Source organism: Heptranchias perlo, chromosome 8 (genome assembly GCF_035084215.1).
Source record: "Heptranchias perlo isolate sHepPer1 chromosome 8, sHepPer1.hap1, whole genome shotgun sequence".
In the NCBI taxonomy this organism is placed as follows: domain Eukaryota; kingdom Metazoa; phylum Chordata; class Chondrichthyes; order Hexanchiformes; family Hexanchidae; genus Heptranchias; species Heptranchias perlo.
Window position 1 is genome coordinate 70730427 of NC_090332.1, and position 144179 is coordinate 70874605.

At 44.7% G+C, this 144179-nt stretch overlaps 2 protein-coding genes across 5 annotated transcripts; one reads left to right on the top strand and one right to left on the bottom strand.

Annotated features, from left to right (window-relative positions):
* Positions 1–8720: 8720 nt before the first annotated feature.
* On the bottom strand, positions 8721–27066 carry mgme1 (mitochondrial genome maintenance exonuclease 1). Of its 2 annotated transcripts, none has more exons than XM_067989255.1 (5): positions 26999–27066; positions 18392–18982; positions 16603–16816; positions 12810–12942; positions 8721–11080 (listed from the first exon to the last, which is right to left on the bottom strand). In XM_067989255.1, exons 2-5 carry the CDS (start codon positions 18936–18938, stop codon positions 10934–10936), a joined length of 1041 nt encoding a protein of 346 aa, XP_067845356.1. In that variant the 5' UTR covers positions 18939–18982; positions 26999–27066; the 3' UTR covers positions 8721–10933. The 2 variants fall into 2 exon arrangements, with proteins under 2 accessions (XP_067845356.1, XP_067845355.1); XM_067989254.1 differs by lacking the exon at positions 26999–27066 and adding an exon at positions 25014–26978.
* A 249-nt stretch (positions 27067–27315) lies between these two features.
* Positions 27316–74024, top strand: snx5 (sorting nexin 5). 3 transcript variants are annotated; one of them, XM_067989251.1, is made up of 14 exons: positions 27316–27364; positions 27460–27507; positions 45301–45399; positions 52145–52255; positions 53385–53506; positions 54011–54134; positions 56827–56922; positions 59413–59518; positions 59661–59736; positions 60647–60686; positions 63909–63995; positions 67604–67763; positions 70471–70556; positions 72148–74024. In XM_067989251.1, the coding sequence occupies exons 2-14, from the start codon at positions 27469–27471 to the stop codon at positions 72193–72195; spliced, it is 1194 nt and encodes a 397-aa protein (XP_067845352.1). In that variant the 5' UTR covers positions 27316–27364; positions 27460–27468; the 3' UTR covers positions 72196–74024. The 3 variants fall into 3 exon arrangements, with proteins under 3 accessions (XP_067845352.1, XP_067845353.1, XP_067845354.1); XM_067989252.1 differs by lacking the exon at positions 27460–27507 and having other exon boundaries at positions 27341–27364; XM_067989253.1 differs by lacking the exons at positions 27316–27364; positions 27460–27507 and adding an exon at positions 50345–50576 and having other exon boundaries at positions 45324–45399.
* Positions 74025–144179: the final 70155 nt, after the last annotated feature.

Genomic DNA, 144179 nt, shown 5'->3' on the forward strand with positions numbered 1-144179 from the left:
TGTGGGAGAATTCAAAGAAATCCACGTTTCAAAACCAATTTTCATTTATTGAGCAAACTGAGGAAGCACCAATGAAAGGGGAGATACTGGGTGTTGACTCGAATCAAGACACAGCAGTTGCTCAATTTCTATATTATTTGTGCATCTTAAGGTTTTGTTTTTGCCTCTTATCTTTTTTTTGGTTTTCCCTTTAGGTCATGCAACCATTCTCTAATCCAGAATAGTTACTTTGCCTCAGTATTTACCAAGGACACTAATAAGGTGGGCATGACATTAGAAGAAGAAATCAAAAAAGATATGAAGACATTTAAGATAGAAAGGGGGGAGATAATTGATAAACTAATCAAACTTAGAGAGGATAAAACCCCTGTTCTGGATGGATTGCAGAAGCACATATTAAAAGAAGTTAGGGAAGAAATAGCAGAGGCACCTTCACATATATATAAAAATTCATTAGAAAAGGGAATAGGGCCAGAGGTCTGGTGGACAGCTAATGTTATTGCTATATTTAAAAAGGCAGATAGAACAAGTCTAGGGAACTATAGACCAGTTCGCTTAATGTTGGTGGTAGGAAAGATAATGGAATCCTTACTCAGAGATGTAATAGAAAAACATCTAGAAAATGAAAATATAATAAAGAATAGTCAGCATGGATTTCAGAAGGGAAAGTAATGCTTGACCAACCTTATTGGATTCTTTGAAGAACAGAAAGAGTAGACAAGGGTAATGCAGTAGATGTAATATATTTGGAATTTCAAGGGGCCTTCAATAAGGTACCACATTGTAGACTCATGACTAAGGTCAGAGTATGTGAAGTCAGGGGACCTGTAGTAGAATGGATAGCAAACTGGCTACAAAACAGAAAACAGAGAGATGGGGTTAAGGGTGGCTACTCAGACTGGCAAAAGGAGGGAAGTGGTGTTCCACAGGGATCAGTGCTGGGATCACTGTTCACAATTTACATTAATGATTTGGACTTGGGAATCGGAAGTACAATTTCAAAATTTGCAGACAACACCAAATTGGCGGGGTGTAGTTAATACAAAGGAAAAATGCTTCAAAATACAAGACGACATTAATAAACTTGCAGAATGGACACATAATTGGCAAATGAATTTCAATATGGATATGTGTGAGGTGGTGCATTTTGGTAGGAAGAATAAGGAGGCCACGTACTGCTTGGATAATAAGAGTCTGAATGGGGTAGGGAGCAAAGAGATCTCAGGGTTCAGATATGCAAATCACTAAAAGTAGCGATGCAGGTTAATAAGGCCATAAAAAGGCAAACGAAACACTGGGGTTCATTCCTAGAGGGATAAAATTGAAAAGCAGAGAAATTATGTTAAACTTGTTTGGAACCTTGGTTAGACCACACTGGAGAGTACTGTGCACAGTTCTGGTCTCCATATTATAAAAAAGGAAGTAGAGGCATTGGAGATGGTGCAAAAAAAGATTAACAAGGATGATAACAGAACTGAGAAGATATAATTATCAGGAAAGGAACAATCTGGGGCACTTTTCTCTAGAAAAAGAGAATGCTGAGGGGTGACCTGACAGAGGTCTTCAAGATAATGATGGGGTTTGGTAGGGTAGATGTAGAGAAAATGTTTCCACTTGTGGGGAATCCAAGACTAGAGGTCATAAATATAAAATAGTCGCTAAAAAATCTAATAGGGAATTCAGAAGAAATTTCTTTACCCATAAAGTGGTAAGAATGTGGAACACGCTACCACAAGGAGTAGTTGAGGCAAATAGCATAGATGCATTTAAAGGGAAGCTAGATAAGCACATGAGGGAGAAAGGAACACAAGGGCATGCTGATAGGGTTAGATGAAGTAGGGAGGGGAGAGGCTGGTGTGGATTTAGGGACACAGGAACAGCAGTAGGCCATTCAGCCCCTCAAGCCTGTTCCACCATTCAATAAAATCATGGCTGATCTGTGTCTTAAACTCTATCAATGCGCCTTGGCTCTATAATTCCTTATACACTTGGCTAGCAAAAATCTATCAATCTGAGATTTAAAATGATTAATTGAGCATCTTCTGCTTTTTGTGGGAGAGTTCCACACGTCATATGTTCTGCTTGGCCTCCTCCTTCCTGATAGCCCAGTGGAGATTGAAGACTTGCTAGGTGTGGGGGACTGTGGGCACAAATCTGCACCCACCATTCTTTGGTGCAGTTTGTTGATCCATCAACGTGCTATGTTACCTGTCTCAATTAATTCTTATTTTCTTCAGTTTTTTTTGAACTTCAGAAATTTGCTCTACAGCACCAGTTACTGGTCAGAGCCTGTAACTGCATCATTACAGACAACTGTTAAATGTTGACAAAAAGCATGACTAAAAATTGTGACAACGGGAATCTGGAGGAAATGCGCACATACAAGGATGTCCGAAGGGGTTCGCATACAGTAAGTCGGAGAATACGGTCTCTCTCTTACTTGTCTGTGCTGTCTTTCTGTCTCACCTCCTCTTCCCTCTCCCCAACTCTTTGTTTTTTCTTTTCTTTCCTTTCGGGTGGGAGTTGGCAGGAGCCACCAATGCCTTCAGGCTGCACTTGGGGTGGAGTTGCAGAGAAAACATGGCCCTTTGCTGCTCCCTTCCCATCTCCTCCATCACACATGCTTCTCCCCACTCACTCTCATTGCGTCCCCTACCCTTTCACCTTCCCCTATCTCCTCCACTTTCTACCACCCTGTCACTCCCAGCCATACCCCTGCATCTCCCACTTTGACTACCCACTCAACCCATTCCCCTTTCTCCACTGACACTCACCTCACCTGTAGCCTCCTTTCACTCCCTCCGACTTGCTTCCCTCGAGGGCAGAGGGTAAGATATCTGAGGGTTCCTCAACCTATTTACCTCCTCCCCCGCTATCTGTTTCCCCTCAAAGAAACTTTGTTTTCAAAATTCAACTTATATTTTCTTTGAACAAATCAAATTAGAATGAGGAAAGACACTGTGTCTGCCTCGGTTATAGGTTTTAGCAATTGGAACCTTTGTCTTACAGGTGTAAGCGACTAATAATTACCTTTTCTAACCGTCAACATAGGTGAGATAATTAGTTTGTACTGTAGCGTCATTAAAGTCCCAGATTTTTTGCAAAAATTTTAAATGAACTCCAAGCACAATTCTGAAGGATTTGCTCTATTTGTTCCTTCAGTGCCCATTTGGAATGGGAGCACGAGAAGCCCCATGGACAATGGGGCTCTTAAAGTGGATTAGGTGTAATTCTCTTTTTGCAATATGCACAGTAGATTTTTAGTACAGTGTGGTTTCTTCCATATTTCTCAATTTCTTTTTTGGTTCTTTTAACTCCTTAAGGCAAGTTTGTTTTTAAAAGCGTCTCAAAACATTATTTTGTGGTTGAGGTGGTACAAGATGAAAGAAGGCATGCCAGGGATATCAGCTAGTACCAGACCATTATTTGTGAACCTTGGCACACTTACCTGGCAATGACCAAGGACAACTACATCAGCTAGCCCAAGGTGAGCAGGGAGCCAGTTAGTGTTGCAACTGACTTGCAATAGTCCACATTGATATCACGTGGAGTGAATTGAATTGGCTGAAAGCTGGCTTCTGAGATGGTAGGGATCTCGGGAGGAGGCCACGATGGATCATCCACTCGGCACTTCTGGCTGAACCTGGGTACCACCTCCAACCAGGTGTGGTGCACTAGTGTCTTGTGGAGGTGCAGGGGTGCACAGCTCCGGGAATGCCAAAGAGGGCACACTTACGCAGCAGCAATACCACTTTGCTGGGCATCAAATATGAGTTCTGGTGCTGCACATCGGGAAGATTTTTTTGCTGACCTATGCAGCCATGTGGCTGCAGCCCTTTACATTTTCTCAGCAGCTCTCTGGGGCAGCCAAATATCCTGCTCCCCTTCATCAGCTCAAACTCAGCTGAGCTCCTTTCACTACATTACCAGTGTGTTTGTGCGTGAAGTGCAGTCAAACAGCTGCCATAATCAGCTCCTTGATATAAAAGCCTACCTTGTAGAAGATGTCGTAGTTTATTGCTTCATTATCTCTCTTTTGTGTACCAATCCCACCAAGTTACTGCATACAATCAGATCAGGCTGAAGCGTTTGCAACCATCTTCAGCCAGAAGTGCCGAGTGGATGATCCATCGAGGCCTCCTCCCGAGATCCCTACCATCTCAGAAGCCAGCTTTCAGCCAATGCAATTCACTCCACGTGATATCAAGAAATGGCTGAGTGCACTGGATACAGCAAAGGCTATGGGCCCCGACAACATCCCAGCTGTAGTGCTGAAGACTTGTGCTCCAGAACTAGCCGTGCCTCTAGCCAAGCTGTTCCAGTACAGCTGCAACACTGGAATCTACCCGACAATGTGGAAAATTGCCCAGGTATGTCCTGTCCACAAAAAGCAGGACAAATCCAATCCGGCCAATTACTGCCCCATCAATCTACTCTCAATCATCAGCAAAGAGATGGAAGGCGTTGTCAACAGTGCTATCAAGCGGCACTTACTCACCAATAACCTGCTCACCAATGCTCAGTTTGGGTTCCGCCAGGAACACTCGGCTCCAGACCTCATTACAGCCTTGGTCCAAACATGAACAAAAGAGCTGAATTCCAGAGGTGAAGTGAGAGTGACTGCCCTTGACATCAAGGCAGCATTTGACCGACTGTGGCACCATGGAGCCCCAGTAAAATTGAAGTTAATGGGAATCAGGGGAAAAACTACCCAGTGGCTGGAGTCATACCTAGCACAAAGGAAGATGGTGGTGGTTGTTGGAGGCCAATCATCTCAGCCCCAGGACATCATTGCAGGAGTTCCTCAGGGCAGTGTCCTAGGCCCAATCATCTTCAGCTCTTCATCAATGACCTTCCCTCCATCATAAGGTAATTAATGGGGATGTTCGCTGATGATTGCACAATTCCATTTGCAACCCCTCAGATAATGAAGCAGTCCATGCCTGCATGCAGCCAGACCTGAACAACATCAGCTTGGGCTGATAAGTGGCAAGTAACATTCGCACCAGGCAATGACCATCTCCAACAAGAGAGAGTCTAACCACCTCCCTTGACATTCAATGGTATTACCATCGCCGAATCCCCCACCATCAACATCCTGGGGGTCACCATTGACTAGAAACTTAACTGGACCAGCCACAAAAATGCTGTGGCTACAGGAGCAGGTCAGAGGCTGGGTATTCTGCGGCAAGTAACTCACCTCCTGACTCCCCAAAGCCTTTCCACCATCTACAAGGCACAAGTCAGGAGTGTGATGGAATACTCTCCACTTGCCCGGATGAATGTAGCTCCAACAACACTCAAGAAGCTCGACACTATCCAGGACAAAGCAGCCTACTTGATTGGCACCCCATCCACCACCTTAAACATTCACTCCCTCCACCACTGGCACACCATGGCTGCAGTGTGTACCATCTACAAGATGCACAGCAGCAACTCACCAAGGCTTCTTTAACAGCACCTCCCAAACCTGCGACCTCTACCACCTAGGACAAGGGCAGCAGGCACATGGGAACACCACCACCTGCACATTCCCCTCTGGGTCACATACTATACGACTTGGAAATATATCGCCGTTCCTTCACTGTCGCTGGTCAAAATCCTGGAACTCCCTTCCAAACAGCACCGTGGGGGAACCTTCACCACACGGACTGCGGTAGTTCAAGAAGGCGGCTCACCACCACCTTCTCAAGGGCAATTAGGGATGGGCAATAAATGCTGGTCGTCAGCAACACTCGCATCCCATGAACGAATAATAAAAAAAATGGATTCTCACCTAATGCACTGAAGAGGAAATTCACCCCAACTCAACAGGCAGACATTTTGGGCTCACTTTTATTCCTGGTGGGGGTATCATGGCAGAGACTGATGAATGGAAGCCACCTAGGGTGACTCGATTCCAATTTTGGTTCGGAGAACGGAATTTGTGGGAAATCAACTAACAAAAACAATAAGTAAAAGTGCGGGTGGGTGGGGGAAGGAACAACGGTAAGATTGAAAAGCATCAAGTTAAATTAAACAGCAGCAGAGTGGTACATCGCAGTGTAGTAATTCATATCATAGGGAGACACCATAAATCCCATGTGGTGTGTTCTTCTTGACTGGGTTGACTAGTGAAAGCAACCAGTGAGGCACCGCTCCAGTAACAGAAAACTAAACTGGTGAACAAGGGCTTCCTTCCCAGGGCACCATCAAATTCAGCAGAGGTAGGAGAAGCAGGAGGTGACCCCTTCCTGTACAGGGAATGTTACATAGAGCAGGGCTGCTAGAGAGAAAGGAGACCAGAAGTACAGTAACTTCACCCAGCCTGCAATACATTCCACAGCACACCCTTGTAAAGATGCCAGTCTGTAACATTCAGGGGGGAAGGGCACTGGGACAGAGGTGCCAACATTTACCACTGAGCAATAATTAGTCAAATACAGGAAATCCATTTTCAGTGCACCCACTTCCAAATTGCTATGTTTCCATCTCAGATTGCACAGAGAAAAATTATAAAAAATTTTAAAAGATTACCGGAAACATCTAAAACTAGGATCTCGTTTGTAAGAACGGCAACTTCCTAAAATGCAGACTTCCCTTCTTGTTTTGGCACTAAAAGTATGGGGCTCCATTTTAGCACCCGCTATCGGGTGCGTTCCTGGCAGGGGGGCTCCGAAAATCGGGGAATCCCGGAGCGGGTCGGGAACCCGGCTCCAACCCGCCCACTTCCGGGTTCCCCACAGGCGCGCCGACGTGCGTGCGCAGCCCCCACAGGTGGGAATCCCGCAGGCAATTAAAGCAGGGGGGGGGGGTGCCACTTAACAGTATTTATCTTGTCATTTCAGGTCATTAACAGACCTGATTAAGGGAATATGTCAGGAGGGGTGGGATTTTCAGATCAACTGGGACTGTTTCCCGTACTGGGGGAAACACTCCCAGTTGAAATGGACGTGTTGCAGCTATCAGCCTGTGGCAGCTGCAAAGGTCCATTTCACAGGTTGGGGGTGGGGGGGGGGACCCTCACTCATTGCAGGAGGCCACTCTGTCACTTGGGACAAAGTTTGGCCTCCACCACCCTCCTCCTGACAATCAAATTCACCAACTTGCACACTCACCCCGGCGTCCAGACACATGTACCTATCTTCCGGATGGGGGCCGCCGTAGCTGCAGTCATGACCTCCTCGGAGGGCGAACAACATCATCAGCCTTGCCGGCCAAGCCGTCCACCTCTGACACGTGGAGCTCCACAACACAGTGCTGTGACACATCCACCTGCACAGCAGGAGGGAGGGCAACCGCAGAGAGAGATGCGTCGCAGAGGGCACTACCCTCGCCACAGGGTCCGCAGACCGAGGCTCAGCTTCCTGGACCTCTCTGAGCAGCAGTACACACGGAGGCTCAGAGTCACTTGACATGTAGTCATGGACATCTGCAGCCTCCTTCATGCCAAGCTGCTCCTGGCTGGCCCGAGCACCATCTTCTTACCTGTCGCTGTCAAAGTCACCACTACCCTCAACTACTTCTCCTCCGGATCCTTCCAGGGTGCCACCGGGGACATCGCCGACGTCTCTCAGTCGTCTGCACAAAAAAGCCCTGCAAATACACCTACACCCACTTTGCAGTGACACAATGGGTGGCATCAGGTGTGGATCTTCATTGTGCACAAACCAGACAAGATTCGCAAAGACGTGGCAGTAGTGGTGCCAATATGTGATGTGAGTTGGTCAGCAATTAAATATAAGTAAAAACCATGACAAACCCTCAAACACCCTTGTGCATCCCCTTCATGCTCACAACACGTTTGCTTTACGCTTCCTACTGCACATATGTGATGCATGCCCTGTGGCTGCAGCACAGGTAGTGGCAGGTTGAGTGAGGCTGACCGTGAATGAGATGCATGAGAGAGTGAGTATGAGATAGAGCCACGAGATTGTATGAGGATTGGGTTGAGTAGTAGTGGCGGGATGAGTACTGGCGAGGTGAGTAAGTGCAGGTAAGATGAGGATGAGGTTTGAGTGGGTGTGAGGGGTGATGTGACAGAGTAGTGTTGGCAGTGCAGAAGGAGATGTGGGGTGGGGGCGGTGATGTGGCAGACGGAGTGTAGGGGAATGAGTCAGTGTACTCACTTTGGCTGACCTACTTAGGTCATTGCAGCGCCTCCTGCACTGTATGCAGGTGGGCGATATGTTGGTGCTGCAGGTGACCTCCTCTGCCACCTCGAGCCAGGCCTCCCTGGTGGCAGAGGCAGGCCGCTTCCTCCCGCCCACCGGAGGGAAGATCTCTGTCCTCCCCCTCCTCACCCCATCTAATGATATCTGGAGTGAGGCATCATTAAACCTAGGAGCAGCCTTCCCCCTGGGCTGCTCCATGCTGTAATTTTTCCTATTTGTTGCAGCATCTGTCAGTGGAGGACTGCCCCTTTAAATAGAGCTCCTCCAGCTGACAGAGCTTACTGTGCATGCGCAGTCCGCCCGACGCGCAGCTCAGCAGTGGGGAACCCGGAAGACCAGGTAAGTGGATCCAATTAGGCTGTGATTGCGCGTGGGGCAGACTGATTTCGCCGGGCGCATAGCCCCCCCCCGCCGCGAACCCGCAGCCCTGGCAATATCGAGCCCATGGTTTCTCTACTTACATTTATGAGCCAGTGAATGTAATATTACTGCTAGCCAGTTGGGGGCGCTCTGTCACAGGATACTAGATAAACCCTGTGGGTCTCAGCAAGCAAGTCTGAGCATCCATTGATTCATCAATCCTTAATATATTTATTAAATGCAAAATACTTGCATCCAGTATAAGATCTACTGGGTATATATATATATAAAAAAAACACACACACCAGGTAAATAGATACTTCAAATGTTTGGTAAATATCCAAAGAAAAGGAAAGATGCATTTGTTCTATTCAAAAACAAGGAGGTGACAGTTAAAACACTGTACACTCCAGACTGTGAAAACATGATGTGGGATGGTTGAAAGTGCCTCTTTACAACTACACAATTACAAAGGCTGATTCTTCACATTTTTTCATTTACACGGTGTAGATTTTCCACTTAATGGGAGCAGAGACATTAAATTACAGGTTTCCCTGCTTCAGTCGATCATATTCATTTCAATTCTTTGTTGTTTTGACAACAGCTTATTTGGTGGAGCTCCACTGGGTGCTGTAACTGCGACGTAGATGAGACTTGCACTCCTGTATACCTACACCAACAATATCATGAAGTCTTATACTTCACGGTAACTGGTATGCAAGGATACGGTGATACAAACAATACCATGGGGAAGATTTCCACTGTTTGCTATTTATAACAACATTGTAAACAGATAGTAGCCACTGTTGTAATGTAGAAAACGTTGCAGCCAATTCGTGCACAGCAAGGTCCCACAGGCATTTGGAGAGGCAGGGACTGATTAGGAACAGTCAGCATGGTTTTGTGAGGGGAAAAGCATGTCTCACGAATTTGATTGAGTTTTTTGAAGGGGTAACCAAGAAGATAGATGAGGGCTGTGCAGTAGACGTGGTCGACATGGACTTCAGCAAAGCCTTTGACAAGGTACCGCATGGCAGGTTGTTACATAAGGTTAAATCTCACGGGATCCAAGGTGAGGTAGCCAATTGGATACAAAATTGGATTGACGACAGAAGACAGAGGCTGGTTGTAGAGGGTTGTTTTTCAAACTGGAGGCCTGTGACCAGCGGTGTGCCTCAGGGAATCGGTGCTGGGTCCGCTGTTATTTGTTATTTATATTAATGATTTGGATGAGAATTTAGGAGGCATGGTTAGTAAGTTTGCAGATGACACCAAGATTGGTGGCATTGTGGACAGTGAAGAAGGTTATCTAGGATTGCAACGGGATCTTGATAAATTGGGCCAGTGGACCGATGAATGGCAGATGGAGTTTAATTTAGATAAATGTGAGGTGATGCATTTTGGTAGATCGAATCAGGCCAGGACCTACTCCGTTAATGGTAGGGCGTTGGGGAGAGTTATAGAACAAAGAGATCTGGGAGTACAGGTTCATAGCTCCTTGAAAGTGGAGTCACAGGTGGATAGGGTGGTGAAGAAGGCATTCAGCATGCTTGGTTTCATTGGTCAGAACATTGAATACAGGAGTTGGGATGTCTTGTTGAAGTTGTACAAGACATTAGTAAGGCCACACTTGGAATACTGTGTACAGTTCTGGTCACCCTATTATAGAAAGGATATTATTAAACTGGAAAGAGTGCAGAAAAGATTTACTAGGATGCTACCGGGACTTGATGGTTTGACTTATAGGGAGAGGTTGGATAGACTGAGACTTTTTTCCCTGGAGAGTAGGAGGTTTCGGGGGATCTTATAGAAGTCTATAAAATAATGAGGGGCATAGATAAGGTAGATAGTCAAAATCTTTTCCCAAAGGTAGGGGAGTCTATAACGAGGGGACATAGATTTAAGGTGAGAGGGGAGAGATACAAAAGGGTCCAGAGGGGCAATTTTTTCACTCAAAGGGTGGTGAGTGTCTGGAACGAGCTGCCAGAGGCAGTAGTAGAGGCGGGTACAATTTTGTCTTTTAAAAAGCATTTGGACAGTTACATGGGTAAGATGGGTATAGAGGGATATGGGCCAAGTGCAGGCAATTGGGACTAGCTTAGTGGTATAAACTGGGCGACATGGACATGTTGGACCGAAGGGCCTGTTTCCATGTTGTAAACTTCTATGATTCTAAACAGTAATATGATAATTGACCAGATAACATAAAGAGCTTGTTTACAATTTTACTATAAATAGCAGAAATCTTCCTCTTCTCCCCTTGCCTCTAGGAGAGTAACTTTTTCTTAACCAAAAACAGTGATTAAAATCTGCACTCAACACCAGAAGATCACATGGTGTCACGAGATGTTCTTGGGATCTAACCACAGTGTTATTTCGCTGCAGTACTTTTTCAGGCACCAGTCTCTCCTTTCAGCTGGTCATGTGGATGCACCGATCTTCTTCTTGTATTTCTCCAGCCGAAGCAGCCACTTCTGCCAGCAGGTGAGGAACAGCTCGGTGTCCATGAAATGAGCATGTGCAGGTGAGCCATCTCTGTAGGCCACCACGATTAGTCCCCTCTCAACCTGCCACATTCAAAAATACTCCGTCACTTCTGTTCTGAGAGGAGGTGCAAACTCGAGCAGTAACAGCACGAAAAGGTATTTTATTTTATTTAATAAATTTTAACATTTTCCTTTTAATTTTTTTAAAAGTCCGCCAAGAGTTACATGTCACTTCCCAGGTCACTGAATTACAGAACGCCACAGCACAGTGCACTGTTGGACGTGCCACCTATTGATGAGACATTAAACTGAGGCCCTATCTGCCCCCTCAGGTGGATGTTAAAGATCCCATGGCACTATTCAAAGAAGAGCAGGGGAGTTCTCCCTGGTGTCCTGGTCGGTATTTGTCACCCAACCAACATCACTAAAACAGATTATCCTGTCATTATCACATTGCTGTTTGTGCGACCTTGCTGTGCGCAAATTGACTGCAGGGTTTCCTACATTACAACAGTGCACTTTAAAAGTACTTCACTGGCTGTAAAGCAGTTTGGGATGTCATTAGGTTGTGAAAGGTACAATATAAATGCAAGACTTTTTTTCTTACACAAACGGGCCATTTGGCCCATCAAGTCTGTGCTGATGATTTTCTTCATGAACCACCTAATCTAATCCAGCTCCCCCAAATCCTTTAATATTCCTCTTTTTTTGGCAAGCAACTATCTAATTCCTTTTAAAAGAATTTCTGGACTCTGCTTCAACAACAGCTTGTGGCAGAATTCCACATTCTAACCATCTTCTATGTAAAGACATTTTGTTCTATCCTCTTCTTTAATGATTACCTTAAAATCCTTGCTCTCTTGTTACCGTTACGCTGACTCTGGAAACCATCTATCACTCTTTGCCCTATCATGAACCCTCAGAATCTTGATGACCTCCATCTGGTTACCCCTTAGCCTTCTTGGCTCGAATAGAAAAAAAAGCCTTAACTTCTCATGTCACTCTTCACAACTGTAACCCCTCTTCCCCAGTAACATCCTAATGAATCAACACTTTTCCATTCCTTCTATTATGGGCCTGGACAATACTCCAATGTGGCCTCAACTTCAACTAAGCTCTTGCGCAAGTTCAAAGCCACCCCCTTACTTTTGTATTCCATGCCTCCAAGTAGAAAGCCAAGGATTGCGTTTGTCTTTTTTACGTTCTTACCTACTTGTACTGCCACCTTTGATAACCTGCGTATCTTCACAAGGTCCCTCTGTTCCTCCACCCCACTTTAAAATCTTAGAGCGTACCCATTTTCTTCCTTCCTTTGTACAAGTGTATTAAGAAAAAGGAAGAAAGACTTACATTTATACAGTCCTTTCACAACCTCTGGACACCCCAAAGCGCTTTACAGCCAATTATGTACTTCTGAAGTGTGTAGTCAGTGTTGTAAAGTAGGAAATGCAGGAGTCAATTGCGCACAGCAAGGTCCCACAAACAGCCATGAGATAATGACCAGATAATCTCTTAGTGATGTTGGTTGATGTATAAATGTTGATCAGGACACTGAGGAGAACTCCCCTGCTCTTCTTCCAATAATGCCATAGGATCTTTTATGCCCACCTGAGAGGACAGATGAGGCCTCGGTTTAACATCTCATCCGAAAGTGCAGCGCTCCCTCAGTACTGCACTGGAGTGTCAGCCTAGATCTTGTGCTCAAGTCTCTGGAGTGGGACTTAAACCCATGACCTTCTGACTCACAGGTGAGGGTGCTATCACTGAACTACGGCTGACACTGAATGAAAGGGAGACGAGGCTTACTGACCTGAAAGTTATAGTTGTCGTCGTGGTTAAGGGCACCAGCATAGGCTGCCACCTGGAGTGGGTTATCAAAAGTGTTTCGAAAATAAGGCTTTGGTTTCTCAGAGGTTTTCCAATCAATAACACATAACTTGCCCCTGCACAAGAGATAAGTAAATAAAAGCATCAGTTGAGTTTATTGTAAACCAACCAATTTGTAGCCCAGAGCTCCTATAAAAAGTGGCTCTACTTTGGAGAGTTGCTCTTGCTGGGGAAAATCCCCTTATTTATAGTGGGGGTGGCTTTATAAGTGGAAGGGCAAAGGCAGGTTCACTGACCCACTTACCCACAGTGCATATATAAAGGAATTTACCAGCATCCACCAGTACAAATCTTTGAAAGTTCTAGTCGGGAAAACCATTAAAAAAGGGAGCTTCCTCGGTTGGTAAAGGCAGCATGTGACTGAGCGACACAGGTCGCAAGGTCCCAGGTTCAATTCTGTCTTTACCGAGTTAGGTGGCAATAGTTTGGGCATTAGCTGGGTCGCTACAATTTCCCTCAGCACCCCGAGATTAGAAAGGTGAAAATCGACCAGGATTCTGCTCCTGATAGCTACTCAATGATCCCATCTGGAAAGTGCACATTGAGCAGGGATAGGTCCAGAACTTGGTGCTTACCATGACTGGGAAGAAAAGAGACAAGCAGCAGTTGCTGAAGCTTTGCACCTCCAAATAGTGTGAGCAGTGATGGCTAGGTTGCACTGTAAACTGTGGATCATAATTCAGAGAATCATAGAATCGTACAGCACAGAAGGAGGCCATTTGGCCCATCGTGCCTTTGAAAGAGCTATCCAAGTAGTCCCACTCCCCTACTCTTTCCCCATAGCCCTGCAAATTTATTTATCCAATTCCCGTTTAAAGTGATTATTGAATCTGATTCCACCACCCTTTCAGGTAGTGCATTCCAGATCTTAACAACTCGCTGCATAAAAAAAAAATCTAATCTCCCCTCTGCTTCTTTTGCAAATTATGTTAAATCTGTGTCCTTGGTTACCAACCCTCCTGCCATTGGAAACAGTTTCTCCATATCTACTCTATATCAAAACCCTTCATAATTTTAATCACCTATTAAATCTCCCCGTAACCTTCTCTGCTCCAAGGAGAATAATCCCAGCTTCTCTAGTCTCTCCACATAACTGAAGTCCCTCATCTCTAGTACCATTCTAGTAAATCTCCTCTGAACCCTCTGCAAAGCCTTGACATCCTTCCAAATGTGCAGTGCCCAGAATTGAACACAATACTCCAGCCGAGGCCTAACCAGTGTTTTATAAAGGTTTGGCATGACTTCCTTGCTTTTGTACTGTATGCCTTTATTTATAAAGTCAAGGATCCCGTATGCTTTTTTAACAGCGTTATCAACTTGTCTGCCACCTTCAAAGATTTGTGTATGTAAACCTCTAGGTCTCTCTGTTCCTGCACCCCCTTTAAAAATGTACCATTTACATTTACCATTCATTCGTACATTTTATGGTGTGAGTTGTGCTGCTCAATAGGCTGTTCCTCAGGAGCTTCTGGTGCCTGCTGTCTGTGCAGTGATGGCTCAAAGCTGCACTTGTCAGTTATTTGGTGATCAACTAGTGACTGTTGTCCCAGGGGGTGGGGGTAGGTATGGGAAGTAAGCCGGGTCTTTGGGGTTAAGGTGGCCCCAAAATGACATGCCCGGCGATGAAAGTTTCGAACCATATCAACCCTCTGTGGCAGACTCTGCAATCTGATACTTGAGCCCCAGGCCAAATATGGAATCCCCGTCAGAGATACTTTTCCCCTGCATTTGGTCGGTATGCTGTACTCCCGTGTTTGACCGGCACAAGGCCCTGGTTGCCTTTGTTAAGCAGCAGGTCAGAGTGTCTGCATTTTTGGATGTAGAGAAATAGAGGGGTGGGGGGGGGGGGGGGGGATGGGTCTTTGGAGTCCGGGGCTAACCTCTCCTTCCAACTAAATACTCCAAATTGAGCATCAGACTCCCAACACACAAGACTCACTAATGGAGAGCGCAAGTTAGAAAATCATGACACCAATGTTCTAGCTCTCCCCCCACTGCTAATGAGGCTTTGCACCAGAGGTGATGCCTCGTAAAATGCCCCCACAACTGAATTACACATTGTTATGATAGTTATTTTTTTAATGCATTTATTATGTTAGAATGCCTTATGTTTTGTACTATGCCTACTGGTTTGTGGCTGTTGAAAGGATATTCAAACATATATTCAAGGAATTCTATCAGTCCCCCCTTCTCCTTCTTGACAGCTGTTTTATTGGCAGCTATTTGCCCTCTGTTGATTCTTGATTAGTAGTTTTTGAATCACCTTGGTACATAATAGTTAATTTAAATCAATTTTAATTTTAATCAAGAAAAATATGACAAATCTAAGGCTTATAATATAAAAGAAAATCAAGTGGAGTATAGGATACAAGAGCCCCGGGATGGCAGGACTGTCATATGAGGAGAGATTGGGTCGACTTGGCCTGTATTCACTCGAGTTTAGAAGAATGAGAGGGGATCTCATTGAAACATATAAAATTCTGACAGGGCTAGACAGACTAAATGCAGGGAGGATGTTTCCCCTAGCTGAGGGGTCCAGAACAAGGGGTCACAGTCTCAGGATACGGGGTAGGACATTTAGGACTGAGATGAGAAGAAATTTCTTCACTCAGAGGGTGGTGAACCTGTGGAATTCTCTACCACAGAAGGCTGTGGAGGCCAAGTCACTGAATATATTTAAGAAGGAGCGAGATAGATTTCTAGACACAAAAGGCATCAAGGGGTATGGGGAGAGAGCGGGAATATGGTACTGAGATAGAGGATCAGCCATGATCATAGTGAATGGCGGAGCAGGCTCAAAGGGCCGAATGGCCTACTCCTGCTCCTATTTTCTATGTTTCTATGTATAAGAAATATAGGAGAGCAAAAAAAATTCTAACGGTTAAGATGAGATATGAAGAAAGACCAGGAGGAACATAAAAGGAAATAGTAACGGATTTTATAAACATAAAAAGTAAAAAAAAAACTACTTACAGAAAGGGTAGGCCGATTCGAGAGGAAAAGGAAATCTTATGACGGAGATACTAACTGAGTACTTTGCCTCATTACAGTGCGATTGTGGGAATGAAAGGATACAAGAGGACTAGATGGAGTTATTAGAAAGGGTAACCATAGATAAGGAAGTAGAACTGAAAAAAGTTGACGGAACTCAAAGTGGGCACTGATGGGATGCAAAGGAAAGTTAAAAGGCAATCATAGAGGCTGTCATAATCTTGGAAATGTAGGTTGTGCCAGAGGACTGAAGGGTTTGCTAATGTAGCACCTCTGTTCAAAAGGGGAGAAAGAGATAAACCAGGTAACTATACACCAGTCAGTCTAACATTGGTACTGAGTGAGCTTCTAGAGGCCACAATATGGGATAAAGTTACTACTTAGTAGGCCATGGATTAATTAAGGAAAGGCAGCACAGCTTTGTAAAAAGGTAAATTATATCTAACAAATTTCCTAGAGTTCTTTAAGTTGTTTTGCTTTTTTCTATAACAAGTCAGATGCAATTATAGGAGCAATGTACAGTTAAGACTCGACAATATACCTTTAACTTCACCTGTAAGAATATCCTAGATAACACACATGTGGAATACAAGATTTTACAATATATTGGCACTTATTACAAACATCCTTTCCACTTTCAATGGGTCTCATAACTAGAAAAGCTAATGTTTGTAATTATAGAGGCAGCAATGTAAACATTAGATTAATGGAATGCCAGAACTTACCGATATTCTGCAACACAGTCAAGTAGCCCCATGTACTGTAATGGCAGATGACTCACAACACTCTCCAATACTCGGGTTCCTCTAACATCTGCCATTATGTCCTGCACACTGCGCAAGTACCCTGCAATTTCTTCATCATCAGTTTTTGGAATTTTAGTTGAGAGAAAAGCCTCCTCCAAAGCAGAATGGAAAAGCTTCCCTCGATTGAGAATATCTGAGGAAATATTGAAAGAAAGGATGTACCTTTACTGTCTAATGTCACTAGCAGAATGGTCACAAAAATGGACGATGCATATTAAAATTTGGTCTAGTCACCAGAATTACACACATTACGTGACCAACGAGTGACTTTGTAGAAACTTCCCATGTAGAGTGAGGAGAAATCCAGGTAGTTACTGTGGGCTGCTGTCAACCTTGAAATAGCTGGTATAAGGCAGCACAAACAGAAACCTGGGAGCAGAATGGGGGAAGGTAGGCATGTGGGTGTGTGTGCGTAAGTAAGTGAGTGAAAGAGAAAGAAAAAAGAAGAGAAAAAGCAATTTAAAGGCTGTCCAGAGATTTAATCATTTCTGTGAGGACGATGTAGTCAGTCGGTCTCCAAGAAGGAAGTCATTACATGTTTATTCCATCAGGAATTCTCTTCTGGCTTTGAAATGTTGGATGCACGTGAAGCTTGCACACACAAGTTGTTCTAAGAATCAAATCATTCAATATGCAAGTCAGGTGCCAAAAGATAAGAGGAAACCTAAAGGTGGATGGCCACTGCTCACACTCTTTGACCCAAAAAGGGAAATTGATTCACAGCAAACTGCCCTCCTCAGGGGGAAGAACTCTTATGAACTGGGATGACAAAGGCCTGCATAGAGAAGTGCAAGTGTGGCTGATTTTCCCTATTCTGCAGTACTCTTGTTTAAAACATTTAATTTATTTTTCTGTGCTTGTTAATGGGGTATGGGAGGTGTTGGCGAGGCCACATTTATTGTCCGTTCTTCCTTGCCCTGAACCAGCACAGTCCTTGTGCTGATGGTACTCCTACTGTGACATTAGGTGGGGAATTACAGGAGAGGCTGAGCATCGAGTCCAGTGGCAGGGCATGCATTCGTTTTGAAGGAAGATTGCCACTATTTTTCGATAGGAGGAGCTATACATCATACCGATCATAATGATGATGATGATTTTGACACCAATCATGGCACTGCTGGTCACATTTACAAAATGATGGGGAAAAGCTTTCAACGTTATATGAGCAGTGATGTCTATTTAAACACAATTATAGTTTAGATTGGCATTAGGACTGGCTTTAGGATGTAACAATTTTTAGTATTTTCACCTGGTCAACAGCCACCTGGTTTAAGTAACCATAGGGTAGAGGTAGAGAAGAAGATGTTTCCACTTGTGAAGGAGTCCAAAACTAGGGGTCACAAATATAAGATAGTCATCAATAAATCCAATGAAAAATTCAGGAGAAACTTCTTTACCCAAAGAGTGGCGAGAATGTGGAACTTTCTATCACATGGAATGGTTGAGTTGAATAGCATAGATGCATTTAAGGGGAAGCTAGATTAGTAGTACATGATGAAAAAAGGAACAGAAGAATATGCTGATAGGGTTAGATGAAGTAGGGTGGGAGGAGGCTCGTGTTGAGCATAAACACCAGCACAGACCAGTTGGGCTGAATGGCCTGTTTCTGTGCTGTAAATTCTATGTAATTCTATGTAACCAGGTCAGCCCCGAAGGCGGTCACTTATCCGCAGGTTTCCTTACATTCAGTACCACAGAACGCACTTACTTTTATTGTACTCTTTGAAGCCATCATGACCGAGCTCAGTTATCATTCTCCGTTTCCACCTCTCCAAGTAAAATGCTTGCTCCAAACTCATGGTCAGCTGCAGGATCCGCGTCACACTGGGCAGGCAGTTCCTTCGCAACGCGATCTGTAGCGGTGGCTTCAGAAAGGGCTCCGGCTCGTGTTTAGCATTCCTTCGTTCGGAATTCAGGAATGGAGCCGGATTCAGGAGGCTTTCGGGTCCTGGCTCTTCGCTAGCCGGCTTCGATCTGAAGATCGGTCCGTACAAGTGGCCGTCCTCCCTGAGCAGGGTCTCGGGGGTCTGGGGGCCGACCTTCGTTGAGACAACGGAGCGGACCAAGGAGGCGTATTTCTTACAGTCTACCTGCTCGTATTCGCTTAGGATCTTTTTCCGGCAATTAAGAGACGGGAAGGTAGAAAAATTGTGACGCTGAGAGACCAGCTCTTTCCGTACTGCGCCCCAGTGTTGTTTGAAAGAGTTCTTAAGCGCTCTGCAGGTCGCAGAATTCAGTACGCTGAAGTAACTCATTCCCAAATGTGACGTACAGAGGCATGGGTCAATTCCTCATCATTCTGTAACAGAGTACAGGGTTAGCCTTTTCCTCTGTCGACCTGAAAGCTTTTCCTGCCAATGCAATCCTACGGTTTGGGAGCTATTTGCTACATTTCTCTGGTAGTCACCTCGTCAAGCTGCAAACAGTTTCATAAAGGGGAAGGGAAAGATCCAACCAGTCAGTTATCTGTGCGTTGTCACCCAGTGTATAGTATAGAGGTAAAATGAAAGAAGAAAGGATTTGCATTTATATAGTGTCTTTCACAACCTCAGGGCATCCCAAATCTCTTTACAGGCAATTAAGTACTTTTTGAAGTGTAGTCATTGTTGCACTGTAGGAAATGCGGCAGCCAATTTGTGCACAGCAAGGTCCCACAAACAACAATGTGATAATGACCAGATAATCTGTTTTTTTTTAAAAAAGTAATGTTAGTTGAGGGATAAATATTGGCCAGGACACCGGCGGGAACTCCTCTGCTCTTCTTCGAAATAGTGCTGTGGGATCTTTTACGTCCATCTGAAAGGGCAGACGGGACCTCGGTTTAACATCTCATCCGAAAGATGGCACCTCCGATAGTGCAGCACTCTCTCAGTATTGCACTGGAGTGTCAGCCTAGATTTAGTACTCAAGTCTCTGGAGTGGGACTTGAACCCACAACCTTCTTTCGCAGAGGCGAGAGTGGTACCAACTGAGCCACAGCTGACATTAAAAACAAAGAGAAAGAACTTGCATTTATATGGCGCCTTTCACAACCTCAGGATGTCCCAAAGCACATCACACGACAGACCCAAAATTAAACACTCCCTCCAGCTGAGGTTAAACTAAAACCACATTAGATATCAGGGGTTCAGATGAGGTGTAAATCACTCAACATTGATCTCACGGTGAATAATATATGCAGCATACATAACGTTCTAGTTAAACCTTAGGGCATCACCTGAACCCACAATTAAATTTCTGTCCTTGAAATAAAATTTCTATTTAATACAACGGCAATTCTGCAATGATGAATCAAAAATTAAGTTCAACAATAATTGTAACATGCATTATTCATTTGTTGTTGAAATTTGGTGCATCTTTAATTCCAGTAGCTAGAACAGCACAACATCATGTGATAGGAAGGATCCAGTGCAGCAGATAAATCTGTTATAGTGTGCAACTAGTTCATTTTGCATGTTGCATATATTATCTTAATATATAGGCAGTCCCCAAATTGGTCAGGGTCCCTTCTTTACTCTTGCACATAGTATCATAATAGGTATAACACAGGAGGAGGCCATTCGGCCCATCGTACCTGTGCCAGCTCTTTGAAAGAGCTATCCAATTAGTCCCAGTACCCTGCTCTTTTCCCATAACCCTGTAATTCTTTTCCCTTCAAGTATTTATCTAATTCCCTTTTAAAAGTTACTATTGAATCTGCTTCTACCACCCTTTCAGGCAGTGCATTCCAATCATTACGGCACACTACGTAAAAAAACATTTCCTCATATCTCCTCTGGCTCTTTTGCCGATCACCTTAAATCTGTGTCCTCTGGTCACCGACCCTTCTGCCACTGGAAACAGTTTCTCCTTATTTAGTCTATCAAAGCCGTTCATGACCTTGAACACTTCTATCAAATCTCCCCTTAACCTTCCGTTCTAAGGAGAACAAGCCCAACTTCTCTGGTCTCTCCACATAACAGAAGTCCTTCATCCCTAGTACCATTCTAGTAAATCTCTTCTGCACCCTCTCCAAGGTCATGACATCCTTCCTAAAGTGTGGTGCCCAGAATTGAATACAATACCCCAGCTGAGGCCTAACCAGTGTTTTATAAAGGTTTAGCATAACTTCCTTGCTTTTGTACTCTATGCCTCTATTAATAAAGCCCAAGATCCCATATGCTTTTTTAAAAAAAAACAGCCTTCTCAACTTGTCCTGCCACCTTCAAAGATTTCCGTATGTGTACCCCCAGGTCTCTCTGTTCCTGCACCCCCTTTAAAATTGTACCATTTAGTTTATATTGACTCTCCTCATTCTTCCTACTAAAATGCATCACATGCAAGCCTAAACTCAGTGAGGAATCCCAGAACTTCAGTAGTTTATCCCCAGGTCATCTGCTGCTTTCTGTTAATGTTGTGTTAGGGGTTGAGTCACCTACACAGGTGAGCAGGTGGTTTATAATGTTATCAATCTCATTACCATCAGCCAATCACTGCACATCTTTTCAGAACACAAGGCACCTTATAGTTCTCCAGAGGGTAGCTAATCTTGGATGATTCTCACTGCTCAACCCACTAGAGGTACTCAGCTCTGCAAGTGCTCGGCACACATTAGAAACCAAGGAATTTCTGTTTAACAGTTCACCAGAAAATAGCCATTATTAACCACTTATTTAAGCCAACAGCTCCATCGCTCCAACTGAGTTACGGTACCGTACATATACTATTAGATATGTATGGTATTTCTTAACATTATTTGTGGTAAACTATGATCCAGCAAGAGAAAAGGTGCATTAGAGTTATAAACACAAGTAGCTAAGGCATAGGGCTCAAGATCTGTACACAATATATAAAATAACACATAGAATGCTTTCCCACAGCTACTGGCCTTTGAACTTTCAAGCCCTAGCACGCACTACACTGGCCAGAAGAACAAAGCAGCTCGAAAAAGACCAACATAATGAATTGACATCATGACTGTAGTGTTTAAATAGATTGTGATTAACTTAATTTCACACATGAAAGACCAAATTAAAAAAGAAAAAAAAAGATAGTTTCAGAGAAGTGAGATAATGAAAGTTAGAAAAATACTGCAGCGCTTCAAGGATTAACCGAAAGACAAGATCTCCTGGGACTTTGCCCTCGGTGCTCTTGATGCCTCACATGTAAAGTTTCCGTCTCTGAGCTATACAGACCTATGCAGGTCTCGGGTTCAATCCCCGCTCTGTGTTAAGTTGGTTGATCCCAACCAAGGAAGGGAAAAGAATCAGCCAATAGTCACGGTCCAGATCCTTACACAGCAACTCCTGCTGGAAGTGCATGTGTGGACAACAAGTGAGGACAGGATGGGGCTGGGCTGGGCCAGGCTGTGATTTCTCCCACAATTTGAATAGCCTGCCAAATAATGTCCCTTTGAGCAAAATACCAGGGGGCAACTGGTGCCCATGGAACAGTGGCCTCCATAAGGAAATGAAAACTTTCAGGAGAGGTAGGGAAGGAAAAATTTGGAGGAAACACTGCCGTCCACTCCTGGGTTTGAATCCAGGTACTCCCATAAATAGTCACCAATGTCCTTGATAAATATAAAACTCCACTCAAAAATTAAAAAGTCAGAGTTCTTGATATATTGTCATGGGAAGTAAAGGCAGAACAATTTACATCCCAGTTTAGGTGTTTAAAAAGAAAGTACTTGCATATATACAGCCCCTTACATGACCTAAGGATGTCCCAAAGCACTTTACAACTAATTAAATAATTTTTTTGAAGTGTAGTCACTGTTGTAATGTAGGGAAATGCGGCAGCCAATTTGCGCACAGCAAGATCCCACAAACAGCAATGAGATAATGACCACATAATTTGTTTTAGTGATGTTGATTGAGGGATAAATATTGGCCAGGACACCAGGAGAACTCCTCTGCTCTTCGAATAATGCCATGGAATCTTTTACTGAGAGGGCAGATGGTTTAAAGTCTCATCCAAAAGATGGCACCTCAGACAGTGCAGCACTCCCTCAGTACTGCACTGGAGTGTCATATTGGATTATGTGCTCAAGTCTCTGGACTGGGACTTGAACTCACAACCTTCTGACCCAGAGCAACAGTGCTACCAACTGAGCCATGGTTGACACCTGCATGGTGGTGATAGCACTTTCCCATTTGGCTAGGTCCAATTTCAGCTGTCCCTTAGAGGGAGATGGTGAATGAAGGACACAGTGGGAAGGAGAGAAAATCAGAAACCACATCAGGTTTCCTCCATTGGCTAGTTACACAGCAACAATGATAGAGTCTCTGAAGCAAGGTCTAGTACAGGAAATGGTGGCTGGTACGAGAAAGGGCAAAAGTATGAAAGAGAAAAGTGTACTGCAGGTGTCCTTGAACATTACAATTAGGCCAAAGATTTGTAAACATGTTTAAATGAAAACTATATTTAGACTTTGTTGCAATGAAACTCCTTTTATCGTGACAACTTTCACAATCCCCAGCAAGACTGGACAGCCCCTGATATACATGTTACACGCTTCTTTTTAAAAATATTTTCCCAATCTTCTCCCCTTTCCCTTACTGGGGTACAAGTTCCACCAGCGTCAGCAACCCTGCGGTGTCGCATAAGCCTCAACGGTATCAGGTTCACCAGAATGATACCTGGGCTAAAGGGGTTAAATTATGAGGACAGCTTACATAGACTAGGCTTATATTTAATTGAATATAGAAGAAGATTAAGGGCTGATCTAATTGAGTGTTTAAGATGATTAAAGGGTTTGATAGGGTAGATAGAGAGAAACTATTTGCTCTGGTGGGGAGTCCAGAACAAGGAGGCAGAACCTCAAAATTAGAGCCATGCTGTTCGGGGGTGTTGTCAGGAAACATTGCTTTACACAAAGGGTAGTGGAAATCTGGAACTCTCTCCCCCGAAAAGCTGTTTAGATTAGGTCTATTGAAAATATCAAAACTGAGATTGATAGATCTTTGATAGGCAAGGGTATTAAGAGTTACGGCACCAAGCCAGGTAGGTGGAGGTAAGATACAGATCAGACATGCTCTAATTGAATGGCGGAAAAGGCTCGAGGGGCTGAATGGCCTACACCTGTTCCTGTTCCTACCGTCCTATGTTATGCAACCTTGGTGGGGCATGCACGAGTCAGACGAGAGGTTCTCCGGCTGGCGAGCGCCACACACCCACCACCACACCACCACCCCCCCAACCCGAGACAAGTGGGGGTGGTCTTGGAAAGGAAATGGTGAGGGCTGCAGATTGCATCAAAGTGGCAGGAAGCTGCATGGAGGGGAGAAGCAATGTGTTGAGAAAAAGGAGCAAAAGAAAGAAAAACAGAAATTTCAAGTGCAAAAAAAATGAAAGGAGACTCTACTTCTCTACAGTTTAAATGTATTATAGACCGTCAAGATTTTTCTCTTTAATAAATAACTTTTAAAAAAAGCGCACCCAAAATATTAACTTGTCTTTTCTCTTTACAGATGCTGACTGCGTATTTCCAGCATATTCTGTTTATTGTTTAAAGGTGATGTGTTCGGCCCATCTATTTCATAAGAATACAAATACTTCACCTGGGGAGAGGGTTAATGTCCAGTTACACATTTGGCAACCTGTTTAACAAATAAGTGGTCTTTTTAAAAAAAAATGTGGATGGCCCCTTACAGAAAGGCTATTAAAAGAAAATCCACATTTATGAACTAGTAGTCAACATGTGTGGTAGAATATTTGATTCTGATTGTGGACTCATCAACATGAAAACAACCGATGTAACTTTTCCTCAATCTAGAGATATCTTTTGGAATTGGTTGGTCAGTCCTCCGAGTTTTAAAATGGAAACATTACCAGTACCCACATTCAACAGCCACTGCATTGCAGACCAGCATATTCTAGTATTTGTTTACTACACCGGCTCGCTAGAGTAGCTTGCGTGCTACATCAGTGAGAAGAGAACAACAGGTGCACAAATAAAAGTAAACTGGGATGAGATCAGGGGCTGTTGTAGTGGATACAATGACATACAGTAGGTCACCAAATGCTCCAAAACCCCAGACCAGCTGTTGTTGGACAAGAAATAATGGGGGTTGGCTCACTTGTCAAACATAAACAAACATACGAACAATGATGGACAGGAAAAGACCCTCTGGTCCATCCTGCCTGTCCCGCACAATTGTGTATCACATTACATACACTCTCCACACCACCCAAAACCATGTGATCTCCTGGGAGAGGCAAAAAAAAGATTAAAAACCTACTGCAATTTGGGGGGGAAAGAATCTGGGAAATTCCTCTCCGATCCCCCTAAACGATTAAAACTAGTCCAGGAGATCACTCTGGCCCTGATAATTCTATGCATTACCTACCTTTCGTATGAGGTGATCTTCGCCCCAGCAAGAAACAGATTCAGCTCTCGCTTGAAGGAATTCAATGAATCGGCATCCACCACACAAGCTGGCAGCCTGTTCCAGGGGTCCACTATTCTCTTGGAGAAGAACCACCTCCTGCCATCTAACCTAGATCTGTCCTTATAAAACTTAAAATTGTGACCCCGGATGCTCCCTAACTATTTAGTTGGAACAAACTATCAACACGAACACAATCTATTCCCTTCATCGTCTTATAAACCTTGATCAGATCACCCATAAGTCTATGCTTCTCTAAAGTGTAGAGTTCCAGCTCATTTAGCCTACCTTGATAACTGAGATGCCTTAAACTGGGAATTAGTCGAGTGGCCCTCCTCTGCACCCTTTCCAAAGCCTCAATATCACCCACCATGTGAGGAGACCAAAACTGAACACAGTATTCCAACTGAGGCCTGACCAAGGTCTTGTACAAGAACAAAATAGTATGCTTTGTCTTAGTCAATGGTCCTATAAGTACACCCCAACACCCTATTAACTCTAGCTATCGCTACATGGCATTGTTCATGAACCTTTAGCGATCTATACACTAGAACACCCAGATCTCTTTCTTTCTCCACCTGCTTTAATGCTTTTCCCTGAATCGTGTATTATGTTCAGCATTCACCTTGCCCACATGCATAACACTGCACTTTTCCAAATTAAACATCATTTGCCAGTCACAAGCCCAATTCCCCCCACATCAAGATTCGCTGAAGCAGTTGAGCATTGTCTACAATCCTGACACTCGCACAAATCTTAGTATCATCTGCAAATTTGCAGATCGTGCCCCCAATGCCTACATCTAGATCTTTAATAAAAATAGTAAAGAACTGAGCATTGCCCTCATGGTACAAAGATCAATTTTAAACGAACACAAGTACAGCTCGTCAGAATATTACAATATTACCATCACAAAAAAGGACATCCACAATGTTCTAAAATTCTGTATTACGATACAAGCTATTCACAGACAGGGAATTATATGGGAACTGCAACCATCTGAATTGCAACAGAATCACAAGTGTTATAAAAGGAGAATATCTACACTGACTAGCATCTATCGGTGTATCTTTGTTCCTACATTTTATAACTTAAAACTGTTAGACAGTCGAGGGACAGACATTTTGTGGGGTCATAGGAACAGGCAGAGCCCCTTGAGCCTGTTCCGTTCCTCAACTCCATTCACCCACCTTTTCTCCAATATCTCTTGATACCCTTACCCAACAAAAATCTATCAATCTCAGTCTTGAAAATTTCAACTGACCCAGCATCCAGTCTTTTTTTTTGGGGGGGGGAAAGAGAGTTCCAGATTTCAATTACATTTTGTGTGGAAAAAGTTCTTCCTGATGTCACTCTTGAACGGCCTAGGTCTAATTTTAAGATTGTGCCCCCTTTGTTCTCGAGGAAATAGTTTCTCGGTATCTACCCTTTAATTAGATCACTCCTCCACCTTCTAAACTCAAGGGAATACAACATAAATTATGCAACCTGCCCCTCATCATTTAACCCTTTAGACCCTGGATGAACTGCAGGACTGGCTCTCAAAGTGCGATGGAGCCGTGTCCGGACAACTTTGTCCAAGGGGCAACAGGCCTCACTGCCCTCTATCTTGCCATCAGCCCGCTGACCGACCACCCATTAACTACCCGTCCAGCCCTGGGTTATTATAAAGCCGCCCTTCGCCTTTCATCAACAGCGGGGCAGCTTGGCCCCGAGTGTCTGGTCTTCGGATTGTAACCGATCGGCAGCCACATCATTCAGCGTCCGGGCCAGAGGTGGGCAGGGGGCGCACTCAAAGCGGCTGCAGCCTGAATCGAGGCCGCTGCTCCTCTACAGACAGAGGCCTACCACCAGGGGGCGTCATCAGCTCCGATTTGGCCGTGGTGGGTGCCGCAGGCTCCGCTCTTTAACTACCTGCAGGCCGAACTCACTACGAACACACTTACTTTCCAACCAGTAACGGTAACCCGGCAGCAAGAATATGCTGAGACGCTGAATGGCCAGGAGCAGAGTGCGAGAGCGGGGAACGCTGGGAATTGTAGTTCACGCCTGCTCCGCGCGTCACGGAATGGCCGGCCAGAGAAACTACACCTCCCACAATGCACCGCGCCGTCCGCGTGATCCTCGGAACGTCAAGCGCGCGCCATTATGTGCTTTTGCCTCCACCCCCGTTGATTGATTGACACGGGCTAAGGGCCAATAGCAGCGCAGTAACACGGTGAGGCGCGCAGCCGCTGCACCAATGGAAAAGTGGTAAAGGCGGGACCGTTGAGCAGACAGAGCACCTCGCAAGGAGAACGTTGGGAGTTGAGGTCAGTGGGATTGAGTTAACTTCGTTCCACGCAGACGAGTGCAGGCAGGGGAAAAGAGAGTCGTCTCTTTTAACGTTAATATTTTTCTTTTGTAGGAGGGAGCAATGTCTGACAGTCCTACTGACCTGAGTGAGTGTAATAAGGTATGAGGAGTGGTTTGAAGAGCAGTCACTTGGCTGTTTCCTGTTTGTTCAAAGCTTTTGCTGCAAGCTATGGGTTTTGGTGTAAATTGCTCCCAGTCCCAAGTGGCAACAACCTAAATATGGTGTATCTGCATGTTTCTGGGTGTGTGTGTGTTGGGTATTTTTAATGGAGAGAATCATGTGTTATTGCACTTCTGCTTTTGTTTGCAGTTCTGTTAAATAAAAAACTGGCTCTTTGTAGCAGATATGAGGAGTTGCGTTGCACAACTCCGGGTTTGAGAACTCGTTGCGGTGTTTTTAGCACTGGCGATCTGGCTGAGTTTTTGATTTATTGTTGCATTGCTTTGCAGTTCGACTCTGGATTTGTTTTCTGTCTCCATCATCTCCTCCCACCCTCTCCCCTCCCTCCACTTCCAGTTCAAAAGAAGTAACAGTAGTATTTTTTTTGAGAAAGACTTGCATTTATACAATGCCTTCCAAGACCTCAAGACACCCCAAAGCGCTTTACAGCCGATGAACTACTTTGAAATGTGGTCACTTGCAAACAATAATTTTCAATGCTCACATATTTTGAAACGACTGGGCTGTACTCATTTGAATGGAGTGCAGCTAAGCTCAATTTTCTTGACTTTTCCCTTTGCTATGGCTTGTAACTAAAATACAGTAAAGAAGCATTGTTCACTTCTGATTTGTAAACCCAGAAATAAGTCCCTTTTGTGTCAATGAGCATTTAGGTATATTTGTGACCTTAATACTACTTCAGTATGTGATTTTTGTAGTCTAAAATGCTTTATATAATGTAGTTATATTACTTTCAAATGTACTAGTATTAACACTTCACTCTGCATTTACTGTAGTGTCAGTATGATGTAGTTTTGCTGCAGCAATAGTGTAAAAATGCAGCCTGAATCCAGAGTCTCAGTTGCTATGACTTCAGAGACAGTTTGGGGCCTTAACATGGGGCTTACATGACACTACACCAGTTTAGTGTTTGTGCAGAGCAAAAAATGCTTTGCACCAATCCTAAACTTGGAGTGTATATGAACTATTAGTTTAATTTCTTAAATATATCTCAAATTTCCCAGTTTTAAAAGTATGTGCAGTTAATTTTAAGATTATTTCTCTACTTTAAGATAATTGGCTAAAGAACTGAAGGCAGTTGAGAATTTCTTTTTACACATTGAGTAGTTACAATCTAAAATGCACTACCTGAAAGGGTGGTGGAAGCAGATTCAATAGGGAATTGGATAGACACTTGAAACAGGAAAATTTTGCAGGGCTATGGGGAAAGAATGCAGGAGTGAAATTAATTGGATAGCCCTTTCAAAGAGCCAATATGGACATGATGGGCTGAATGGCTGTCTTCTGTGCTGTAAGATTCTATGATTCTTGAGGGAGTGTTTTTCCTCCATTCTTTTTCTCTTTTGCCTTATTCTCCCCCAGCCCCCAAAATTACCCTTGCTCATGAATGAACATACGGATTAAGAGCAGGAGTAGGCCATTCGGCCCCTCGAGCCTGCTCTGCCATTTGATAAGATCGTGGCTGATCGGATTATGACCTCAACCCTACTTTCCCGTCTACCTACTATAACCTTTGACTCCCTTGTTAATCAGGAATCTATCTAACTCGGTCTTAAAAATATTCAATGACCCTGCCTCCACCGCTTTCTGGGGAAGGGAGTTCCACAGACTCATGACCCTCGGAGAAAAAAATTCTTCTCATCTCCGTCTTAAATGGGAGGCACCTTATTTTTAAACTGTGTCCGCTAGTTCTAGTGTCTCCCACAAGGGGAAACATCCTCTCAGCATCTACCCCTTCAAGTCCCCTCAGGATCTTATATGTTTCAATAAGATCACCTCTCATTCTTCTAAACTCCAATGTATACAGGCCCAACTTGTCCAACCTTTCCTCATAAGATAACCCCCTCATCCCAGGAATCAGTCGAGTGAATGTTCTCTGAACCACCTCTAAAGCAATTATGTCCTTTCTTAAATGAGACCAAAACTGCAAACAGTATTCTAGATGTGGTCTCACCAATGCCTGTACAACTGTAGCAAAACATCTCTACTTTTCTAGTCCATTCCCCTTGCAATAAATGACAACATTCAATTTGCCTTTCTAATCACTTGCTGTACCTGCATACTAAGTTTTTGTGATTCATGTACTAGGATACCCAAATCCCCCTCTAATCTCTACAGATAATATACTGCTTTTCTATTCCTCCTGCCAAAGTGGACAAATTCACATTTTCCCATATTATATTCCATCTGCCAAATGTTTGCCCACTCACAAACTATTTATATCCCTTTGCAGACTTCTTATGTCCTCTTCACAACTTACTTTCCTACCTACCTTTTGTGTCATCAGCAAATTTAGCAACCACACATTCGGTCCCTTCATCCAAGTCATTGATATAGATTGTAAATAGTTGTGGCCCCAGCACTGATCCCTGTGGCGCTCCACTCGTTACATCTTGCCAACCTGAAAATGACCCATTTATGCCTACCCTCTGTTTCCTGTTAGCTAACCAATCCTTTATCCATGCTAATATGTTACCCTCTACACCATGAGCTCTTATTTTGTGTAGTAGCCTTTGATGTGGCACCTTGTCAAAAGCCTTCTGGAAATCCAAGTACACCACATCCACAGGATCCCCTTTATCCATGTTGCTTGTTACTTCCTCAAAGAACTCTAATAAATTAGTCAAACACGATTTCCCTTTCACAAAGCCGTGTTGACTCTGCCTGATTGCATTGAGATTTTCTAAGTGCCCTGCTATAACCTCCTTAATAGATTCTAGCATTTTCCGTATGACCGATGTTAAGCTAACTGGCCTGTAGTTTCCTGCTTTCAGTCTCCCTCCTTTCTTGAATAGAAGAGTTACATTTGCTATTTTCCAATCTGATGGGACCTTTCCAGAATCTGGGGAATTTTGGAAAATTAACATCAATACATCTACTATCTCTGCAGTCACTTCTTTTAAGACCCTAGGATGAAGTCTGTCAGGACCTGGAGATTTGTTAGCTTTTAGTTCTAATAACTTTTTCGGAACCCTTTCCCTGGTGATTTGTAAATGTTTTAAGTTTCTCCTCCCTTTCACCCATTGATTCATAACTATTTCTGGCATGTTATTTGTATCCTCTACAGTGAAGACGGACGCAAAATATTTGTTCAATTCATCTGCCATTTTTTTTATTCGTTCATGGGATGTGGGCATTGCTGGCAAGGCCAGCATTTATTGCCCATCCCTAATTGCCCTTGAGAAGCTGGTGGTGAGCCGCCTTCTAGAACCACTGCAGTCCATGTGGTGAAGGTTCTCCCACAATGCTGTTGGGTAGGGAGTTCCAGGAATTTTTCCCAGTGACGATGAAGGAACGGCGATATATTTCCAAGTCGGGATGGTGTGTGACTTGGAGGGGAATGTGCAGGTGGTGATGTTCCCATGTGTCTGCTGCCCTTGTCCTTCTAGGTGGTAGAGGTCACTGGTTTGGGAGGTGCTGTCGAAGAAGCCTTAGCGAGTTGCTGCAGTGCATCCTGCAGATGGTACACACTGCAGCCACGGTGCGCTGGTGGTGAAGGGAGTGAACGTTTAGGGTGGTGGATAGGGTGCCAGTCATGTGGGCTGCCTTGTCCTAGATGGTGTCGCGCTTCTTGAATATTGTTGGAGCTGCACTCATCCAGGCAAGAGGAGAGTATTCCATCACACCCCAGACTTGTTCTTGCAGATGGTGGAAAGGCTTTCGGGAGTCAGGAGGTGAGTCACTCGCCGCAGAATACCCAGCCTCTGACCTGCTCTTGTAGCCACAGTATTTATGTGGCTGGTCCAGTTAAGTTTCTGGTCAATGGTGATGCCCAGGATATTGATGGTGGGAGGTTCGGCAATGGTAATATCATCGAATGTCAGAGGGCGGTGGTTAGACACTCTCTTGTTGGGGATGGTCATTGCCTGGCACTTTTCTGGCGCGAATGTTACTTGCCACTTATCAGCCCGAGCCTGGATGTTGTCCAGGTCTTGCTGTGTGCAGGCACGGACTGCTTCATTATATGAGGGGTTGCGAATGGAACTGAACACTGTGCAATCATCAGCGAACATCCCCATTTCTGACCTTATGATGGAGGGAAGGTCATTGATGAAGCAGCTGAAGATGGTTGGGCCTAGGACACTGCCCTGAGGCTGGATGCAGTATATTTGGATTTCCAAAAGGCATTCGATAAGGTGCCACGTAAAAAAAATTACTGCACAAGAAAAGAGCTCATGGTGTTGGGGGTAATATATTGGCATGGATAGAGGATTGGCTAACTAACAGAAAACAAAGAGTAGGGATAAAAGGGTCATTTTCAAAATGGCAATCTGTAACTAGTGGGGTGCTGCAGGGCTCCGTGCTGGGGCCTCAACTATTTACAATATATATCAGTGACTTGGATGAAGGAACAGAGTGTCTTGTGGCCAAATTTGCTGCTGGTACAAAGATAGGTTGAAAAGCAAGTTGCGATGAGGACACAAAGTGTCTGCAAAGGGATATTGACGGGTTAAGTGAATGGGCAAAAATTTGGCAGTTGGAATATACTGTAGGAAAATGTGAAGTCATCCACTTTGGGAGGAAAAATAAAAAAGCAAAATATTATTTGAATGGAGAAATACTACAAACTGCTGTGGTACAGAGGGATCTGGGTGTCCTCGTACATGAAACACAAAAAGACAACATACAGGTGCAGCAGGTAATCCGGAAGGCAAACGGAATATTGGCCTTTATTTCTAGGGGGATGGAGTATAAAAGCAGGGAAGTCATGCTACAGGGTGCTGGTGGGAGCACACCTGGAGTACTGCGTACAGTTCTGGTGCCCTTATTTGAGGAAGGAGATACTTGCATTGGAGGCAGTTCAGAGAAGGTTCACTAGGTTGATTCCGGGTATGGAAGGGTTGTCTTATGAGGAAAGATTGAACAGGTTGGATATATACTTAGTGGAGTTTAGAAGAATGAGAGGAGATCTTATTAAAACGTACAAAGATTCTGAGGGGACTCGATAGGGTAGATGCTGAGAGGATGTTGCCCCTCATGGGCGAATCTAAAGCTGGGGTCATAGTTTCAGAATAAGGGGTTGCCCGTTTAAGACAGAAATGAGGAGGAATTTCTTCTCCCAGAGCGTCGTGAATCTTTGGAATTCTCTACCCCAAAAAGCTGTGGAGGCTGAGTCATTGAATACATTCAAGGCTGAGTTAGACAAATTTTTGATCAGCAAGGGAGTCAAAGGATATGGAGAAAAGGCGGGAAAGTGGAGTTGAGGTAAAAATCAGATCAGCCATGATCTCATTGAATGGCGGAGCAGGCTCGAGGGGCTGATTGGCGTACTCCTGCTCCTATCTCTTATGGTCTTATTATTCCTGCAGCAATGTCCTGGGGCTGAGATGATTGGCCTCCAACAATCACTACCATCTTCCTTTGTGCTAGGTATGGCTCTAGCCACTGGAGAGTTTTCCCCCGATTCCCATTGACTTCAATTTTACTAGGTCTCTTTGGTGCCACACTCGGTCAAATGCTGCCTTGATGTCAAGGGCAGTCACTCTCTCCTTACCTCCTGGAATTCAGCTCTTTTGTCCATGTTTGGACCAAGGCTGTAATGAGGTCTGGAGCCGAGTGGTCCTGGCAGAACCCAAACTGAGCATCAGTGAGCAGCTTATTGGTGAGTAAGTGACGTCTGATGGCATTGTCGACGACATCTTCCATCACTTTGCTGATGATTGAGAGTAGACTGCTGGGGCGGTAATTGGCCGGATTGGATTTGTCCTGCGTTTTGTGGACAGGACATACCTGGGCAATTTTCCACATTGTTGGGTAGAAGCCAATGTTGTATCTGTACTGGAACAGTTTGGCTAGAGGCGCGGCTACTTCTGAAGCACAAGCCTTCAGCACTACAGCCGGGATGTTGTCGGGGCCCATAGCCTTTGCTGTATCCAGTGCACTCAGCCGTTTCTTGATATCACGTGGAGTGAATCGAATTGGCTGAAGACTAGCTTCTGTGATGATGGGGATATCGGGAGGAGGCCGAGATGGATCATCCACTCGGCACTTCTGGCTGAAGATGGTTGCAAATGCTTCAGCCTTGTCTTTTGCACTCACGTATTGGACACTGCCATCATTGAGAATGGGGATGTTTACAGAGCCTCCTCCTCCCGTTAGTTGTTTAATCGTCCACCACCATTCACGACTGGGTGTGGCGGGACTGCAGAACTTTGATCTGATCCGTTGGTTGTGGAATCGCTTAGCTCTGTCTATAGCATGTTGCTTCTGCTGTTTAGCATTCATGTAGTCCTGTGTTGTAGCTTCACCAGGTTGGCATCTCATTATTAGATATGCCTGGTGCTGTTCCAGGCATGCTCTTCTACACTCCTCATTGAACCAGGGTTAATCCCCTGGCTTGTTGGTAATGGTAGAGTGAGGAATATGCCGGGCCATGAGGTTATAGATTGTGCTGGAATACAATTCTGCTGCTGCTGATGGCCCACAGCGCCTCATGGATGTCCAGTTTTGAGCTGCTAGATCTGTTCTGAATCTATCCCGGTTCCTTATTCTCCATTATTAATTCCCCAGACTCTCTAGAGGACCAACACTCACTTTACTTACTCTTTTCCTTTATAAATACCTGTAGAAACTCTTACTATCTGTTTATATTTCTAGTTAGCTTTCTCTCGTACTCTAATTTCTCCCTCATTATTCTTTCAGTCATTCTTTGCTGTTTTTAATATTCTGTCCAATCTTCTGACCTGCCACTAATCTTCATGGAATTGTATGCTTTTTCTTTCAATTTGATACTATCTTTAACTTCCTTAGTTAGCCACGGATGGTCCGTCCTTCCCTTAGAGTCTTTCTTTCTCACTGGAATGTATCTTTGCTAAGTGTTCTGAAATATCTCATTAGAGATGCAGTGGCAGACATTTATTGACCTATCCCTTAACCTAAGTTCCCAGTTCACTTTATCCAGCTCTGTCTTCATGCCCTCGTAATTGCCCTTATTTAAGTTTAAAACACTAGTTTTGGACCTACTCTTCTCTCCCTCAAACTGAATGCAAAATTCAATCAAATTGTGATCACTGCTACCTAGAGGCTTCTCTACAATGAGGTCAGTCAATAATCCTGTCTCATTACACATTACCAGATCTAGAATCCCCTGTTGTCTGACTCTAGAACGGGCTGCTCTAAGAAACTGTCCCGAAAGCACTCTTTGAACTCATCTTCCAGGCTACCTTTGCCAATCAGATTCTTCCAATTTATATGTAGATTTAAAATCACCCATGATTATCGCTGTTCCTTTCTCACAAGCCCCCATTATTTCTTCCTAAATACCCTGTCCTACAGTGTGGTTACTCTTAAGGGGCTTATAAACTACTCCCACAAGTGACTTCTTGCCATTACTATTTCTTGTCTCTACCCAAACTGATTCTACATCTTTGTCTTTAGATCTTAGGTAATTTCTCTCCCTATTATACTCATGTCATCCTTAATTAACAGCGCTACCCTTCCACCTTTTCCTAGCTTCCTGTCCTTCTGAAATGTCAAGTACCCTTGAATATTCAGGTTCCAGCCATGTCCCTGTAATGGCTATCAGATCGTAGATATTTATTTCTATTTGAGCTGTCAATTCATTCATTTTGTTACAAATGCTACGTTACTGTTAATGAATTATACTAGTTCTGAGAAGTATCCAAGCTAAATGTCAGCTTGGCTCAGTTGGTGACATACTCTCTGAATCAGAAGGCTGTAGGTTCAAATCTGCATGATCTAGGTTGACAGTTCAGCACAGTAGTGAGGGAGTGCTGCATTGTGAGATGCCATCTTTTGGATAAGATGTTAAACCAAGACCCTGTCTGCCTGTTCAGGTGGATATTTTTTTAAAAAAAACCTCTGGCCCTGTTTGAAGAGGTGCCAGGAGTTCACTCCGTGTCCTGGTCGATCCTTATTCATCACCACCAAAAACAGATTAACTGGTCATTAATTGATTCATTTGCTGTTTGTGGGGCCTTGCTGTGTATAAATTGGTTGCTGTGTTTGCCTGAAGGCCAATCGTGACTAGACTTCAAAAGTAATTCACTGGTTGTAACATGCTTTGGGACATCCTGAGGATGTGATGAGTTGCTATAAAAATACAAATTCATTCTGTTTACAAAGTGAACTTGTGGATCCTAAAACAGCCTCAAGTGGAACTAGCTTGGTGTAGTTGATTATTCTGAATCCTTCTGCAACATGTTTTTTTTAAAAAAGCTTTTAAACCAAAGTTTTTTAAGTTTAGATTTTAGTTTCTAGTCTCCTGCATTAAAAAAAACTCTGTGGATTTGTTAATGCAACTTTCAGCCATCATCAGTTCAGTGCATACCTGGGAGCTTGACCATGTGATAAAACTCTGAAATATGAAAGCATATTAGTGTTATTGCTGTGGACTAATAAAGGGACGAATAATGTTATAATTAAAACTAAATCCATCTTTTATGCGGTCCCCACCACTTTTAAAACTGACAGCCGTTTATATAGGCTAAAGCGTGATAACCATTAGAGCCATTTGCTTTAGCATCTAAAGTCCTCTTTATTTCGGGCAGAAACAGCTGCTTACTCACCTGTGATACTGTATGAGTGAAGTACTCATGAAAAACTGATGTGCGTTTTAAAAAAAAATCTATATATTTCACACAAATAGTGCTTCATGCGCTGTAATCTCAGCAGCTGAAATGTTTCTGTCCTGATTAGGTATTTGGGTTGTTTAAATGGTTGTTCAGTGAAGGAGTTATCTAATGCTTAGACTGAGGCACGTCAACAGATGAAATCACCAAGTGCCGGCCTCGGTCTGTGGGACTCCTAATAATTCCCACCTGCACTTGACAGTGTGGAGATGAGTTCTGCCTTTGAGAGGAGTCCAACTTGAGGTTGCATTTACATTGCAACTGTGGCATTAGTGTGAGACCATTTCACTTTGTATCAAAGCTGTAGAACAAACCCAGTCAGGGTACCATCTGACCCAAGAGCAAATCCCTTGGAAGAAGTGAGATCCCTTGGTGGTAGGATCATTGGGAATTGTACAAGAAACCTGTTCAAATGAGTAATGTATTATTGCTAGTGTGTTTTATGTGGTTGCTCTGCTACTGAGGGTGTCGTTAACGACATGTAATGTGCAGAGTGGAGCATTAAAAGCAACTGGTGCTTTGCAGCAAGTGACATGGTCTTGCGAGTGTGTTTTATGCAGCTTCTCTTGTTAGTGAGGGAACCATAAATAATACGCATTGACTAAACCTCCTAACAAGCTCAAAACGAGAGAACTTTCATTTATGTAGCGCCTTTCATGATCTTTGGGCATCCCAAAGCGCGCTACAGGCAATTAAGTACTTTTGAAGTATAGGAAACGCGGCAGCCAATTTGCACGCCAAGTGATCATAAACAGCAATGAGATAATGACCAGATGATCTGTTTCAGTGATGTTGGTTGAGGGACAAATATTGGCCAGGATACCAGGGAGAGCTCCTCTGCTCTTCTCCGAAATAGTGCCATGGGATATTTTGCATCCACCTGAGGGGCCTCGGTTTAACGTCTCATCCGAAAGGCGGTGTCTCTGACAGAGCAGCACTCCCTCAGTACTGCAGGGTGTCAGCCTAGATTTTGTGCTCGTATTATAAGCCAACTTTAGAATGCCGCTCTCTCATCCATCTCAACTGAAAAGAATCTTGAAATTTTTTTTTATTATCAAGAAACATCTAAATTCTTTCCATTTTTCTACAGTACACTGTGATTTTACTCTTAATTTAAGGTTTACATTGAATCCAACATTCTTGTAGCACTACCCTGTTACACCGGCCATTGCATATAACAGGCAAACCGCGTTAGCACAAACACGCCTGCTGTATGTGGTTGGGGTGGCGGGGGGTATAATGGGGTAGTGCTCACTGAATCCAACATTCTTAGAAAACATTATATTAAGAGTAAAATCATTAAAAGTGCACTGCAAAAACTTAAAATGTAAACCAAAGATAATTGCCATATAAAAACCCAAAAATGCTGGAAACACTCAGCAGGCTTGGCAGCATCTGTGGAGAGAGAAACTGAGTTAATATTTCAGGTTGATGACCTTTCATCAGAACTGGAAATTCTTAGCGATGAACAGCTTTTAAACAAGTACAGAGCCAGGGGGAAAAGTGTGTGTGTGCATGTGAGGAAAGAACAAAAGGTCTGTGATAGGGTGGAGAACATAAGTGATGTCAGATTATACAGCAATTATTTCATGTTCTAATTATAAAGCCTCATAGAAAATAGGAGCAGAGTAGGCCATTCGGCCCTTCGAGCCTGCTCCGCCATTCAGTATGATCATGGCTGATTCTCTATTGCAATACCATATTCCCGCTCTCTCCCCATACCCAGCCAGAAGTGCCGAGTGGATGATCCATCTCGGCCTCCTCCCGATATCCCCACCATCACAGAAGCCAGTCTTCAGCCAATTCGATTCACTCCACGTGATATCAAGAAACGGCTGAGTGCACTGGATACAGCAAAGGCTATGGGGCCCCGACAACATCCTAGCTGTAGTGCTGAAGACTTGTGCTCCAGAACTAGCTGCGCCTCTAGCCAAGCTGTTCCAGTACAGCTACAACACTGGCATCTACCCGACAATGTGGAAAATTGCCAGGTATGTCCTGTCCACAAAAAGCAAGACAAATCCAATCCGGCCAATTACCACTCCATCAGTCTACTCTCAATCATCAGCAAAGTGATGGAAGGTGCCGTCGACAGTGCTATCAAGGGGCACTTACCAATAACCTGCTCACCGATGCTCAGTTTGGGTTCTGCCAGGACCACTCTGCTCCAGACCTCATTACACCCTTGGTCCAAACATGGACAAAAGAGCTGAATTCCAGAGGTGAGATGAGAGAGACTGCCCTTGACATCAAGGCAGCATTTGACTGAGTGTGGCACCAAGGAGCCCTGGTAAAATTGAAGTCAGTGGGAATCGGGGGGGGGGGGAGAAACTCTCCCGTGGCTGGAGTCATACCTAGCACAAAAGAAGATGGTCGTGGTTGTTGGAGGCCAATCATCTCAGCCCCAGGACATTGCAGGAGTTCCTCAGGGCAGCCCAACCATCTTCAGCTGCTTCATCAATGATCTTCCCTCCATCATAAGGTCAGAAAAGGGGATGTTTGCTGATGATTGCACAGTGTTCAGTTCCATTTACAACCCCTCAGATAATGAAGCAGTCCGTGCCCGCATTCAACAAGACCTGGACAACATCCAGACTTGGACTGATAAGTGGCAAGTAACATTCGTGCCAGGCAATGACCATCTCCAACGAGAGAGTCTAACCACCTCCCCTTGACATTCAACGGCATTATCATTGCCGAATCCCCCACCATCAACATCCTGGAGGTTACCATTGACCAGAAACTTAACTGGACCAGCCATATAAATACTGTGGCTACAAGAGCAGGTCAGAGGCTTGGTATTTTGCGGCGAGTGACTCACCTCCTGACTCCCCAAAGCCGTTCCACCATCTACAAGGCACAAGTCAGGAGTGTGATGGAATACTCTCCACTTGCCTGGATGAGTGCAGCTCCAACAATACTCAAGAAGCTCGACACCATCCAAGATAAAGCAGCCTGCTTGATTGGTACCCCATCCACCACCCTCAACATTCACTCCCTTCACCACCGATGCACTGTGGCTGCAGTGTGTGCCATCCACAGGATGCACTGGAGCAATTCGCTAAGGCTTCTTCGACAGCACCTACCAAACCCGTGACCTCTACCACCTAGAAGGACAAGGGCAGCAGGCACATGGGAACACCACCACCTGCACATTCCCCTCCAAGTCACACACCATCCTGACTTGGAAATATATCGCCGTTCCTTCATCATCGCAGGGTCAAAATCCTGGAACTCCCTTCCTAACAGCACTGTGGGAGAACCTTTACCACACGGACTGCAGCAGTTCAAGAAGGCTGCTCACCACCACCTTCTCTAGGGCAATTAGGGATGGGCAATAAATGCTAGCCTCGCCAGCGACGCCCACATCCCGTGAATGAATAAAAAAAAACCCTTGATGCCTTTTGTGTCTAGAAATCTATCGAGCTCCTTCTTAAATATATTCAGTGACTTGGCCTGCACAGCCTTCTGTGGTAGAGAATTCCACAGGTTCACCGCTGCCTGAATGAAGAAATTTCTCCTCATCTCAGTCCTAAATGTCCTGCCCCGTACCCTGAGACTGTGACCCCTCGTTCTGGACCCCCCCCCCCCCCCCCCCAGCCAGGGGAAACATCCTCCCTGCATCCAGTCTGTCAGAATTTTATGTTTCAATGAGATCCCCTCATTCTTCTAAACTCGAGTGAATACAGGCCGAGTCTCTCCTCATACGACAGTCCTGCCATCCCAGGAATCTGTCTGGTGAACCTTCGCTGACCTTCCTCTATGGCAAGTATATGCTTCCTTAGGTAAGGAGACCAAAACTACACACAATACTCCAGGTGTGGTCTCACCAAGGCCATGTATAACTGCAGTAAGACATCCTTGCTCCTGTACTCAAATCCTCTTGCAATGAAGGCCAACATACCATTTGCCTTCCTAACTGCTTGCTGTACCTGCATGTTTGCTTTCAGTGACTGGTGTACGAGGACACCCAGGTCCCTTTCGTACATCAACATTCCCCAATCTATCACCATTTAAATAATACTCTGCCTTTGTTTTTCCTGCTGAAGTAGATAACTTCACATTTATCCACATTATACTGCATCTGCCATGTATTTGCCCACTCACTCAACTTATCTAAATCACCTTGAAGCCTCTTTGCATCCTCCTTACAACTCACAATCCCACCTTGTTTTGTGTCGTCAGCAAACTTGGAAATATTACATTTGGTTCCCTCATCCAAATCATTGATATGTATTGTGACCAGCTGCTGCCCAAGCACTGATCCCTGCAGTACCCCACAAGTTACTGACCGCCACCCCGAAAAAGATCCATTTATTCCTACTCTCTGTTTCCTGTCAGTCAATTTTCAATCCATGCCACTATATTACCACTAATCCCATGTTCTTTAATTTTGCACACTAACCTCTTATGTGGGACTTTATCAAAGGCCTTCTGAAAATCCAAATAAACCACATCCACTGGTTCTCCCTTATCTATTCTACCAGTTACATCCTCACAAAAACTCCAGTAGGTATGTCAAACATGATTTCCCTTTCATAAATCCATGTTGACTTTGTCTAATCCCGTTGATATTTTCCAAGTGTCCTGTTATCACATCCTTTATAATAGACTCTAGCATTTTCCCTACTACTGAAATTAGGCTAACCGGTCTGTAGTTCCCTGTTTTCTCTTTTTTTTAAATAGTGGGGTTGCATTTGCCACCCTCCGATCTGCAGGAACTATTCCATAATCTATAGAAGTTTGGAAGATGACAACTAATGCATCCACTATTTCCATGGCTACCTCTTTTTGTACTCTGGGATGCAGATTATCAGGTCCTGGGGATTTATTGGCTTTCAGTCCCATTAATTTCTCCAGCACTCTTTACTAATACTAATTTCCTTTAATTCCTCCTTCTCACTAGTCCCTTAGTTCCCTAGCATTTCTGGGAAGTTATTTGGTTCTGTCTTCACAGAAGAGGACACAAAGTATTTGTTCAATTGCTCTGCCATTTCCCTGTTCCCCATTATAAATTCTTCCGTTTGACTGTAAGGGACCTACATTTGTCTTCACTAATCTTTTTCTTTTTACATACTTGTAGAAGCTTTTACAGTCCGCTTTTATGTTCCTTGCAAGTTTACTCTCATACTCTATTTTTCCCCTCGTAATCAATCTCTTGGTCCTTTTTTGCTGAATTCTAAACTGCTCCCAATCCTCAGGCTTGCTACTTTTTCTGGCAACTTTATATGACTCCTCTTTGGATCTAATACTATCCTTAATTTCTTTTGTTAACCATGGTTGGGCTGCATTTCCTTTTGTGTTTTTGCACCAGAAAGGAACTTATAATTGTTGCAATTCATGCATTTGTTCCTTAAATGTTAGCCATTGCCTATCCACCCTCATGCCTTTTAATGAAGCTTCCCAATCTATCATAACCAACTCACTCCTCATACCTTCATAGTTTCCTTTGTTTAGATTTAGGACCCTAGTTTCGGATTGGACTACATCACTTTCCATCTTAATGAAGAATTCTACCCTGTTATGGTCACTCTTCCCTAAAGGACCCCACACAACAAGATTATTAATTAACCCCTTCTCCTTGCATAATACCCAATCTAGGATAGCCTGTTCTCTGGTTGGCTCCTTAATGTACTGGTCTAAAAAACCATCCCTTACACACTCCAGGAATTCATCCTCCACAGTATTATTGCTAATTTGGTTTGACCAGTCTATATACAGATTAAAGTCACCTATGATTACTGTAGTACCCTTGTTACACGCATCTCTAATTTCCTGTTTGATCCTATCCCCTATATCACCACTGCTGTTTGGAGGCCTATAGACAACTCCCGCCAATGTTTTCTGCCCCATGGTGCTTCTTAACTCCACCCAGACTGATTCTGAGCCAATATCTTTTCTCACTATTGCTCTGGCTTCATCCTTTACTAACAACACCACCCCACCTCCTTTTTCCTTTTTGCCTGTCCTTCCTAAATATCGAATACCCTTGGATATTCAGCTCCCAGCCTTGATCACCATGCAGCCATGTCTCCGTAATCACAATTATATCATTTCCGTTTACATCTATTTGCGCTGTTAATTTATCTACCTTATTACGAATGCTTTGTGCATTCAGATACAGTGCCTTTAGATTTGTCTTTTTAACATTTTTAGACATCTTAACCTTTTTTTGTACTGTGGCCCTATTTGTCTTATTTTGTCTCCTGGTTGTGGAGCAAAGACTTGGGTCTTGGGGATAAAGAGAAGTGGGGGGGATAGTAGGTGGTGTAACTAGCTGAGGATCTTTTTGGACGGGTGAGACGGGAAAAGCAATCCGCAAAGACGTATTGGGGGCAAAAAAAACTACTACTTGAATTCCATCAGGTATTTTTTTTCTTAAAATCTAAAGCTGGATTTTTTTTTTAATGTTGCTTAAAGGTGTACCTTATTTGTATGTCAGTTAAGAGGAAGTATGTTGGCAATGGAGGGTGTGGTACATTTTCCAATTCAGACACTGTGTTTTCAAGATGTGCTCGCAGGTCCAGTACTGTAAGACAAGAAGCAGAGTGAACCTCCCTGCCCCAACAATGTGTCCAACTTCAGAAAAGCTTCTCCTGCTCAAGTGTGATGTTTCTGTTTTGCACACCATCCACCCTAGTAGTTTCTTGAATTGAGATGAGGCTTTGTATCTACTGGGCAATGACCCTCTTATTTTAATGTAGATTTAATTGGACCTCTTGAAGGTACTTTCTATATTTTCTTTAGACTTGAGCACATAATCCAGACCAGCACGCCAGTGCTGCACTGTCAGAGGTGCCGCCTTTCAGATAAGACGTTAAATCGAGGCCCCGTCTGTCCTCTCGTGGCGTAAAAGATCCCATGCCACTATTCGAAAAGAGCAGAAGAGTTCTTCCTGGTGTCCTGGCTGATATTTATTCCTAAGCCAACATGACTAAAATAGATTATCTGGTCATTATCACATTGTTGTTTGTGGGTCCTTGCTGTGCGCAAATTAGCTGCCACGTTTCCTACATTACAACAGTGACTACACTTTAAAATTACTTCAGTGGTGGTAAAACGCTTTGGGACGTCCTGAGGTCATGAAAGGCACTATATTATTGCAAACCATTTTCTTTTTGCCTTTTTGTTTTAAATAGTAAAAATCTCAGCTGTTCCAGTCTCAGGCTTGTTGAAGACATGATGAGTCCACTGCATTTGTTGCATCATGTACAGATTGGGTAGCGGGTCTTGCTATGGTGGGGATGTAGTTGTAGTGGTCATCCTATTCACAAGCAAAATGGTGGCCCTGGTAGAGTAGTTGGAGTGTGACTTTACTTGAGAATTATATGTAATTACAATCCTGATATTGAATACTCTACCATGAGCAATACCAAATTAAAGGGGAGGGGAAAGGAGGAGTACTATGTCCCCTCTCTCTCCATTGCTGAAGAGAATATTTTTCATTGTGGAATATAGTGGTGTTTGTACTTTTTTTACAATGGGTGGTGTATTGTTTCAGCAAGTTAACCTTTAGCCTTGTGCCTTGCTGAATAAATCAGGTCCCCTGTTAGTGAAACAAAGGCTGTAATGTGTTCTGAAGGCCAAGAAGCTGGCCTGTTTAATGTGAGTGGTGTCCTATTCTATAGCAGGGACCGTTTGAAAAATGGGGATCTGCTAGTCCAAGAAGGTGGTACAAATTGGTACATGTTGAATCTCAGGGTTTGCTTAGTTTGGGTGAGTTTTGCTGTTCACGTGCCAGGCTGCTAGGTTGACTCAACTGGGGTGGGAAAAAGAACTGGTTTGTGACAAAAATTGGAGTTTCTGTCCTTTGTTTTTATAGTTTCAAGAAGCCTAGTGCAGATATAAAATAGTGGATGGGATACCAAACAGGGTTGCTGTTCAGAAACCTGTTGATAAAGGATTCCCTTTGGTAGCGGGGAGAATATTTAAAACTTTAATAGGTTCGGCTTTTGACCGGATGGATATCTCCAGTTGTGGCAATGTATGAAAATAGTCCGTAAGAGGGGAAATAAACAGCTGTTGTAGGCCATCAGCTACCCACGGATGAAGACTGATACTGCTTCAATTTAAATGGATTTAAATCAGTGGTTCCTTGGGACAGATGTCCTAGCTGTGGTAATTTAGTCATCAATTCTGATGAGAATGCAAGCAAACGCCCTCGGTACTTGAGGTTCGCAAATTCTACGTGTAATGTTTTATTCCAAAGGTTACACTTGAGATTACAGATTGCTAAGGAAGAAAGACACTCAGTTGATTTGATTTATCCAAAGAAGCTTGAATCCCTTGCAATTACTGGCAATGGTACATTAACCCCCGTGACTGATTCTAGTTTTCTTTAAGTACTTGTGCTATTTAGTACTTTGCCCGTCTTTTTGATTCTGTGCGTATTTTATCTGTAAATAATCCCTTGTTCTGTGAATGGGTAACTACTACTGTCCTTGCCATTGAAGGTATCACCTCTGGGGACTAGGTACTGAAGTGGGTTTGTTCTTTCCCTTCGGTTTCTGGGTTCGAGTCCAACTGATGGGATGAAAATATTTCCCATTTCTCTGGTTGTAAGGATCCTCCATGAATTTAATTTGGTCAGTCTCAATGCAGTTTCTCACGGATTGGCATCCACTTCACAAAACTGTCCACCACTCTAAGTTTGCACTGAATTGGCCATATCACTGTGCCCACAAGGTTGGCTGGCATGACGAAGCGCAGTGGTTCTATAGGATACTCTGGCCTCACGCATCCCCCACTCCCTTCGCCATTGGCGGCTGTGTCTTCAGCTGTCCAGGCCCTAAGCTCTGGAATTCCTTCCCCAAACCTCTGACACTCCTTAAAACCTACCTCCACCGTCCTAAAATATCCTTATGTGGCTCGGTGCCAGTTTGTTTGATTGCCTGTTCCTGTGCTGTACATTCTATGTAATATGTAATTGTCTATGATTTAGAGGATATTTAACATTGCCGTGACAGCAAAAAAAAAGTATCCGCATACTACTTTTCATATGAAAGGTGCTAAGTCATTAAATTACCATTTGGTAATCCCGATGATGTGAATTATAAGATCCTACACTACCATATATTAACTTGCATTGTGCTAAAAGTAGATGTTTCCTTTTGATTTTCAGCTAGCTTCAGTATCCATGGAGGGAGAGTCCTCGGTGCTGGTTGATATTCCCGATGCTCTCAGTGAGAGAGAGAAAGTTAAGTTCACAGTTCACACCAAGGTAGGTCTCCCTGTACACAATATGAAGCATGAAATATGTCTAGCTTCCACCAATGGAAGCCACCGTAATAGATTGCAGCCAATTATTTTTAACCTTGCAATGTGTGTCCAAAACTTTCATAAAGTAAATCTTATAATTTGAGTAGAGAATACAGTTTACAATTTGTAGATTGTTTTCAGCCCTATAATACTTTGGGTTGGGGGGGAGGGGGGAGTAGCTCTTCAAAATTTTTATTAATGCTAACAATTAATGACTTAAAATCCATAAAGCTATCTATCTATGACAAAATGGTCCGTTTAGTGGGCGTTTGCAGTCTGTTATACTTTCACTGTCACACTCCAAATTCTGCACTGCACTTCAAAATGACAAGTAGAAACCAGGGCGTTAACTTGACACAGGAGCCAGAATGTTTGTGACCTCAGTGACCTCACCATCATACTTTTTTTAAGAAGGAAACGAGCAAACCAGTGTTGTGATTTAGAGTCTGAAAAGCTGCCAAACTGTGAATTTGCCCGGTATTTAGGCTTTGTGGCCTTGTAGGGACGCTTTCACCTTAGCGGGAGAATAATACATTGTGCATTACGCTATGTCCTTATAAAACAGTGTTCACAGCATGTTAACTGGTGCAATGCCAGAGGAGAGCTATGGGCAGAGAAACTAAAAGGTTTTCATCTTGGCATTTGGTACGGTAGAAACTCGCAGGGTTACCTTGGGGTCTCCACACCATGTTCAGTGAGTCTTTAGTTCCTTCAAATATGCATTGCATTATATACTGAACCTATCAATTGTGCAAATACTTCATTAATTTTTAAAAATTTGTTCATGGGATGTGGGCGTCGCTGGTGAGGCCAGCATTTATTGCCCATCCCTAATTGCCCTTGAGGAGAAGGTGGTGGTGAGCCTCCGCCTTGAACTGCTGCAGTCCGTGTGGTGAAGGTTCTCACACAGTGCTGTTAGGAAGGGAGTTCCAGGGTTTTGACCCAGCGACGATGAAGGAACGGCGATATATTTCCAAGTCGGGATGGTGTGTGACTTGGAGGGGAATGTGCAGGTGATGTTGTTCCAATGTGCCTGTTGTTCTTGCCCTTCTAGGTGGTAGAGGTTGCGGGTTTGGGAGGTGCTGTCAAAGAAGCCTTGGCGAGTTGCTGCAGTGCATCCTGTGGATGGTACACACTGAAGCCAGGGAGCGAATGTTTAGGGTGATGGATGGGGTGCCAATCAAGCAGGCTGCTTTATCCTGGGTGGTGTCAAGCTTCTTGAGTGTTGTTGGAGCTGCACTCATCCAGGCAAGTGGAGAGTATTCCATCACACCCCTGACTTGTGCCTTGTAGATGGTGGAAAGGCTTTGGGGAGTCAGAAGGTGAGTCACTCGCTGCAGAATACCCAGCCTCTGACCTGCTCTTGTAGTCACAGTATTTATATGGCTGGTCCAGTTAAGTTTCTGGTCAATGGTGACCCCCAGGATGTTGATAGTGGGGGATTCGGCAATGGTAATGCCGTTGAATGACAAGGGAAGATGGTCATTGCCTGGCACTTGTCTGGCGTGAATGTTACTTGCCACTTGTCAGCCCAAGCCTGGATCTTACCCAGGTCTTGCTGCATGCGGACTCGGACTGCATCATTATTTGAGGGGTTGCAAGTGGAACTGAGCACTGTGCAATCATCAGCGAACATCCCCATTTCTGACCTTATGATGGAGGGAAGGTTATTGATAAAGCAGCTGAAGATGGTTGGGCCAAGGACACTGCCCCGAGGAACTCCTGCAGCAATGTCCTGGGGCTGAGATTGGCCTCCAACGACCGCTACCATCTTCCTTTGTGCTAGGTATGACTCCAGCCACTGGAGAGTTTTCCCCCTGATTCCCATTGACTTCAATTTTACCAGGGTTCTGTGGTGCCACACTCTGTCAAATGCTGCCTTGATGTCAAGGGCAATCACTCTCACCTCACCTCTGGAATTCAGCTCTTTTTGTCCATGTTTGGACCAAGGGTGTAATGAGCTCTGGAGCCGAGTGGTCCTGGCGGAACCCAAACTGAGCATCGGTGAGCAGGTTATTGGTGAGTAAGTGCCGTCTAATAGCACTGTCAACGACACCTTCCATCACTTTGCTGATGATTGAGTGTAGACTGATGGGGCGGTAATTGGCTGGATTGGATTTGTCCTGCTTTTTGTGGACAGAACGTATCTGGGCAATTTTCCACATTGTCTGGTAGATGCCAGTGTTGTAGCTGTACTGGAACAGCTTGGCTAGAGGCGCAGCTAGTTCTGGAGCACAAGTCTTCAGCACTACAGCTGGGATGTTGTCAGGGCCCATAGCCTTTGCTGTATCCAGTGCACTCAGCAGTTTCTTGATATCACGTGGAGTGAATCGAATTGGTTGAAGACTGATTTCTGCGATGATGGGGATATCGGGAGGAGGCCGAGATGGATCATCCACTTGGCACTTCTGGCTGATTGCAAATGCTTCAGCCTTGTCTTTTGCACTCACGTGCTGGACTCAGCCATCATTGAGGATGGGGATGTTTACAGAGCCTCTTCCTCCCGTTAGTTGTTTAATTGACCACCACCATTCACGTCTGGATGTGGCAGGACTGCAGCGCTTTGATCTGATCCGTTGGTTGTGGAATCGCTTAGCTCTGTCTAACAAATTGCTTCCACTGTTTAGCATGCATGTAATCCTGAGTTGTCGTTTCACCAGGTTGGCACCTCATTTTTACGCATGCTTGGTGCTGCTCCTGGCATGCTCTTCTGCACTCCTCATTGAACCAGGATTGATCCTCTGGCTTGTTGGTAATGGTAGAGTGAGGAATATGCCAGGCCATGAGGTTACAGATTGTGCTGGAATATAATTCTGCTGCTGCTGATGGCCCACAGCACCTCATGGATGCCCAGTTTTGAGTTGCTACATCTGTTCTGAATCAATCCCATTTAGCACGGTGATAGTGCCACACAACACGTTGGATAGTATCCTCAGTGCGAAGACGGGACTTTGTCTCCACAAGCACTGTGCGGTGGTCGCTCCTACCAATACTGTCATGGACAGATGCATCTGTGACTGGTAGATTGGTGAGGACGAGGTCAAGTAAGCACTCCCTTGTGTTGGTTCGCTCACCATCTGCCGCAGGCCCAGTCTGGCAGCTACATCCTTCAGGACTCGGCCAGCTCAGTCAGTAGTGGTGCTACCGAGCCACTCTTGGTGATGGACATTGAAGTCCCCCACCCAGAGTACATTCTGTGTTCTTGCTACCCTCAGTGCTTCCTTCAAGTGGTGTTCAACATGGAGGAGGACTGATTCATCAGCTGAGGGAGGGCGGTAGGTGGTAATCAGCAGGGGGTTTCCTTGCCCATGTTTAACCTGACGCCATGAGATTTCATGGGGTCCAGAGTCAATGTTGAGGACTCCCAAGGCCACTCCCTCGTGACTGTATATCACTGTACCGGCGCCTCTGGTGTGGAATGATGGAAGAGTCTGGGACGTTGGCTGAAAGGTATGATTCTGAGAGTATGGCTATGTCAGGCTGTTGCTTGACTAGTCTGTGGGACAGCTCTCCCAATTTTGGCACAAGTCCCCAGATGTTAGTGAGGAGGACTTTGCAGGGTCGACTGGGCTTGGTTTGCCATTGTTGTGTCCGGTGCCTAGTGGTCCATCCGGTTTTATTCTTATGACTTTTTTTAAGTGAGATTTTACAACTGAGTGGCTTGCTAGGCCATTTCAGAGGGCAATTAAGAATCAACCACATTGCTGTGGGTCTGGCATCACATATAGGCCAGACCAGGTAAGGATGGCAGGTTTCCTTCCCTAAAAGACATTAGTGAACAAGATGGGTTTTTACGACAATCCGGTAGTTTCATGGCCACCATTACTGATACTAGTATTTTAATTCCAGATTTTATTTAATTAATTGAATTTAAATTCCCCAGCTGCTGTAGCGGGATTTGAACTGATGACTATGGATTATTAGCCCAGGCCTCTGGATTACTAGTCCAGTAATATAACCACTATGCTGCCGTACCCATAGATGGACCATCAATGACAATTATCACTATAGTTTTACCTTCTGCCTATCCCCACTTTCTCTCTACCACCAAAAGTATTCCAAATTACTTTCTGCATTAACTCTCATGAATAGATACATTAAATTTGTGATAAGTCTTGCTTTTATATTTATTTCTTTATACTTTATCTTTAAAATTTCTTGGCTTCATTCTATCTGGTGTCCGATTCTCTTGACTTAATCTAGTTCTGTTCTTTCTGTACAGTGTTTTCTTTTTACTGTTCGTCTCTCCAGCTCATTTGATATCTTTGCTGCTAAATTATTTTTCACAATGTTTGATGTCATCTGTGTTTAATGTCACTATCCCTTTCTTTCCATTTTGTGTGTGGCCACATATTCCCACCCCAAAACACCATCATTAAAAGCTACTTTTTTAGTCATATGATACACATCTTGATACACTGTGAAATAACCATAATAGGACTGAGCCTGGAGTCACTATCTCTTGTTGCTTTTGAAGTGGAGCGGGGTAGGGCGGGGGGGGGGTGGAAACTGCCACTGTTGCTAATTTCCAGACTTCCTTCCATCTGCTAGCTCTAATCTCAAATCTCAAAAGTGCAGATGTTGACCAAACCCTTCCTTGAAGACATATGCTTTCAACTGGTCTGATAAACACAACAGATCAAGGAGTACAGTTCATTAGTGGCAAAATGTGAAATGATGATTCGGGCATAAACTGTGCACATTTTGTAAATGGCTTAAAAGGGACAATGCTTTTGAAAAGTTCTTTGCGGATTGTTGACATTTAAGGAAGGTATTGAGAATTAATTTTCTCAAGATAAATGTTTGTGATGACTGTGGTAAAAATAACTCCAATATTGTTTATTTCTCTTTCTCTCTCCCCTCCCTCCCTCCCTTGCCCCCCCCCCTCCCCCCACCACCTCTCCCAGTTCACAGTACAGGATAATATCTACCAAGGTTGAAAAAAATGACTGACGATCAGATCAATTAAGAAGTAGTGACTGAAGTGACACCTAGATTGTAGGAGGAAGGGAAGACCACATTCCACAGTTTCATAGTTCTGGGAACTGAGCTCGAGACTTGAGTTGTGATCAAATGACGAGACCGCAGGGAGGAGGTACAGCAGCATATTTGGAGCGAAGGAAGAGCGAGAGGGGAAAGGTCAGAGAAGCAATGACCACAATACTATTCTCTTAGAGACCTAAGATTGTGACTGTGTGAGGGCTTAGGAGGCCAGTGGTGAGAGAAGGATTGCCTATCAGATGACAAGCTTTTTCTTGTATCTTGTCGGAGTGCACAAGGAGGGGTCAGAAGACCGTTCCCAGATCTGGGCGATGCATTCAAGTCTGAGTGGTGGAGAGTTGGGAGTCTTCGAGAGAGACAGAGAAATAAATTCTTGGCATGTAAGAGGACACTGATGATTTTGAAGTGCTTGATGCCAGGGCCCGTCAAAGGCTTTGGAGACGTCCAAGACGTTGATAGATAAAGAAACCATTGCCAAAGCTATCTGCCAACTTGCGGCAACACGCAGTTGAAATATAGGCATCCCTCTCAAAGCCTGCACCATGTTATAACAAGTCACTGATTCTGGAGATTCAGCTGTACGGAATCCAAATTGGACACTTTTTATAAAAAAAAAAAAAAAAATTCTGCTCTAAAACTGTTAGCGGATTTCTCCGTTACTGTGGTAACTATGGATTGTGAATCCATCAACGATAACTTCTGCTTGATTCTAGCCCGAGTGGTTATAAAATAGCAACTTTAATAGATTGACTTACAACAGAGTTGCACTACAGCTGTCTTCAACATTACATTCAACAGTATCATAGTTATAATACAACTATCTGCTCGTCATTCATTTAATGTAATCTGTAATCAGTACAACCTGATGGACTTCCGACCGTACCCTCTTGAGAGCTCTAACTTTTTGTGAGGGAGCGTGTCCTATCTTTATACTATTTGGCTGCATTGTTCTGTACGTAAGCATCTAGAAAAAGATGATCCAACCCAAAAACACCTCTGGAGAGGGCAAGATAGTAGATCAGTATGTAAATCACCAGTACTAACTACACCAGTATGTAAATAGCTGGGGACTTGTGGTGGTGAGTTTTCTCATTGGATTTAAGCCATCTTGTTCTCTGCTGGGGATACGTTGGGTTTGTGAAAGGGCACCTGCTCTATAGGTTTCCAGGAACGTGGCCAAGACTGCTTGATATTTTCCCACTGCTTGGTGGACTCCATATAACACATACTCTGACATATGTCCCCCAGGGGCCTAAATCCATGTGTTTGTACAGGGGAAGGAATGCATCTTCCTCCCACTAACAGTGATCGATGTGCTAGTGTGAGCATCTTGGGTAGATATGACTGTAAATGTTAGTAAGAGTTTGCTAACTGGTATATAATGCACAAGTCTCACTGCCCAGGATTGCAAGAACCTTACAGCTATGTGCTTTTCACAAAGGGCAATTTATTCTTTTTCTCTTTCTTTCTCTCACCTGCCCCCCTGTTAAGTTTGGCAAAGGGAGACCCACTGGATTTGCATAGATGGGGGCATCAGTGACTCTGGAAAGAAACGCACAGCCTGGGAAACAGGTGGAGTTCCCCAAAAATCACTGCTCAGCGCTGGTGGTCGTTGACTGTTTTCGAGGGATGAGTGTGTGTTGGGGCTGGAGGCGGGAACGTGTCACAGATTAGGATGCACTAATGTTTGACATCTCCTTGTTCAGACCACCCTGCCTTCCTTCAAGAAATCGGACTTCTCAGTGATTCGGCAGCATGAGGACTTTGTCTGGTTGCATGATATCTTGGTTGAGAACGAGGACTATGCCGGAATTATTGTGAGTAGTTGAAGCACATTCAGTCGTTGCGTCCCACATGACTCCATGATCGGGTCCGAGAATCCATGTTTCATTTGCCTGAAATAGAATCCACTATTTTCTTAATGGTATGAAAACCAGGAGCTATGGAGGAGCAAAGATTTGGTTGTCCAGGTACACAAAACAGTAAAAGCTAGTGCACAGGTACTAAATGTAATCAAAAAGGCTAATGGAATGCTGGTCTATATCTCAAGGGGTTGCAATACAATGGGGAAGAAGTTATGCTTCAGTTGTTCAGAGACTTGGTCAGACCCCATCTGGAGTACAGTGTTCAGTTCTGGGCACCGAACCTCAGGAAGGATGTGTTGGCCTTGGAGGGGGTACAGTGCAGATTCACCTCAAATGATACTATGGCTTAAAGGGTTAAATTAAGATGGGTTGTATAAACTTGACTTGTATTCCCTTGAATTTAGAAGGTTGAGGGGTGACCTAATCAAGGTCTTTAAAATAATGAAGGGATTCGATAGGGTAGATACAGAGAAACAATTTGCTTAGGTGGGGGAATCCAGAACAAGGGGGGCATAATCTTAAAATGAGGCCATTCAGGAGTGAAATCAGGAAGCATTTTTTCACAAAGGGTAGTGGGAAACTGGAATAGTCCCCCCCCCCCCAACCCAAACAGGCTATGGATGCTTGGAGTCAATTGAAGCTTTCAAGATTGAAATCGATAGATTTTTGTTGGGTAAGGGTATCGAGGGATATCGTGCTAAGACAGGAAAATGGAGTTGAGGTACACATCTGCCATGGTCTAATTAGATGGTGGAACAGGCTTGAGGGGCTGAATGCCCCCCTCCTGTTCCTACATTCCTATTTAAATTTGGACATGAATACTTTCATAGTCCTGAAGAAAATAAAGGTTGTGCTTAAACATTGAGCTTGGCCTCGAAGACTTGTGTGCATTGGGTGAGGGGAGGCAAAGGGTACTTGGCCTCAGGTAGACGTGTGCATTGGGTGAGGGGAGGTTAAGGGTACTTGGCCTCTGGTAGACGTGTGCATTGGGTGAGGGGAGGCAAAGGGTACTTGGCCTGAAACTACCCGGTTTTGTTGAAGTGAACTTTTTATTTCTTTCCCCCCGCCCTACCCCATTTAGATTCCTCCAGCACCTGCAAAACCTGACTTTGATGTTGCGAGAGAAAAGATGCAAAAGCTCGGCGAAGGTGAAAATTCCATGACTAAAGAGGAATTTAATAAAATGAAGCAAGAACTCGAAGCGTAAGCTGATGAGAAACATTTCACCCTTTGATTTCTGACAAGTGTTAAACTTCAGTTGCTTCTCTTTGGAGTACAACGATTGATGGTGTTGGTTTAAAAAGAAGGGTGAGGGGGCTGGGAATGCACAGATTAAATGAGTGAATGTTTTTCTTTTTTCTTGCTGAAATCTGACTACCATTTTCAAGTTAATTTGACCTGCAGAAGTTGAGCACAGCTCTTTAAGATGCCAGGCTATTTTAAGGTCAAATATTGCCCAAGAATTGTGCTGATTTGGTTTGTGAATTTAATGTTTAAGCATTTTTGTTTAGTAATATAATTTTTTTGTTTTTAGCATTTAAGAACTAATTTGATGAATTAATTGTGGAGTATCTAATGTTGTAAATATGGCCCAGTAATGGCTTCATTTATCACCAATTCTGCTCTCCATTGCATAATTTAAGTAATTTTTTAATAAATTAGTATCGCCAACAATACTCATTTTCTGCCCCTTTATTGTTTTTTTAGGGAGTACCTGGCTGTTTTTAAGAAGACTGTGTCCATCCACGAAGTCTTCCTTCAGCGACTTGCGGTTCACACTGTGCTGGGCAAAGACCATAACTTCCATGTTTTCCTGGAATATGACCAGGATGTAAGGCACTTTTCTTTCTTCCTTAACAGCTCCCAAGGCAGGATGTTAGTTGGGATGCTTCCCGGCTTCGTGCAGGGGGAAAAAAAAATTCCTTTCATTGCAGTTTCCTAATCACTTATATCTCCTTACCATCAAATGAGTTTCAAAAATTGAGTACCAAACTATTTTTTTGGGTTGATAGTATTGCAAAATGCTCCTTAGTCTGAGGTGGTGGAGGCTTTAATTTAAAACTAGCATGTTTTGAACCATGCGTGGGATTGTAGCTTTTTAGACACTCCTACTCAATGTCGCCCTATTTGCTGCTTTCCTGATGCATTAATATTTCTCCTATTCACCGTTCATCCCATCTCCTCACAGAATCAGAATCCTACAGCACAGAAAGAGGCCTTTTGACCCATTGTGCCTATGCCGGCTCTTTGAAAGAGCTATCCAATTAGTCCCCTGTTCTTTCCACACAGCCCTGCAAATCTTTCCTTGTCAAGTATATATCCAATTCCATTTTGAAAGTTACTATTGAATCTGCATCCACCACCTTTTCAGGCAGTGAATTCCAGATCAACATAACCTACTGTGTTTTTTTAAAAAAAGTTCTCTCTTCATCTCCCCTCTGATTCTTTTTCCAATTATCTTACTGCCTTCTAAGTCTGTGTTGCCGTGAAAAGCAATATTTTTGCTGATACAGATTTAGCTTTTGTTGGGACGGGAGAAGAAATAAAATTTTAAAAAGGGCATTGAGTCCCTGCCCACCAGGATAAACTGGACAGTTCCACTGGAACATGGGTACTGGGTTACTGCACGAAGTAAGTATAAAATTTGAAGTTCTGTGCTTTTATATGGGATATTGTACTGTGCATGAAAGCTCCCATCTACTGGAGTACTTGTGCATCCCTAATTTCCTTCACTCCACCATTGGCAGCTGTGCTTTCTCCATCTCTTTGTCATCCTTTTAAGATGTTCCTTAAAACCTACCTCTTTGACCAAGTTTTTGGTCAGCGCTCACATTTAGTCTGAATGCTCCTGTGAAGTGCCTTGGGATGTTTTATTATGTTAAAGGCACTAAAGGTGGGGTGGGGGGGGTGTTGGGTAGGTGGGTGTGATTGATTGATTCTGGGAGGGGATGAAACATTTATTTAAAAACTTAAATGCAATGAATAGTGTTGTGGCAGAGTCCTGTGTGTTGCTGAGCCAATCGAAAAGTAGATGAGAAGATTGAAAAGCTAGCTAATGATTAAGGGAAACACAATGAGCAATTACTTTTCACTTACTAAATCAGCACCAACTGGCACCTCGAGTGCAGCTCAGTGGAGGCATTAGAGAAGCAAATCATTTAACAACACTGCTCAGCGAGTGGTTGCAACTGTTTAATCCGACGATCAAATGCGTATCCATAAGAGTTTTACACGTCCCCATGGTGCCAAGAATAGGGTATTACAGGATTTTAAAAATTCTGATCTCAGCGTGTGCACATGCTAGCAAGGCTGGCATTTATTGCTCATCCCTAATTACCCCTTGAGATGCTGCTGATGAGTCACTTCCTTGAGCAGTTGTTTTTATAACTGAGTGGCTTGTTAGGCCCCCTTCAGAGGACATCAAGAGTCGCCCAAGTAGTGTGGGGGTGGCAGATTCCATTACTGTGGCTCAGTTGGTAGCACTCTTGCCTCTCAGAAGGTTCATGGGTTCAAGCCCCGCTGCAAAGACTTGACTACATAATGCAGGCTGACACACCAGCGCAGTACTGAGGGAATGCTGCACTGTCGGAGGTGATGACTTTCGGATGAGACGTCAAACCCCATCTACCCTCAGTTAGGTATAAAAGATCCCACAGGGCTATCCAAAGAAGAGCAGGGGAGTTCTCCCTGGTGTCCTGGCTGATATTATCCCTCAACCAATATCACAAACAGATGAACTGGTCATATCTCATTGCTGTTTGTGGGACCTTGCTGTGTGCAAATTGGCTGCCGCGTTTTCTACATTACAACAGTGACTACATTTCAAAAAAGTTTTAAATTGGCTGCAAAGAGCTTTGGAACATCCTGAGGCCGTGAAAGGTGCTGTATAAATGCAAGTTCTTCCTTTCTCTGATGGATACTGGGTTTTTACAACAATCTGGCAGCTTTCCTGGTGCCAGCCCGTAACTATTGAATTCTGTTTCGTGACTTAGCTTGGGCGGGATTTGAACTCTCTATCTTTGGGTTGCTGGTCCAATACCATAACTACTATGATTATACTATAATACTACTATTATATATGGTTAGAAATAAATAATTTAGGAAGGTTGAATAAAACTGGAGAAAAACAGGAAAGTAGAGGGGAAAAAATGGTCGAGGGGCACAAGAAGATTGATGCTTTTCTTGCTGTTTGGTGGAAGAAAACCATAGAATCATATGGCAAAGGAGGAGGCCATTCGGCCCATTGTACCTGTGCCAGCTCTTTGAAAGAGCTATCCAATAGTCCCTCTCCCCTGCTCTTTCCCCATAGCCCTGCCAATTTTTCCTTTTCAGGTATCGGTCCACTACCCTTTTGAAATAACTAATGTCTGAGAAACACCCATTTAAAAAGGCACTTCAGCCCTGCGTAATGCGCTTGTGCGTTAAAGGATTTGATAAATTCCCGAACCAGTTTGATGGCAGCATCATTGCTCATGTATAAATTCATAAATTAAACTGACTGACTTCCTTCTGTTTCTTTTTAGCTAAGTGTCCGAAGGAAAAACACAAAGGAGATGTTTGGTGGTTTTTTAAAGAGCATGATGAAGAGTGCTGATGAAGTACTCATCTCTGGAGCCAAGGTAATATAGTCTGTCTAAGGTCCTTGAATCTGACACCACAGAAAGTGGCTGCAGTCACTGACCTCCAGATCCACGGGTACACTGAACCTTAAGCAAGCTGGCTACAGAACAGAAAACAGAGTAAGGGTTAAGGGTGGCTACTCAGACTGTCAAAAGTTGGGAAGTGGTGTTCCACAGGAATCGGTGCTGGGTCCACTGCTGATCAGAATTTACATAAACGATTTGGACTCTGGAATCGGAAGTACAATTTCAAAAGTTGTGGACTACACCAAGTTGGGTGGTATAGTTAATACTGAGCAAGAATGAGTCAAAGTACAAGACGGGAATAAAATTGCAGAATGGGCATGTAATTGGCAAATGAATTTCAATATAGATAAATGTATGGTGATATTTTGGTAGGAAGACTAAGGAGTAATGAGTCTAAATGGGGTAGAGGAGCAAAGGGATATAGGGATGCAGATACACAAATTACTAGAAGTAGCAATTTTTTTATGGCCTTATTAACCTGCAAACTAAGCACCAGGGTTCATTTCTAGAGGGATAGAATTGAAAAGCAGAGAAGCTATATTAAACTTGTACTGAACCTTGGTTAGACCTCACTTGGAGTACTGTGCACAGTTCTGGTCTCCATTTTATAAAAAAAGATAGAGGCACTGGAGAAGGTGCATAAAGGATTTACAAGGATGATACCAGAACTGAGAGGTTATAACAATCAGGAAAGGCTGAACAAGCTGTGTCTTTTCTCTAGTAAAGAAAAGGCTGAAGGGTGACTTGATGGAGGTCTTTAAAACTATGGAGGGGTTTGATAGTGTAGATGTGGAGAAGATGTTTCTACTTGTAGGGGGAGTCCAAAACTAGGGGCCATAAATATAAGATAGTCACTGATAAATCCAATAGGGAATTCAGGAGAAACTTCTTTAACTAGAGTGTGGTTAGAATGTGCAACTCGCTACCACAAGGAGTAGTTGAGGCGGAAAGCATAGATGCATTTAAGGTCATAAGCACATGAGGGAGAAAGGAATAATGTGTTGATAGGGTTAGATGAGGGGTGGGAGGAGGCTCATGTGGAGCATAGACCTGTTGGGCTGAATGGCCTGTTTCTATGCTGTAAACTCCATGTACTATAATCTTGCTTTAGACTTGATGCTGTCCTGCAGTGGTCTGGCGATCAGAGCCGTCTGCAACTGGGCATCTGTGGAAGGCCGATTCCTGGGTGTGTCCAGTTTGGTTTCTAATGAAGCCCAGTTTTCCAGGTCAGCTCAGTTTTCAGCCTGCACTCCAGGCTGCTTTGAGAGGGGGGGGGTTCCGACGCACACTGATTTGTATATGGAACATAGGAACAGGAGTAGGCCATTCAGCTCCTTGAGCCTATTCCGCCATTCGATTAGAACGTGGTTGGTCTGTATCTTAACTCCACTTAACCGGTTCTGTAACTCTTAATGCCATTGCCTAACAAAAATCTATCTATCTCAGTTTTGGAATTTTCAATTGACCCCCAGTCTCAATAGCTTTTGGGGGGAGAAAGTTCCAGATTTCCACCATCCTTTATGTAAAGAAGTGCTTTCTGACATTCTTGAATGGCCTAGCTCTAATTTTAAGACTGTTCCCTTGTTCTGGACTCACCCACCAGAGAAAATAGTTTCTCTCTATCTACCCTATCAAATCCTTTAATCATCCTAAACACCTCAATTAGATCACCCCACAATCTTCTATATTCAAGGGAATTCAAGCCTAGTCTATGCAACCTGTCCTCATAATTTAACCCTTCAATATGAAAGTGCATTTCAGTTGAAGAAAAGTTGAAATTACAGAAAAGCATCTTGTGGAGACCAGATGGCTTTTTTTTTGTCCAACTTCCTTTGAACCTTTTTGGAGTGTGTGGTTCTACATTGCAAACTTCAAAAAGAAATGCATGTGCTCCAGGTAAGAGAGATTCACCGAGGGGAGACGACCAATGAGGTTGACTGCAAGGGGCAACGTGCTTGAGTTTGAGAGCATTGTGGCAGGCTCTGTATTGTCTCAGTTGGGGAGTGATATTCCCATGGACCAGCATTTTTGCGCTCAAACCTCACATCTTTTAATTGCCACCGATTAATGCAGCTTTTGAGCGTCAAGAGATCGGGCTTGGGGAGATTTGCTGTTTTTCTTTAATCCACTTGTGTGAGGGGGAGGGGTCGTCCAAAACTTGGGGCCATAAATATAAGATAGTCACTAATAAATCCAATAAGGAATTCAGGAGAAACCTCTTTATTCAGAGTGGTGAGAAATTGGAACTGCCTACCACATGGAGTGGTTGAGGCAAAGGTAGATAAATACATGAGGGAGAAAGGAATAGAAGGACATGGGGACAGGGTTAGATAAAGTAAGGGGAGAGGAGGCTAGTATGGAGCATAAACACCAACATAGACCGGTTGCGCCGCTTGGCCTGTTTTTGTGATGTACCTTGTATGTTAAAAAATTTTTTTTAAATAAATAAACTTTTTTGTGCAGGATGTTGATGAATTCTTTGAACACGAGAAGACATTCCTTGTAGAATATGGCGTCAAAATTAAAGACTCTGCAGTAAAAGCAGAAAAAATGACAAGAACTCACAAAAGTACGTGCAGATGGGCTGGTTGCATTCACTGGCTTTTGTTTCATAAAGAATTAATGGTGACTTTAAAAAAAAATGGTACAAATTTTGAGTTGACTGCCAAACCTACATATTTTGATGACTGGAGCTGTCTCTATTTCTCCAGATGTTTCTGACGATTACATTAATTTATCATCTTCCTTGAATGAGCTCGGGATAGAGGAAAAAGCTCCAATGAACAAGTGAGTCCTTTCATCATCTGCACGGTTACACCCCTGAGCCTGTTGCATGAAGCGCCCTCGTCGTGGAATCCCCACTGTGTATACAACAGCAACAACTTTTTAAAAATTCACTCTCTGGATACGGGCGTAGCTGGCAAGGACGGCATTTATTGTCCATCTCTAGTTGCCCTTGAGCAGGTGGTGGTGTGCTGCCTTCTTGAACCGCTGCAGTCTGTGTGGTGAAGGTTCTCCCATAGTGCTGTTAGTTAGGGAGTTCCAGGATTTTGACCCAACCACAATGAAGGAATGGTGATATATGTCCAAGTCTGGATGGTGTGACTTGGAGGTGATAGTGTTCCCATGCACCTGCTCCTCTTGTCCTTTTAGGTGGTGGAGGACGCGGGTTTGGAAGGTGCTGGCGAAGAAGCCTTGGCGAGTTGCTGCAGTGCGTCCTGTAGATAGTGCACCGGCGGTGGAGGGAGTGGATATTTAAGGAGGGGTCGCTGTCGATCAAGTGGACTGATTTGTCCTAAAACATGCACTTTTCAAAGTGCCTTTTGCGCGGCGGGACATCTGAGCCCTAGAGGCTGGGCGACCCGAGCGGGGAAGAGGGAGTGAGGTTAAGAGGAGATGGGGAGTGAGCTGGAGGGTTCAGCAAGAGAATTCCAGAGGGTGGGTTTTGGGGGTTGAAATCTGCCCCAATGGTGGAATGGAGGAGGAGGGAAAAGAAGAGAACACACAGTAAGCCAGAGTTGGAAAGATGGAGTCTCCAGTACAGCTGAACCCAACTTTTTTAGTTTTTGTTTGTATGTGCTCAATACTGAGTCTCCCCCTTGTTCCAAACAAAATCAGTGTCAATGAAGAGTGAAGAATAATGTGGGAAACCTGAAGTAGTTCTTAAAGAAAATGTGACTTCTTTTTCTTTTTCCAGCTACTACATAAAACTTTCTGAACTGTTTGAAAAACTTAGGGTAAGTTTCTTTCACTGCCTGGGTCATTTTAGTGCTAAATGAAAAATACTGGAATGTAGATAAGTTCCTTTTAATAAAAGTTAAAGTACACCACCCCATCAATGGAGATTCATTGAATGTTATTATTCGTTGGTATTTGTTTAGGTATATAGGAACAGGAGGAGGCCATTCAGCCCCTCGTTCCTGTTCCACCATTCAGTTAGCTGATGAGTAATCTGTACCTCAGCTCCGTTTACCTGCCGTAGCTCCATATCCCTTGATACCCTTACCTAATAAAAATCTTTCAATCTACTATATATTAGTTTCTTAGATTAAGTCTCCCTGCCAGTACCTTTGTATTTTTTTGGTTTGCTGGGAGCTGATGACAGTGGGCTGGATGGTGAATCGAAATTGGGCTCACAGTTCGTGTAACACCAATGAGCGGATGACTTTGTAGGAACGGTACCTTTTTTAGATAGAGTAACTCCTACCAGTTGTTCATTTGATGTTTGAAAAAATTTTTAAAAACGTGCAGAGATTCGAATTTAATCTGAATTTGCACATGTGATGCCCTGGGAATACAAGGAAGTCTGCTTAAGGACAACACTTTGGTTCAGGAGCTTTTGATTCTCTTAACTGGATGATTCCCTTAAGTGGGACAGTTCCCTGACTGATGGCTTGAGAGGGAGCTCATTCTCTGGTTAGTTACTCTCCTCCCCATTGCAAGACAGTGGGCAGTTGCTGTAATGACCAAGAGTGTGAACTAACTTATACAGCTTGGAGTTAGTGGAGTCCTGAAAGAGGAGAGAGTTAATTCTCTGGCTAGCTCCACTCCTTCCCATTGCAAGTTGGCAGGCAGTTGCTATAATGGCCGAGGGTGTGAGGTAATCTAAGCAGCCTGGAGTTAGTGGAGTCCTGAAAGTGGAGTGTTAATTTGCTTGCAGTTTCTTCGTTGTCTTCCCCTTTTGCAAGTCAACAAGCAGTTATCGAGGGGAATATATGAGGGAACCTTCACTGCCTGTGGTTAGTGAAGCTCAAAGAAATTATTCACAGCAAGCCACAGACAGAAGAGATTGTTGGAAGGTCATTTTTAAAGATTGGATTTTGATCTGAAAAGTTTCTTAATCCCTGGAGGCCTGTTACTGTGTGGCTGGTATCGTGAGAGAACTGTTGCGGGAATATAAGCATGGGCAATGTGGTCGCCTAGACTAGTTTTGATTTCCTGAGGTGGGGGGGGGGGGGTCGGAGAGGAATTTTCCAGATTTTTTTTTGACTCTTCCTTGGGGTGGGGTGGGGGGGGGTTTAATCTGTGTTTTGCCTCTTCCCAAAAGGTTACATTGACTGCTGGTGGGTAGAGGTGTGTCTATCGTGACTCTGGGGTGGACTTGATGGATCAGGTGGTCTCTTCCTGACCCTCGTTTTTGAATTTGTCGTTTGAAAGGCAAAAATTGCGTGTTTCCTGGGGTGGGGAAAAACTTGAGAAATTCAAAACAATTGTCGAGAGACATGGGGAGATGGGCAGCCATCATTCTAAACTTCAGGCTTGAAGATATGTGGTAGTTATGGCATTGAGGGGCATTTTGATCAGGATGCTCCAGAAAGAGTCAAATGTGGGAATTTGGTAGGAAGAGAGCAGAAACTTTTTGATTTCCTTCACTGGACCTTGCACTACCATAATTGAATGCAGTAATCCAGAACAAAGGGGAAACTCATAAAATTAGAGCTAGGCCATTCAGGGGGAAAACCAGGAAGCACTTTTTCACACAAAGGGTAGTGACTAATTCTGTTCTCTCAAAAGGTTATGGATGCTGGGACATTTGGAGCTTTCAAGACCGAGACTGATAGATTTTTGTTAGGTAAGGGTATCAAGGGATATGGAGCAAAGGCGGATAAATGGAGTTGAGGTACAGATCACCCGTGATCTAATTGAATGGCATAACAGGCTCGAGGGGCTGAATGGCCTCCTCCTGTTCCTGTGTTTCTAATCCAGTGAGGTATTGGCAGTTGTGGTTGGTTCCTTTATGATGTTTGCACATTTCAGTCACCACAGTTTATATAAAATTGTCCTGGCTTGTGTTTTAAGCATTTGTTTTAGTGTAGCTTTGCCTTTTTATCCCCCACTGTCCCCAACCTAATGTCTTTATTATGTTTATGGCTCTGGTAAAAGCAAAGCTTCTCTCTCTCGCGCTCTCTCTCGCGCTCGCTCTCTCTCTCGCTCTCGCGCTCTCGCTCTCGCGCGCTCTCGCGCTCTCGCGCTCTCTCTCGCTCTCTCCCTCTCCCCATCACCAAGTGGTTTTCCTTAACATGTTGCATTTTGAAGTCTCAGTTTACGCAAAAAAAACCCTCCAAATCCCAATGTGTATAGCCCTTTTCATCCTAGGTACACTTTTTACTTACTTGGGCGAGGGAGGTGGAAGTCAGGCTCGTACCAGTTGGTATGTGGGGCAGATACCAACAACTAGTGTCTGGAGCACTATATTCCAGATGTTAGGATGGCGCTGACCCAAGACCATTCAAGTGCCAAACTGCATATTTGGGTTAGCATCTGGAGGCAGAACACCTAAATTGGAGAACAGTTTTTGCTAGTTAGAGGATTTTTAAAAATTAATTCGCAGGATGTGGGCATCGCTGGCAAAGCTGGCATTTATTGCCTATCCCTAGTAGCCTTTGAGAAGGTGGTGGTGAGCTGCAGTCTCTGTGTTAAAGGTACTCCCACAATGCTGCTAGATAGGGAGTTCCAGGATTTTGACCTAGCGATGAAGGAACGTCAGCGATATATTTCCAAGTCGGGATGATGTGTGACTTGGAGGGGAATCTGGGAGGTGATAGTGTTCCCATGTGCCTGCTGCCCTTGTCCTTCTAAGTGGTGGAGGTCGCAGATTTGGGACGTGCTGCCGAAGAAGCCTTGGCGAGTTGCTGCAGTGCATTCTGCAGATAGTACGCTGCAAGCCATGGTACGCCGGTGGTGGAGGAATGGATGTTTAGGTCAGTGGATGAAGTGCCAATAATACCAAACAGTTAACTGTAGAGGAGAGGTGGTGGGGTGGAACCTGATCATGTGCTGCAGCCTTTAATAGTCAATTCTACTTGATAGAAAGTGGAACTGTGTTGCTTTAGAAGACTCAGTATTGTATAAAATGTTTACACTTCTGGTTAGAATTAACTTGACAGTTAACACATTGGCTTAATTACAAAGCAGGTTTTCCTTCTGCTGATCTTTTTTTTCCCCCTCATCTTCTACAGAAATTAGAAGGGAGAGTGTCAAGTGATGAAGATCTGAAGCTGACAGAACTGTTAAAATACTATGTGAGAGATATACAGGCAGCAAAGGTAATGTAACTGAAGCATGTTACTTTTCAATGTTGCGTCTTTGGGTTTGCAAACACAGATGCCCATTGTGATCCTGAGATTTTGGGATTCACTCATTAGAATTTCACAGAAGGAGGCCATTCAGCCCATTACAGCTGTGCTGACTACCTGAAAGAGCTATCCATTTAGTCCTATAATTTTTTTGTTTTTGATATCCTAGGTATAGAATCATAGGATGATAGAATGATACAGCACTGAAGGAAGCCATTTGGCTCATTGTGCCTGTGTTGGCTCTTTTGGAAGAGCTATCCAATTAGTCCCACTCCCCTGCTCTTTGCCCATAGCCCAGCAAATTTTTCCCCTTTAAGTATTTATCCAGTTCCCTTTTGAAAGTTACTATTGAATCTGCTTCCACCATCCTGTCGGGCAGTGCATTCCAGATTATAACAACACTCTGCATAAATTTTTTTTTCCTCATGTTGCCTCTGGTTCTTTTGCCAGTTACCTTAAATCTATGTCCTCTGGTTACTGACCCTTCTGCTACTGGAAATAGTTTCTCCTTAATTACTCTATCAATACCCTTTGTGATTTTGAACACCTCTATCAAATCTCCCCTTTGCCTTAGAGCAGAGAAGGTAAACAACCCCAATTTCTCTAGTCTCTCCAAGTAACTGAAGTCTTTTGTCCCAGGTACTATTCTAGTAAATCTCCTCTGCACCCTCTCTAAGGCCGTGACATCCTTCCTAAAGTGTGGTGCCCAGAATTGGACACAATACTCCAGCTGGGGCCTAACCAGTGTTTAATGAAGGTTGAGGGATTAGGATTGCTGTTTATCTTCCTGCTATAGAGACTGTCCTTTGCAATTATATGCTCACCTATCCCAAGTGGTTGGCCAATGATCTAGTTTTGGTTTTCAGATTACACCATTTGATTTTGATGGATCTGAATATGAATCCAAATCTTGGAATAAAAATAAATTCAACTATTCCCTATGCTTTACTGGGATAGAGCAGTGGTTGTCTATCTGGTCCTAAAGGTTTCAATCACTGATCCATTTATACAATAAGAAAAGTCTGATCTGGTCAAACTCTCCAACACATAAAGTGGTTTTCAGCCGCTTTATAAATGGCTCTGACTGACATGCCGTACTTGCCCTTAAGCCATTCTTGTGTAGAATGCTCCCCCCTGCTTTGTGGACCAAAGATGCTTTTAAAGACCTTGGTGACAGCAAGGGTTGAGTACGTATTTGCGGATTACAGTGTCTAAATTAAATGCAATCCTGAAATCCCGGGATCTTTAGGTTGCCAGTCCCAGGATTTCAAGGCCATTAAAGTGCCAACCCTCCATTGACACCTGTTTCTAGGTACAGGTGATCTTTTTTCCCAACAAACCAGCCTTGGAATGGATTTGATCTGAACAGATGCTGCTTGCATTATTTAGACATGAAGGTTAACTATTTATATGGCTATGTTTTGATGAACTGCAGCGTTCCATCCTTTTGTATAAAGGAACTGTTGTGTGTTTTTGTGCAAGATCAGCTAGTACAAAAATAACCTAATAGTCTGGAGCAGGCATGCCCCCAGATGCTGATTGTGCAGGACAAAAGATCTATTCACTTTTTCCATGCAAACTGGACTTTATAACCTCTACTCCAGTGCCTTTTTCTTTTCCTGCTAGTCATGTATTAACCCTAAAGAACTCTGGTTTCAGGTAGCCTTGTGACAGCAAACTGGTTCATACTTGTTCCTGCGCTGCATAAATGTAGTCACAGGCCAATCATTTTTTTTCTTCCTTGGCAACATCTTGTTCGTCGAATCTTACAGCACAGCAGAGGGCCATTCGGCCCATCATGCCTGTGCCGGCTCTTTGAAAGAGCTATCCAATTAGTCCCACTCCACTGCCCTTTCCCCATAGTCCTGCAAATTTTTCCTTTTCAAGAATTTATCCAATTCCCTTTTTGAACGTTACTATTGAATCTGCTTCCAACACCCTTTCAGGCAGTGAATTCCAACTCTTAACTCGCTGCGTTTTAAAAAAAATTTTTTTAAAAATACTCCATCTCCCCTCTGGTTCTTTTGCCAATGCTAACTTTTAGACCAAGTCCTTTCTTGGATCTTCTTTCCTGAACTGGTTTGCTCTGCCAAAATCCCTAACATTTCTGGTGCTCCAGTGTCATCCCCGAGTGGACTTTGCTCCTAACAGTGGTGTGATTCTCGGAGTGGGACGGTCCTGTTACAAATTTTAGTTCAATTTATAGCCGCGCTGTACTTCATCCTCAACCCATTCTGTTGTGGAGCGTTCCAGCTACTGATGGTCCTCTGTTTCGTTTTGGCACAACTTTGAGCAGTGTGATGTTCCTCTGAGCTGCCACATAGTCTATGATTATCTTCAAGAATAGGATGCGTTGTCAGCTGTTTGCTCAGTGGTAGCACACTCTCCTCTGAGTCAGAAGGTTGTGGGTGCAAAGTCCCACTTGAGGGACTTGAGCACAAAATCCAAGCTGACACTCCAGTGCAGCACCAAGGGAGTGCTGCGCTGTCGGAGGTGCCGTCTTTCGGATAAGATGTTAAGAGGTCCCGACTGCCCCCTCAGGTGGACATAAAAGATCCCACGACACTATTTCAAAGACTAGGTGTCCTGGCCAATATTTATCCCTCAACCAAAACCACTAAAAACAGATTATCTGGTCATTTATCTCATTGATGTTTGTGGGACCTTACTGTGTGCAGATTGGCAGTTTTTAAGTTACTGATGGATTTAGAATTTTATTTTTCCCCCTAGTGCTGAGGGAGCAGGGTTGGGATCAGACCTGTCCAGGCCCATAGAATTCAAATGGGCAAACCCAGCAGAGTAAGAAGGATGAAGGCAAGTTTTCAGGCCAGTTAGCCGGGGCTTTACAGGCTTCGTGTGGACCAGAGGTGGTCGGTCGCATACCCTGACCTTATTGCAAATAGTTCTGTTATCTGTGGCACTCTGAGCTTTTTGGCACTGGCGGCAGCAGCTGCACTATTAGTTCCAGGTAGCGAATTCATTATTTAACAAAGCATGAAGTTTAATCGAGTTATTTTGTGTTAACTCCTCCCCTTTGAAGAACCTATTCTAAGCCAGGTGTGTAGGTGAAGAAGCCAAACTTAGACAAGGCAGAATATGCCATTAATGTTTGACTGCTAATTCCACCTTTAATGAGGGAATCCATAACACTGGGCCATCACATTAAAATTAGAGCTAGGCCATTCAGGAGTGAAATTAGGAAGCACTTTTTCACACACGGTAGTGGAAATCTGGAATTCTCTGCCCCAAAAGGCTGTGGATGCTGGGTCAATTGAAGTTTTCAAGACTGAGATTGATAGATTTTTACTGGGTAAGGGTATCAAAGGATATGGAGCAAAAGCAGGTAAATGGAGTTGAGGTACAGATCAGTCATGATCTGATCGAATGGTGGCAAGGCTCAAGGGGCTGAATGGCCTACTCCTGTTCCTATGTTCCCAATCCCCAATTTGACAATGTTGTACAAAATTTTATTTGATTTGCAATTGGACTGTGCAAATGACACTGAATGGATTAGAGAAGATGGTGGTTTATCAAATGTATTTTAATGCAGGATTTGAAATATTTTTGTATTAATTCAGGATCTTCTGTACAGGAGAGCCAGGGCTCTCGTTGATTATGAAAGTGCCAACAAAGCTCTGGACAAAGCTCGGATGAAGGGGAAAGACGTGAAACAGGCAGAGCTCCAGCATCAGCTGTGCAGCCAGAAATTTGAAAAGCTTTCGGATTCTGCAAAGCAAGGTACAAGACCCTAATCTCCAGGGAAACACACACATGCTCTTTGAAACTGGAGGAGTCCCATCAAACAGACTTGCATTTTTTTTTATTCATTCATGGGATGTGGGCGTCACTGGCAAGGCCAGCATTTATTGCCCATCCCTAATTGCCCTTGAGAAGGTGGTGTTCAGCTGCCGCCTTGAACCGCTGCAGTCTGTGTGGTGAAGGTTCTCCCATAGTGCTGTTAGGAGGTGAGTTCCGGGATTTTGACCCAGCGATGATGAAGGAACGGCGATATATTTCCAAATCGGGATAGTGTGTGGCTTGGAGGGGAACGTGCAGGTGGTGTTGTTCCTACGTGCCTGCTGTCCTTCACCTTTTAGGTGATAGAGGTCGTGGGTTTGGGAGGTGCTGTCGAAGAAGCCTTGGCAAGTCGCTGCAGTGCATCCTGTGGATGGTACACACTGAAGCCACAGTGCGCCGGGGGTGAAGGGAGTGAATGTTCAGGGTGGTGGATGGGGTGCCAATCAAGCGGGCTGCTTTGTCCTGGATGTTGTCTAGCTTCTTGAGTGTTGTTGGAGTTGTACTCATCCAGACAAGTGGAGAGTATTCCATCACACTCCTGACTTGTGCCTTGTAGATGGTGGAAAGGCTTTGGGGAGTCAGGAGGTGAGTTACTCACCGCAGAATACCCAGCCTCTGACCTGCTCTTGTAGCCACATTATTTATGTGGCTGGTCTAATTTACAAGAGAAAAGTCTGAGGCAGGTCCAGGGTGACTAGATGGGCCATTTTCCTTCTGCCTTCATTTAGTGCCACTCCCAGTGGCATGGCAGAGATTGAAATGCTTTGTGGATTATAATTGCGATTAAGGCTTTGGGATTACGGGTACCGTTTCTATTTAAGGAATAACTTGTTTACAATGAGGTCCTGTGTATGGGCACTCTTCCTGTCGGAGACCCTAAAATCCTACCTGAACAGGTGAATTGTCATGGGCACTTTATAAAGCAGGAGAGGCTAGGTGGAGCTGGCTATCTTCGAACTTGAGTTGAGGATTATGCTTCACTTTTCTAATGTGTGCACCAGCCAAAAAGCAGCAAATTCCTGTTGAAGAAGTAGGTCATGTATTAATTGAATGGGCAGACTTGAATTTCTATAGCACCATTCACGACCTCAGGATCTCCCAAAGCACCTTAGTCAATGAAGAATTTTTGAAGTGTAGTCACTGTTGTAATGTAGGGAAATGCGGCAACCAATTTGCTCACGGCAAGATTCCACAAACAGCAATGAGATAAATGACCAGATGCTCTGTGTTAGTGATGTTGGTTGAGGGATGACAATTGGCTGGGACAGCTATGTTCCAAACCCACTATTACCCTGCCATTGGAAATCAGCTGATGAAGTATTAATTTTCAACTTTATCCCGTTGACCGTGCACTCACCTGTGAGTCAGAAGGTGGTGGGTTCAAGCCCGACTCCAGGACTTCAGCATATGATCATGCTGATCGACATGTGATGTTGAACCAAGGCCCTATCTGCCTGTTCACCTGGATGTAAAAGATCCATCAATACTCAATTCTCCTGGTTTTAAAATTCTCATCCTTGTTTCCAAATCCCTTCATGGTCTTGCCCCTCCCTATCTCTGTAACCTCCTCCGGCCCTACAACCCTCTGAGATCTATGCACTCCTCCAATTCTGGCCTCTTGCCCATCCCTGATTTTCATCACTCCATCATTGGCGGCGGTGTCTTCAGCTGCCTAGGCTCAAGATCTGGAATTCGCTCCCTAAACCTCCCCGCCTCTCTACCTTTCTCCTCCTTTTAAGATGCTCCTTGAAACCTTTTGATCACCTGTCCTATGTGGCTTGGTGTCAAATTTTGATTAATGCTCCTGTAAAGCACCTTGGGATGTTTTACTACGTTAAAGACACTATATAAATGCAAGTTGTTGTTGTGTCCTGACCAATATTCCTCTCGACCAACAGCAGCAGAAAAATAATAGGTTAACTGATTGTTTTTAATTCATTCTCTATGTGAGCATCGCTGGCAATTATTGTTCGCCCCTGGTTGCCCTGAGAAGATGGTGGTGTGCCGCCGCCTTGAACCGCTAGCAGTTTTGATACAGTTCTCTTGCTTCAGAGGGCAGTTAAGATTTAACCACTAACAAAAGGAAGATACTGTGGATGCTGGAAATCTAAATAAAAAGAGAGAATGCTGGAAATACTCTGCAGGTCAGGCAGCATCTGTGGAGAAAGAAACAGAGTTAATGTTTCAGGTCGAAGACCTTTTGTCCGATTCAACCACGTTGGTGTGGGACTGGAGGCACATGTAAACCGGACCAGGTAAGGAGAGCAGGTTTCCTTCCCTAAAGGACAATAGTGAACCAATTGGGTTTTTTATGACCGCTTCATGGTCACTTCTTTACTTAGAGCAGATTTTTATTTCCAGATTTTTTTTATAACTGAATTTAAATTCTCAAAGTTCCATGGTGGGATTTGATCTTACATTCTATGGATTATTAGTCCAGGGCTCTAGATTACTGGTCTAGTAATATGACCACTAGGCTACTGTACCCAAACAATTATTTGTTCTTTGTGGGATCTTGCTGTGCACAAATTGATTGCTACATGACATAATCATTTATGTAGTCCATCTTCTGCCCATAATACTTAACTTTAGTGTCTAGCCATGTATTAGGTGTGGTGATCCAGCTTTGTCATTCTCCTGTTTTCAGAGCTGACTGCATTCAGAACCAGACGAGTGGGAGCATTTCGCAAAAACCTGATTGAAATGACCGAGCTAGAGCTGAAGCATGCCAGAGTGAGTAGTCCGCAGCAATGAACTGTTTGTTTATTGTGAAGCAGTACATACCAGCACTGTCCTGGAGTTTGTAACCCCAGCCTGTTGTTCTTATTTACATGTCATTTTCCCCTTTCCCGTCCAAACGATATGCCTGCGAGCACATCCATAACACACCACATCCAGAATTCTTAGCTGTAACCAAGGACTGCTGAGAGTTCTGGTTCCACTTTGTGCATCTAATGGCAGTGTGTGAAACTGCACACCAGGGGGCGATGTTGTGGCAGTGTGTGAAACTGCCCGTGGGGTGGGGGGGTGGTGGTGATATTGTGCTTATGTTAAACTACCATTTTAGCTCATCTGCACAGAATAAAAAAGGCACCTCATCTAATTGCACCTCTAATTTCCCTCCCCATCCTCTTTGCATTAAGAATTGTTCTCCGTCACCTGTCCCAAGTTGTCTTTTTACCGGTTTTAGGTATGCAGCATGGGCCTTGTATCAGAATTTGCAGGTTTCTTCAAGTGTCCTTTCTTCCCCCCCCCCCCCCCCCCCACACCAAAAAAGAGATGCTGATTCATGGGGCGCAGAGTGCTGGCAACACACACCAGCACGTCACATGAGCGGCTATTCCCCCCCCCCCCCCCCCCCCCCCCACGTGTGAGCTCGGTGCGTGTCGATAAGCTAAGTGGGGGGGTCTGTTCCCAATGCAATATCCGCACAGGCACGCTTATCAGAAGGAGTCATCAGATAGCGATTGGGAAACCTGGCTGCTTCCCACCTCCCCAACATACATTAGCCTAGGGGTACAGAAATCAATTGCCACATGTTTACATAGGGCCCAGTTGTATACTGGGCTGTGCAGTTTACCAGCTGAGCACATGCACCCTGGCTGTAACTTGAGAAAAGGACTGACCTAATGTCTATTATCATAGAATGATACGGCACAGAAGGAGGCCATTCAGCCTATCGTGTCTGTGCCGGTTCTTTGAAAGAGCTATCCAATTAGTCCCATTCCCCTGCTCTTTCTGCATAACCATGCAAATTGTTCCCCTGCAAGTATTTATCCAATTCCCTTTTGAAAGTTCCTATTTAATCTGATTCCATCCCCCTTTTGGGCAGTGCATTCCAGATCATCATAACTTGCTGCGTATATAAAAAAAAATTGTTATCTCCCCTCTGTTACTTTTGCCAATTATCTTAAATCTTGGTTACTGATGCTCCTGCCAGTGGAAACAGTTTCTCCCTATCTACTCAAAATCCCGTATAATTTTGAACACCTGTATTAAATCTCTCCTTAATCGTCTCTGCTCTGAGAACAATCCCAGCTTCTCCAGTCTCTCCACATAACTGAAATCTTACATCCCGGGTACAATTCTAGTAAATCTCCCCCACACCTTCTCAAGCCTTGACATCCTTTCTAAAGTGCGGTGCCCAGAATTGGTCACAATACTCCAGCTGAGGCCGCACCAGTGATTTATAAAGGTTTAGCATAACTTCCTTGTTTTTGTACTGTACTCTATTTATAAAGCCAAGGATCCTGTATGCTTTTTTAAACAGCTTTTATCAACTTGTCCTGCAGCCTTCAAAGACTTGTGTATTTTGTTTATTTAGAACAACGTGCAGATGCTACAAAACTGTCTGACTGCATTGAGCAATTAACGCCATGTGACTGGAGGAGGCCAGGGATCCTCAGACTGAGCTTATTTGACCCGCTGAAGACGAATTTATAATCTGCGGCTCAAAATCGTTGCCTATCCAGTTTCCCTGCAGTAACTCTGGCCACGGGATAGGGTGTATGTGTGCCTATTCTATTATCCTTTACAGTTTGTGTCTTCACCGCTGTTTATCTCCTAAAAGCTTGGCTAAAGTGTAAAATATTAAAGAAAAGCTAAGCTTTGTTCCACACAAGTGCCTGCTGATTGTACAACTTCACAAACAGTGACTTCCAAAACTGAAGCTGGACCAAATTTTGTATGTTCATTTTCCTGTGCACATTTAGTCTTTATACAAATATTAAAGTATAATAGGGACCTTTTACAATAATTGTAATTGAACTTGTATTGAAACCCAGATTGGCTAAATGATGCTTTAAACCATCTTGTTTTCTTTGGGGTTTTAACAAATCTTCCATGTAATCATGTGTGAGATGACCAAAAAGATACTGCTGCTTTCAACTAATAACTGAATCCTCCCATTTTTAACACTGCACTACCCCACAACTTTTTTTTATTTCCTTCATTACTAAAATTTCTTTTGACTTTTTTATCGAATAATTTTATCAACTAGCTAATCTTCAAGTTGGCACGTTGTTACGGCACAGAAGTCATGCTTTTGGTTCCCAGGTCTCTTTTGCGAAAAGAATTAAGATTGAAGCAATCGAGAGAGAGCGCATTATTCCACCGGGAAAGGAATGATCCCCAACGCTCGTGACCCCTCGAGTTGTACTGGTTGCTCTCTGGCACTTGTAGGGTTAAATATCCTTGCTCGCCCACCCCACCCCACCCCCCCTGCTTTCCCCCAGCCTCAAAAAAAAAAACAAAGTCTTAGCCGTAATCATTAACTTAAATATTTTACGGTAAACTCTCCGAAACTGCAGAACACTTGAAAGTGTGTGCGTCATTTCTGCCCATGAAAGTTTTGATATCTCCCCTTCCCCCAAAACAAATTGCAGCAACGTCGCAACTTACATTTGACTTTTTTTAAAAGAGGTCATATTTTAGATCACGTTTTGCAAATAAAATTTGAAGCACGTGGCAGGAGTAAATTGACACCATCTCTCATTTTTGCTTTTGATCACTTTGTCCTAATTTCACTACATCTCCAAATCTGTTCAATTTCCCATTCTAACCCCAATCTGCCCACTGGCTTATTTTGATCAGGGAGAGGACGCCATGCAGGAGATGCTGGGCCCTACGTCCAATTCCCGGTTGTGTTCTCTCAGGAAATTCCGCTTCCAAAGAAATAAGATGAGGGAAATGGTGAAGTGCGAGTGCTGGATATGATTCGGGTAATGGAAGTTTTGTTAAAGCTCTTAACTCTGTTAGGTGAACTGAGTTGGTCTCTTTTCTTTTTCTCCCCTCCCCCAGAGGTAAGTTGGTCTCGTTCCTGTTGTCATTAGTCCTCCAAGTTCCAAATCAAGAAGTTTTTTCTTTAAAACAACAAGCCCATTTGTGAAGGCAGTGATTAGCTCACTAGGTTGAGCTCTGAATGTCTGTTCTGGACTATGTATTTAGCAATCCTGGAGGAGGAACTGAAGCCCATGAACAGAGACAGCTGTGTAGAGGATGCAGAGGTGTGTGTGGTAAGGGTGGAATTTCTCTTTTCAGATGTCGTTGCAGTTTCTAACAATTATGTTGCCAAATCTTGTTGGAATCTTAGTGAATCTATTTGTGAACATGATATATTTGGCCTTTAGTGTTTTAGCACTGTAAAACATGCTTTTGTGCCTTTTGGAAGGAATTTGAACAGTAAAGATGGTTTGAAACTGCTTTGTGATGTTTTATATTTATAGAGGTCAAACAAATACTTGCATATTTTTTTTAAAAGCCTTAAGCATGCACAGATTTCACCTGGAAAGTGTTAAGTCCTCCATCTGTGTTTCCATCAGTGTGAGGGTTCAGCAGACAGACACATATGGATCCACACATCCTGCCCAACGTTACTCTCCATGTCTCAGTGGTGGCACTCTCGCCTCTGAATCAGAAGGTTGTGGGTTCAAGTCCCACTCCAGAGACTTGAGCACAAAATCCAGGCTGACACTCCAGTGCTGTACTGAGGGAGTGCTGCACTGTTGGAGGTGCCGCCTTTCGGAAGAGATATTAAACCAAGGCCTTGTCTGCCCATCTCTGGTGATACTGTAGGGCAGATTCAAACTGATTCTCAGGTTATGGCAGAGCTGCTAAATGACTATTTTTGCATTATTCTATTCTCCTGAATATTAAAATAGATAGTAATGTCATCTTGGCTAGATTAGGAAAGCTCAAAATTGATAGGGCTCCTGGTCCCAATAATATCCATCGAAAGGTGATTTAAGAGATGGGACGGATGCTCTGTGAGCCCCTTGTCTGTATCTTCATTGCTTCAACAGAGAGTGAGTTAGTTCCCTTAGCTGGCTCATGTAGTTCCTATTTTCAAAAAAGGGACAAATCAGAGCCAAGGAGCTATTGGCCTATTATTGGGAAGATGCTGGAAGGGATCATAAGAGATGTCCTTTTATGATCACTGGGAAAGGGAAGGGCCATTAGAAATTCACTGGCTTCTGGAAAAAATAGGTTGTGCCTAACAAGTTTCATTCTTTGAGGAAGCCACTAGGGAAATGGATGAGGGAAATTCAGTCGACATTGTCTACCTGGACTTTTAGTAAGCCTTTGATAAGTTACCTCACACTGGTTTACGTCAAAGATAGAATCTTGTGGTATGATTAGGAATTTGATATGCAAGATTACGAATTGGCTCCAATTCCACAGCCAAAAAGTTGTAGTTAGCGGATGTGGTTCAGCCTGGAGACATGTTATTAATGGTGACCCCAGGGATCTGTCCTGGGCCCACTACTCATCACAGTCTTTAGTAATGACCTGAACGGTGGTGGTGGTGGGAGTATGGTAAGTGAGCTTGCAGATGACACAAATCTGTGCAAGGGTCAAGACAGTAGAGGAGTGCAATGTAATGCAGAGAGATTTAGATGCTACAGGGCACTGGGCCACACAATGGCAAATGGCATTTAACTTGGATAAATGTAGTGTCATATATGTTGGGGCTAAGACAGAATACACATTATTTGCACAGAACAATACTGAAAAGTTGAGCGAAAAAGATGTAGGAGTTATTGTGCACAGATCACTGAAAGCTCATGACCAAGGTATATAAGCTGTAGCTAAAGCTAACAGGTTGAATTAATAGAACCCTTCGGAACAGAATGCTGTCCTTCGATTTGTAATTATACAAGTTGCTGGTTAGACTGCATCTGGAGTACTGCGCCTAGATTTGGTTTCCCCACATGGTGGGTAATATAGTGGCCTTAGAAATGGTTCAGCGGAAAGCTACAAGATTAATTCCTAGCTTAAAGAACCTTAGCTACTCAGGCTCAAGGACCTTGGTCTAATTACTTTAGAGCAGTGTAGACTTAGAGGTGACTTGATAAAGGTCTATAAAATAATGGAAGGGCTGGATTGTGTGTCTATTGATAGATTATTCCAGTTTAACAGATTGTGAAGGAGGACACAAGCTTAAAGTATGTAAGGGTAGAAATAGACTGGATGTTAGTCGATTCTTTGTTTCCTGGAGAGTAGAGTGTCTGGAATACATTGCCAGCTGATGTGGGTGCTGACCCTCTGCCTTCAAGAGGGAGCTGGACTGGTTTTTGACTGGGATAGAGATTGCATCATATAGATAAAGTGTCTTTATAAATAACACATGGTCCATGTGATCTCCTGGACTGGTTTCAATTGCTTGAGGGTCTAAGAGGAATTATCCAGAGTATTTTTCCCTTATTGTCCCTGGGTTTTTTGCCTCTCCTGGAGATGGGGGGGGAGGTGGGCGTGGTTGGTGGTGTTTGGTCATGATGCTCCAGCTTTAATATGAGCAGCAGGCTTGATGGATCAGGTGGTCCTTCCCTGCCTGTCATGTTCATTTGCAACAGTTTTATTAAATGCAGTTAATCGAAGTCTGCACACTTACCAAGCATTTGTGGACTGGATTAATTCCCTCCCACATTGGTTTTTGCTGATTTTAAAGTTTTGTCTTTTTACGCCCACTGTTAATTTGAGAATCCAAGAGCATCTACTTTAGGTTCTGCGACACTTTTGGCACATTTCACAAGTTGATTTTCACATGGATCGTTAGAGCACTTGCACTTTTCCACTAGCAACTTGCAGCAATGAACTCTGCGTTCTAATTGTTCTCTCCTTCAACCACTTTTGCAGACAGGCTCAAATCTAACCAGTCATCTGTGGCAATTTAAATCTGGCTTGGCACGTTCAATTTTCTCCTTCAGTTAGTCTGCTGATGGTATTGAGACACGCAGCCTGAATGTAACTCTTATGTAGGGTGATTGTTTTATTTTAAAAGTAGGTACATTTTTATTGGATTCAATACTTGAATATTTTGTTTTTAGAAGGTCCATTGTTGATAGGCTGAGAGTTTGCCCTGCTGCAGCATGTTCACAATCGACACATTAATGTTTGCATGTAAACTTCAGTTTCAGGAGTCCATGTGCCACCCTCCCCACTTCAACCTTTGCACCGGGGAGCTGGGCTCTGTAAAGAAGGGGTGCTGGCTTGGGAGCCGGTCTCAGTCAGAGAGCCAGGACTGATCATGGGCCTCTCGGAGCTGCTTCTTGGTCAAAATCCAGGAACTCCCTACCTAACAGCATTGTGGAAGCACCTTCACCACACGGACTACAGCGGTTCAAGAAGGTGGCTCACCACCACCTTCTCCAGCATATCCGCTGCAGTCCGTGTGGTGAAGGTTCTTCCACACTGCTGTTAGATGGAGAGTTCCAGGCTATTTACCCCAGTGACAATGAAGGAATGGCGATTATATGTCCAAGTTGGGGTGGTGTGTGATTTGGAGGTGATGGTGTTCCCGTGCACCTGCTGCCCTTGTCCTTCTAGGTGGTGGAGGTAGTGGGTTTAGGAGGGAAAGTGAAACTGCACGTAGTAAGGAGAAAAAGTAATCATTACCGGTTGGTAGAACATTCTGGAAATTGGGGAAACTTATTAGGATGTGCATTTGGTTTGCAGTGTGGGTTTAACAGTTCCAGTTATGCTGAAATTCTTCCATCTGCTGCTAGATGGTGCTGGTGGGTTTTAAAAACACTTGAAGTGTCAGGTACTTATCAGGTTTCCAAAATTTAGGGTACAAACCTCTGCATGGATAGTGAAAGGATGCTTCACACATTATATCTCCACTCTCCTTCCCAACAAGGAAGCCATTGAAGGTTCAATGTGGGTGGGCAGGTGGTGCAATCGGTTACAGTGGAGCAAAGGTATAGTATTAAATTTGATTTTTTTTACATGTAATATATTAGGACATTGCATCAGAATAAAAATTATTTTGTACCTAAGAATTTATCTTAAGTTGATGTTCAACAAGGTTTTGTTATCGCTTTCCCAAAAAAATTGAACTCTCACCTTTCCCCTTTTGGGTTCACAGTGCTGTAAGTATTTTAACAAATAAATGATCGACAATATTTCTGAAGTTCGTGCATGTGAACAGGTTTAACTTTGCCTCACATCGCACACTGTGGAGAGCTGCATCTCCATATCCTGAAAGTAGTGTGTTTACATCCTGGTTCAATAGGACGTGGCTGCTCCACTCACATTGCTGCCAAGATCTCGTCGTCTGACTCCGTTCTTTGTGGAGGATCGTTATGTACTCTAAATGTGGGGGGAGAAAAAATAGATCCGGGTTCTAAGTATCAAAGATACCAGCAGAGCACTGGGTATAGAAACACTGGGTCTTAATTGTGTGCTGTTTTTATGTTATACTTGAGGTGTGGTTGGATTTGTAAACACAACGCTTTTTTAGATTTTAAGTGACCTTTTTAAACTCCAGAAGTATGGATTGGCATAGATGCATTTAAGGGGATGCTAGATAAGTACATGAGGGTAGAAAGCAGTAGAAGGATATGCTGATAGGGTTAGATGAAGTAAGGTGGGAGGAGGCCCCTGTGTGGAGCATAAACACTGGCATAGACATGTTGGGCTGAATGGCCTGTTTCTGTGCTGTAGAATTCCATGTAGAATTTTTAAAACATTTGAAGTGTCAGGTACTTATCAGATTTCCAAAATTTAGGGTACAAACCTCTGCATGGATAGTGAAAGGATGTTTCACACATTATATCTCCACTCTCCTTCCCAACAAGGTCTGTTTATAATGGAAACTCCAGGCTTTGACAGGGGCTGGGGGTGGTCAAGACGTAGGGGAAAGTCGGGAGAGTTCCTAAATGCCGTCGTGAATGGTTCCATAGCGCACCCCCTAGTCCTTAAGAATCCCGTAGGGGGGGATAGTAGCTAGTCCACCCCTCAGATAGGGGCACAGCTTTTGGTGTTTGTGACTCTAAAGGAATCTGATCAAATCTCACTTCAAGTTCCAGTAAATGTGTCAATTTGGTTTTTGTGTCTGAGAGAATGAACCTCTTCAATAAAATCAGGACTCTTCTGTTTTTTTAACAACAACAACTTGCAGTATTTCGCCCCTTTTAATGTAGTAAAACGCCCTAAGGCACTTCACAGGAGTGTTATCAGACAAAATTTGACACCGAGCCGCATAAGGAGATATTAGGACAGGTGACCAAAAGCTTGGTCAAAGTGGTAGATTTTAAGGAACGTCTTAAAGGAGGTAGAGGGGTTTAGGGAGGGAATTCCAGAGCTTAGGACCTAGGCAGCTGAAGACATGGCCACCAATGGTGGAGCCCTTTAAAATCGGGGATGTGCAAGAGGCCAGAATTGGAGGAGTGCAGAGATCATGGAGGGTTGTAGGGCTGGAGGAGGTTACAGAGAAAGGGAAGGGAAAGACCATGGAGGGATTTGAACACAAGGATGAGAATTTTAAAATCAAGGCGTTGCTGGACCGGGAGCCAATGTAGGTCAGCAAGCACAGGGTTGATGGGTGAACGGGACTTGGTGTGAGTTAGGATATGGGCAGCAGAGATTTGGATAAGCTCACGTTAAGGTCTGAATTTCCCTGCAGCAGTTTTGTCCTAAATAAGACAATTCCCAAACACACAGGCATCTGCAGTAGAGCTTCTGAGGTTAATGCCTTAAAAAAAATCAGAACCAGAAGAATCACATTTGAATTTTTAATGTTCAGAATAAGTATACTGTATTCAGGGACTGTTGCTTAAATTCCTTACTGCTAATGCCTTTTTCACTGGTTTTAGTCTCTAGGCCTTGCCCAGCTGTTTCTTTACTTCCATTGCATTCCTTCACTAGGAGATACAGAACAGTGGGCGAGTAACTATCTTCCTCAAATTCTTCCATCCTCAACCCTAGCGACACATTAATGAGATGGGGTGCTCAAAAGATAAAGAAAAATAAGTGTCTACTGAATGAGGGGTGAAATCTGGACCCTGAACAGAAGAGAAATTCAAGATAGGTCTCAACATTCATTACTATTTAAGCTGTGAACATAGGGACAGGAGGAGGCCATTCAGCCCCACATGCCTGTTCCACCATTCAATTAGATCATGGCTGATCTGTACCTTAACCCCATTTCTTGAGCACGTATGAGCTGATCCCAGCATAGCTTTGTTAAAGGGAAGTCATGTCTGACTAATCTAGTTGAATTTTTTGAGGAAGTCACTAATAAGGTAGACAAAGGAGTGTCTCTGGATGTTGTCTATATGGACTTCCGGAAGGCATTCGACCAGGTTCCACACAAAAGATTATAGGCAAAAATGAAAGTGCACAGAATTGGAGGATTTTGATTTGGATTGGAAATTGATTGGGAGCTAGGAGTGAGGGTGGGGATGAAGGGTATGTACTCAGATTGGCAGGATGTGACAAGTGGTGTTCCCCAGGGATCTGTTCTGGGGCCTCAACTTTTCACCATATTTATTAGTGACTTGGATGAAGGAATAGAGAAATTAAGAGACACAGTTAGTTGTGCAGATGGAAGCAGGAAGTTCCAAAGAGACATAGACAGTTTAAGTGAGTAGCCAAAACTATGACCAATGGAGTTTAATGTGGACAAGTGTGAGGTCATCCACTTTGAACCTGAAAAAGGTAAATCAGAGTATTTTCCAAATAGTGAGAATCTAGGAACTGTGGAGGAGCAGAGAGATTTGGGAGTCCAATTACACCAATCATTTAAAGCTAGTAGACAGGTAGAAAAAAACAATCAAAAAGGCTAATGGAATGTTGGTCTCTATCTCAAGGGGGCTGGATTACATAGGGGAGGAAGTTATGCTTCAGTTGTACAGAGCCTTGGTCAGACCCCATCTAGACTACTGCATTCAGTTCTGGGCACCGCACCTCAGGATGGATATATTGGCCTGGGAGGGGGTGCAGTGCAGCTTCACCAGAATGATACTGGGGCTAAGAGGGTTAAATTATGAAAACAGGTTGCTTGTATTTCCTTGAGTATATAAGATTGAGTAGTGATCTGATCATGGTGTTTAAAATGTTAAAATATTTCAATGGAGTAGTTAGAGAAATTATTTCCTCTGATGGGGGAATCAAGAATGGAAGGACATATCAAATTAGAGCTAGGCCATTTAGCAGGAAAATCAGGAAACACTTCTTCACACAAAAGATAGTAGAAATCTGGAATTCTCTCCCCCAAAAGGCTGAGAAGCTTAAGTTTATGGAGGATGGGAGGATACGAGACCATTGAAATAGTAGAGTCTGGAGGTAACAAAGGCATGAGGGTTTCAGCAGCAGATGAGCTGAGACAGGGTGGAGACAGGTGAAAATAGGCGGTCTTGGTGATGGCTAGATTAGGCTACAGATGATGTTGAGGTTTACTTTACTAGCTGTTGCAGGGGAATATTGCACCTTGCACTGTTACTGCCGCACAGTGAAAAGTAAGAAAATAAACCAGAAATTGTTGCTTGGCAACAAATTAGTTTCATTTTGGAGCACTGCATTCTAGGTAGCCTATTTTGACAAGATTCTCTTGACCTTCCCAGCACCAAGTTAGATATCTTTATTTTTAACCATTGCTGAATGATCTAGCATGATTTTAGTGCATTTTTTATTCAAACAATTGCGTGACATTAGTAACCTAAAATTATGTGACATTGATCTGCGTTCTTTATTGTTGTGAGTCAGGCTGTGTTGGCAGAGTCTAGCAGCACAAGTCATTAATTTTCTCACTAGAACGAGCTCCTCGCAAAATTGTGAATGTGACTTGTTGCTGTTTGTGTTTTGATTTAAGGACTTGCTTCGACTCTGCTTGTCGTGATGTGTTAAATCTGTTCGTATGTTGTCTGCTCATTCGACACCCCAGCTATTTATAAGACGGCAATCGAAGTGAAAATTGGATCCCCACAGTGGTGAGGTAATCCCCCGCCCACTGCCATGGTTTCCATAGAGACTGTGGCTAATTACATCAACTGCCACCTGTTGCCAACTCTTTTTTGATGATGAAAGCAGACTAAAAACTCCGATTCTACCTGGATATAATATCCCACTCCTTCCTCTTTTCCCCCCCCCCCCCCCCCCCCCCCACCCCCACCCCAATGAGGCAATGACTGAAATTACGTTTAATTCAATGAGTAATTGAACCATACAAACCCTACAGCTTCCTGAGTACAGTTTACGGTCTGTGCTAAGTTAGCTGATGTCAGTAGGACCTCAACAATAGGACTTCAAGATCCTTGGATCAAGGGAGGGGGGGGGGGAAATCAGCCTGTTTCTGCTTGGTAAATTCTTGCGCCAAGGAGAGCATATGTGGAAGTCAGGTGAGGACAGGGCTTCAGTGTGATGCCCTTGACAGTCAATTAGCGAGTTGTATCTTACTGTCTGGGCCCGCCCATGAAGAATGATCACTAAGATGGGTTACTGGTGCAAGAGTCTGTATCTCGGGAAGGGGGGAAGTGAGAAAGGGCAGAAAAACTGAATTTGAAGTTTAAAAATAATCTCCGATGTGTTTGGGTTAAATTAGAAGCCTATACCTACTGAAGGCCCTCTTAAACAACAGCAACTTGCATATATATAAACGTTTAATGGAGAAAAACTTCCCAAGGTGCTTCACAGGAATGTAATCAGACAAAAAATAGACCGAGCCAAAGGAGGAGACATTAGGTGGTGTCCAAAACCTTAGCGATAGGCAAGTTTTAAAGAGGGTCTTAAAGGAGGAGAAGGAGTTGGAGAGGTGGTGGCATTAAGGAGGGAATTCCAGAGTTTAGGGCCTAAGTGGCTGAAGGCAATGGTGGGGTGAAAGAAGGGGAGATGAACAAGAGGTCATAGTCAGAGGAACAGTGTTCTCAGAGGGTTGTATGGCTGGAGGAGGCTAGAGATAGGGAAGGGCAAAGCCATAGTGATCTCAACATGAGAATTTTAAAATCAAGCCGTTGGAGGACCTGGAGCTAATATTAGTCAACAAAAACAGAGGTGATGGGTGAATGGGACTTGGTGCGAGTTATGGTATGAGCAGCAGAGATTTGGATGAGCTGAAGTTTATGGAGTATGGAAGATGGGAGACCGGCCAGGGGAGCATTGGAATAGTTGAGTCTGGAGATGCCAAAGGCATGAATCAGAGTTTCTGCAGCAGACGGTCTGAGGCAGGTAATGTCATGGAGGTGGAAGTAGGCGGTCTTGGTGATGAAGAGGATATGGGGTCGGAAGCTCATTTCCGGATTGAATAGGATGCCAAGGTTAAGAACTGTCTGGTTCAGCCTGAGACTGGTCAGGGAAGGGAATAGAATTGGTGGCGAGGGAATGGAGTTTGTGGCGGGGATCGAAGGCACTGGCTTTGGTTTTCAGTGTTTAACTGGAGGAAATTGTGGCTCTTCCAGCACTTGATGTTGGGCAAGAAGAGGCGGTGGAGGGGTCAAGAAAGGTGGTGGAAAGGTGGAGCTGGGTGTCATTGGTATACATGTTGAAGCTGACCCCGTATCGTTGGATGATGTTGCCAAGGGGCATCATGTAGAAGGTGACCAAGGATAGATCCTTGGTGGACTCCAAAGGTAACGGTGCAGGCGTGGGAAGAGAAGCCATTGCAAGAGATTCTCTGGTTATGACCAGATAGGTAAGAGTGGAACCAGGCAAGGGCAGTCCCACCCAGCTGGACAACAGAGGAGAGGTGTTGGAGGAGGATGGTGTGTTCAACCGTGTCAAAGACTGCAGACGGGTTGAGAAGGATGAGTAGGGATAGTTTACCATGTTCGCAGTCACATAGGATGTCATTTGTGACTTTAGGGCAGTTTCAGTGTAGTGGCAGGGACAGAAACCTGTTTGGAGAAGTTCAAACGTGGGAAAGATGGGCACAGAATTGGGAGGCGACAACACGTTCAAGGACATTGGAGAAGAAAGGGAGGTTGGAGATGGAATCATGGTTTGCAAGGACCGAGGGTTCAAAAATCGATTTTTGAGGGTGGTGATAACTGTTTGAAAGGGAAGAGAAGGAACAATTTACAATATCAGCCAGCATGGAGGCCAGGAAGGGTAGTTGGGTGGTCAGCAGTTCGGTGGGAATAGGGTCGAGGGAGCAGGAGGTGGGTCTCATGGACAAGATGAGCTCGGGGAGGGAAATAGGAGAGAAACTAGAGAAAGATGCGAGTTCAAGATTAGGGCAGGGGGGAATCCTTGGGGAGGTTTGGCTTGGGCCAGGGGAAGGGAGGGAAGTGGCAGAGGCAGCTGAAAGGATGGTCTCAATCTTAGTGACAAAGAAGTCCATGAGCTCCTCGCACTTGTCGGAGGTGAGGGTGGAAGGGGCAGGGGAGAAGGGTTTAAGGAGACAGTTGATACTGGAGAAAAACGGGGGTTATTTTTACATTCCAAGTTGATCCTGGTGTAGTGAGCAGTTTTGGCAGAGAGTGAGGCCTGATAGTGCTTGATGTGGTCCAAACCGGTGTGGTAATGGATGGCTAAATCAGTTGTGCGCCAGATATGCTCAAGCCTGTGCCCCTGACATACCGGGAGACCAACTGAGATTGGAGAGAGTAAAGGTTTTGCTGGGGGTCAAGGACATCAGAGGTGGAGGTGATAGAATGGTTGAGCAGATAGACAGCTGCAGAAGGATTGTGGCAAACGGAGGACCAAATGTTCGACAATTGGGAGTTTGAAAGTGCAGTTGTAAGTGACTTGGGGGAGAAGTTTTTCCAGGGGTGGGGCAGAAGGAAATGGGGTTGGAAGGGGGAGTGTGGGTGGAGAGAGATACAAGAGGACTGGAGATTGTCTTAAATTCACAGTAATTATTAAACAACATTCTCTGCCCCCTTCCTGGTCAATGTTTAATAAAATACATATTAACCTTGAAAGGTGTTCCAAACACTCTTGTCCACTGTTATATCCACTGACATAAATTCCTGTAAAACATCAGATCTGCATTTTTTTAAAAAAAAACTTTGGTAGGTTTTCGATGATTAATCTTTGCTCTTTTTGGAAAGCAGTTTAAACAGACAAAACGACAAACTGCTGTCTCCGGTAACAGGATGTTGTTTTCCTCGTTGCCAGTGGATATATTGTATAACGACCGTTAATGAGCTGTATATTTACCTCTGTTAGTGACACAGTGCCCGTAGTGAGAGCTCTTATCCATATATATTGTCACTTGTATTCAGAAATGGAAACATGTAAGTACAATTATACATAAGTGTTTTCATTGTGGACAGACTGCCCTGAATTACAGGAAATCTTTCTCCCAGACAGACTGGGAGTGCCCTGCTAAGTTTCTGACCTTAAGTAACACTAAAGTGAGGTTTTGTTTCTCTGCTTCTGATGCCTAAGTACGTAACCCTGGCCTCTCGTTCTATGTTGCTGTCTGATTAATTTCAATTTATATTTAAACACTGATGCTCTCACAGAGGCGAGGGGTGTTAGTGCTGGGGGTCGTGATGCTTTTTGCTTCCAGTGTCAGCACTGAGCACCTCTGGGTTAGGTCCAGCAATGGACAGATGGAAAGCAAAAAGCTTCCTTTGTGCGGCCCTAACAAAATGCTTTAAGATTTAGTCAAGCACTTCCTACTCTTGTGAAGTTTCACTTTCCATTTCCTGGAGGAGATATCCTCATGGCTTCTCCAAGCAAGCTTGCCGATTTCTACTGAATAATGGGCAATTGATGCTGTGGATTAATGTTCATTAGGAATTGGGTTGACACTGCCCCAATTAAATACATTTAGGACGCTAGCAGCCAACATCCCAGCAGTCCGGGCTGGATTCAAATCCCACAGATGAAACAACACTCTGCCACTGACGCCCCCCCAACACTCTCTTCAATTCTCTTTTTTTTTAATGTTCTGTCTTTATACAGTAAGGTGTCAGCCTTGGCTCGGTGATCAGTGGCAGTGCTCTTGCCTCAGTCAGAAGGCTGTGGTTCCAGCTCCACTCCATGGACTTGAGCACACAAACCAGGCTGACACTCCAGTGCGGTACTGAGGAAGTGCTGCACTGACTGAGGTGCAGTCTTTCGGATGAGACGTTAAACCGAGACCCCACCAGCCCTCTCGGGTGTATGTAAAAGATCCCATGGCACTATTTTGAAGAAGAGCAGGAGAGTTCGCCCCAGTGTCCTTGCCAATATTTATCCCTCAACCAACATCACTTAAAAACAGATGATCTGATCATTTATCTCACTGCTGTTTTTGAGAACTTGCTATGTGCAAATTGGCTGTCGTGCTTCCTACATCGGGAGCCTGGAGTCCAGAGTGAGCGTGGACCTGCGAGAGACTGGGGACTGAGCATCGGTCCAGGTAAAAAGCGAGGCCCAGGGAGCGAGGGGAAAAAAACCATGTGACAGCGTATGGGACGGAACTGATTGGTGAGTAGCTGCTGAGTTTTTGTTTTTAAGTCTTTGGTTTATTTCTGTTGATTTATTATATTATTAAATAAACTTAAGGCATAGCAGGCACCTCAGTCCTGTCGAATGCACATCCTGTGCCATGTGGGAATTCCAGGACGCTTCCTGGACGACCACAGGTGCAGGAAGTGTCGTCAGCTGGAGGAGCTCGTGCTCCGGATTTCGGAACTTGAGCAGCTCCTGGTGTCGCTGCAGTACGTCCGCAAGGCCGAGAGCTACGTGGAAAGCACGTTTCTGGAGGTGGTCACCGCACAGCAGGCAGAGAGGGTCTGGGTGACTGCCAGGCAGACAAGGCAGGTAGTGTAGGAGTCCCCTGAGTGCATCTCGCTCTCTAACCGGTACTCAGTTCTGAACACTGATGAGGGAGAGGGTTCCTCTGAAGAGCGCCGCCAGAGTCACGTCCACGACACCATGGGTGGCTCAGTTGTACAGGGGGAGGGAGGAGAAACGTCAGGAGAGTGATAGTGGTAGGGGATTCTATAGTCAGGGGAACAGACAGGCGTGTCTGCGGCTGCAGACGTGAGTCCAGGATGGTATTTTGCCTCCCTGGTGCCAGGGTCAAGAATGTCATTGAGTGGCTGCAGAACGTTCTGGAGGAGGAGGGTGAACAGCCAGAGGTCGTGGTCCATATCGGTACCAACGACATAGGTAGAAAGAGAGATGAGGTCCTGCTGGCAGATTTTAAGGAGTTGGGAAAGAGATCAATAAGCAGGACCTCAAAGGTAGTAATCTCCGGATTATTCCCTGTGCCACGTGCTAGTGATTCAAGAAATAGGAGGATAGAGATAAATGAGTGGCTGGAGAGATGGTGCAAGAGGGAGGGCTTTAGATTCCTGGGGCATTGGGATCTGTACAGGCCGAATGGGTTGCACCTCATGGAGCTGGGACCATTGTCCTTGCAGCGAGGTTCACTAGTGCTGTTTGGTGGGGGGGGGGGGGGGGGGGGTAGTGGGGGTTTAAACTAGCTTGGTAGGGGAATGGGAACCCGAGAGTAGATTCAGAAGGGAGAGAAGCAGAGCTGGAAGGCAGAAAATTAGTAAGTGAGGTTGGAAGGCAGAGGAAACAAAGGTTAGAAACTAGACAACAAAGGATTTTGGCACAGTGCTTAAGGTATTTGCCTCAATGCAAGGAGTATAGTGAATAAGGCAGATGAGCTAAGGGCACAGATAGACATGTGGAAGTATGATATCTTAGCTATTACTGAAACATGGCGTAAACAGGGGCAGGAATGGCAGCTCAATGTTCCTGGTTAGAGTTTTCAGACAAGATGGGGGGATTAAAAAAGGAGGGGAGGTGGTAATATTGGTTAAAGAAACAATTACGGCTGTCAGGAGGGATGATATGTTAGAAGGATCATCAAATGAGGCCATATGGGTTGAGCTAAATAAACAAAAAGGGGCAGTTACACTGCTGGGAGTGTACTATAGACCCCTAAACAGTCAGAGGGAGATAGAAGAGCAAATAAGTAGGCAAATTTCTGAGAATAGGGTAGTAATAGTAAGGGCCTTCAACTAATATTAACTGGATTACAATCAGTGCAAAAGGAATGGAGGGTGCAGAATTCTTAAATTGCATTCAGGAGAACTTTTTTAGCCAGTAGATAGCAAGCCCAACAAGAGGGCGGTGGGGGGAACAGTTCTGGATTTAGTTTTAGGGAATGAAGCTGGCCAGGTGGAAGGGGCATCAGAGAGAGTATTTTGGTGGTAGTGATCATAATTCAGTTAGATTAGCAAAGTTATGGAAAAGGACAAAGATAGAACAGGAGTAAAAGTTCTAAATTGGGGAAAGGCCAATTTTACTAAGCTGAAAAGTTATTTAGCAAAAGTGAACTGGAAACAGCTACTTGAAAGTGAATCAGTGTCAGAGCAGTGGGGAGGCATTCAAGGGGTTCAGAGTAAACGTGTTCCAACAAAGATAAAGTGTGGGACTGCCAAATCTAGAGCCCCATGTATAACCAGGAGCATACAGGGTAAGGTAAGGCAAAAAAGGGAAGCTTATGTACGACACTGAGAGCTCAATACTGCAGAAAGCCTGGAGGAGTATAGAAAGTGCAGGGTGAAATTAAAAAGGAAATTAGGAAAGCAAAGAGAGGGCACGAAAAAGTACTGGCAAGTAAAATTAAGGAAAACCCAAAGATGTTTTATAAATACATAAAGAGCAAGAGGGTAACTAAGGAAAGAGTAGGGCCTATTAGATTACCTTTTTGGTCTCATGTGTGGAGGCAGAAGATGTGGGTATGGTTCTTAATGAATACTTTGCATCTGTCTTCACAAAAGAGGGGGACAATGCAGAGATTGTAGTTAAGGAGGAGGAGTGTGAAATGTTGGATGGGATAAACATGGTGAAATAGGAAGTATAAAGGGGAATAGCATCTTTGAAAGTAGATAAATCGCCAGGCCTGGATGAAATGTATCCCAGACTGTTAAAAGAAGCCAGGGAGGAAATAACGGAGGCTCTGACCATCATTTTCCGATCCTCCCTGGCTACAGGTGTGGTGCTGAGGGATTGGAGGACTGCTAACGTTGTATCATTGTTTAAAAAGGGAGAAAGAGATAGACCTAGTAATTACAGGCCAGTCAGTCTAACCTCGGAGGTGGGCAAATTATTGGAATCAATTCTGAAGGACAGGATAAACCGTCACTTAGAAAGGCACGGAATAATCAAGGACTGTCAACATGGATTTAAGGGAAGGTTGAGTCTGACTAACTTGATTGAAATTTTTGAGGAGGGAACAAGGAGGGTCGATGAGGGTAACATGTTTAATGTAGTGTACGTGGATTTTAGCAAGGCTTTGGACAAGGTCCCACATTGGCAGACTGGTCAAAAAAGTAAAAGTCCATGGGATCCAAGGGAAAGTGGCTAGTTGGATCCAAAATTGGCTGAGTGGCAGGAAGCAAAGGGTAATGGTTGACGGGTGTTTTTACAACTGGAAGGCTGTTTCCACTGGGGTTCCACAAGGCTCAGTATTGGGTCCTTTGCTTTTTGTGGTATATATTAATGGTTTGGACTTGAATGTGGGGGGCTTGATCAAGAAGTTTGCAGATGATACAAAAATTGGCCGTGTGGTTGATAGTGAGGAGGAAAGCTGTAGACTGGAGGAAGATATCAATAGACTGGTCAGGTGGGCAGAAAAGTGGTAAATGGAATTCAATCTGGAGAAGTGTGAGGTGATGCATTTGGGGAGGGCAGACAAGGCAAGGGAATACACAATAAATGGGAGGATACTGAGAGGTGTAGAGGAAGAGAGGGACCTCTGAGTGCCTGTCCACAGATCCCTGAAGGTAGCAGGACAGATAGATAAGGTGGTTAAAAAGGCATATGGGATACTTTCCTTTATTAGCCGAGGCATAGAATATAAGAGCAGGGAGGTAATGCTAGAACTGTATAAAACGTTGGTTAGGCCACAGCTTGAGTACTGAGTACAGTTCTGGTCACCACATTACAGGAAAGATGCGATTGCACTAGAGAGGGTACAGAGGAGATTTATGAGGATGTTGCCAGGGCTGGAGAATTTTAGCGATGAGAAAAGATTGGATAGGCAGGGGTTGTTTTCTTTGGAACAAAGGAGGCTGAGGGGAGATTTAATTGAGGTATATAAGATTATGATGGGACTAGATAGGTCCTCTCTATCCACTCTATTTCCCTTGGCAGAGGGGTCAGTGACCAGGGGGCAAAGATTTAAAGTAATTGGTAGAAGGATTAGAGGGGAGCTGAGGAGAAATTTTTCCACCCAGATGGTGGTAGGGGTCTGGAACTCACTGCCTGAAAGGGTGGTAGAGGCAGTAACCCTCAACACATTTAAAAAGTACTTGGATGTGCACTTGAAGTGCCGTAACCTACAGGGCTACGGACCAAGTGCTGGAAAGTGGGATTAAGCCGGATAGCTCTTAAGATGGGACAAGTGGCCTCCTTCTGTGCCGTAACTTTCTATAATTCTATGATTACAACAGTGACTACACTTTAAAAGTACTTCATTAACTATAAAGCGCTTTCGCACATTCTGTGGTCGAGAACTCCCTCAGTTCTGCACTGAAATGTCAGCCTAGACTATGTGCTCAAGTCCTGGAGTGAGGCTTGAACCCATGACTCAGGCGAGAGTGCTACCAACTGAGTCGCGGCTGACACCTAAACTGTACAATGCAGGCCTCCTAAGTATTGAGTCTCCGTCTCAAATGTTGGTTAAGCTAATCTGCTTTCACTGGGTGAAGTCCAAGTCTGGCTGTCTATTAGATGGAACGCTCCATATCCCTGGAGGATGAGGATCATTGACGAGCTGTCTAACCCACCAGACGCAAGCCTAATATCAACCTGTTAGAAAAATAGCAGTCATAGAGGACATATATGGGTCCATGGATCAGATGGACTTGTCCTGCCCTAAGGTCTCAATAATGGAATCAGGGCAGCAAAAGGGAGGAATTAAAAGCACTAAAAAGGCATGCTCTCACTAACTCAATGTTTTAAGTGAAGTGTTTGGGGAAACTTTGCATCCTCATTCGCCTTAGAGTTTTCAGGAAGCACCGTGTTTCTAATGAAACATAAGAGTCTGGAGAATGTGACATTTAGTTAAATTCCGCTTTGGCGCCTGCCAGACGACACAGCAAAGAGGCACTGCTATAAAACCCAATCGGTAAAGGTCAGTGAGAGGACCCCGACTGTCCCTCCTTCCCCTGACTGCCGGCTTGCTGAAATGAAATCTCTAATTGACCTGGGACTGAAGTCAGTTTTATTTAGTTCCCAGTGGATATGAATCCATGGTATTGAAATACTTATCTCTGACCCAAAATGTTCGTTGGTGAAATATTCCGGTCTTAACCTCATCTCAATGGCTACGACTGTATTGGGTCACAATATAGGCTTTATTTTTTTACCCTGACAATTGGCACAAAACTGCCAATGTTTTGGACTTTGAATGTTCCGTGCACTCAGTGTCAGCACAATTTAATGATGTAAGGTCGCTACAATATCCTCTCTGTTTTCAGTGTTATTTTTAAAGTATCTTAAAATCATTTTCATTTAAATGCAAGGGAAGAACAATTTCCTTCAGTTTATATAAAGCCAACTGTGACTCATAGCCAGTACAATGCTAATAGCCCGTCGAAGCAATACATAAACAACTTAAGTAGATTAAAATTTTGAAACAGCATCCATATTTGGTATTAACAATATGAATGCCATTCCAGTGGCTGATTAGCAACAGTAAAGCTCATTTTTTGATCCTGGGTTTACAAAGTTCACTTGAAACATTCACCGTGTAATCCCGGACTCCAAAAGACGAGTTCACTTCCGGTCAAAGGATCACATTTTTTTTTGAAGCTTTAAACCTGTGTACAGTTGATCCACCAAAAGAATATGAAGTGGTAGGAATGAGAAAAATTAATTCAGCTGAAACCCTCGTCTATGCTTTCGTCACCTCTAGACTCGACTATTCCGACGTTCTTCTGGCCGGCCTCCCACCCTCCACCCTCCATAAATGTGAGCTCATCTGAATCTCTGCTACCCGTTTCCTATCCCACCCCACACCACGTCCTGCCTATCCTTCACCTCTACGTTGGCTCCTGGTCCCCCAATGCTTCACATCTAAAATTCTCATCCTCCTGTTCAAATCCCTCCATGGCCTTTCTCCTCCCTATCTCCGACATCTCTCACCTACAATCCTTCCCCTAAACTCTCCATTCCTCCGACTCTGGCCTCTTGTGCATCCCAGTCCCCCTTCGCTACACCACTGATGGTCGTGCCTTCAGGTAACCTAGGCCCCACACTCAGAAATTCCCTCCCTAAACCTCTCCACCTCTCTCCTCCTTTAAGACCCTCCTTAAAACCTATACCTTTGACCAAGCTTTTGGTCACCCTCCTTTGTTTTCTTTCATTATGCTCCTGTGATGTTTCTCTACGTTAAAGGCTCTATATCAGTGCAAGTTGTTGCAATCATTGTCATCTAGCTTGCCCTATGTAGCTCAGCCCTACCCCACCCCCATCCCTTAGTTGCCATTTCATATTATTTAGGATTAAGGACAACTAAAATTGTGAATTTTTTTATATATATATATATATATATATTTATTAAAAAATTCACAATTTTAGTTGTCCTTAATCCTAAATAATATATATATATTGCTCACCACCCCCTAGTCCCATAAAACCATTCATTGGAATTTGTTAAAATACATTCCCTTTGCCCACTGCCAATTCCCAACTTTGCTCAAGTTTTGAAAAGCCCTTCTCCATTTTAATGATTTGCCTAAAAGAAAGACTTGCATTTATATAGTGCCTTTCACAACCTCAGGACATCCCAAAGCGCTTTATAGCTAATGAAGTACTTCATTAAAAAAAATGTAGTCACTGTTAGAATGTAGGAAAGGCAGCAGCCAATTTGTGCACAGCAAGGTCCCACAAACAGCATTGTGATAATGACCAGATAATTTTTTTTTATGTTGGTTGAGGGATAAATATTGGCCAGAACACTAGGGAGAACTCCCTTCCTCTTCTTCAAATAGTGTCATAGGATCTTTTACATCCACCTGAGAGGGGGACTGGGCCTCATCTCCAATGGTGCAGCACTCCCTCAGTACTGCGCTGGGAGTGTCCGCCTAGATTATGTGCTAAGCCCCTGGAGTGGGACTTGAACCCACAGCCTTCTGACTCAGAGGCGAGAGTGCTACCACTGGGCCACACCTGGTTAAATCAATGGGTGTAACTTTTTAAGTCCACAGCTCATTCCTCACCTAGCCTAAATTGGTGTGTCTACTGCTGAGGGTGTAAGGAATCAGGAAGCAATAGGTGGCAGGTGTCTGTAAGGGGGTTTTTAATGGGTCAGGGAATTAGGGGTCGCGTGTACTAGTGCTTTCACGCATTTATGTGGCAGGCCCTGTTGAGTTTCTGGTCAATGGCGACCCCCAGGATGTTGTTGATGGGGGATTTGGCAATGGTAATGCCGTTTAATGTCAAGGGGAGGTGGTTATACTCTCTCTTGTCGGAGGTGGTCATTGCCTGACACTTGTCACTTATCAGCCCAAGCCTGGATATTGTCCAGGTCTTGCTGCATGTGGGAATGGACTGCTACATTATCTGAGGAATTGTGAATGGGACTGAACACTGCAGTCATCAGCAAACAGCCCCACTTCTGACTTTATGATGGAGGGGAAGTCATTGATGAAGCAACTGAAGATAGTTGGGTCAGAGATGCTGCCCTGAGGAACTCCTGCAGCAATGTCCTGGGGCTGAGATGATTGGCCTCCAACAACCACTACCATCTTCCTTTGTGCTAGGTATGACTCCAGCCACTGGGGAGTTTTCCCCTGATCCCCATTGAATTCAGTTTTACTAGGGCTCCTTGATGCCACACTCGGTCGAATACTGTCTTGATGTGCACTCTCACCTCACCTCTTGAATTCAGCTCTTTTGTCCATGTTTGGACCAAGACTGTAATGAGTTCAGGAGCAGATTGGTCCTGGCAGAACCCAAACTGAGCATTGGTGAGTAAGTGCAATTTAATAGTATTGTTGACGACGCCTTCCATCATTTTGCTGATGATTGAGAGTAGACTAATGGGGTGGTAATTGGCCAGGTTGGATTTGTCCTACTTTTTGTGGATAGGACATACCGGAGCAATTATTCGCATTATCGGATAGATGTCAGTGTTGTAGCTGCGCTGGAACAGCTTGGCTTGAGGAGTTGCTAGTTCTGGAGCACAGGCCTAATCATGAGCACATACAGCCTTTAACTGAGGAAGCCAGGTAACAACTAACTCAAGGACACTTAACTTGTTAGTGAGTTTCCAGCCAGAACAGTGGTCAGGAGGCCTGGTTGATGGTTTGTTGTTTAATGTCGCGATGAGTGGTAGAAAATAGATGTAACTCACTAGAAGACTGAATTCAGTTCATTCATGCATTTTGTGTAAAATAAAACCAGTTTGTTGGTTTAGAATGAGCCTCGTTTCACTAAAGTGCTTTTCAGTCTGCCTTTCCACAAAGATAGGAGACCCCATGTAGCGGCAGGTGTGAGATCAAAGTGTCCCGTACACACTAAGAGGTCTATTGTCACCATTACCAGGTCACACTATCGTTTCACTAGATCTGGGGTGGTAAACATGTTTTCCAGATTAAAGCTGATGTGAGGTTCTCTTATGGGAGTGACCGTAGAAAACATTTACAGTAGACTCATGAATCTTGTAACAACTGCTTACATCCATCTCCCCATCCCCTGGGAAAATACTTCTCCACACTTTTGTCATCTTGAGACTCGCTTTCTCCAGTGTCCTTGCTGGCTTCCCATCCCCTGTGCTCCATAATCTTCAAACTATTGAAATTCAATTGTCGTTATCCTCTTTTCCCCAAACATTATACACACATCCTCCACATATTCAGATGAAATATTTGCTCACAAGTGACAGACCTGAAATTCCTAAGCAGCTAAAATTGTTCTAACTTAAATTGAATTATATAGTTTGTGAGTTCTTCAAATCAGAGTGCTATGGGTGGGTCTAATTTATAATTGGTTAGGCTCCTACCTTCCAGTGGGTCTCTAGGATTGATTTCATTGTCTTCTATCAATCACATTGAAAGAAACAACTTGCATTTATATAACACCTTTCTTGACCTCAGGACGTCCCAAAGTGCTTTACAGCCAATAAAATACTTTTTGATGTGTAGTCACTGTTGTAACGTAGGAAATGTGGCAGCCAATTTGCACACAGCAAGGTCCCTCATATAATCTGTTTTAGTGATGTTGGTTGAGGGATAAATGTTGGTCAGGACACCAGGGAAATTTCCCCTACTCTTCTTTCAATAGTGCCATGGGATCTTTTACATCCACCTGAGAGGGCAGACGGGGCCTCAATTTAACGTCTCACCCTAAAGACGGCACCTGTGACAGTGCAGAGCTCCCTCAGTCCTGCACTGGCGTGTCAGCCTAGGTTTTGTGCTCAAGTCTCTGGAGCAGATCTTGAACCCATCACCTTGTGACTCTTTTTTAAATTGCAAAATATACTTTTTCACTGAACTGTGTGTATCCTTAAATTCTATGTAAATATCACAATTCCAAACCAGTACAATTCAAACCAAAACACTACAGATCGTACACAAAGTGATCTCATTATTACAATTCAAGCACAGTATTTCTTATGACTCATGGTGTACAATACAAGGTGGGATGGCCATATACAGTGGCCTTTCCCCATAGAGCCTTTGCGTAGGCCGCACCTCATTTCAGTGTATCCCGCAGCACGTACTCCTGGATCTTGGAGTGTGTCAGTTGGCAACACTAGGCCGCGGACAGCTCCTTCAGCTGGCAGACCAGCATGTTTTGGGCAGACCAAAGGGCCTCCTTCACCGAGTTGGTGGTCGTCTTGCCGCAGATGATACCTGTCTCATTGTGCGTCCCGGGGGACAATCCATAGAGCATAGAGTCCTGTATTACTGAACTGTTTGGGATGAATCTGGGACAGATACCAATGCATCTCTCTCTACACCCTCTGTGCAAAGGGGCAGTCCATCAGGAGGTGGACAACGGTCTCCTCCCCACCGCAGCCTCAAGGGCAGCTCGCGGTGGTGCTGAGGTTCCTTGCATGTAGGAAGGACCGCACTGGGAGGGCCTTTCTCACCACCAAGCAGGAGACATCCTGGTGCCTGTTGGTCAGTTCCGGCGAGAAGACGTTCTGCCAAATGGCATCGACTGTCTGGTCAGGGAAGAAACCGATCGAGTCCATCCTCTCCGTTCCTTGCAAGACTCTGGTCGACATGAAATGTTCTCACTGCCTTGTGGTCAAAGTGGTTCCTCCTCAGGAACTTCTCAACCTGGGACAGGTGGGGGGAGATGATCCAGCAGGACAGGATGGGACGTCCTGCGCCTGCTCGGCCAGCGTGGCCAGACCCAGCCTTTTCAGTGTGTTGGACAGGTAGAAACTCAGCACATAGTGATACTTGGTGTTTGCATACTGGGGGTCTACACACATCCGGAGGCAGCCACACACAAAGGTGGCCATCGGGATCAGGGCGGCATTGGGGACGCTCTTCCACCTTTGTCTGGGGCCTTGTACATGGTGGTCCTGCGGACGCGTTCTACCTTGGACCTCCAGATAAAGTGGTAGATAGCTCGGGTGACTGACAGCGGTGTTGAGGGGAATGGGCCAGATCCTGGCCACGTAGAGCAATACCGCGTGTACCTCACACCTTATCACCAGATTCCTGCCGGTTATGGAGAGGGATCGCCCCACCCTGATACCAAGCTTCTGTTTGGCCTTGGCGATCCACTCCTCCCAGTTCTTGGTGCAGGCCGGAGGCCCCCTGAACCAGATCCTCAGCACCTTCAGGTAGTCAGACCCGACGGTGAAGGGGGACACAGGATCAGGTCTCCCACCTGTCAAAGAACATGGCTTCGCTCTTACTTCAGTTCACTCTGGCCCCCCGAGGCCAGTTCGAAACGGTCGCAGATGCCCATCAGTGTGTGGACCAGCTGCTGGTCGGCGTAGAAGATGGTATCGTTGTCCACGTACAGGGAAGCATTAACCTGAGAGCCTCCACTGCCTGGGATCGTCACCCTCTGCCTCCTCCCCCCCCCCCCCCCCCCTCCCAGATACCTGCATCCTTCCTGATGGACGCGGCAAACGGCTCGATACAACATACAAACAAGACTGCGCAGAGAGGACAGCCCAGCCTGACTCCAGATCTGATCGGAAAGCTCTCTGACTCCCACCTGTTGATTAGGACTGTGCTATGGATATCCGTGTAGAGCAGTTGGATCCAATCACGGATTCCCTCCCCAAAACCCATTTTGGAGAGAACATCCATCATGTACGTGTGGGATATTCTGTCGAAGGCCTTCTCCTGGTCCAAGCTGATGAGGCAGGTGCTCACCCCCCTGTCCTGCACATAGGCGATTGTATCCGAGTAGCACAAGGCTATCAGAGATCATCCTGCCGGGTACAGTACAGGTCTGATGGGGGTGGATTCCCACTCCAGAGCCAACTTGAGCCTGTTGGTGATGGCCTTAGACAGAATCTTCCAGTCCACATTAAATAGTGAACTGGGTCGCTAATTTTTGATTTCTTCCCTCGCCCCCTTCCTCTTGTAGATGAGGGTGATGATGCCTTTCCTCATGGATTCTGACATGCTGCCTGCCAGGAGCATACCCCCGTAAACTTCCAGTGGGTCTGGGCCTATCCAGTCCCACAGAGCCGAGCAAAACTCGACCGGTAAGCCGTCGCTTCCGGGAGTTCTACTCTTCTCGAAGGACTGGACGGCCTTTGTCAGCTCATCCAACATCAGTAGCAGATCCATGCTCTCCCGCTCACCGTCCTCTAAGACTTGATAGAGGACATGAAGGACTGGGAGGCCGTGCTGTCTGTGGGCTTCGTGTCGTACAGCCTGGCATAATAGGATTTGCTGATCCTCAGTATGTCGGTCTGCGAGGACATCACTGAGCTGTCTTCCTCCTTCAGGCTGCTGATCACAGAGGTCTCTCTCTATGCAGCTTCTGGAAGAAGAAGCACGAGCACTTCTCTCCTTGCTCCACGGACTCTGGACCGGAAGATGATCTTTGAGGCCTCTGAGGCAAAGAGCGAGGCTTGCTGGCCCTTCACCTCTGAGTTCCTCCCCGGCATTGACCCCCATCAACTGCAGCTGGAGCAGATCCTGCATGCTTTTCTGGAGTTATGACACTTCCCTCTGTATCTCTCTCTCTCTCTCTCTCCTTCTGAACACCTTTGAGGATGAAGAACCTTTTGATGTTGGCCTTGATCGCTTCCCACCAGTGCACCGTGGAGTCGAAGAGGGGTTTCATGATCCTCCAACCTGTGTAATCCCTCTAGTTCCTTGATGTCCTCCAGGGTCAACAGTCTCGCGTTCAGATTCCATAATTTCCTGCCCACCTTCTGGTCCTCCTGCGATTGACAGTCAGCCAGTAGGAGGCAGTGGTCAGAGAAGAACACCGGCTGGACAACCTTCTAACTCAGGTGAGAGTGCTACCAGTGAGTGAAGGCTGTCACACAACTGAAGACTACCATCTCGACATCTATCACCTGTGCTGCTGCAAAACCTTGGCCTCTCGTCTCTGTTGGCTCCCTCAATGATACAGCATGTTTATCCAGAGAGTAGCCAAGCCATATAGATCCCCAATCTGTGCTGAGTTAGCTGATCGTAGCTGGGGAGCAGTGAGGGTGCTAGGCTTTAGTTTTTTAATTTCAAAATATACTTTATTTCATAGGATTTAAAGGTACACACAGGTCAAAGTAAATATCACAATTCCAAACCAGTACAATTCAAACCAAAAACACTGCAGATCATACACAAAGCGATCTCATCATTACAATTCAAACACAGTATTTCTTACGACGCATGGTGTACAATACAAGGTGGGACGACCTTACATGGTGGCCTTTCCCCATAGAGCCTTTGCGTAGGTCGCACCTCACCTCAGTGAGTCCCACAGCATGTACTCCTGGATCTTGGAGTGTGCCACTCGGTCGTGGACAGCTCCTTCTGCTGGAAGACCAACAGATTTTAGGCGGACTGAAGGGCCTCCTTCACTGAGTTGATGGTCTTCCAGCCGCAGGTGATATCTGTCTCGGTGTGTGTCCCGGGGAACAGCCCGTAGAGCACAGCATCCTGTTACCGAACTGTTTGGGATGAACTGAGACAGATACCAACGCACCTCTCTCCACTCCCTCTACCCAGGGAGGGTGCTAGGCTTTAGTACCCACTCCTGATTCCAGCCCTGCTGCAAGTACAGTGTGAGGATGTCAGATGAGGATAGGGTTGGCCTCACCTGTGATTCTCTCCATAGTCAAACAGCCTGCCGGCAGTGATTGCCTAGGCTTCCACATATAAATAATGGCCATTTAGGCCAGGTACCAGAGGGCAGATTCGTGCTTATGGACTTGCATCCGAAGAAGAGGCTGTGGCTTAGGAGAGGAGGAGAGAAAATGGGAGGGGAAGAGAAACAAATCACAGCATAAAATCACCACCCTATTACCCCCTGTTGCCTTGGAGACGGACCTGAGGTCGACTACAGTCTGAATCCAGAGCTGAATTTACCTGAAGGGATAGTTTTCTCTCTCTTTTTAAAGAAGGTGTTTATAATTTCATTACAAATATCAATCAAAGGCTAGCACTCCCCTCTGATGTCAGTCTCAAGTGCATCTAAGTATTGAACCCTTAAAGGATGGGTGAGTTTCTGTACACAAGTGAATGAAGCTACAAAGTTTACTCTGGCACATATACTGTAGTGTAAACAGGACTACTGTTTCCAAGCAACCGGGGATTTCAGGCTTGTGGATGTACACTAGGGAGAGGGTTGTGTGTTTGTGTGTGTGTGGCGGCAGAGGTGGCTGTTGTAAATTGATGCAAAACGCAGACCTGTGTCAATGTGAAATGAGGTCAGCTCATCTCCCTTTCACTTGTGTAACCATGGTAACACACTCTTTTTATAATATGAAGTAAATGTTCTAGTTGCTGGCAGATTTTTTTGGGGGATCAGCACAGTTATATTCCAAAGTACATACAGTGGTGATTAGCTTCCCCAGTAAAGAGCTTTAATTCAACAAAACTGAACTGTCGAGCACAAAGATAAGCTCTCTTGATAATGCGACACACCATTCACTAGAGACCGAAGGAATTACTATACGGACATTAGTTTTAGATAAGATGAACACTGTTATTCTCTCGTTTTTTTTTAATAATTATTATTCTTCTCCACTTCTCTAAGATTTACCAATTAAAAGTAGAACTGATAACTGATTTTTTTCCAGTTTGTGTTCGTGTAATTGTTGAACATGGGCTTGTACTGTCAATGTGTCATAAAATGGTAGAACATAGGCTTGCACCAGTGATGTGTCACAGAATAAGAATATAAAAATACAAAAAATAGGAGCAAGAGTAGGCCATACGGCTCCTTGAGCCTGCTGCGCCATTAAATCAGGTCATGGCTGATCTTCGACCTCAACTCCACTTTCCTGCCCGATTCCCTTAGTGTCCAAAAATCTATCGATCTCAGTCTTGAATCTACTCAATGACTGAGCATCCACAGCCCTCTGAGTGAAGAAATTTTTCCTTATCTTGCTCCTAAATGGTCGATCCCTTAGCATGAGACTATGCCCCCTAGTTTTAGACTCTCTAGCCAGGGGAATCAGCCTCTCAGCAGGTACTCGTCAAGCCCTCTAAGAATTTTATACATTTTAATGAGATCACCTCTCATTCTTCTAAACTCCAGAGAATATAGGCCCATTCTACTTAATCTCTCCTCATAGGACAACCCTCTCATCCCAGGAATCAATCTAGTGAACCTTCATTGCACCCTCTCTTAGGCAAGTATATCGTTCCTTAGGTAAGGAGACCAAAACTCTACACAGTACTCCAGGTGTGGTCTCACCAGAGCCCTGTGTAATTGCAGCAAGACTTCCTCACTCTTATTCTCCAACCACCTTGTAACAAAGGCTAACATACCATTTACCTTCCAAATTGCTTGCTGTACCTGCATGTTAACTTTGTGATTTGTGCACCAGGTCACCCAAACCCCTCTGAATACCAACATTTCTTAGTCGCTCAGCTTTTTAAAAAATTCTGCTTTTCTATTCCTTACAAAGTGAAGAAGTGAATGGAAGAACATGGGCTTGTACCCGTGATGTGTCCCAGAATGGAAGAACATGGGCTTGTACCCGTGATGTGTCCCAGAATGGAAGAACATGGGCTTGTACCCGTGATGTGTCCCAGAATGGAAGAACATGGGCTTGTACCCGTGATGTGTCCCAGAATGGAAGAACATGGGCTTGTACCCCGAACAGTGATTTACTTTCAGCAATGCAGTCATGGGGAAGCAGTCGCCATAAGGAGAATCATCCTGCAATGCTGCCATACACCTACTTGCAGCTAGTTATAGAGCAGCTCTTGACCAAAGTTGGGGAGGGCTGCAGTGTGTCCAAACAAAGAAAGGAAAACCTATGAGTTGATGGGTTCAGGATTCAGGGTAACAGGAATGTACTTTAATCACCTTCTTCTCATAAAGTATGGCAACTCTTAAAGGGACCTCTGCTCGTTCCCTTCTTGAAGTGTCTGTTTCTTGACCATGACTCCCCCTTTTCTCAACCCTCTTTCTGTTTAATAGAATTAATTCCTTGGGGCCTTGCATTACCAGTATATCTGGTTGGACAATTACTATCTTATCTGTGATTGCTCCTTGTAATCTTGTTTACTTCTCATCTTTCCGTTGGATCTGCTGCTGTCTGTTTTGCAATGTTACTGTTTTATTATCACTGCTAACTCTATCCATCTGGTGATGTGATACCTTCTGTTCCTATTTTGTTTTTGAAAACTCATAAATAGTTATTATGAAAGGTTTGCTTCATGATATTCATGTCATGTTCTCCCCGGTCCCCAGGCCAATATTTATCCCTCAACCAACATCACTTTTAAAAAAAGAAACAAGATTGTCTGGTCGTTGCTTGCCCAAATTGGCTGCTGCATTTCCTACATTACAACAGTAACTTCAAAACTACTTAAGTGGCTGTAAAGGGCGTCCTGAGGTCGCGAAAGGCGCTATATAAATGCAAATCTTTCTTTCTCTCTTTCTATGGCATGCTGTTTATATGGAATATTTCCTTTAAAACTTGCTGATTCTGGAAATAGGCCAGGAGTGTATCAAATGTAGAATGAAGAGCACACTTGTGGCTTTCACTGTAGTGTAAGAGAGGCAGTATAGCTTGTATCCTTGGTGGTAGCTTCAATCGAGTATAGCAGAGTTTCTCTGGGTGCCAGTCTAAACGGGCCTAAGTTATTCTTTGACACAGTACGTTATTCATATCACTGCTGTGGCCCATTGCCAGGTTGAGAGCGCGCCGCTGCCAGGCTTTGTTTACTGGTGCCAGATGTGGTCACAGCTGGGCTCCCGTGAACCACTGCTTCACCTGAACTCGTCCCTATTTGGAATGAAATGCAACGGTGCACTGCCTTTGGTCAACCGTGAAGCCCTCTGCATCCGTTCTCCAATGTATGACGAGCAGCCTGCTCACTACAGGTTGCAGCGGGTTGCCTTGAACACGAGCCCTGCTGTCAGGAGGTTTCAGTGGAACGTGATAGCGACAGATCCCAGAATGCATAGGATTGCCAACTCCTGGTTGTACGTGTTCCTGGAGGGCTCATCACATGACCTCCCACCTTCAACCAATCCCAATCAAACAGCCTATTTTCCCATCTCCAATATTTTTAGATCTAATAAACAAAAGTGCTCAAAGAAAATGAGAAGTGCATACAATTTTTTTTAAATGCCCCTGTGATTTTTTTTTTCTCTTGGGTTGCTCACAGCAGTGACTGGGAGATTAATCTTTAACTGCTGGAGACTTCAGGGCAATCCTGGAGGGTTGGCAACCCTAAGAATGCAGCAAGATTCTGACATGATGGGTCAGAAAGTCATGTACAAAAGAAAGAGTTTACTTGTGTGAGCCACGGTCAACAGACTGAGCGACTATTGCTGGTGTATTGTGGCAAACATCTTGTACACATCCAGGATATAAGCCTTTTAACTGTGTGTGTCCAGGATGTAAAGGTTAAAATGGTTTCTAAATATACATATAGGGCTTTTTAGGAAGCGTGTCTCAGCCTGCGATTGAACGCTGGGCCAGCTGAGGGGATAAGTTGTGGACAGCCGAGAATTCTCTAAAGGTTTTAATAACAAAAGGATCTCTCAATCCACAGTGGCTCACTAATGGGGGTCACACGTTTAAATTTTGCTCCTCAACATGAGCAAAGACTGATTATTCAGGGCCTCCACTGTACTGAGGAGTGCTGCACTGTTGGAGGTGCCGTCTTTCAGATGAGACATAAAACTGAGGCCCCGTCTGCACGCTCAGGTGGACGTAAAAGATCCCATGGCATTATTCGAAGAAGAGCAGGGGAGTTCTCCCAAGTGTCCTGGCTGATATTTATCCCTCAACCAACCACAAGACGATCAGCAAGTGGTCCGCACGTAACGTCCTCGAGACCCTGAGGGAAAAGGAGATGGTGGATCCTGTCGGTTGGTTCCCCGAGCAGACTGTCAATGTCATTTGGCAGAGTGCCTCATTGCCAGAGCTTTCAAACAAGGACCAAGACCTAGCTTGGCTGGTGGTGAGAAGGGCCCTTTCCGTCAGATCATTCATGCACTCCCGGAGTCTCAGCGCCATCGTGTGCTGTCCCCGAGGAGGCTGCGGTGGAGAAGAGACCGTCACCCATCTCCTTCTGGAATGTGCCTTTGCAAAGAAGGTCTGGAGAGAGATGCAGTGGTAACTGTCCAGGTTCGTCCCGAGCAGTTCCGTAACACAGGACTCTGTGCTCTACGGGCTGTTCCCGGGGACGCACACCGAGACGGACATCAACTGCTGCTGGAAGACCATCAACTCGGTGAAAGACACCCTTTGGTCTGCCCGAAACTTGCTGGTCTTCCAGTGCAAGGAGCTGTCCTCGACCGAGTGTTGCAGACTGGCACATTCCAAGGACCAGGTCTACGTGCTCAGGGACGCACTGAAGCTGGGTGCGGCCGCCGCAAAGGCTCTGTGGGGAAAGGCAACCGTTTAGAGCCTTCCTGCCATTGTATACCGAGGGGCTGCAATCAGGGGAAAAAACCCTTCGGGCAGAATGTAAAATTCAAACTGATGTAATGTACCTGTAATGAATCTGTAATCAATAATCTGTATTGTGTAATGCAATGAGGTACCCTAGATTGTCATGAACTGTAATTATGTACAATGTGTTCATTGAACTGTACTTGATGTAACCTGCAAATTGTATAATTTGTATTGTGTACATTTGGAATGTGATATGACCACTGTATTGTATGTACTGCTGCAAATTTTATGAATAAAGTATACTTTTTGGAAAAAAAACATTGGTAAAAGCAGATTATCTGGTCATTATCTCATTGCTGTTTGTGGGAGCTTGCTGTGTGCAAATTGGTTGTTGCATTTCCTACATTACAATAGTGACTATACTTCAAAAGTACTTCATTGGTTGTAAAGCACTTTGGGATGTCCTGAGGTCATGAAAAGAGCTATATGAATACCAATCTTTTTCTCTTTCTTCATCCAGCATGAGTACATAGCAGTATTGGGTCAGATGTGGGGTAAAGCTGTATCTAGACTTCCCAAGAATGATGTTCACAAATGTCTCCCCTCCCCCTCCCCCACACATGTTCAAACAGGCTGTCAGATATGATCATCTGAGCTCCACACAGGAAGAATGGCACTTGGGTGAAATGCTAGAGGGTTAAACACAAGAACCGTTAGACCCATGGAGCTGGACTATCACAGGTTAAAGGTTAGAATTGACCAGAATTCTTTTAATGGCTGGAAACTAAGTTGCCATTTATTGCATGAGGTAGACTAAACGCTTCTGTTGTAGTTTCAATTTGAAGCAAGACATGGAATTTTTCATACTCTTCTATAGTCTCCTAGAAACCTAGCACAGTGATAGCTGAAATGAACTGTCTAGAGTGATACTGAGCTACACATCCCTAAGGTGCCAGGTTGGATCCCTGTTTTGGGATGAGTTAGCTGATGGAATAAACTTTCAGGTGGGGTAATGGAGGCAAAAGCAATGAAACGATTTGAGAAAAAATTGGACAGTACAATGGGGGGAGGTTAGGCTCTCTCTCTGGGTGGATGAATTAAAATGGTCCAAATGGCTTTCTTGATCCATTAGTATCTTGTGATATAATTATAAATATTATGGGCTAGAAATTGGGCTGACCAGCGCCCGTTGTTTTGACACTATGTGGCCTCCCGGAGTGTCAAGATGGTATCTTTGTTGCGCATGCACGTTTCTAGCGTGACATGCGCCAGACGCCATCTTGGTAAAGGTAGTAGCGTATGCGCAAATAACGAACGCCGGAAGCATGTGAAGAGAAAATGCATACAATCAGTGTGCAATACTGAGTTAAAGTGATAAGTCCCAAAATGGTGTCTAACGCTCCACTCAACGCATGGTTTTAACTGTGACCATCTGACTGTGTCTTAGTGCCTAGAGGACCCCCACCAGTGCTATTTAAAGGGACCATGCAGGGTTTACAGGTCAGTGGTTGGATTATTGCTTCTGGCTGCTGATGCATTTGCTCCTGTTTTTGGAGAGCTCCTATACTTGTGTACTAGGACGAGGGGACATGGCCTAACATTTAGAGCCAGGACGTGCAGGAGTGAAGTTAGGAAACGCTTCTACACGCAAAGGGTGGGAGACGTTTGGAACGCCCTTCTGCAGACAGCAGTTGATGTTAGCTCAATTGTGAATTTTAAATCTGAGATTGATAGATTTCTGTGAACCAAGGGTATAAGGGACATGGGGCTAAGGCGGGTATATGGAGTTAGGTCACAGGTCAACCATGATCTCATTGAATGGCGGACCAGGCTCGATGGGCTAAATGCCACTGCCACTTGCTGCCTCCTATTATGTGCCACCTTCTCCTGCAAGAAAGCGGGACGTGTGTCTGGGTGATGTGCCTGTCATGGTTGAATAGCTGCCAGTGAGTGTGGCCTGAGAGTTGTGGGTGGGTGACTTGCAACAGTGGTAATGTGTAAGGGTGAGAGGAGGCATCTGATTGGCAGAGTTTGTTGGTATGTGGGTGATGGGGGTTGTAGTGCGTGGAGCAATGGATGCGGCTAGTGGTGCAGTTGGTAGGAGATGCCACTTGACAGTTGACCTCACTCACCTTGACCACTTATGTCAAAGCATTGAACTTCTTCCTGCACTGCATCCATGTTTGCGGTGCTATGCACCTGGCATTGACTGCGTTCCCTGCTGCCTCTCTCAGCATTTTGGGGATATGTCTGGAGGGCCTCTTGCACCCCCCCGCACCCCGCCGCAGATATAGGATGTCCCTCTGTCTGTCCACCTCTTCCACCAAGGCCTCTAGTGCATCAACAGAGAACCTTGGTGCACGCACTCTCGCAGGCCTGATACCAACTCAGACCGGCAGATTGGTGAGGTCTGGTGTACAGATTGGAGGATGTGGGATTTAGTAGTGCGTAACCTTTATTCAATGTTTTAAAATAACTCATCAGTTTGTAAACATAGGGACGGGACCTGCATCTGTGTTTTACGTGTGCAATGTCTGATCTCCATTCAGACTCCGTGCAGACAGCAGACTGTTGTTTTCAGCAAATAACAGGTACCTGCTACCTTTAAGAGATTTTGACTGCCCGTCAGAAAGACATCCTCCCTTTAAGAGATTTGGGCTCCCCCTGCTGGTGGAAAGTGCACATTTAATTGAATCTTCATTTCAGGCCTGATTTTTAATGCAGCTTGCAGGTAAGTGTTCAGGCCGGAAGAATGTCTCGATTGCGCAGGAAACCCTGGCCACAGGTTAGTCTCAGATCATGGTATCCGTGCCCGGTTTCCGGCCTAATTGAATTTAACTCCCTTTATGTCTAGGTCCTAAGCTCTGGAATTCCCTCCCTAAACCTCTCTGCCTCTCTCTCCTCCTTTAAGACACCTGTCCTAATATTTCTTGATGTGACTTGGTGTCAAATTTTGTCTGATAAACGCTCCTTGAAGCATTTTGGGTCGTTTTACTATGTTAAAGGCACTATATAAATGCAAGTTGTTGTGATCTCAGCCAGTGTGGATCCTGCAATCAGACTCCATGTCCAGGGTTAGGCATGGTGAAAATAAGTCAAAGTTCCCACTCCTCAGCACTGTCCAGTGACTAGAGGGTGCGTGAGTACTTGGATGTCAGGTGAGAACAAATCGGGTTTGGCTGTGATTCCCACTGTGATCAAGTAACACTCACTCTGTGAGGCCGCACATGAGGAATGATAAATTGGGTAGGGGGCTGCTAGCATCCATTGAACTGTACCCCAGCATAAGCCAGAGTCTCTGGTAGACAAGAGGTGGTGGGGGTAGGGAAAAAAGTTATGGGGCAGGGGAGTCAAGCCATTGAAGGCTTTGACCCAAACTATTATGTCCTCTGACTGAAGGGAGTTAATGTGTGGAGTGCAGATAATAGGTAGGGTAGTGTGGTGATTAGGTTATTGAACTAGGAATACGGTAGCATAGTGGTTATGTTACTGAACTAGTGATCCAGAGTCATGAGTTCAAATCCTGCCACGGCAGCTGGGGAATTTAAATCCACTTAACTAAATAAAATCTGGAATAAAAAAAACTAGTATCAGTAATGGTGGCCATGAAACTACCGGATTGTTGTAAAAACCCATCTGGTTCACTAATCCCCTTTAGGGAAGTGAAACCTACTGTCCTTACCCGTTCTGGCCTATATGTGACTCCAGACCCACAGCAATGTGCTTGATTCTTAATTGCCCTCTGAAATGGCCTAGCAAGCCACTCAGTTTGTACAATCCCACTACAAAGTCATAATAAGAATAAAACTGGATGGACCACTAGGCACTGGAAACGACGAACCGAAGCCCAATCGACCCTGGAAAGTCCTCCTCGCTAACAAAATTGGGAGAGCTGTCTGACAGACTAGTCAAGCATTATACATTTCAGCCAACGTCCCAGACTCTTCCACTGCCATCCCTGGGTATGGTCCCACACCTTGAGCACCACTTGGAGGTAGCAAGGACACAGAATGTACTCTGGGTAGGGGACTTCAATGTCCATCGCCAAGTAGTGGCTCGGTAGCACCACACCTGGCCGAGTCCTGAAGAACATAGCTGCCAGACTGGGTCTGCGGCAGGTGGTGAGTGAACCAACATGAGGGAAGAAACCTACTTGATCTTGTCTTTACCAGTCGCAGATGCATCTGTGTATGACAGTAGTGGTAGGAGTGACCACCACACAGGCCTTGTGGAGACAAAGTCCCATCTTCACACTGAGGACACCATCCAACGTGTTGAGTCTCACTACCACCGTGCTAAATGAGATAGATTCAGAATAGACCCAGCAGCTCAAAACTTGGCATCCATGAGGTGCTGTGGGCCATCAGCAGCTAGCAGAATTGTATTCCAGCACAATCTGTAACCTCGTGGCCCAGAATATTCCTCACTCTACCATTACCAACAAGCCAGGGGATTAACCCTGGTTCGTAGAAGAGCATGCCAGGATCAGCACCAGGCGTACCTAAAAATGAGACGCCAACCCGGTGAAGCTACAACACAGGACTACATGCATGCTAAACAGTGGAAGCAACATGCTATAGACAGAGCTAAGCGATTCCACTACCTACGGATCAGATCAAAGCTCTGCAGTCCTGTCACATCCAGTTGTGAATGGTGGTGGACAATTAAACAACTAACGGAAGGAGGAGGGTCTGTAAACATTCCCATCCTCAATGATGGCGGAGTCCAGCACGAGTGCGAAAGACAAAGCTGAAGCGTTTGCAACCATCTTCAGCCAGAAGGGCCGAGTGGATGATCCATCTCGGCCTCCTCCCGATATCCCCACCATCAGCCAATTCAATTCACTCCACATGATATCAAGAAATGGCTGAGTACACTGGATACAACAAAGGCTATGGGCCTCGACAACATCCCAGCTGTAGTGCTGAAGACTTGTGCTCCAGAACCGGACATGCCTCTAGCCAAACTGTTCCAGTTCAACTACAACACTGGCATCTACTCGACAATGTGGAAAATTGCCCAGGTATGTCCTGTCCACAAAAAGCAGGACAAATCCAATCCGGCCAATTACCGCCCCATCAGCCTACTTTCAATCATCAGCAAAGTGATGGAAGTTGTCAACAGTGCTATCAAGCGGCACTTACTCACCAATAACCTGCTCACCGATGCTCAGTTTGGGTTCCGCCAGGTCCACTCGGCTCCAGACCTCATTACAGGCTTGGTCCAAACATGGTCAAAAGAGCTGAATTCCAGAGGTGAGGTGAGAGTGACTGCCCTTGATATCAAGGCAGCTTTTGACCGAGTGTGGCACCAAGGAGCCCTAGTAAAATTGAAGTCAATGGGAATCGGGGAAAACTCTCCAGTGGCTGGAGTCATACCTAGCACAAAGGAAGATGGTAGTGGTTGTCGGAGGTCAATCATCTCAGCCCCAGGACATTGCTGTAGGAGTTCCTCAGGGCAGTGTCCTAGGCCCAACCATCTTCAGCTGCTTCATCAATGACGTTCCCTCCATCATAAGGTCAGAAATGGGGATGTTCGCTGATGATTGCAGTATTCAGTTCCATTCGCAACCCCTCAGATAATGAAGCAGTCCGTGCCTGCATGCAGCAAGACCTGGACAACATCCAGGCTTGGGCTCATAAGTGGCAATGAACATTCGCGCCAGACAAGTGCTAGGCAATGACCATCTCCAACAAGAGAGTGTCTAACCACCTCCCCTTGACATTCAACGGCATTACCATCGCCGAATCCCCCACCATCAACATCCTGGAGGTCACCATTGACTAGAAACTTAACTGGACCAGCCACATAAATACTGTGGCTACAAGAGCAGGTCAGAGGCTGGGTATTCTGCGGCGAGTGACTCACCTCCTTACTCCCCAGAGTCTTTCCACCATCTACAAGGCACAAGTCCGGAGTGTGATGGAATACTCTCCACTTGCCTGGATGAGTGCAACTCCAACAACAATCAAGAAGCTTGACACCATCCAGGACAAAGCAGCCCGCTTGATTGGCACCCCATCCACCACCCTAAACATTCACTCCCTTCACCACCGGTGCACCGTGGCTGCAGTGTGTACCATCCACAGGATGCACTGCAGCAACTTGCCAAGGCTTCTTCGACAGCACCTCCCAAACCCACGACCTCTACCACCTAGAAGGACAAGAGCAGCAGGCACATGGGAACAACACCACCTGCATGTTCCCCTCCAAGTCACACACCATCCCGACTTGGAAATATATCGCCGTTCCTTCATCGTCACTGGGTCAAAATCCTGGAACTCCCTTCCTAACGGCACTGTGGGAGAACCTTCACCACACGGACTGCAGCGGTTCAAGAAGGCGGCTCACTGCCACCTTCTCAAGGGCAATTAGGGATGGGCAATAAATGCCGACCTCACCAGCGACACCCACATCCCATGAACGAATAAAAAAAATTCAGAGGCTTGGACTAATAATCCAGAAAACGGGAGTTCCAAACCCTTCCATGGCAGTTGGAGAATTTGAATTCAGTTTATTTTTTTAAAAAAAGCAGGTGTCAGTTGAAGTGACCATGAAGCTGTTGGATTGTTGTAAAAACCCAACTGGTTCACTAAAGACCTTTCGGGAAGGAAACCTGCTGTCCTTACCTGGTCTAGCCTATACTTGACTCCAGTCCCACACCAACTCTTAGCCCATCCTCTGAAGTGGCCCACTGTGTCCCTCAGTTGTATCAAACTGCTACAAACAAACTGCACTTCAAGAAGGAGGCCCAATACCACCACCTTATCATAGAATGGTTACAGCAACGGAAGGAGGCCATTCGGCCCATCGAGTCCGTGCCGGCTCTCTGCCAGAGCAATCCACCTACTCCCACTCCCCTGCCCTATCCCTGTAGCCCTGCAAATTTTTTCCCTTCAAGTACTTATCCAATTCCCTTTTGAAAGCCACAATTGAATCTGCCTCCACCACCTCAACTGGCAATGCATTACAGATCATAACCACACATTGTGTAAAAAAGTTTTTTCTCATGTCACTTTTGGTTATTTTGCCAATCACCATAAATCTACGTCCTCTGGTTCTGGACCCTTCCGCCATTGGGAACAGTTTCTCTTTATCTACGATGTCCTGATCCTTCATGATTTTGAATACCTCCGTCAAATCTCCTCTCAACCTTCTCTGCTCTAAGGAGTACAACCCCAGCTTCTCCAGTCTATGCACATAACTGAAGTCCCTCATCCCTGGAACCATTCTAGTAAATCTCTTCTGCACCCTCTCTAAGGCCTTCACATCCTTTCTAAATTCCGGTGTCTAGAATTGGACACAATACTCCAGTTGTGGCTGAACCAGTGTTTTGTAAAGGTTCATCATAACCTCCTTGCTTTTGTACCCTATGCCTCTATTTATAAAGCCCAGAAACAACAAGGATGGGCAATAAATGCTGGCCTTGCCAGGAACGCCCACATCCTGAGAATTAATATAAAGAAAAAAGATGGGAGGAGGGAAGAGAGAAACTATCAACAAAACATCCAGTGAGTGAATGAAAGTGCAAGAACATTGCATAAAATCTTGGCCATTAAACTCTTGACTTAATCTTGCCATACATCCCAGCTTCTCTTATCAAGCTGACATGAGTTATCCAAATACGGTGGGAGCATCTGTCTGATTGGAGTGGAGGAGCGGTGCCAAGGAGTGCAGGATCCAGCATTGTATTCACATATGGAATTCAACACTTCCAGGCCACCTGGGACCTTCTCAAGGGACCGATTTCTAGGAATCCCTCTTCCAGTTCCTCCTTGTGGCGGAACACTTGGAAAGGCCTGGGCTTTGTGGAAACAATCTGAGATCACTCAGCCGGCAGTGGGCTGGTCTGTCAGACACAGGCAGCCTTTGTATCGCCAAGTAAAATGCAGCTCTATGAATTGCTCAGAGTCATAACAGGGACAGGCACTGACTGGATACTCTGTGAACACTAACTACACACAAAAAGTAGGGCTGGATAGATTTCCAGAGCACGGGAATACTTGCTACAATATTGCCGTTGGCCAGCTTCCATTTCTGTTTGGTTTGATTAGGATGCAGTTTAAAAAAAAAATTAATCAATAAAGTATATTTCGGCCTCTTCACGCAGCCCTACCACCCCAACCTTTTCTCCTTTCCTGAAGGTGTTTACTCATTCGGGGCTCGGGATCCGCAGATGTTGAACACAGTACCTCAGCCATGTGGTCATTCTCGTGTGAACCTACAGAGGGAGCCTTGGCAGGCTCTTCAAGCATGCAGGCCATTGCAACCACCCTGATCTTGTCCTGACGTCTTTCGGATGAGACGTTAAACTGAGGCCCCGTCTGCCCTCTCAGGTGGATGAAAAAGATCCCAGGGCACTATTTCAAAGAAGAGCAGGGGCGTTCTCCCCAGTGTCCTGGCCAATATTTATCCCTCAACCAACATCACTAAAACAGGTTATCTGGTCATTATCACATTGCTGTTTGTGGGATCTTGCTGTGTACAAATTGCCTGCCGCGCTTCCTACATTGCAACAGTGACTACACTTCAAAAGTACTTCATTGGCACTATATAAATGCAAGTTCTTTTATTCTTTTAAACCGAAAACCAGACATGCCCAGCAGGGGTCACTTGGAAAGTAATCAAGAGTGGGACCCCTGGCTGATTTCTTCCCCCAACCCCACCCACCTCTCTTCGTTAATCTAAGGGTGCTGAAAGCAACTGTAAAATCCCCAACTGCCACCCCAACTGAGATGAACTAATTCAGCACAAAGCTAAGACTCTCCCAGTCTGGATTGCTCAGTGAGAGCAGATTCATATATTTTTTTAAAGGCTCCCTTTTCACTCAGAGCCATGCGTGGTATTACAAACGCCAACTGCAGCGGGCGAAAGAAATTTAGTATGTTTCTAAGTTGGCACGAAAAGATATTGGCCCCAAATTATCGTTGGCTGCGATCCCGGCTGTCGATGTGGAGTTGCTCCTGTTGGTGCCCTCCAGGGTTGACCCTACTGGAGTACACAGGGCTCAGCAGAAGAGCACCTTGTTTGCAAAGGCTCAGTGGGAGGGCATCTCGTTAGATTGGGGTCAATGGGAGGGCATCTCGTTAGATTGGGGTCAGTGGGAGGGCACCTCGTTTGATTGGGGTCAGTGGGAGGGCACCTCGTTTGATTGGGGTCAGTGGGAGGGCACCTCGTTTGATTGGGGTCAGTGGGAGGGCACCTCGTTTGATTGGGGTCAGTGGGAGGGCACCTCGTTTGATTGGGGTCAGTGGGAGGGCACCTCGTTTGATTAGGGTCAGTGGGAGGGCACCTCGTTTGATTGGGGTCAGTGGGAGGGCACCTCGTTTGATTGGGGTCAGTGGGAGGGCACCTCGTTTGATTGGGGTCAGTGGGAGGGCACCTCGTTTGATTGGGGTCAGTGGGAGGGCACCTCGTTTGATTGGGGTCAGTGGGAGGGCACCTCGTTTGATTGGGGTCAGTGGGAGGGCACCTCGTTTGATTGGGGTCAGTAGGAAGGCACCTCATTTGATTGGGGTCAGTGGGTGGGCACCTCGTTTGTATGGGGTCAGTAGGTGTGCATGGGGTTAGCTGGGGTCCGTTTCCTGAGCCTGGAGCCACCTTTTAAGTTGTGGTGGGGCATTGCTGTCGTCAAACAAATGCCAGGTCTCATTAGGACCGAGGAAGCAGGAGCTCTTAACAAAGGGAGTCCCTGCCCGTGGCTCTGCCCACTCGCGAGGCCCCTCCCCCCACCCCTCCCAAAAGGCAAACTGGAAAATCCCATTTAAGGTTGGGGTCCAGGGGCGGAGTTGGGATCGTGTAACCCATCCAATCGTACAAGGCCCCGATAGGGTGGTCAACTCTGATTGGACATATTCCCGGATGTTTCATCACATGACCTCCTGCCTCCCACCTCCCCGCCCAATCAAACAGCCTTTTTCCCCTGCCGCCAATATTTTTATAACTAATAAACAAAAGCGTTCAAAGAAAATTAAAAAAAAAAAATTTTTTTTAATGCCCTATTGATTTTTCTCCATGGTTGCTCACATCAGTTTCCAGGAGATTAATCTTTAATTCCTGGAGACTCCAGGAAATCCTGGAGGGTTGACAGCCCTAGGCCCCGAGCTAGTCCGGGGCCTCGAGCTGTTCCAGTGAAAGGACCCACGCAATGGTAATAGCTGTTCCCTGATCATTTTGTCAACTGTTTTTATATTATCTTTTTCAAACAGGCCTTTTCACGATCATATGTGTGTGGATTTGACATCAGATTAAGTTGGTAGTATTTAATATTGTTGTCTAGTAAAATGTAGGAGTCCCAAACTGAACCTTTGTAGGGGGCCCCACGCAAGGTAAAAGCCAATCCTGGATAATGGCTATGGGAAAATGGCTAAAATAAACTCCGAAAATCAGAAAAAAAGAAGAAAGGCTTACAATTATGTAGCGCCTTTCATGACCTCAGGACGTCCCAAAGTGCTTTACAACCAAAGAAGTAGGAAACACAGCAGCCAATTTGCACACAGCAAGGTCCCACAAACAGCAGTGAGATAATGACCAGCTAATCTGTTTTTTTGTGATGTTGGTTGAGGGATAAATATTAGCCAGGACACTGAGGAGAAGTCCCCTGCTCTTCTTCGAATAGTGTCATGCGATCTCTCTCATCTACCTGAGAGGGCATACGGGGCCACGGTTTAACGTCTCACCCGAAACATAGCACCTCCGAAGGTGCAGCACTCCCTCAGTACAAAAGAGAATCTGCGGAAGTACTTCCACGAATAGAAAGAGAAATAGTTCCTCCTTCAGGAACCGCAACATATTCTGGAATCCCAATTGATAGATATGTGGAGTCGTCACGGCGATAAACTGAGCCAAGTGGCGAATTGGGACACGGACAAGGAATGACATCACAGAGCTGGCCCTAAAAGCCGCTCACAAATCAGGAGGCCGAGGAACAGCGTGAGTATTCACAGTGAACTGTGGCAGCAGAGAGCAGGAAGTCAACAGATTCCAGTCACGGATAAAATGAATGCCAGGCCGAACAGCTGTCAGACAGCAGGAAATTATTCCAACTGAGCAAAGGGCTTTGATGGTGCCCGAGCCTGTTTCGAACACCTTGTACTTATTTTCCGAAGTAAAGCAAACAATCTTTGAAGTAGTAATGCGATTTTGGGCGGCAGGAATCGTGTAGTTTTCACTCAGACACCCCTTGTACTTTGACTCCTCACTTCTTTCCAAGTTCCACACAGTCGCCGTGCCCTGGGGAGGAGGAAAAAAATTAATTATCAACTTGAAAAGGTGTTACAATTTAAAAGCCACAAGTTAGGAATTTTTACCTTGCAAGCCAGTAATTCTTATTCACCAAAATAGAGAGTCAGAGTATACGACTTACTCACGTGTTTTGTCCCATTGGTTCCATGTTTCCTTTATTCCTTATGGAGTTATTTTTCCCTCCAAGAATGACAGGCACATTGTGAGGGGGGAGGCGGGATTTTAACTGGGGGCAGGAGGCAGGACGAACATCAATAGCCCCCCTCCCCCCACCACCGCATCAAATTGAGGCCCAGGCTATTTTAACAACTGGGCCTCATTTGCATCCAAAGAACCAACTGCCCATCCAAATACGGGTGTAAGGAGGCAGCTGGCAGGTTGCTGTCAGGTGAAGATCAGGCAGCCCGGAGGCCGACCGCCAGCACCCAGGTAAATTGTGGGATGGGGTGGAGGGTGGTGGAGAGAGGTTCGGCAGGGTCACACGGGTGGGAGGGAGGGTGGTGCTCCTCCTGGCTTCACAAAGATTCATTTAAAACTTACCTTCCACTCTCCCCCCCCACCAACAGGTCTTATTGAGCGGTTGAGTGGGCCCGGCTCAGTTGGTGGTTGAAATGTCAATGGGGTCCTAATGGTGCCTAAAGACCTCATTTTGTGTGTATTAATGAGGCTTCCACCTGAATCAGGCAGGCACCTTGGCCACCTAAAAATAGGGCCCAGTTAAAATGGCGGCAGGGGGCAGGAACAGAGCAGGAAACGGAGGCCATTTTAAATGTGCGGCCCATCCATTCCCACCGGGCAGGGTGGGTTAAAATGACCCCTGTGATATCTCCCAGGTTGTTGCTTTTTACACTGAGGAAATACAAATCTTTGTGATTTTTTACAATAAAGAGGAATTTGTTTTCATTTTGAAGACAGAAGATTGAGAGGGGACTCGATCCAAATCTTTAAAATGCTGAAGGCGAATGAGTAACATGGACAGAATCCAATAATTTAATTTGGACTGTGAGTGATGGAATAGCGGAAATGAAGACAAAACTAACCAGCCTCAGAGAAGATTTGGGATTCAAAGGAATTTTCCTCTCACAAAGTATGAACATAGACCCTCACCTAAAGCAAGTAATTCTATGTCCATTATCATCTTTAAAAAAAGCCTGATGGCTATCTGATTAGGAACAGAACTGAGAGTTTTACGGGAAAGTAAAGATAGAAATGACTTAATGTTATGTGACACATGATGATTTCTGATCTGTTGGGATCACAAAAATATCAGGCCAAGTAAGGCAGGAATACAAAGAAAGATTTGCATTATTATAGTGCCTTTCACGACCTCAGGACGTCCCAAAGCGCTTTACAGCCAATTAGGTACTTTGGAAGTGTAGTCACTGTTGTAATGTCAGAAAACGCGGCAGCCAATTTGCACACAGCAAGCTCCCACAAACAGCAATGTGATAATGACCAGATAATCTGTTTTTTTAGATGTTGGTTGAGGGATAAATATTGTCCAGGACACTGGGGAGAACTCCCCTGCTCTTTGCAATAGTGCCATGGGATCTTTTACATCCATCTGAGAGGGCAAATGGGGCCTCGGTTAACGTTTCATTCAAAAGAATGATACTGCAGTAGAGTGTCAGCCCAATATTATGTGCTCATGTCTCTGGAACGGGGCATGAACCCACAACCTTCATGACTCAGAGATGAGACTCCTACCAACTGAGCTACGGCTGACAGGATATATAACCCAAGGATGAGGTTTGAAATGTATTGTGTAGCTTTGCTCCATTTGCTTTTGAGAGACAAAGAGACCGTTCCTGAGGAGGATGAACAGGTTACTGCCGAGGGATCTTTTACATCCACCTGATAGGGCAGACAGGGCCTAGGTTTAATATCGCAACCGAAAGATGGCACCTCCGATAGTGCAGGACTCCCTCAGTACTGCACTGGAGTAAAAAGTATTGATATCTGTAAGGGCCAACCCGGAGGTTAATATTTGCATCTCTACATATGTGGCATTCATTTAGTGACTGAGCATTACTAATTTAATCAAATGTGCCTGATTTGTGTGTAGGAATCACATAGCATAAGTGGGGAATGGAAGATCAGGGGGAGAGATGGACACTGGGGAATGGAAGACCAGGGGGAGAGATGGAGACTGGGGAATGGGAGATCGGGGGAGAGATGGAGACTGGGGAATGGGAGATTGGGGGAGAGATGGAGACTGGGGAATGGGAGATCGGGGGAGAGATGGAGACTGGGGAATGGGAGATTGGGGGAGAGATGGAGACTGGGGAATGGGAGATCGGGGGGGAGATGGAGACTGGGGAATGGGAGATCGGGGGAGAGATGGAGACTGGGGAGTGGGGGATCAGGGGGAGAGATGGAGACTGGGGAATGGGAGATCAGGGGGAGAGATGGAGACTGGGGAATGGGAGATCAGGGGGAGAATTGGAGACTGGGGAATGGGAGATCAGGGGGAGAGATGGAGACTGGGGAATGGGAGATCAGGGGGAGAGTTAGAGACTGGGGAATGGGAGATCAGGGGGAGAGATGGAGACTGGGGAATGGGAGATCAGGGGGAGAGATAGAGACTGGGGAACGGGGGATCAGGGGGAGAGATGGGGACTGGGGGATCAGGGGGAGAGATGGAGATGGAGACTGGGGTGTGGGGCCCAACATTTTTCCCAGAGCCAGGAGCAGCAACAGCAGCAAGGTGGTGAGCAAAAACACTCAACTACAGGGGACCCAACCTTTATTGGGTAAATGCAATAACATTTGTAGAAGTCAGGTGATCAGGTGTCATGGTCAGATGTCATGTGGTCAAAATGTCATGTGATCAAACCTCCATTAATGCCTCCAACCAGAGTTGGCAACCCTATGTGTCCTATGTCAAACCTACATCTCTTTACTCCTTGCTGAATCCTAACTCTAAGATTGCATTGCGTGCTTAAAAAATGGCAGTGGCCCAGATTAGTTTCGCTCCTCTGGGGCCCACAAAAATAAGTTGACACTCTGGCTAGGCCTCTTCACTCTCATCGCTCGTGGAACTGGTTGGGGTGTGCACAATGCCTGGCTCCGATCAGTTCCGACCTAAAATGGCAATCGGGGTCCTATTTTCATAGAATTACATAGAATTTTACAGCACAGAAACAGGGCATTCAGCCCAAATGGTCGATGCCAGCGTTTATGCTCCACACGAGCCTCCTCCCACCCTACTTCATCTAACCCTATCAACATATCCTTCTATTCCTTTCTCCCTCATGTACTTATCTAGCTTCCCCTTTAATGCATCTATGCTATTCGCCTCAGTCACTCCTTGTGGTAGCGAATTCCACATTCTCACCACTCTCTGAGTAAAGAAGTTTCTCCTGAATTCCCTATTGGATTTATTAGTGACTATTTTATGACCCCTAGTTTTGGACTCCCCCACAAGTGGAAACATTTTCTCTACATCTACACTATCAAACTCCTTCATAATTTTAAAGACCTCTATTAGGTCACCCCTCAGCCTTCTCTTTTCTAGAGAAAAGAGCCCTGGCCTGTTCAATCTTTATGTCATAGGATCCCGATTTCCATAATAAAAGGGGCCCGGCGCCTGAATCAGGCGGGTGCTTTGGACACCTGGGCGGGAGGCCCCTTTCAAGCTCGAGGGGCTGAATGGCCTATTCTTGTTCCTAATTTCCTATGTTCATTTAACTCAGCCCATCAATCAGTGCCTTTTTCAGAATCCCCACTGACTTTTTCATCTGTATCCTATGCCAAACCCACACCTATTTACTCGTAGCTGAATCTTAACTCCAAGATTGCACTGCATGCTTAAAAAAATGTGCCTGGATATTTAATTTTATATGCAACATGTAACCCAGCATTTTAATTCTGTTGAAATCATAGAATGTATTCAAGGAGCTAATGGAAGAGCAATTACTGAGTGGAAGAAACAAGAGTCAGTGAAACCCTGAGCATGAGAGTGGGAGCAAATCTCTTATTGTATTTGGCAAACTAACTGGAGGGATGAGATCTCACATGCTTATTACATTTTTATCCACGGTTTGATACTGACATATGCAGTGTATTGCACTTATCATCATTCATTATAAATTACACATTTTTCAGGTATGCTTCAATCTAAAAATTAACAATTGGAAGATCTAGGTGTCAGCTGTGGTTCAGTTGGTAGTCGGTTGTGGATTCATGTCCCACTCCAAAGACTTGAGCACTTACACTAGGCTGACACGTCAGTGCAGTACTGAGGGAGTGCTACAGTGTCAGAGATGCCCTCTTTTGGATGAGACGTTAAACCGAGGCCCCGTCTGCCCTTTCCGGTGGATGTAAAAGATTCCATGGCACCATTTTGAAGACGAGCACGGGAGTTCTCCCCGGTGTCCTGGCCAATATTTATCTCTCAACCAACATCTAAAAAACAGATTACCTGGTCATTATCACATTGCTGTTTGTGGGATCTTGCTGTGCCCAATTGGCTGCCGCATTTCTTACATTTCAACAGTGACTACACTTCAAAAGGACTTCATTGGCTGTAAAGTGCTTTGGGACGTGCTGAAGTTGTGAAAGGCGCTATATAAATGCAAGTTCTTTCCACTGACTTGAATGAGAGCAGTGCCCCTTGACCTTGCTGTCGCGTGGTACAAAAGCACACTAATTCCCCTTCCTGCCTCGAGTAGATGGGGCAATATCTGTATTCACTGCTAAAGCGATGACCAAATTCCATTGTACTGCTGACAGTGTGTCATCGATGTTTACACAGTAGTTTCTGGCTCTTAGTAAATAGTTGTTCAGTACTGGCTGAGAATCGTGCGTTTCAAGCATCCCAGATTGAAGTGAAATGTTTTTTTTGCACGTTTACAGCCTTCTCACATCTGGAACTTCCTTTATCATTTGTGGTAAATCGTTGCCATCTGTGAGCTCGCAGATGATTGTCTCCTTGTTTTGAATTTCAAGTATTGTTTTTAGATGGATTGCTCATCCCGTGCGGAGAACGTTTGAAGGTGAGGAGACAGCTGTGTTGCAGTTAGAGGGCTGGCAAGTCTAAACTCATGAAGACATAATGACCTTTTACAGACCAGCTGAAACTACTCTTCAGACTAGGCCACCATCCAACAGGTGTAGAAGTGGCACATGGAATCTAGCCTCTAATGAGAATGCCTTGTTAATGTAATGCATCAACAGCTGTAATGACTGCTTTAAAATTAGACTTAATTACAGGGCTTACTGCTCTTGTGCAATCTCTATGTGACACAACTCATCACACATCTGTCAGATAGGTTTGATGGTCATCCAGTACTGCATTTACCAAATGCAAAATCTTAAAGTACTTGAGTCTTCTGATTTGTGGGCCCATTTCTCACAGTAGCATGTCAGATCCTCCCCTCTTATGCAACACTACACTGGGTATTACCAAGGATTTTTCCTTCTTTGAAGTGTCATCCTGATGTCTGCAGTTAAATGGCCATGTGGACAATTCTTCATCATTGTTCTTTCTCATGTGCTGTCGCTCCTGTCAGTCTGATTGACATTGCTGTCCGTTCCTTAAATCATCCAGCAAGCCTTTCCTTGATCTTCGGCTTTTTACGATTGTCTTGCCTAAATAGTTCTTCCTCTCTGGCTATAATATTGGTCCAAAATATTGGAGTTCTTTTTTCCTTTATCTTGATGAACATCATTCTCACAGTCTTAAACTTTCAAGGTTCCATTCACAGAATCATAGAATCTCACAGCACAGAAGGAGGTCGTTCGGCCCATCCTGCCTGTGCCGGCTCTTTGAAAGAGCTATCCAATTAGTCCCATTCCCCTGCTCTTTCCCCATAACCCTGCAATTTTCTCTCCTTCAAACGTTCATTCTTACTTCAGACAGTCCATGGGACTTTGAGACTCCTTCTGCATCCCCACATTGCTAAATACTTGCAACATTTCTATGTTCTTCTCAGTGTCCTGGCTTTGCACCTATTGAGAGCTTAGCTGTGGCTCAGTGGTAGTGCTCTTACTTCTGAGTCATGTAGGTTGTGGGTTCAAGTCCCACTCCAGAAGCTTGAGCATAAAATCTAGGCTAACACTCCCAGTGTAGCACTGAGGGAGTGCTGTACTGTTGGAAGTGCTGTCTTTTGGATGAGAAGTTAAAGATCCCATGGTACTATTTCAAAGAAGAGCAGGGGAGTTCTCCCCAGTGTTCTGGCCAATACTTTCCCCTCAACCAACATCACTAAAACAGATGATCTGGTCACTATCTCATTGCTGTTTGCAGGATCTTGCTGTGCACAAATTGGCTGATGCTTTTTCTACATTACAACAGTGACTACACTTCAAAGGCACTTCATTGGTTGTAAAGCTCTTTGGGACATCCTGAGTGATAGGCGCTATATAAATGCAAGTCTTTCTTCCTTTTCTTTTACTGGTCATGTCAGAGTGTCCAGCAATCTCACCTTCGTCCTGCAAGCCACGCATCCATCCTCCAAATCTTCTTCAGCCTTTCGGCTACCTTTCTTGATGGATCCATTCTTCTTCTCATCTCTTCTGAATACTTGTGATCCAGGACCCCAAATGGCATTCAGCTCTGGCTTCTTCCATCCGCTCAGCATTTACCTGTGTATCCATGTCGTTGATCCCTCGATTTTGTTATCTTCTTCACTTCGAGCCCATGACAGCCATTTACGGAGGCCAGTCTGTCCAATAGTGCCTTTGGTTCTCTCACTTTAAGTGTGAGAGCTGCTAACCTCAGGTTATTAAGCCTCCTTTGAAGGCTTTTCTCATAAAGATGTCAGCCGTGGCTCAGTTCGTAGCACTCTGACCTCTGAGTCATAAGGTTATGGGTTCAAGTTCCACTTCAGAGACTTGAGCACATATACAAGGTTGACACTTCAATGCAGTACTGAGGGAATGCTGCACTGTCGGAGATGCCCTCTTTTGGATGAGACGTTAAGCCGAGGCCCTGCCCTGCCCTCTCAGGTGGATGTAAAAGATCCTATGGCTCTATTTCGAAGAAGAGCAGAGGAATTCTCCCCGATGTCCTGGCCAATATTTATCCCTCAACTAACATCACTAAAACAGATTATCTGGTCATTATCACATTTTTTTTTGTGGGATCTTGCTGTGCGCAAATGGCCCACCGAATTTCCTACGTTATAACAGTGACATTTCAAAAGTACTTAATTAGCTGTAAAGCGCTTTGGGACATCCTGAGGTCGTGAAAGGCTCTATATAAATGTAAGTTCTTTCATCCTTACAATGATGTCTTTTATAAGCAGAAGCCATTTCAGGGGAAGCTGATTATTTAATGTTCGCCATCCACTTAATATTATAAGAAGGCTGGCTGCAAATGGCGCTGAATTTCCTTTGCAATTCATTTCGTATTCTGATAGACCTTTGCGTGAAAACATTTATCTCTAACCTCTGCCATTCTTCAAGTACTGATCCGAAATTTATGCCATTATTACCAACAACCAACCAGTGGAAATGGTCTTTCACTACTTACTTTCTCAAACCCTTTCAAAACTTCGGACACTTCTATCAGACCCCCTCCACCCCTGCCCTATGTTTCAAAGGCTATGCACTATCAGGCTTTTTACACTTGCAAGCCAGGAATTTATGCTTTCATCAATGATGTCACGAAGAAGAGAGGATGTGGTTATTCTCTCTGTTCATTGCTGTCCGTCCGATGACGTGTGAGGTGGCAGCCACCTCGACTGATGCAGGATCCCCGAACAATCTCATTTGTGCTCAGAATGGTGAATGGGATGGTGCAGAGCATTTTCAGCCCCTCCATTACATTCCTTCTTGCTTTCAGCAACTGAAGGAGTGCTGTTATAAAAAACGCCACACTGTTAGAAGTGTCGGACCTGGTTTTACACACATTCTACATTGCCACCAAACACAGGATTTCACAATGCAGCAAAAAGCCTTCATTCTAAATTCTTTCCCATAGGGGAACAAAACAGTGCCGGGTAAATACTTAAAAATGGTATCATATATACACGCTCACACACCCATATATATTATATATAATATAACTGTGTGTATATAATATGTGTATGTATGTATATATGCGCGTGTGTGTGCGTGTGTAGGAACTAAGAACTTAGGAGTAGGCCAGGAGTAGGCCATTCAGCCCCTCGAGCCTGTTCTACCATTCAATTAGATCACGGCTGATCTGTACCATAACTCCATCTACCCGCCTTGGTTTCATACACACACACATATATATGCGTGTATATATGTGTATACACACATATATGTATATATATACACACATACGCACACACAGATATTTATACTGTTCACACACATATAGACATAAGCGCACATATATATTCTGTACACACACACACACACATATGTATATATATATATATATATACACATGCTTTGAAAGGCTTGGATGTATGTTATTGGAATGTGCATTCTACAACATGTAATGGTGTTTGCTGAGGCTGTTATATATTAAGTAATTAAACATGGAAGTTTTCTTTTGTGCGCTGTGGATAGGAAGATCTTTATTACCACATTAATGATTTTGCTACACTCTGGGACTAATAAACCAGTCCCAGTGCAGCCTCCGCATTCTCAGCCCCTTGTGTGTAACATTGTCGACACGTTCATCAAGGTTTTGCTGGCCTCACCTGAGAGGCAACATACTGACTTTGCACAGAGGACATGTACACTAAATAGTGAACCTTTACAAGGAGTAGAAGAGCAGACAGACTTAGGGATTCAGATACGCGAATCCTTAAAAATGAGAGGGCAAGTTGATAAAGCTGTAAAACAAAGTATGTTGGGATCCTAGGTATTACAGAGCACCAAAGCAAACCTATATATATTGACGGTTGGGTCGCAGTTGGAATATTGTGTCCTGTTCTGGATACCTTACTTTAGGATGAGTATCGAGGCTGTGGAGAAGGTGTAGCAGAGATTTGCTGAGATGGTATCACGGATGAGAAACTTTTTTTTTATGAGGGGAGACTAGAGAAACTGGAACATTGGAACAAAGAAGAGTAAGAGGATAGCTGAGAGAGATGTTCAAATGTATGCAGGGTTTCAATAAAGTAAATCGAGAAAACTATTTCCGTTGGTCAATGAGTCAGTAACTGGAGGGCAAAGATTTAAGGTCATCAACAAAAGAATGAAGGGAGAATTTAGGAGAATTTTTGTTATATACAGAGCATTATTAGGACATGGAAATCTCTACCAAAAACAGAATTGGTAATACAACAGCATCAAGTTGCATTTATATTGCGCCTTTAATGTAGGAAAACATCCCACAGTGCTTCACAGAGGTGCAATCAGACAAAAATTGACACCAAGCCAAAGATAGGGAGGGGCGAGGCCATGGAGGGATTTGAAAACAAGGATGAGAATTTTAAAATCAAGGCTTTCCCAGACCGGGAGCCAATGTAGGTCAGTGAGCACAGGGATGATGGGAGAACGGGACTGGGTGCGAATTAGGATACGGGCAGCAGAGTTTTGGATGAGCTCGAGTTTATGGAGGGTGGAAGATGGGAGGCTGGCCAGGAGAGCATTGGAATAGTTAAGTCTGGAGATAACAAAGGCATGGATGAGGGTTTCAGCAATAGATGGGCTGTGGCGGAGCGATGTTACGGAGGTGGAAATAGGCAGCCTTGGTGATGGAGCATTACCTTGTGCTGCCTTTTAAATACGTACAGCTAATCAGTGCAGGATATGATGGATTTCCTTCACTTGCCTGTAATTCAAGACACCTCCCCTTCTCCATCACTTTGATACATGAAGTAAACGTGTGGCAGATCACTAATTTGGTCCATCCAGCCTGTCCCATACAGTTGTGATGCCTGGTGCGTCACGATCCAGGCACTCCCCACCCACTCGGAGGTGGAGAAGTGATCGGGAGGAGGGGAGACGTTTGGGAGGGGGCAGAGCGGGAGCTGGTAACGATCTTTGGCACTGCATAGAGTCGCGAAATGCACTCCTGTTCCTACCAGCTCCACGTTCAGGTAAGTATTTTTTAACAAACGTACCTTTTTGCAAAGGGGGCTTCTAACAGGCATTAGGCCCCCTGTTTACATATGCAAAGGGCCTATCACCTGTTTCAGGCGCAGGCCCTCAACGCATCTTTTTCTGCCTTTACCAATATGGCAGGCAAGCTCAGTTCTGGTGTGGAAAGTGCACGTGCACGCCATATTGGACACTCTGGCGGCCGTCTTCTGCCTCCAAAACGGGCATGTTGTCAACAGAGCCTTTACTGTGCTCGGTATGAGAGGCGTCTAGATTCAGTACACGCAGTGATTTTTACAACACTGATACGACTGCGCTGGAACTGGTGGAAAGGTTTCTCATCGACGCACATGTACAACTCCATCCTGAATGAACATCTTAACCCTTGAGAGCTGGAGTAACGTGCGAGTAATGGTTTTTAAATTTCCGCCTGTTCTCTAACCACTCACAAAACGTACCTTGCTCCCGTTACTGGCTGTTCTTATTTCGCTTTCCGATGCTCATTTATGCGTGTCAGGCCCTCCTTTAATCAGAAATCTATGACGTAAATGGGTGCTTTCAGGAGTTAAATTTAAAGAGAGATGGTTTTCTCAGTTCATGGTGGTTTAAGGTGCGTTGCTGTGGCAACGGGGTTGCCGAGCAGCTGAGGATGTGAAACTGTGAGTCGCTCAACCAGCCCGTTAGTATTGAGCATGACGTTTCAGCAAAGAATCAGAGAGATTTGTTTTACACAAACATTTCAGTTAGAGCTGACTGTGCCGCCCAATCAGTGAAGAGCGCTGAGGTCACGTGGTGGAGGTGGGGCCGGAGTATCATGACCTAAGCCCAGGTGGGTTTGCAGGTCGTTAATGTTTACAATATCTGACGGTTGGTCCATTTTTGTGACAGGCAAATCTACTGAGAAACAAATTGTAGCAAGCCAAGCTCCTACTTTTTACAAACATACGAAAATGACAGACAGGAAAAGACCCTCTGGTCCATCCTGCCTGTCCCGCACAATTGCGATACTTAGTGCATCACAATATATAGACTCCCCACCCCACCCGGGAGCCATGTGACCTCCTGGGAGAGGCGAAAAGCCAGGTAAAAACCCTGGAAGTGGGGGGGGGGGGGAATCTGGGAAATTCCTCTCCGATCCCTTTAGGTGATCTAAACTAGTCCAGGAGATCACATCGACTCTGACTTATATAACAGGATACCTACCTCTCGTACGAGGTGATCTCCACCCCAGCCAGAAACGGATCCAACTCTCGCTTGAAGGAATTCAACAAAAGACAAGGCTGAAGCGTTTGCGACCATCTTCAGCCAGAAGTGCCGAGTGGATGATCCATCTCGGCCTCCTCCCGATATCCCCACCAACGCAGAAGCCAGTCTTCAGCCAATTCGATTCACTCCACGTGATATAAAGAAACGGCTGTGTGCACTGGATCCAGCAAAGGCTGTGGGCCCCGACAACATCCCGGCTGTAGTGCTGAAGACTTGTGCTCCAGAACTAGCTGCACCTCTAACCAAGCTGTTCCAGTACAGCTACAACACTGGCATCTACCCAACAATGTGGAAAATTGCCCAGGTATGTCCTGTCCACAAAAAGCAGGACAAATCCAATCCGGCCAATTACCGCCCCATCAGTCTACTCTCAATCATCAGCAAAGTGATGGAAGGTGTCGTCGACAGTGCTATCAAGCGGCACTTACTCACCAATAACCTGCTCACTGATGCTCAGTTTGGGTTCCGCCAGGACCACTCGGCTCCAGACCTCATTACAGCCTTGGTCCAAACATGGACAAAAGAGCTAAATTCCAGAGGTGAGGTGAGAGTGACTGCCCTTGACATCAAGGCAGCATTTGACCGAGTGTGGCACCAAGGAGCCCTAGTAAAATTGAGGTCAATGGGAATCAGGGGGAAAACTCTCCAGTGGCTGGAGTCATACCTAGCGCAAAGGAAGATGGTAGTGGTTGCTGGAGGCCAATCATCTCAGCCCCAGGACATTGCTGCAGGAGTTCCTCAAGGGTCCTAGGCCCAACCATCTTCAGCTGCTTCATCAATGACGTTCCCTCCATCATAAGGTCAGAAATGGGGATGTTCGTTGATGATTGCACAGTGTTCAGTTCCATTCGCAACCCCTCAAATAATGAAGCAGTCCGAGCCCGCATGCAGCAAGACCTGGACAACATCCAGGCTTGGGCTCATAAGTGGCAAGTAACATTCGCGCCAGATAAGTGCCAGGCAATGACCATCTCCAACAAGAGAGAGTCTAACCACCACCCCTTGACATTCAACGGCATTACCATCGCCGAATCCCCCACCATCAACATCCTGGGGGTCACCATTGACCAGAAACTTAACTGGACCAGCCATATAAATACTGTGGCTACAAGAGCAGGTCAGAGGCTGGGTATTCTGCGGCGAGTGACTCACCTCCTTACTCCCCAAAGCCTTTCCACCATCTACAAGGCACAAGTCAGGAGTGTGATGGAATACTCTCCACTTGCTTGGATGAGTGCAGCTCCAACAACACTCAAGAAGCTCGACACCATCCAAGATAAAGCAACCCGCTTGATTGGCACTCCATCCACCACCCTAAACATTCACTCCCTTCACCACCAGCGCACTGTGGCTGCAGTGTGTACCATCCACAGGATGCACTGCAGCAACTCGCCAAGGCTTCTTCGACAGCACCTCCCAAACCCGCAATCTCTACCACCTAGAAGGACAAGAGCAGCAGGCACATGGGAACAACACCATCTGCATGTTCCCCTCCAAGTCACACACCATCCCGACTTGGAAATATATCACCGTTCCTTCATCGTCGCTGGGTCAAAATCCTGGAACTCCCTTCCTAACAGCACTGTGGGAGAACCGTCACCACACGGACTGCAGCGGTTCAAGAAGGCGGCTCACCACCACCTTCTCAAGGGCAATTAGGGATGGGTAATAAATGCCGGCCTCGCCAGCGACGCCCACATCCCATGAACGAATTTTTAAAAAAATCAGCATTCACCGTACTTCTGTCCAGCTACCTTGTGTGACACAAGGTCACAGCCAGTATATCACCCCAAAGTGGCTAACTCTATTATATCAGCATACACAACTCTACCAAAAGTGCATCTGTCACATGCATGAAAATGGGTATGGTAGCATTTTGGCCATATTACTAGTCTAGTAATCCAGTGACCTGGACTAATAATCCAGAGAATGTGAGTTCAAATCCCCCCATAGCAGTTTGATCATTTAAATTCAGTTTAAAAAATCTGGAAATGAAAAGTTGGTATCAGTCTGATTGTCAGATTGTCGTAAAATCCCAACTGGTTCACTAGTGTCCTTCAGGGAAGGAAACCTGCTGTCCTTACCCGGTCTGGCCTATATGTGACTCCAGTCCCACACCAACTTAGCTGCCTGCTGAAGTGGCCTAGCAAGCCACTCATTTTATCAAACCATTTTCAGCAGTTCAAGAAGAAGCCTATTTTAGATCTAGTATTGTATAATGAGACAGGGTTAATTAGTAATCTTACAGTTAAGGATCCTCTGGGGTAGAGTGATCATAATATGATAGAATTTCATATTGAGTTTGAGAGTGATGTAGTTAAGTCTGAAACTAGGGTCTTAAATTTAAACAAAGCCAATTACGTAGGTATGAGGGGCGAGTTGGCTAAGTTAGATTGGGAAATTAGATTAAAAGATATGACAGTAGGTAAGCAATGGCGAACATTTAAAGAAATAATTCATAATTCTCAATGAATATACATTCCCTTGAGGAATAAAAACGCCATTGGAAAAGTGATCCAACCGTGGCTAACTAGAGAAGTTAAGGATAGTATTAGATTAAAAGAAGAGGCTTACAATGTTGCCAAAAAGAGTAGCAAGCCTAAGGATTGGGAGGGTTTTAGAAATCAGCAAAGGATGACCAAGAAATTGATAAAGAGGGAGAAAATTGAATATGAGAGTAAACTAGCAAGAAATATAGAAACAGATTGTAAGAGCTTCTACAAGAATGTAAAAAGGAAGAGATTAATGAAAGTAAATGTGGGTCTCTTAGAGACAGAGGCAGGAGAAATTATAATGGGGAAAAAGGAAATGGTAGAGACGTTAAATGTTTTGTATCTGTCTTCACAGTAGAAGACACAAAAAAATGCCGGAAATATTGGAGAACCACTAATGAGAGTGAAGAACTTAAAGTAATTAAGATTAGTAAAGAAAAAATACTGGAGAAATTAATGGGACTAAAAGCCGACAAATCTCCTGGAACTAATGGCCTGCATTCTACGGTTTTAAAAGTGGTGGCTGCAGAGATAGTGGATGCATTGGTTTTGATCTTCCAGAATTCCCTAGATTCTAGAACAGTTCCTGCGGATTGCAAGGTCGCAAATGTAACCCCGCTATTCAAGAAAAAAGGGAGAGAGAAAACAGGGAACTATATGCCAGTTAGCCTGACATCAGTAGTAGGGAAAATGCTAGAATCTATTATTAAGGATGTAGTAACAGGGCACTTAGAAAATCATAATATGATTAGGCAGGATCAACACGGTTTATGAAAGGGAAATTGTATTTGACGAATCTATTAGAGTTTTTTGAGGATGTAACTAGCAGGGTAGATAAGGGGGAACCAGTGGATGTAGTGTATTTGGATTTTCAAAAGGCATTGGATAAGGTGCCACACAAGAGGTTGTTACACAAGATTAGGGCTCATGGGATTAGGGGTAATATATTTATGTGGATTGAGGATTGGTTAATGGACAGAAAGCAGAGAGTAGGAATAAACGGGTCATTTTTGGGTTTGCAGGTTGTAATTAGTGGGGTGCTGCAAGGATCAGTGCTTGGGCCTCAGCTGTTCACTATATATCAATGACTTAGATGAGGGGACCGAGTGTAATGTATCCAAGTTTGCTGACGATACAAAGCTAGGTGGGAAAGTAAGCTGTGATGAGGCCACAAAGGGTCTGCAAAGGGATATAGACAGATTAAGTGAATAATTGAGAAGATGGCAGATGGAGTAGAATGTGGAGAAATGTGAAATTAACCACTTTGGTAGGAAAAATAGAAAAGCAGAATATTTTTTAAAAGGTGAGAGACCAAGAAATGTTGGTTGTCAGAGGGATTTGGGTGTCCTTATACACAAATTACAGAAAGTTAACATACAATTTAACAAGCAATTAGGAAGACAAGTGGCCTATATTGCAAGGGGTTGGAATATAAGAGTAAGGAGGTCTTGCTGCAATTATACAGGGCTCTGGTGAGACCACACCTGGATTACAGTGTACAGTTTTGGTCTCCTTACCTAAGGAAAGATATACTTAACTTAGAGGGGGTGCAACTAAGGTTCACTAGATTGATTCCTGGGATGAGAGGGATGTCCTATGAGGAGAGATTGTGTAGAATGGGCCTATATTCTCTGGGGTTGAGAAGAATGAGAGGTGATCTCATTGAAACGTATAAAATTCTTGGAGGGCTTAACAGGGTGGATGCTGAGAGGCTGTTTCCCCTTGCTGGAGAATCTAGAACCTGGGGTCATAGTCTCAAGATAAGGGGGCGGCCATTTAGGACCGAGATGAGGAAAAATGTAGTCACTCAGAGGGTTGTGAATCTTTGGAAATCTCTAGCCCAGAGGGTTGTGGATGCTCAGTCGTTGAGTATATTCAAGACTGAGATTGATGGATATTTGCACACCAAGGGAATCAAGGGATGTGGGGCTAGGACGGGAAAGTGGAGTTGAGGTAGAAGATCAGCCACGATCTTATTGAATGGCGGAGGAGGCTCGGGGGCCAAATGGCCTACTCCTGCTCCAAATTCTTACGTTCTTATGTAAGGCTCACCACCACCTTCTCAGGGCAACTAAGGATGGGCAATAAATGCCGGCCTTGCCAGTAATGCCACATCCTGAGAATGAATAAAACAAACATCATGTGTGCAGCTGGACCAGTTACCAGAGCTGTGAGTACTGGCCAAACCCTAGATCTGGGATCTTCATTGGCGAGCCTGAGGCGTCCATTCACACAAAAAACATAAAAATATATGAAAGTGCCAAGCTATGTCTCCGACATGGCTGCAGGGGACAGCACAGTGACAATGTTACATTCTATCCCATTTATCATCGCCTCCAAGTTCCCCTCCAAGTCACACAACATCCTGACTTGGACATATATCACTTTTCCTTTATCATCACTGAATCAAAATCCTGAAACTCCCTACCTAACCACACAGTGGGAGCACCTTCACCGCACGGACTGCAGCGGTTCAACTTCTCAAACGCAACTAGGGATGAGCAAAAAATAACAGCCTTGCCAGCGACGTCCACATCCTGCGAATGAATTTTAAAAATTCTCTTTCTTACCCTCTTTCTCTGTCTGTCTCTTCTTTTTCTTCATCTTTTCGTTCAAACTTTCTCCATCTCCTGTCTATCTTTCTGTGTCTCTCTTCCTCTATTCACAGCCTGCCTCTCGTCAGATTTGCAAGTGTTGCTAGCCCAGTACCAACTCTACCAGGAGCATGGATTTAAACTTTGCAGTAAATTATGAAGACAGGTTGCATAGACTAGGCTTGTATTCCCTTGAATAATAGATGATTAAGGGGTGATCTAATTGAGGTGTTTAAGATGATTAAAGGATTCGATAGGGTAGGTACAGAGAAACTATTTCCTCTGGTGGAGGAGTCCAGAACAAGGGGCCACAACCTTGAAATGAAAGCTAAGCCATTTAGGAGTGAAATCAGGAAGCACTTCTTCATACAAAGGGTCGTGGAAATAGGGAACTCTCTCCGACAAAAAGCTATTGAGGCTGGGGGTCAATTGAAAATTCCAAAACGGAGATCGATAAATTTTTGTTAGGCAAGGGTTATGGAACCAAGGCGGGTAGATGGAGTTAAGATACAGATCAGCCATGATCTAATTGAATGGCCAAACAGGTTCGTGGGGCTGAATGGCCTACTTCTGTTCCTATATTCCTATTTTGCCCATACGTCCTCCCTAGTATGAATGTAAGTGGTTCATGAGGACAGGGAGCTTGGAAAACTCCCGAATTACTTAGTTTACTTTTATTGAACAGATGGAAAAAAAAGAGAACAGTTTGCTGAAATCCAAAGCTTCTTTGGGCCTGAATCCCAGGCTAAATTTGTCTGCATTTTTGCACCTTCGGTACTTGGCTAAGACTTCGCCCTCACAAAGCTTTCCTCAGTCTGGAAGGCCGACTGATTACAGAGCCCTTGCCTCCTACAGAGAAAACATCTTGGCATAAGACGATTGGCTCTTGATTTTTCCAAACAAAAAGGACAAGGGGGATAAAAAATCCGTTTATACCTTTTGTTTCCAGCTGGCAAAAATTCCCAACCGGAAATGCTCCTTTAAGCCAATGAGGTCTCCAGCACTGGGCCTGAGGCCCACAACTAATACAAGATTATAATGGTTATTTTCAAATGACGTCCTATAAAAACAGGCCTGTTTTGTGCCTTTCTTTAAATCTAATCTAATCTAATCTTGTTCCTTTTATATTGCATGTGGTATCTGCTGGTAGTTAACTGCAAGTTATTCTCTCAATAAACCTATATTACTGCTGTCACAATTGTTAACCCTTTGTGCAAATTACTTCACGTGTGGGCTCCCCTTTGACCTAGACCACCAAGAAGGACAGCGGCCCAATGTCGTGGGAGCACCCTTGTCTCCAAGTGCCCCTCCAAGCCACACACCATCCCGACTTGGAAATACATCGCCGTTCTTTCATCGTCGCTAGGTAAATATCCTGGAACTCCCTACCTAACACCATTGTGAAAGCACCTTAGAATCACAGAATCTTACAGCACAGAAGGAGGCCATTTGGCCCATCGTGCCTGTGCCAGCTCTTTAAAGACCTATCCAATTAGTCCCATTTCCCTGCTCTTTCCTTGTAGCCCGTCAAATTTTTCCTCTTCAAGTAAATATCCAATTCCCTTTTGAAAGTTACTATTGAATCTGCTTCCACCACCCTTTCAGGCAGTGCATTCCAGATCATAACAACTCGCTGCATAAAATAAATTCTTCTCATCTCCCCTTTGGTTCTTTTGCCAATTATCTTAAATCTGAGTCCTCTGGTTACCAACCCTTCTGCCAGTGGAAACAGTTTCTCCTTATTTACTCTATCAAAACCCCTCTTAATTTTGAACACCTCTATTAAATCTCCTCTTAACCTTCTCTGCTCTAAGGAGAACAATTCCAGCTTCTTAAGTCTCTCCACATAACTGAGATCTCTTATCACTGGTATCATTCTAGTAAATCTCCTCTGCACCCTCTCCAAAGCCTTGACATCCTTCCTAAAGTGTAGTGCCCAGAATTGGACAGAATACTCCAGCTGGGGCCTAACCAGTGATTTATGAAGGTTTGGCATTACTTCCTTGCTTTTGTACTCTATGCCTCTCTTTATAATGCCAAGGATCCCATATAGCCAACCATCACCATAAGAGCTATCGTGGTTCAAGGAGAAGGCCCACCATCATCTTCTCAATGGCAACTAGGGATGGGCAATAAATGCCGGCCTTGCCAGCATCGCCCACATCTGGAGAACATTTATATTAAAAAAATGAAGGGTATCAATGCATCTGCTCTGCTGGCCCAAGAACAATTAACCCTCTCCTCCAGATGCATGCAGACTTAATTTCAAATCCTAAATTTTATGAGGAATAACAGATACCAGGGAGTAAGGTCAGTGCTATAATGTGCTCTCAGGGCTCAGCTAATCCACTGAAGCTTCGCAACTACCAGGGGAGGTTGGAGTTCTGCCTGGCCGACATAGCCTGTGGTTTCCTCTCCCTCCCCCTTGTGAAGGTAGCATCTTGCTTCCAGTCTGTATCACCCACTGCCACGCTGGCTATCTCCGGTAACCAGTGCGGGAAAGGGCGGGCACAAACCCAAGGTCCCGGGACTTGGTAGTGAAACATATTAATACACCACTGTAGCTGTGCTACCGAGCAACATCTAAAATGGGCTACATTTTAAAGAATTTTTAAAAAAATTCATCTTGCGAATGTGGCCATCGCAGGCAAGGCCGACATTTATTTATTACCCATTCCCAGTTGCCCTGAGAAGGTGGTGGTGGGCCTTCTTCTTCAACTGCTCACCCATCACCCTTTTGTTTGCTGATCTACATTGGCTCCTGGTCCAGCAACACCTTGATTTTAAAATTCAAATCTCACCATGGTTTTGCCCCTACCTCTCTCTGTAACCTTCTCCAGCCCTACAACCGTCCGAGATCTCTGCGCTCCTCCAATTCTGGCCTCTTGCGCATCCCCTTTTTTCATCGCTCCACTATTGTCGGCCGTGTCTTCAGCTGCCTAGGCCCTAAGCTCTGGAATTCCCTCCCGAAACCTCTCTACCTCTCAGTAGCTCCTTAAAATCTACCTCTTTGACCAAGTGTTTGGTCACTAGTCCTAATATCTCTTTATGTGGTTTAATGTCAAATTGCTCTTATGAAGTGGCGTAGGATGATTTACTACTTTAAAGGCGCTATAATTTTTTATTTGTTCCTGGGATGTGGGTGCACTGGCAAGGCCAGCATTTATTGCCCATTGCTAATTGCCCTTGAGAAGGTGGTGGTGAGCCGCCTTCTTGAACCACTGCAGTTCATGTGGTGAAGGTTCTCCCACAGTGACAACTGAGTGGCTTCCTCGGCCATTTCAGACTGCAATTAAGAATCAACCACATTGCTGTGGGTCTGAAGTCACATATAGGCCAGACCGGGTAAGGACGGCAGGTTTCCTTCCTTAAAGGACATTAGTGAACCAGATGGGTTTTTACGACAATCCGGTAGTTTCATGGCCACCATTACTGATAATGGTATTTTAATTCCAGATTTTATTTAATTAGTTAAATTTAAGTTCCCCAGCTGCTGTGGTGGGATTTGAACTCATGACTCTGGATTATTAGTCCAGGCCTCTGGATTATTAGTCCAGTAACATAACCACAATGCTATCGTACCCTTATAAATGTAAGTTGTTGTTGTTGTTGTTGCAGTCCTTTGTAACAGTTTTGATACAACTGAGTGACTTGCTAGGCCACTTCAGAGGGCAGTTAAGCGTCAAATGGGACTGGAGTCACGTATAGGCCAGACTGGGTAAGGACGTTCCAGAATAGGCCTTAACTCTGGCTGTTCATCTGCAAAATACAGTGCGGTATGCAACCAAAGAAAAATGATCCATAAACAAAACTCTCTGATAGTTAGCACATAGTGGCTGGCCTCTTGACTGAATCCACTGTCTTTATGGTGTTTCCAAGACTTGCCTCCCCTTATAGGTCTGCTATTTATTTCCTGAGATTGAGACTCACAGACTAATATACGGGAAATGACGGACAGGAAAAGACCCTCTGGTTCATCCAGCCTGTCCCACACAATTGCGATACCTAGTGCATCACAATATATACAGTCCCCACCCCACCCAAAACCATGTGACCTCTTGGGAGAGGCAAAAAAACAGATAAAAACCCAAACCAATTGAGGGAGGGGGGTGAAAAATCTGGGAAATTCTTCTGCGACTCTCTTAGGCAATCGAAATTAGTCCTTGAGATCACTCTGGCCCTGATTAATGTCATAATGTGGGATGTGGGATCTCGCTGGCTCACCACCACCTTCTCAAGGGCAATTAGGGATGGGCAATAAATGCCAGCCTCGCCAGCGACGCCCACATCCCATGAACGCATTAAAAAAAATACAGTACCTACCTGTTGTATGAGGTGATCTCTGCCCTGGCCTGAAACAGGTCCAGCTCTTGCTTGAAGGAATTCAGTGAATCAGCCTTCAGCAGCTAAACAAGGCCTGTGAGTTTTAAAATGTTTTTAATCTCCTGACACCACGATTTTCTCAGCACCAGCTGTGCCTGTAGTGTAGGATTATTGTTCTGTTATTTACTTACCGGGAAGGGTAGAGAAATAATCAACTGGAATCACGTCAGGGGCCTCTGATAATACTATAATTCATCTTGTATAATGTGTAGCACTGTATCTGTGCATCAGCCACTCTTCCTAAGGGAGGCCCAGTCGCAGCCTGTGATTATTTACCTGAACAAATGTGTTGACGTGTACTGGAGCCCTCTTTTCTCTGGTGGGTCCAAACACTTCGTTGGGGACCAGGTAATTTAAAAATAACTCATTTGTTGTCCTTCTGAAAGGTGTGCTCCTAATATTGTCTGCTTTTAAAAAACAATAACAGTAAAAAAAGTGAGTTCACGCATCGATGCTGGTGGGATCTTGCTGTGTGCAAAATGGCCACCGCATTTACCTACCTACATTACAGTAGTCAGTGCACTTTGAAGTAATTCGTTGTATGCAAGGCACTCTGTTTCTGAGGGATGTGATGAGGTTCAAAAGAGGTGCAAATTCTTTCTTTCAGTATCATTCACATTGTTAATTGTATCCATGTGATTTATATCAATTACTGTTAATTGTATTTAGGTGGTGTGTATCAATTGGGAACTCTAGTATCCATTTATAAGCGAGCTGATCTAGGGTGTGGTGTGTGGGTAATGTGGAGCTCTGTGAATAAAGGCTTGGAAGCAACTGAAGACCAGGCTCTAGTATTCTAAACTTTACCACCTGGCTATACAATTTTATAATGCACATGACAGTAAGGGATAATTTTGTATTTACCTATGCTGTTGTTAATTTGGTGTATTTAGTGGTAATTATAGAGTTTGGCTCTACACTCTGGTGCAGTATTTTTTTAATATATTCTCGGGATTCGATAATTATGGGGAAAGATAGCATCCTCTGCAGTCATGACTGAGAGTCCAGGAGGGTGTGCTGCCTACCTGGTGCAAGGGTAAAAGATATCTTGGAGAAACTTGAGAGGTACTTGGAAAGGGAGGGGGAAGATCCGGTTGTCGTGGTCCATGTTGAGACCAATGACATGGGGAAGAACAAGAAGGCTAGGTCATTTCAAAATTTCAAAACTGCGATTGATATATTTTTGTTAGGCAAGGGTATTAAGGGTCATGGAACCAAGGCAGGTAGATGGAGTTAAGATACAGATCAGTCATGATCTAACCGAATGGCAGAACAGTCTCGAGGGGCTGAATGGCCTCCTCCTGTTCCTATGGGATATGCGCATCTCTAGCAAGGCCAGTATTTATTGCCCATCCCTAGTTGCCCTTCTGCTTGAACCACTGCAGTCTGTGTGGTGAAGGTGCTCCCACAATGTTGTTAGGTAGGGAGTTATTGGGTTTTGACCCAGTGATGAAGAAGGAGCGACAATATATGTCTAGGTCGGGATGGTGTGACTTGGAGGGCAACTTGGAGGTGATTGTGTTCCCATGCGCCTGCAGTCCTTGTCCTGCTAGATGGTGGTGGTCACGGGTTTGGGAGGTGCTGTCGAAGAAGCAAGTTATTGAAAGCGATGCAGCACACCACCAGCCAAGCAGCAAGTATCAAGAAACGGCTGAGTGCACTGGATACAGCAAAGGCTATGGGCCCTGACAACATCCAGGCTGTAGTGCTGAAGACTTGTGCTCCAGAACTAGCTGCGCCTCTAGCCAAGCCGTTCCAGTACAGCTACAACACTGGCATCTACCCGACAATGTGGAAAATTGCCCAGGTATGTCCTATCCACAAAAAGCAGGACAAATGCATTCCGGCCAATTACCGCCCCATCAGTCTACTCTCAATCATCAGTAAAGTGATGGAAGGTGTCGTCGACAGTGCTATCAAGCGGCACTTACTCACTAATAACCTGCTCACCGATGTTCAGTTTGGGTTCCGCCAGGACCACTCGGCTCCAGACCTCATTACAGCCTTGGTCCAAACATGGACAAAAGAGCTGAATTCCAGAGGTGAGGTGAGAGTGACTGCCCTTGACATCAAGGCAGCATTTGACCGAGGGTGGCACCAAGGAGCCCAAGTAAAATTGAAGTCACTGGGAATCAGGGGGAAAACTCCCAACAACACTCAAGAAGCTCGACACCATCCAAGATAAAGCAGCCCGCTTGATTGGCACCCCATCCACCACCCTAAACATTCACTCCTTTCACCACCGGCGCACAGTGGCTGCAGTGTGTACCTTCCACAGGATGCACTGCAGCAACTCACCAAGGCTTCTTCAACAGCACCTCCCAAACCTGCGACCTCTACCACCTAGAAGGACAAGGGCAGCAGGCACATGGGAACAACACCACCTGCACGTTCCCCTCCAAGTCACACACCATCCCAACTTGGAAACATATCGCCGTTCCTTCATCGTCGCTGGGTCAATATCCTGGAACTCCCTTCCTAACAGCACTGTGGGAGAACCTTCACCACACGGACTGCAGCGGTTCAAGAAGGCGGCTCACCACCACCTTCTCAAGGGCAATTAGGGATGGGCAATAAATGCTGGCCTTGCCAGCGACGCCCACATCCCGTGAACGAATCAAAAAAAAACGTAGGTTAATGGAAATGTGTGATAATATCGCACAAGGCACCACAAAAGGTGAAGCAGGCACTGTATCATTGAAATATAAAGCATAGACAGCAGGTGAGTTACAGACTGTGCAAACAGGGCCTAGTGATTGTGAGGTGGACCTCTGCTCACAGGAAGTAATCTAAGTTAGAGGAAGGATTGGGAGGAATGAGTGGCACAATGGATTCAACCCTGACCTTTCACCTCTAGGCCTCCGTTGAAATTTGGCCCAAGTTTGGTCTTGTAAGGGTCCTTTATGAAATGAGTTTGGGCAGCCATCACCCCGATTCTCGTGGGAGATGGGGACTGCTGCACAAAATGCGGGACTAAGATTGGCAATTTCCTTCAGAGACCTCACGTGGTTGCATGACCAACCGTGCCCAAGATATTAGCTGTAATTATTAAAGAATATATTAGCTACCTATATTTTAGAACCTGATATCAACTGTAATTATTATATAATATATTGGCTATAATTATATTAGCTGTAAATTTTTTTTATTTATTCATGGGATGAGGGCATCGCTGGCAAGGCCAGCATTTATTACCCATCCCTAATTGCCCTTGAGAAGGTGGTGGTGAGCCGCCTTCTTGAACCGCTGCAGTCTGTGTGGTGAAGGTTCTCCCACAGTGCTAATAAGTAGGGAGTTCCAGGATTTTGACCCAGCGACAATGAAGGAACGGCGATATATTTCTAAGTCGGGATGGTGTGTGACTTGGAGGGGAACGTGCAGGTGGCGTTATTCCCATGTACTTGCTGCTCTTGTCCTTCTAGGTGGTAGAGGTCACGGGTTTGGGAGGTGCTGTCGAAGAAGCCTTAGCGAGTTGCTATATAATAGATACCTATATTTTAGTACCAGATATCAACTGTAATTATTATATTAGCTGTAATTACTATATAATATTAGCTGTAATTATTATATATTAGCTGTAATTATTTTTTAATATATTAACTATAATTATTATATAATATACTAGCTATAGTTATATTAGTTGTAATTACTATGTAATATATTAGATACCTATATCCTTGGACCTGAGGTCAGCTGTAACGGTTGAGAGATTCTGGGCCTTCCAGGGAGCTTTTATTATTATTATTATTATATTTTTGGGAGGCAAATATAACAGATTTTATAGTTTGACAGAAATAGTGTGATGTAAAAAGCGTAATGGCATTAGGAGTGAAGTAGGTGTGACACTCACAGGAAGTGCGTGCCTTTTAATATATATATTTAACCTAACCCGCCCAATGTGGGAAGGGTGAGGAGGGGTTCATGCCAGACTCCCGTTTTGCCCTCCGCTCGATTTTCCTCTCCATTGAAGTCAAAACAGGCTTCTGACCCTCTCCCCTCCCCCTCCCCCTCCTCCCCCCCCCCCCCCCCTGTTCCCACCGGGGAGGTTCGGTTAAAATCGGGGCGGAAACTGGTTCCAGACCACGCTCCTATTGGGTGAGTTTTTGCAGGGGATTTGGACTTATTAAAGTTAAACTTGCATTCAATTTAAGGAAAGTACAAACTCCTCGGATTCACCTGCTGATTTAATCTGGAGTACACAACTGTCGCGATGAGACATCGCTAGCCTTGGACAGGCTGCGGTAACCTTGCTGCAGGATACAGTCTCGTTTAGATATAGTGAGTTGCCAGTCTTGGGCATGCAGTTTAGAGGGAGGCATTGGATGCTATTCCATAGGGAGAGGAGGAAAATGACAGGGACATTTATCCTGGACCACTCTCTCACACGCACAATACAGTAGCTGTGTCGGCAGCGAGCAGAGAACAACCAACCTTCATGGCTGAGTAATGACGCCTCAGACAAGGATATTGTAATGTCATTCTAAGCAATGTTGAGATGAGAACAGTTCGTACAGGAACTTGGAAATGGCTACTATTATTCCAGTCTTTAATAACAGTCCGGAATTACGTTCCTGGAAATTCTAGGTTTATTAGATTGCAACCAAAATGGGAAAAAAAAAAGAAATATCGGGCTGCGTAATAAAGGAAGCACTCGAAGTGAGAGTACAGGCAATAAATCCAGAGGAACCCGAGGGAGATGAAAAGCAAGTCACGCCTAATAAATTTGCTGGAATTCCCCGAGGGGTGGAGCAGAAGTGGTGGATGAAGGTAACGTGGTTGATATAAATAGGATGATTTTTTGACCGTGCTTCCCAGGGGCGAGACTCTCCGCTAGATGTGCAAAGTGTCTCTCCTTATATGTTTTAGCCTTTCGGAAATCATTTGAGAAGAGCAGGAGAAGGTGGCTCTAAGAGCGAGTTGGGGGGAGGGGGTGGGGGTGGGGGTGGGTGGGGGGGGTAGTGAAAGGACGGTGAAAGCACATAGTGGACGTTGTTGAGCGATTGTGGGCCGCCCGCTACGCCCGGCCAATTGTGTCCACTACGCCCGCTCGTTAGCGCCCGTCCATTGGCACCAGAAGGAGGCCCGGACCTCCTTCGTGGTTGGGCCTCACCTACAGAATATCAGGAAGCTGCCACACTCAATGAACTCAGACAGGCAGCTTACCGATCGGAGGATGGTGGGGATGGGGGAATCTGTCGGCTGCTCCGCGGGATCAAGCTGGAGGGGGTGAGGGGAAATCCTGGAGGGCGGCACTAAAGAACCGTCAGCGGGCTGGATAATTTTTGTTGCGCCAGGTGGAGTGCTCGCACTCCTCCGGCCCCGCAGAAATCTTCTAGCAAACTTCTCCGTGCTGTTTGCGGAGTGACCTCCAGCGGTCCCTTTAAGGAGCGCAGGTTAGGCTGTTCCACATCCAGTACCAATAGGCAGAGTGTGCACTCCCATTGGTGTCAGTGTGGCTCAGTTGGTAGCACTCTCGTCTCTGACTCAGAAGGTTGTGGGTTCAAGTTCTACTCCAGAGACTTGAGCACACAATCTAGGCCGACACTCCCGGTGTCAGTACTGAGGTAGTGCTGCACTGTTGGAGGTGCTGTCTTTTGGATGTGACATTAAACTGAGGCCCCATCTGCCCTCTCAGGTGGATGTAAAAGATCCCATGGCGTTATTTTGAAGAAGAGCAGAGGAGTTAGCCCCAGTACCCTGGCCAATATTCATCCCTCAACCAACATTACTAAAAAACAGATTATCTGGTCATTATCAGATTGCTGTTTGTGGGATCTTGCTGTGCACAAATTGGCTGCCGACTTTCCTACGTTACAACAGTGACTACACTTCAAAAAATATTTTATTGGTTGTAAAGTGCTTTAGGACGCCCTGATGTCATGAAAAGCACTTTATAATTGCAAGTTCTTTCTTTATTTTCTTTTACCTGAAAATTGTGTCAGGGCCTTACAACTCTGGGTTACAGTAGTGCAGTGATCATGTTACTGGACTAGTAAAGCAGAGTCTTAGAATAATAATCCATGGGAAAATGGCAGTTTGAGAATTTGAATTCAGTTTAAGACAAAATCTGGAAGTAATTGCCAGTGTCAGTAAAAAAGTGAAGCTATCGGATTGTTGTAAAAACTCAACCGGTTCACTAATATCTTTTAGGAAAGGAAACCAGCCGTCCTTACCCGGTCTGGCCTACATGCAACTCCAGTCCCATTTCAACAATACGATGAGATCACGGTTAAAATAAGTAGCTTAAAGGCCGCATCGAAAGGCGCATATAGGATTTTTAATGTCAACGCAGCAAGCAGTCCAAACCCCCTTAGGATCGACTTTTGGAGTTAAAAAACTATTTAAAAATATTGCTCGAACTTACGTGGATTTATTGCATGGTACTTTTTTTTTCTGCTGTTTTTAAATTCTGGATTTCTTCAGCAGGTGCCTGCACTGTAACTAGGGTTGGCCAACTCTGGTTTCATCACATGACCTCCATCCTCCCATCATCCCGCCCCTGCGCTCCCGTCATTGGTCGTCTGACACGTCCATCATCATGGCATCCCGCTTCCTGCGCCGATTGGATAAGGAACAGACTGTTACCGGATTGGATGATCCTCGGCTGTCAAACAGCCTTTTCCCCCCTATCTTCGATGTATTTATATCTAAATAACAAAAGTGTTTAAAGAAAATGAAAAGAACACACAATTTATTTTTTAATGCCCCTATGATTTTTCTCCCGAAATTGCTCGCAGCAGTATCCAGGAGATTAATCTTTAATTCCTGAAGACTCCAGGACAATCCAGGAGAGTTGGAAACCAGGATCACGATATGCAGGATACCAAACACTCTGCATATTGCGAGTCGGGTGTGGCAGAGAGGAATCCATGAGCCAGAGGTCGGTTCTTCTCCTCTTGCTTTATCGTATCTGAAAACTAACATAGTACAAAAGGGGAGCAAGGGAGGATTCCTGACCTGTCTGGAAGACAAATGCCACAATCTGTTTGTCCATTGTGCTGGGTGTTTGTACCGTTTGCTCATCTAACCCCTCCCTTCTTATCTGACTCTAGTTCTCCATTTCTGTGTTTCATGCTCATTAAATAATGAAGAGCAAATGACAGATAAAAGCAACAGATAAAAGCATGCAGGAATGTAGGACCCCACCCCCAACAATCCAACTCACGTTTTGTTGGCAAACACATCAACAATGTGTTCAAGGCAGATGGCAGAAAGAAGCCCTACAGATCTCTGGTGTTGAGGGGACCTCAGACTTCCAGCCAGGGTTGCCAACTCTGGTTGGACGGAATCCAGGAGGTTTAATCACATGACCTCCCACCGCCACGCCCCCCTCCCCCCCATGCTCCCGCCATTGGACGCCCGACACGTCCATTCTTACAGCCTTCCATGCCCATTCGGTACCCAATTGGAAGATTCCTGACTGTCAGTCAAACAAGCTTTTTGCCTCATCTCCATTATTTTTAATAACTAATAAACAAAAATGTTCAAAGGAAATGAAAAAAATATATTATATTTTAAATACTCCCATAGACCAGTTGGGCCGAATGGCCTGTTTCTGTGCTGTAGATTCTATGTAATTCTACGTAATTTTTTTTGTATATTCATTCTCGGGATGTTGGCATCACTGGCAAGGCCAGCATTTATTGCCCATCCCTGATCCAACTGAGTAGCTTATTAGGTAGTTAAGAGTCAGCCACGTTGATGTGGGACTGGAGTCACATATAGAATGGCAAGTTTCCTTCCCTAAAGGACATTAGTGAACCAGTTGGATTTTTACGACAATCCAGCAGCTTCCAGCTTTTACTGATGCCAGCTTTTTATTTCCAAAATATTTCTTTAAACTGAATTAAAATTCTCAAACTGTCACAGTGGGATTTGAACTCACGATCTCTGGATTACTACTCCAGTAACAGAAACCACTATACTATCGTACCTGATAATGTAATGTAATGGTATATTTCCTCTGACGTGTTGCGCAGATGTGCAGGCTCGCATGTGACAACACTCCGAGTTTCGAAGGATACCTGAGCACCAAGTGCTGCAGGAAACATTCGAGATTTAGCGATAAATCACCGTTTTTCAATATCTGCAGGAGAGGCAACTTTCTGACCTGGTTCTCCCGGTGTGAGGCCTCGTCCGCTGGGAGCATATATTGCAAATTCAGGCACACACGATTCTTCAGTATGCGCTCCTGGCGGATGAGGTAAAATCGGAAAATCATACAATGGAATCATAGAATGATACAACACAGAAGGAGGCCATTCGGCCCATCGTGCCTGTGCCGGCTTTTTGATAGAGCCATCCAATTAGTCCCATTCCCTCTGCTCCATCCCCCATCGCCATACAATTTTTTTCCTTTTCAAGTATATATACAATTCCCTTTTGAAAGCTACTATTGAATCTGCTTCCACCACCATTTCAAGCAATGCATTCCAGATTGTAACAACTAGCCCCGTAAAAAAAATTCTCCTCACCTCCTCTCTGGCTCTTTTGCCAATTATCTTAAATCTCCTCAGGTTACCAACTCTCCTGCCAGTGGAAACAGTTTCCCCCTATCTATTCTATCAAAACCCTTCATAATTTTCCTACGACTCTTGAACACAAATTCACAGCTTATCTATCTACATATTATTAAAATTCTGTATGTATTGTACTTTCCATCCAACTTCCTGGTATCGTGATTTTGGCTCACACTAGTATGTCTACA

What these genes read in the sequence shown, in the direction of transcription:
- mgme1 (XM_067989255.1), bottom strand. Translation starts at nt 18,938, where the DNA reads ATGAGTTACTTCAGCGTACTGAATTCTGCGACCTGCAGAGCGCTTAAG. An exon ending in CTTCAAAGAGTACAATAAAA is followed by an intron (nt 16,817 to 18,391) that starts GTAAGTGCGTTC and finishes ATATTTCCTCAG; the next exon opens with ATATTCTCAATCGAGGGAAG. An exon ending in GACTGTGTTGCAGAATATCG is followed by an intron (nt 12,943 to 16,602) that starts GTAAGTTCTGGC and finishes TCTCTTGTGCAG; the next exon opens with GGGCAAGTTATGTGTTATTG.
- snx5 (XM_067989251.1), top strand. Translation starts at nt 27,469, where the DNA reads ATGTCTGACAGTCCTACTGACCTGAGTGAGTGTAATAAG. An exon ending in AATGACAAGAACTCACAAAA is followed by an intron (nt 59,519 to 59,660) that starts GTACGTGCAGAT and finishes CTATTTCTCCAG; the next exon opens with ATGTTTCTGACGATTACATT. An exon ending in TTCGGATTCTGCAAAGCAAG is followed by an intron (nt 67,764 to 70,470) that starts GTACAAGACCCT and finishes TCCTGTTTTCAG; the next exon opens with AGCTGACTGCATTCAGAACC.